At 44.9% G+C, this 144,179-nt stretch overlaps 2 protein-coding genes across 7 annotated transcripts; both read left to right on the plus strand.

Moving 5' to 3' along the window:
- The first annotated feature begins 21,769 nt into the window (after positions 1-21,769).
- On the plus strand, positions 21,770-28,011 carry LOC143767943 (uncharacterized). The gene is made up of 6 exons (XM_077256487.1): positions 21,770-21,914; positions 22,044-22,220; positions 22,304-22,427; positions 22,511-22,608; positions 23,133-23,223; positions 25,378-28,011. The coding sequence occupies exons 1-6, from the start codon at positions 21,837-21,839 to the stop codon at positions 27,237-27,239; spliced, it is 2,430 nt and encodes an 809-aa protein (XP_077112602.1). The 5' UTR covers positions 21,770-21,836; the 3' UTR covers positions 27,240-28,011.
- Positions 28,012-64,915: 36,904 nt separating this feature from the next.
- LOC143767932 (uncharacterized) lies at positions 64,916-112,485 on the plus strand. 6 transcript variants are annotated; one of them, XM_077256461.1, is made up of 7 exons: positions 64,916-64,987; positions 106,639-106,788; positions 106,918-107,094; positions 107,178-107,301; positions 107,385-107,497; positions 108,028-108,118; positions 110,276-112,485. In XM_077256461.1, exons 1-7 carry the CDS (start codon positions 64,961-64,963, stop codon positions 112,471-112,473), a joined length of 2,880 nt encoding a protein of 959 aa, XP_077112576.1. In that variant the 5' UTR covers positions 64,916-64,960; the 3' UTR covers positions 112,474-112,485. The 6 variants fall into 6 exon arrangements, with proteins under 6 accessions (XP_077112576.1, XP_077112578.1, XP_077112574.1 ...); XM_077256463.1 differs by having other exon boundaries at positions 64,960-65,042; positions 107,385-107,482; XM_077256459.1 differs by having other exon boundaries at positions 64,963-65,042.
- The last annotated feature ends 31,694 nt before the right edge of the window (positions 112,486-144,179 follow it).

Raw genomic sequence — 144,179 nt, forward strand, 5'->3', positions numbered from 1 at the left:
GTGTTCTCTCCCTTTGCCTTACATTGCCTTCTCCGTGTGTGGTTCCACCATTACTCCAAAGCAACATGCCCGCTGCTTTGGGGTCATCCTTGATTCCGAGCTTTCATTCACCCCCCACATCCGATCACTGGCTCGCTCTTCTTATCTGCATCTCAAAAACATTCCTAGAATTCGCCCTTTTCTTACTTTTGACCATGCAAAAACTCTTACTGTCTCACTTATTCATTCTCGTCTGGACTATTGTAACTCTCTACTAATCGGCCTCCCTCTTACCAAACTCTCCCCGCTCCAATCTGTCCTGAATGCTGCTGCCAGGATCATATTCCTCACCAACCATTACACCGATGCCTCTACCTTGTGCCAGTCATTACAATGGCTACCCATCCACTCCAGAATCCAGTACAAAACTACTTCCCTCATCCACAAAGCACTCCATGGCTCAGCACCACCCTACATCTCCTCTCTGGTCTCAGTCTACCACCCTACCCGTGCCCTCCGCTCCGCTAATGACCTCAGGTTGCCATCCTCAATAATCAGAACCTCCCACTCCCGTCTCCAAGACTTTACACGTGCTGCACCGATTCTTTGGAATGCACTACCCAGGTTAATACGATTAATCCCCAATTCACACAGTTTTAAGCGTGCCCTAAAAACTGATTTGTTCAGACTGGCCTACCGCCTCAACGCATTAACCTAACTATCCCTGTGTGGCCTATAAAAAAAAAAACAAACAAACAAAAAAAAACATAATCAGGTTCCTCGCATCATGTTCTCATACACTTTATGCAGTTAATAGCACTCTGTCTGTACTGCTACATACTTAGGCAGTTAACTGGTTCATGCAGCTTTACATGAACACCCGAGCCTTACACTATGGCTGGTCCAAATAACTAAAGCAATTGTTACCATCCACCTCTCGTGTTTCCCCTTTTCCTCATAGTTTGTAAGCTTGCGAGCAGGGCCCTCATTCCTCCTGGTATCTGTTTTGAACTGTGATTTCTGTTATGCTGTAATGTCTATTGTCTGTACAAGTCCCCTCTATAATTTGTAAAGCGCTTCGGAATATGTTGGCGCTATATAAATAAAAATTATTATTATTATTATGTGGAGTGTGGCTCTGCGGGTGGAGGTCGGTCCTGGAGGCTCCATTATTCTCTATGTGGAGTGTGGCTCTGCGGGTGGAGATCGATGAAAGGAATTTTTTTTCCCCAATGTAGAGCTTACTGTTTGTCACATGGTTTTTTTTTGCCTTCCTCTGGATCAACATGTTAGGGCATGTTAGGTTAGGCTCTGGGTTGAACTAGGTGGACTTAAAGTCTTCCTTCAACCTTAATAACTATGTTTCTATGTTACCGCTGCAGCCAGCAGCATCCACCACGCTGTCCAGTCCAGCACCACGCCAAAAAACTGCTAGAGAGGCCACCACTCCCACTCGGCCAAGAAAGCAAAGGTCCAAAACTAATAACAGTTCCTCCAGGACGAAGACCCGGAGTCCAAAAACCCTGATAAAATTGGACTCACCACCTCCACCCTCACCTACCAATGTGTCTCTGTTTTGAAATGTGTCACTACCTTCCCTTGTGTCTGTCCCTTCCTGTTTGTCTATCCATTCCCATGATTCCACTGTGTTGTCTACTCCCAATGTGTCTAGTTCCATCTATGATCCAATCCTTTAATTTGTTGCCCCTTCCCCTGTAACGCCTTCATCAACTACCACCCAATCCTCAGCTCCACACCCCCAAGGTCCACCACATCTCACCCTCAGATAGACCCCGATCCTAAACCCAGTTATTTTTTGGTTAAATAAATGTTGATTTTCTTTGCACAATATCAAACATTGCAGGTACATTTAGAATTTACAGGTATTTTATTATTTAATTCAGCAAACATTGCCGGTACATTTAGAATTTACAGGTACATTTAAACAATACAAACGGCGCCAGCACGGGAGTTGAGTATAAGGTTTATTATTATAATTGGGGCCAAACATATTAATCAAGAAGGGGTTGTCCTATTGGACACTGCCTGTGGCCCAGACTAATAGACCTTCGTACATTTCAGGCCCAGACACCATTAGGCATGTAAGTATCGTCAGGGCCGTATTTGGCCTTTATGCTGCCCTAGGCACTTTTCATGGTTGCGCCCCTTACTGACGTCACACACTGAGTCTGTGCACACGCCATCTATTTAAGGCAGATGCACTCTGTAAAACGCTTTAAAAAGCGCTAACAAACACAAAAAGAATGAACGCCTGCACTTGCTGTACACAGGTTCAGTCTTTTGAGCGTTTTTTTAACACCTTCAGCTTCTCAAAGTCATCTATAGGAATATGCCCCCCAATCCCTATTCTAAAGTGTCAGCCACCCCCAAATTGCCAGCCGGTATAGCACCAGTCTCCAGGGGCTGGCTGGCAAATTTTAGCCTTGGGGGCAAGCACAGCAGAGGCCCATGAGTAGCGGCCCATCGTTAAAAAGGTTGTCCGATCTTAAGCTTCAAGTCTAAAGTCACTATACAGTATGTGAATCCTCACATCATGTGCACTGTGAGGATTCTCTGGTACTGGTGGTGGGATCAGGCAGTTATATGATGCAGGGACAGAACCACCACCAGTACTGTAGATGAATGCAGAGTCAGAACCACCATCAGTAGATGAATGCAGGGTCAGAACCATCATCAGTAGATGAATGCAGGGTGAGAACCAAGATCAGTAGATGAATGCAGGGTGAGAACCACCATCAGTAGATGAATTCAGGGTGAGAACCACCATCAGTAGATCAATGCAGGGTGAGAACCACCATCAGTAGATGAATGCAGGGTGAGAACCAAGATCAGTAGATGAATGCAGGGTCAGAACCACCATCAGTAGATGAATTCAGGGTGAGAACCACCATCAGTAGATCAATGCAGGGTGAGAACCACCATCAGTAGATGAATGCAGGGTGAGAACCACCATCAGTAGATTAATGCAGGGTGAGAACCACCATCAGTAGATTAATGCAGCGATACAACCACCATCAGTAGATGAATGCTGGGTCAGAACCACTATCAGTAGATTAATGCATCGATACATCCACCATCAGTAGATGAATGCAGCGATAAAACCACCATCAGTAGATGAGTGAAGGGTCAGAACCACCATCAGTAGATGAGTGAAGGGTCAGAACCACCATCAGTAGATGAATGCAGGGTCAGAACCACCATCAGTAGATGAATGCAGGGTCAGAACCACCATCAGTAGATGAATGCAGGGTCAGAACCACCATCAGTAGATGAATGCAGGGTCAGAACCATGAATGCAGGGGGCATTCGTGCACTATTATTCGTGTACATTTTTTTTCAAAGTACTTTTTTTTCTAAGTATTCAGCAGTTATAACATGGCAGAATATAACAAGCATCTCTTCTCTCTTCATACAGGTAATATATCATTCATTCTTTGAACTGAAATATCCTGCATGTCTATTGCTCCATTCCCTGACAGCAAGCAAGCTTGAATGGTAATATATCATTCATTCTTTGAACTGAAATATCCTGCATGTCTATTGCTCCATTCCCTGACAGCAAGCAAGCTTGAATGGTAATATATCATTCATTCTTTGAACTGAAATATCCTGCATGTCTATTGCTCCATTCCCTGACAGCAAGCAAGCTTGAATGGTAATATATCATTCATTCTTTGAACTGAAATATCCTGCATGTCTATTGCTCCATTCCCTGACAGCAAGCAAGCTTGAATGGTAATATATCATTCATTCTTTGAACTGAAATATCCTGCATGTCTATTGCTCCATTCCCTGACAGCAAGCAAGCTTGAATGGTAATATATCATTCATTCTTTGAACTGAAATATCCTGCATGTCTATTGCTCCATTCCCTGACAGCAAGCAAGCTTGAATGGTATCAGAGTCCTTCTACCTTCGGCATTGATTCCTGCTTATATCTATATTTGTTAGCCAGCTTGTTATGCAATTGTTTTTGTTTCTAGATATTTAATTCTATTCTGCTTGTCCTTATGCCAAGAGTTCGCATAACTGTTTTTCAAAGGGGTTTATGATCCATGTAGACCTGGACATTTGTTTATCTGATCACTACATTTATTGTGCCCTGCTGTCTCAATTGAGTTAGATTGATTGGTAACGAGAGGGGGGAAGACCAAAAAAAAAAAAAAAAAAGTGAGATCTAAGAGCTGGCCACCTATAAATGTAGATATAGCTTGGGGAAGCATTCATGCAGGGGGCATTCGTGCACTATTATTCGTGTACATTTTTTTTCAAAGTATTTTTTTTTTCTAAGTATTCAGCAGTTATAACATGGCAGTTAGACAGGGCAGGAGACAGGTAAGACAATCTAAATCTATTCCCTATTCAGTTGGCACACAGCAAATACTCACCATATGTATTTGTATAATCTATATCATGGCTGCTGCTTTCACACACAATCACCGCCCTTGCATAAACTCTTTACACTCCATCCATATTGGCCCCTCTGTCCTTGCCTCTCCTATGTATAGCACTCATGCTCTGTTCACATTGCTTAACAGTACAGATCCATTCAGTCCCACCATCCAACACAAGAGACGCTCTCACAAATCACTTAACCATCTGCTCACTCTTTCTATCCTCCTTCTCCTAGTTGCTGGAGACATCTCTCCGAACCCCGGCCCCCCATGTTATAGCCAGTCAAACCTCCCAACTGCTACACCCAGAAACCCCTCTAACCTTATTAATATTCCCTGCATGCCTTCTGTCTCTTTGAATTGTGCCCTTTGGAATTCTCGCTCTGTGTGTAATAAACTCTCCTTCATTCATGACTTCTTCCTTTCTAACTCTCTTAATCTCCTGGCTCTTACTGAAACCTGGATCCAGCAGTCAGACACCACCGCTGCTGCTGCTCTCTCATTTGGTGGACTACACTTTTCTCATACCCCAAGAGCAGACAACAGAGCAGGTGGAGGCGTTGGTCTGCTCCTTTCACCCAAATGTACCTTCCAAGTTATCCCCCAAGTACCCTCACTTGTATTCCCTTCCTTTGAGGTCCATGCTGTCAGACTCTACGTCCCCTTCTCCATGCGAGTGGCGGTGGTGTATCGTCCTCCCGGCCCCTCTCACCAGTTCCTGGATCATTTTGCCACCTGGCTTCCACACTTTCTCTCTTATGACACCCCCACCCTCATCATGGGTGATTTCAATATCCCAATTGCTTCTCCCCTCTCCCCATCTGCTTCTCACCTTTTATCTCTAACCTCCTCTTTCGGCCTCTCGCAGCATACTAACTCTCCAACACATGATGATGGAAACTCCCTTGATTTGGTCTTCTCCCGGCTTTGCTCACTGGATGATTTCACAAACTCCCCTCTCCCGCTCTCTGACCACAACCTTCTTTCATTCTCTATCAAGAACTGCCATCCCGCTCAGGTCACCCCCACTTTCCACACTTATAGAAACATACAGGCCATTAACACCCAGAAACTTATGAAGAACTTGCAGTCTTCATTGGCCCCAATCTCATCCATCTCTTGTCCTAATTCTGCTCTGAAGCATTACAATGAAACCCTGCAAAGTGCCCTGGATGAAGCTGCACCTCCTATACATAGAACAACTCGGCACAGACGGCGACAACCGTGGCACACGCTGCAAACACGTTTCCTGCAGCGGTGCTCCAGGTGCGCCGAACGTCTGTGGAGAAAATCTAATCTGCCCGAAGATTTCATCCATTATAAGTTCATGTTAAAAACATACAACTCTGCCCTTCACCTCTCCAAACAAACCTATTTCAACACCCTCATCACCTCGCTGTCCAATAACCCTAAACGTCTCTTTGACACTTTCCGGTCCCTACTCAACCCAAGAGAGCAGGCCCCAACCACAGATCTCCGCGCTGACGATCTGGCCAATTACTTCAAAGAAAAAATTGACCACATTCGACAGGAAATCATTTCCCAATCTCTTCATACCAAGCACTGTCCTCCCTCCCCCACTGCATCTAGTTCACTCTCTGACTTTGAACCAGTTACAGAAGAAGAAGTAAGCAGGCTCCTTGCATCTTCTCGCCCGACCACTTGCACCAGCGACCCCATTCCGTCGCATCTCCTCCAGTCCCTTTCCCCGGCTGTCACCTCTCACCTAACAAAAATATTCAACCTTTCCCTCACTTCCGGTATTTTTCCCTCCTCATTTAAGCATGCCATCATACATCCACTACTTAAAAAGCCCTCCCTCGATCAAAATTGTGCCGCTAATTATAGACCTGTCTCTAATCTTCCCTTCATCTCTAAACTCCTGGAACGCCTGGTCCACTCCCGTCTTACCCGCTATCTCTCAGATAATTCTCTTCTCGACCCTCTTCAATCTGGTTTCCGCTCTTTACACTCTACTGAAACTGCCCTCACTAAAGTCTCTAATGACCTACTAACAGCTAAATCTAATGGTCACTATTCCATGCTAATTCTCTTGGATCTCTCCGCAGCATTCGACACTGTGGATCATCAGCTCCTCCTCACTATGCTCCGCTCCATCGGCCTCAAGGACACCGTTCTCTCTTGGTTCTCCTCCTATCTCTCTGGCCGATCCTTCACTGTTTGTTTTGCTGGTTCCTCCTCCTCTCACCTTCCCCTTACTGTTGGGGTTCCTCAAGGATCAGTCCTAGGCCCCCTCCTCTTCTCTTTGTATACTGCCCCTATTGGACAAACAATCAGTAGATTTGGTTTCCAGTACCATCTCTATGCTGACGACACCCAATTATATACCTCTTCTCCTGTTATCACGCCGACCTTTTTAGAAAACACCAGTGATTGCCTTACCGCTGTCTCTAACATCATGTCCTCCCTCTATCTGATGCAAAAAGGTAAATGCCAAATTTATTAACACAAAAAAGAGGTCAACAATTGCCACTGTATTGGTTTTGTAGTAAGGAAACCCGTAGTAAGGAAACCCGACGTTTCGACCCTCCCGGGTCTTATTCATGGGGTTACTTCACTCTTTTGTTATTCATACATGGGAGTGGCAGTGTTGGTAGGCAAGAAAAAGGTCCTTTAAGGTCTAACCTTGTGAGACTAATAATCACTCCTATACAATAGGCCAGGGAGTCCTGTAAGGGGTAAGCTGCAGCAAGGTAGGGACACCTTAAAATGGGTCCGTGAGCAGCTCCTTTGTCATGTATAGAGGGGTCCTGTGTAGAATGAATAGCAGCCTGTAAGGCTGACCTGCTTAGTGAAGCGTCTGTGGAATAGCGGCGCATCCCGCGCCCAGCTGTGCAGTCCTGGAGAATGGACCCATTCTCCAGGACTGCACAGCTGGGCGCGGGATGCGCCGCTATTCCACAGACGCTTCACTAAGCAGGTCAGCCTTACAGGCTGCTATTCATTCTACACAGGACCCCTCTATACATGACAAAGGAGCTGCTCACGGACCCATTTTAAGGTGTCCCTACCTTGCTGCAGCTTACCCCTTACAGGACTCCCTGGCCTATTGTATAGGAGTGATTATTAGTCTCACAAGGTTAGACCTTAAAGGACCTTTTTCTTGCCTACCAACACTGCCACTCCCATGTATGAATAACAAAAGAGTGAAGTAACCCCATGAATAAGACCCGGGAGGGTCGAAACGTCGGGTTTCCTTACTACGGGTTTCCTTACTACAAAACCAATACAGTGGCAATTGTTGACCTCTTTTTTGTGTTAATAAATTTGGCATTTACCTTTTTGCATCATATCAAATTTTGAGTGTGCGGTATTTTCTCCTCTACTATTGACTTGACCACACGGTCTGATCTACCAGCACCTCCTTAGCTTTCGACCAGAGTGCACACCATTCCTCTTTTTTCTCCCTCTATCTGAAACTGAACCTGTCAAAAACTGAACTCCTCGTGTTCTCTCCCTCTACAAACCTACCTTTGCCCGACATTGCCATCTCTGTGTGCGGTTCCACCATTACTCCAAAGCAACATGCCCGCTGCCTTGGAGTCATCCTTGATTCCGAGCTTTCATTCACCCCCCACATCCGATCACTGGCTCGCTCTTCTTATCTGCATCTCAAAAACATTTCCAGAATTCGCCCTTTTCTTACTTTCGACTCTGCAAAAACTCTTACTGTCTCACTTATTCATTCTCGTCTGGACTATTGTAACTCTCTACTAATTGGCCTACCTTTTACCAGACTCTCCCCGCTCCAATCTGTCCTGAATGCTGCTGCCAGGATCATATTCCTCGCCAACCGTTACACCGATGCCTCTACCTTGTGCCAGTCATTACACTGGCTACCCATCTAATCCAGAATCCAGTACAAAACTACTACCCTCATCCACAAAGCACTCCATGGCTCAGCACCACCCTACATCTCCTCTCTGGTCTCAGTCTACCAACCTACCCGTGCCCTCCGCTCTGCTAATGACCTCAGGTTAGCATCCTCAATAATCAGAACCTCCCACTCCCGTCTCCAAGACTTTACACGTGCGGCGCCGATTCTTTGGAATGCACTACCTAGGTTAATACAATTAATCCCCAATCCCCACAGTTTTAAGCGTGCCCTAAAAACTCATTTGTTCAGATTGGCCTACCGCCTCAACGCATTAACCTAATTATCCCTGTGTGGCCTATTAATAAAAAAACAACAACATAATCACGTTCCTCCATCATGTTCTCATACACTTTATGCAGTTAATAGCCTCTGTGTCTGTACTGCTACACACTTAGGCTGTTAACTGGTTCATGCAGCTTTACATGAACACCCGAGCCTTACACTATGGCTGGTCCAAATAACTAAAGCAATTGTTACCATCCACCTCTCGTGTCTCCCCTTTTCCTCATAGATTGTAAGCTTGCGAGCAGGGCCCTCATTCCTACTGGTATCTGTTTTGAACTGTGATTTCTGTTATGCTGTAATGTCTATTGTCTGTATAAGTCCCCTCTATAAGTTGTAAAGCGCTGCGGAATATGTTGGCGCTATATAAATAAAATTATTATTATTATTATTATTAGAACCACCATCAGTAGATGAATGCAGGGTCAGAACCACCATCAGTAGATGAATGCAGGGTCAGAACCACCATCAGTAGATTAATGCATCGATACATCCACCATCAGTAGATGAATGCAGCACCATGCTTATTATGGTGGTCAATTTCAGTGTTAGATCAGCCCCATGATACACTTGTATGACATGAACATGTACCTCCCAGTATGTCCTTAACTATGGTAAGGAGATACTGGGAGTTGTTGTTACCTTCGTCATCAGACTGTGGACCACACAGGAACCTCACCTACTTATGAGATGTACTAAGCCCATTGGGGCTAAACTTTTTGGGTGTTGGCCAGTGATCCGCAGCCCCTGTCCTCACAGGGCATGATTTTGTATTTTTGTGTGTTTTTTAAATGTTTTTAATATTTTTGTGTGGTTTACCTATAGTCTAATAAATTTTGATATATTTTTTATGGTGATCACTGCATGAATGCATGACGGTCACATGTCTGCTCCGTCTAAAGTGCTGCCGGCTTTTGAACGTAGGTGATTCCTCATGTGTTGATTGAACAGTGCGGAATCACTGAGTCCAATATATTGTACAGGTGACATTTATCTGGCAGAGACGGAGCGTCGCCACAAAATAAATAGACATGCTGCAGTCTGTAAAAGACGAGCCGCACATGTGTCTCCGCAGGAAAGCCGGAGGCGTCATTGCATGCATAGTGGAGATGGGATTTCATGAAATCCCATCCACTATGCTGTAACATCTGGACGCAGTGGGTGTACATAGCGTCCAACCCGCAGTGGGTACTGAACGGGGAAACATACCCACACACTCTCATACACACACACACACACACTCTTAGGGCTCATACTCACATGCGAGAAACTCGGACAGAGTCTCGCATGTCAATACCCGACACTGCACCCGGCACTCAGGAGCAGAGCTGTAGTGTCGGGTATTGATGTGTCAGACTTGTCCTAGTTGCTCGCATGTGAGTATGAGCCCTTACACACACACACACACAAACTCATATAGACACACAATGCCATGTGGCTGCCCTCATGGACTACTAACACCATAGCCCATTCCCTATACACAGCAAATGACAGATCTCTAATGTTGAGCAGCTCAGCTTCTGCTCCTCATTGGAGCGCTGCTCACCATTCTTCACGCCGGCTGCTGCGTCCCTGCCTCTTCTGCCCCGCTCCACGTTGCCAGCAGCAGCAGAGTGATGAGGTCGCAGCATGATGACCTCATCACTCTGCTGCACGCTAGGCCACGGCACGGGAACAAGCTGCTCCAGACTCTCCCGTCACCAGTATATAGCTGCTCCAGACTCTCCTGTCACCAGTATATAGCTGCTCCAGACTCCCCCCCCCCCCCCCCTGTCACCAGTATATAGCTGCTCCAGACTCCCCCGTCACCAGTATATAGCTGCTCCAGACTCCCCTCTGTCACTAGTATATAGCTCCTCCAGACTCTCTTGTCACCAGTATATAGCTGCTCCAGACTCCCCCGTCACCAGTATATAGCTGCTCCAGACTCCCCCTGTCACCAGTATATAGCTGCTCCAGACTCTCCTGTCACTAGTATATAGCTGCTCCAGACTCTCCCGTCACCAGTATATAGCTGCTCCAGACTCTCCACTGTCACCAGTATATAGCTGCTCCAGACTCTCCCCTGTCACCAGTATATAGCTGCTCCAGTGTCATGATTCTCAATGGCGAGAGAACATAGCCCAGCATATATGAGAACTAGCTCTTGGAAGATGGAAACTATACTGACCATGAACTAAACCTGCCGCACAACTAGAAGTGGCCGGGTAGCATGCCTACGTTTTTTATCCCTAGATGCCCAGCGCCAGCCGGAGAACTACCTAATCCTAGCAGAGGAAAAGACAGTCCTGGCTCACCTCTAGAGAAATTTTCCCAAAAGGCAGACAGAGGCCCCCACATATATTGGCGGTGATTTTAGATGAAATGACAAACGTAGTATGAAAATAGGTTTAGCAAAATCGAGGTCCGCTTACTAGATAGTATGAAGACAGAAAGGGCACTTTCATGGTCAGCAGAAATCCCTATCAAAACACCATCCAGAAATTACTTTAAGACTCTAGCATTAACTCATAACACCAGAGTGGCAATTTCCGCTCACAAGAGCTTTCCAGACACAGTAACGAAACAGCAGCTGTGAACAGGAACAGAATGCAAAAACACACAAGGACAAAAGTCCAACTTAGCTGGGAGTTGTCTAGTAGCAGGAACATGCACAGAAAGGCTACTGATTACATTGTTGACCGGCATGAAACTGACAGAGGAGCAAGGTTATATAGCGACTCCCACATCCTGATAGGAGCAGGTGAACAGAGGGGATGATGCACACAAGCTAAATTCCACAAGTGGCCACCGGGGGAGCCCAGAATCCAATTTCACAACAGTACCCCCCCCTCAAGGAGGGGGCACCGAACCCTCACCAGAACCACCAGGGCGATCAGGATGAGCCCTATGAAAGGCACGGACAAGATCGGAGGCATGAACATCAGAGGCAGTGACCCAAGAATTATCCTCCTGACCGTATCCCTTCCATTTGACCAGATACTGGAGTTTCCGTCTGGAAACACGAGAGTCCAAGATCTTTTCCACAACGTACTCCAACTCACCCTCAACCAACACCGGAGCAGGAGGCTCAACGGAAGGCACAGCTGGTACCTCATACCTGCGCAACAATGACCGATGAAAAACATTATGAATCGAAAAGGATGCAGGGAGGTCCAAACGGAAGGACACAGGGTTAAGAATCTCCAATATCTTGTACGGGCCGATGAACCGAGGCTTAAACTTAGGAGAAGAAACCCTCATAGGGACAAAACGAGAAGACAACCACACCAAGTCCCCAACACAAAGCCGAGGACCAACACGACGACGGCGGTTGGCAAAAAGCTGAGTCTTCTCCTGGGACAACTTCAAATTGTCCACCACCTGCCCCCAAATCTGATGCAACCTCTCCACCACAGCATCCACTCCAGGACAATCCGAAGATTCCACTTGACCGGAGGAAAATCGAGGATGAAACCCCGAATTACAGAAAAACGGGGACACCAAGGTGGCAGAGCTGGCCCGATTATTGAGGGCGAACTCCGCCAAAGGCAAAAAAGCAACCCAATCATCCTGATCTGCAGACACAAAACACCTCAAATATGTCTCCAAGGTCTGATTAGTCCGCTCGGTCTGGCCATTAGTCTGAGGATGGAAAGCAGACGAAAAAGACAAATCTATGCCCATCCTAGCACAGAATGCCCGCCAAAATCTAGACACGAATTGGGTCCCTCTGTCAGAAACGATATTCTCCAGAATACCATGCAAACGAACAACATTTTGAAAAAACAGAGGAACCAACTCGGAAGAAGAAGGCAACTTAGGCAAGGGAACCAGATGGACCATCTTAGAGAAACGGTCACACACCACCCAGATGACAGACATCTTCTGAGAAACAGGCAGATCCGAAATAAAATCCATCGAGATGTGCGTCCAAGGCCTCTTCGGGATAGGCAAGGGTAACAACAATCCACTAGCCCGAGAACAACAAGGCTTGGCCCGAGCACAAACGTCACAAGACTGCACAAAGCCTCGCACATCTCGTGACAGGGAAGGCCACCAGAAGGACCTTGCCACCAAATCCCTGGTACCAAAGATTCCAGGATGACCTGCCAACGCAGAAGAATGAACCTCAGAGATGACTCTACTGGTCCAATCATCAGGAACAAACAGTCTACCAGGTGGGCAACGATCAGGTCTATCCGCCTGAAACTCCTGCAAGGCCCGCCGCAGGTCTGGAGAAACGGCAGACAATATCACTCCATCTTTAAGGATACCTGTGGGCTCAGAATTACCAGGGGAGTCAGGCTCAAAACTCCTAGAAAGGGCATCCGCCTTAACATTCTTAGAACCCGGTAGGTAAGACACCACAAAATTAAACCGAGAGAAAAACAACGACCAGCGCGCTTGTCTAGGATTCAGGCGCCTGGCAGACTCAAGGTAAATTAAATTTTTGTGGTCAGTCAATACCACCACCTGATGTCTGGCCCCCTCAAGCCAGTGACGCCACTCCTCAAAAGCCCACTTCATGGCCAAAAGCTCCCGATTCCCAATATCATAATTCCGCTCGGCGGGCGAAAATTTACGGGAAAAAAAAGCACAAGGTCTCATCACGGAGCAGTCGGAACTTCTCTGCGACAACACCGCCCCAGCTCCGATTTCAGAAGCGTCGACCTCAACCTGAAAAGGAAGAGCAACATCAGGCTGACGCAACACTGGGGCGGAAGAAAAGCGGCGCTTGAGCTCCCGAAAGGCCTCCACAGCATCAGGGGACCAATCAGCAACATCAGCACCCTTCTTAGTCAAATCAGTCAATGGTTTTACAACATCAGAAAAACCAGCAATAAATCGACGATAAAAGTTAGCAAAGCCCAAAAATTTCTGAAGACTCTTAAGAGAAGAGGGTTGCGTCCAATCACCAATAGCCTGAACCTTGACAGGATCCATCTCGATGGAAGAGGGGGAAAAAATGTATCCCAAGAAGGAAATCTTCTGAACCCCAAAAACACACTTAGAACCCTTCACACACAAGGAATTAGACCGCAAAACCTGAAAAACCCTCCTGACCTGCTGGACATGAGAGTCCCAGTCATCCGAAAAAATCAGAATATCATCCAGATACACAATCATAAATTTATCCAAATAATCGCGGAAAATGTCATGCATAAAGGACTGGAAGACTGAAGGGGCATTTGAAAGACCAAAAGGCATCACCAAATGGTGCACAGGTTTGCGCTCCCGCAGACGCCTATCGATCTGAATAGCCATCGTCATGGACTCATTCAGACTCGCAGGCACAGGGAACCCCACCATAACATCCTTAATGGCATCAGAGAGACCTTCTCTGAAAATCGCCGCCAGGGCGCACTCATTCCACTGAGTAAGCACAGACCATTTGCGGAATTTTTGGCAGTATATTTCAGCTTCATCTTGCCCCTGAGACAAGGACATCAAGGCCTTTTCCGCCTGAAGCTCTAAATGAGGTTCCTCATAAAGCAACCCCAAGGCCAGAAAAAACGCATCCACATTGAGCAACGCAGGATCCCCTGGTGCCAATGCAAAAGCCCAGTCTTGAGGGTCGCCCCGGAGCAAGGAAATTACAATCCTGACCTGCTGTGCAGGGTCTCCGGCAGAGCGAGACTTCAGGGACAAAAACAATTTGCAATTATTTTTAAAATTTTGAAAGTGAGATCTATTCCCCGAGAAGAATTCAGGCAAAGGAATTCTAGGCTCAGACATAGGTGCATGAACAACAAAATCTTGCAAATTTTGTACCTTTGTGGCGAGATTATTCAAACCTGTAGCTACACTCTGAAGATCCATTTGAAACAGGTGAACACAGAGCCATTCAAGGATTAGAAGGAGAGGAAGAGAGGAAGGCTGCAGTATAGGCAGACTAGCAAGTGATTCAATTAAGAGCACACTCAGAACTAGAGGGAAAAAAAAAAAAAAAAAATTGTAGCAGACTTCTTTTTTCTCTCCTTTCTCAGCCAGTAATTTAACCCTTTTTTGGGCCGGTCAAACTGTCATGATTCTCAATGGCGAGAGAACATAGCCCAGCATATATGAGAACTAGCTCTTGGAAGATGGAAACTATACTGACCATGAACTAAACCTGCCGCACAACTAGAAGTGGCCGGGTAGCATGCCTACGTTTTTTATCCCTAGATGCCCAGCGCCAGCCGGAGAACTACCTAATCCTAGCAGAGGAAAAGACAGTCCTGGCTCACCTCTAGAGAAATTTTCCCAAAAGGCAGACAGAGGCCCCCACATATATTGGCGGTGATTTTAGATGAAATGACAAACGTAGTATGAAAATAGGTTTAGCAAAATCGAGGTCCGCTTACTAGATAGTATGAAGACAGAAAGGGCACTTTCATGGTCAGCAGAAATCCCTATCAAAACACCATCCAGAAATTACTTTAAGACTCTAGCATTAACTCATAACACCAGAGTGGCAATTTCCGCTCACAAGAGCTTTCCAGACACAGTAACGAAACAGCAGCTGTGAACAGGAACAGAATGCAAAAACACACAAGGACAAAAGTCCAACTTAGCTGGGAGTTGTCTAGTAGCAGGAACATGCACAGAAAGGCTACTGATTACATTGTTGACCGGCATGAAACTGACAGAGGAGCAAGGTTATATAGCGACTCCCACATCCTGATAGGAGCAGGTGAACAGAGGGGATGATGCACATAAGCTAAATTCCACAAGTGGCCACCGGGGGAGCCCAGAATCCAATTTCACAACACTCCAGACTCTCCCCTGTCACCAGTATATAGCTGCTCCAGACTCCCCCGTCACTAGTATATAGCTGCTCCAGACTCTCCCGTCACCAGTATATAGCTGCTCCAGACTCCCACCTGTCACCAGTATATAGCTGCTCCAGACTCTCCCCTGTCACCAGTATATAGCTGCTCCAGACTCTCCTGTCACCAGTATATAGCTGCTCCAGACTCCCACCTGTCACCAGTATATAGCTGCTCCAGACTCTCCTGTCACCAGTATATAGCTGCTCAAGACTCCCCCCTGTCACCAGTATATAGCTGCTCCAGACTCTCCCGTCACCAGTATATAGCTGCTCCAGACTCCCACCTGTCACCAGTATATAGCTGCTCCAGACTCTCCCGTCACCAGTATATAGCTGCTCCAGACTCTCCTGTCACTAGTATATAGCTGCTCCAGACTCTCCCGTCACCAGTATATAGCTGCTCCAGACTCCCCCCCCTGTCACCAGTATATAGCTGCTCCAGACTTCCCCGTCACCAGTATATAGCTGCTCCAGACTCTCCCCTGTCACCAGTATATAGCTGCTCCAGACTCCCCCCCTGTCACCAGTATATAGCTGCTCCAGACTCCCCCCTGTCACCAGTATATAGCTGCACCAGACTCCCCCGTCACCAGCATATAGCTGCTCCAGACTCTCCACTGTCACCAGTATATAGCTGCTCCAGACTCCCCCCTGTCACCAGTATATAGCTGCTCCAGACTCTCCCCTGTCACCAGTATATAGCTGCTCCAGACTCCCACCTGTCACCAGTATATAGCTGCTCCAGACTCCCACCTGTCACCAGTATATAGCTGCTCCAGACTCCCACCTGTCACCAGTATATAGCTGCACCAGACTCCCCCGTCACCAGTATATAGCTGCTCCAGACTCCCCCCTGTCACCAGTATATAGCTGCTCCAGACTCCCCCCTGTCACCAGTATATAGCTGCTCCAGACTCTCCCGTCACCAGTATATAGCTGCTCCAGATTCTCCCGTCACCAGAGTATAGCTGCTCCAGACTCTCCCGTCACCAGTATATAGCTGCTCCAGACTCTCCCCTGTCACCAGTATATAGCTGCTCCAGACTCCCACCTGTCACCAGTATATAGCTGCTCCAGACTCCCACCTGTCACCAGTATATAGCTGCACCAGACTCCCCCGTCACCAGTATATAGCTGCTCCAGACTCCCCCCTGTCACCAGTATATAGCTGCTCCAGACTCTCCCGTCACCAGTATATAGCTGCTCCAGATTCTCCCGTCACCAGTATATAGCTGCTCCAGACTCTCCACTGTCACCAGTATATAGCTGCTCCAGACTCCCCCCTGTCACCAGTATATAGCTGCTCCAGACTCCCCCCTGTCACCAGTATATAGCTGCTCCAGACTCCCCCCTGTCACCAGTATATAGCTGCTCCAGACTCTCCCGTCACCAGTATATAGCTGCTCCAGATTCTCCCGTCACCAGTATATAGCTGCTCCAGACTCTCCACTGTCACCAGTATATAGCTGCTCCAGACTCCCACCTGTCACCAGTATATAGCTGCTCCAGACTCTCCCCTGTCACCAGTATATAGCTGCTCCAGACTCTCCCGTCACCAGTATATAGCTGCTCCAGACTCTCCCGTCACCAGAGTATAGCTGCTCCAGACTCTCCCGTCACCAGTATATAGCCCCCCATCTTCAGCTCTATGAGCAGTGAAGTTTATCAATGCAGTTTGGCACTTTGAACTGAAGACCCAACTTTGGGCTGTTAGTAATGTGACCCTTCCTTATTTAGCATTGGTGATGCAGCAGATAAATGGAAGCAACGCAGTAACTTCGGTTACCATACCTTTAAGAAGCTTCAAGTTTGTGCACACAATGCCGTGGATAGCTGTAATCTGAGAAGGGGGGAGCGATGAAGCAGCAGGGAGCCAGGAAGGATGATAAGGTGAAAGCACCCTGCATACAGAGCCAGGGAGGCTCTGGCTGCTAGCGTCCCTGGAAACCAGGGAAATCCAAGATGGACGGCGGCTACTGGAATAAGTGACACTGTGACCTCACAAGGTACGGAGGCCTGGAAATACCAAAAATGCAACCCATTTCATGGGTTGTCTTACGAAGGGAGGGAGGGAAGGAGAGGTTAAAAAAAAAAAAAAAAAAGAAAAAAAAAAAAAGTTCTTCTCTGTCTTGGTGCCGCCCCCTGCAGCCTCCCGCCCCTAGGCACGTGCCCTCCAGTGCCTAGTGGCAAATACGGCCCTGAGTATCGTAGTAACGCCTCATACTATCGAGTACTTTGGGCCGGAGGGCATTCAGCCAAACTCTGTCACACTTTCTTAGGTGCCATGTTTGATTTTGGCAGCAGCAAGTGGTTAAACTGCCAGGGCTTCGTTGTAGCCGCCCCTGTGCCATCTCTGCAGTGTAAATCTATGTCCTGGGGTCCAAAAGAGTAAAACAAATGTTTAACGTGTCAAAAAAAAATTTTTAGTATCTGTTTTTTTCCCCTGTAATATAGGAAAGCCTAAGGCCAGAAATAAATCCCATAAAACACTGTACATGGAGACTTTGGGATCAGATAATTTCTGTCCGCTGTGTTTGTGCAAACAAAGAAGCTTGTTGTTATGATCCGTTCCAGGGTTTAATCCTGTCTGCCCTTTTTCCTGGGGGGATCATGTCAAGTTAATTTTGCTCTGCCTCAGTCTGGGTTCAGGTTTGCTATTTAGCTCCCATACATCCTGCTGGCTGTGTCAGCTATAGTTCTGCCTTCAGCGTGTGAACCTGACTCTCGTAGCTCTTGGCTTGTCCTGCTGTGATCCCTGACTTGCCCCATGTCTGTTGACTCCCTCTGCCTGCCCTTTTTCCAGCGTTTCGGATTTGATTCTTTGGTTTCTGACTTGGCTTGTATTCGGACTCTCTTCTGCCTTCTGACTTTTCTCTTATCCGCTTATGACCGTTGCTGAAACTCCTGGCTTGTTCCTGACCACGTGTATCGCTGATCCCTTTAGTACTTCTGCCTATTGTTGTTTTTTGACTCTGATTGTTGTACCACTCTCTCGCCACTTGGTGGTGCCTATGCTGCTGCTCTGCAGTGCTTCTCTGTGTACACAGTGTCACATCCCTCTCAAGCTCCCTCTGGTGGAGGTTGCATTATACTGCACTGCAGCAGAATGACACTTTTATAAAAGCCTCAAACTTCTGTGTGTGACTCAGACATGAGATCTAATGTGATAGAAGATTACAGTGCGGGGAAGACAGAAAACATTCATATAGATGGCCGGTGGTAATGGAGTCAGTGACAGACTCTGGACAAATATGTTTCAAGAGCCGTAGTAGAAGATGAAGATGTCGTCCTCATCATGAAGCAGTTATTTCTCCTTTCACGTGTAATGAATATCTACTGCAGTATTGCTAATGCCGATTCCAGTGTCAGTAAATGAGACGAGAATTAGCTTTATGGAAGATGAGTCTATGGGAAACGTATTCAGCTGCCGACTCCGAGGAAGAAACTGCTTGTTGTCTGCGGCCTAAAATACACTGCTCAAAAAAATAAAGGGAACACTTAAACAACAGAATATAACTCCAAGTAAATGAAACTTCTGTGAAATCAAACTGCCCACTTGGGAAGCAACATTGTTTGACAATCAATTTCACATGCTGTTGTGCAAATGGAATAGACAACAGCTGGACATTATTGGCAATTATCAAGACACACTCAATAAAGGAGTGGTTCTGCAGGTGGGGACCATAGACCACATCTCGGTACCAATGCTATCTGGCTGATGTTTTTGGTCACTTTTGAATGTTGGTTGTGCTTTCACACTCGTGGTAGCAAGAGACGAACTCTACAACCCACATAAGTGGCTCAGGTAGTGCGGCTCATCCAGGATTGCACATCAATGTGAGCTGTGGCAAGAAGGTTTGCTGTGTCTCTCAGCATAGAGGCTGGAGGTGCTACCAGGAGACAGGCCAGTACACCAGGAGATGTGGAAGGGGCTCAGCCTTTGTGCAAGGAGGAAGAGGAGGAGCCCTGCCAGAGCCCTGCAAAATGACCTCCAGCAGGCCACAAATGTGCATGTGTCTGCACAAACAGTTATAAACTGACTCCATGAGGATGGTCTGAGTGCCCGATGTCCACAGATGGGGGTTGTGCTCACAGAAAAAAATTCACCGTGTAAAATCTGTAGTTAAAAAAAATTACCTTTAATTACGTCTTAACGCAGTAAGGTGATATTGAGGACCACTACCACCATTTAAAAGATACCAGGAGGCGCCTGTACCCACTAAACTGAACTGTTCCTATCATAGAGCCTGCATAAATATTGCACGATCCCAGGGCATTCATCCCTTAAAGGGACTCTGCCACCTGAATTTGGAGGGAACAATTTTCAGCCATAGGGGCGGGGTTTTCGGGTGTTTGATTCACCCTTTTCTTACACGCTGGCTGCATGCTGGCTGCAATATTGGATTGAAGTTCATTCTCTGTCCTCCGTAGTACATTCCTGCACAAGGCAATCATTCCTTATGCCACCGGAATGCTGCGATCATGTTTGATCACAGTGTTTCGGGGGTTAAAGTGTCAGGAGCGGTCACAGTGCCGGATGTCAGCTGTGATAATCGGCTGACACTCGGCTGCGATCAGCTGCGCTCCTCCCGTGAGCGCGGCTGATCTGGTATGACATACTATCCCGTCCATGGGAATTAAGTCCCAGGTCACATGGACGGGACAGTACGTCCGATGGCAGGCTTAAAGAACAGGTACATGTCATTAAATCAAGAACTTATAAAAAAACAAAAACAAACCTAAGAGCTCTGAAACACACTCAACGCCTTTCCCCTTTCAACGTTCATCAGGAGTGAATAAAGTATACATAGTATAAAGAGACTACTTAGCTGCTGAAGAAATTGCTATGACCGGCACAATAGCAGGGTTTAGAGTTCAAGCACATAAGGAAACGATCCGCCTTCATAGTGTGCTGCATGATACGGTGCATGTTAATCCATGTTGCTATTGTGCTGGTCTTAGCAATTTCTTCAGTCACTATAATTGTGGTATACTGTCCAAACAAACTCTCATTTCAGTATCTCTCCTCCTATTCCTTTCCCCCATCCCACAGGGCTGGATATGGGTAGGAGGGACAGTTGAAAGTGATCGGGGGCACCATTGTGCAGGTGTAGGGTGCCAACCTCTGCTGGTAGGTAGGAACAGTTCAGTTTAGTGATAGCTACAAGCACCTCCTGGTATCTTTTAAATGGTGGTAGTGGTCCTTGTTATCACCTTACTGCATTAAGACGTAATTAAAGGTAATTTTTTAAATACAGTTTTTACACGGTGAATTTCTTTGTTCAATTTTTCTGTACAGGAACAATCTTATTCTAGCTGTGATTTCCTCATGGGTTGTGCTCACAGCCCAACACCGTGCAGGACGATTGGCATTTGCCACAGAACACTGGGATTGGCAAATTTGCCACTGGCGCCCTGTGCTCTTCACAGATGAAAGCAGGTTCACACTGAGCACATGTGACAGACGTGACGGAGTCTGGAGATGCCGTGGAGCGCGATCTGCTCCCTGCAACATCCTTCAGCATGACCGGTTTGGCAGGGGGTCAGTAATGGTGTGGGGTGGCATTTCTTTGGAGGGCCACATAGCCCTCCATGTGCTCGCCAGAGGTAGCCTGATTGCCATTAGATACCGAGATGAGATCCTCAGACCCCTTGTGAGACCATATGCTGGTGCGGTTGGCCCTGGGTTCCTCCTAATGCAGGACAATGCCAGACCTCATGTGGCTGGAGTGTGTCAGCAGTTCCTGCAAGATGAAGGCATTGAAGCTATGGACTGGCCCGTTCGTTCCCCAGACCTGAATCCGATTGAACACATCTGGGACATCATTTTTCTCGCCATCCACCAACGTCACGTTGCACCACAGACTGTCCTGAAGTTGGCGGATGCTTTAGTCCAGGTCTGGGAGATCCCTCAGGAGACCATCCGCCGCCTCATCAGGTGTATGCCCAGGCTTGTAGGGAGGTCATACAGGCACATGGAGGCAACACACACACAACTGAACATCATTTCCTTGTCTTGAGGCATTTCCACTGAAGTTGGATCAGCCTGTCATTTGATTTTCCACTTTGATTTTGAGTATCATTCCAAATCCAGACCTTCGTGGGATATTTATTTTGATTTACATTGATCATTTTTATGTTTTATTGTTTTCAACACATTTCGCTATGTAATGAATAAAGATTTGCAACTGAAATATTTCATTCAGTGATATCTAGGATATGGTATTTTAGTGTTCCCTTTATTTTTTTTGAGCAGTGTATATAGGTTTTTTTTTAGTAGATGTAAAGAAGAAGACTAAATACTGTAAAATAATCTCATGTTTCCCTTATCTCCAGTAATTGTATTATTACACAGGATTTTTATGATGTTACATCGGCTCATCTTCTTCTCATTCAGGTCTCTACAATATCAGATCCTCTCAGTGAAGATCTTCTATATAAAAGAATTTTCCTGATTTACCCATCAAAGATGGATATGGACAGATACAAGATGGCGGAGAGGATATTACACCTCACCCTAGAGATCCTCTTCCGGCTTACTGGAGAGGTGAGATATTCTGATGATGTCACATTACATTATTCTTATCTATGGGAATAACAGATGGACAGAACTGGAGAGGTGAGGACTCTGGAAATGTCTGTAGTGAGATTTATTAATGTGTCTCTCCATAACCAGGATTACACTGTAGTGAAGAAGACCTCTAGTAAGCGCTGTCAGGACCCTGTGTCTGAGGGATTGGGACGACCCCTGAGCCCAGTCACTGGGCCTCCACCTCACCTGATACATGAGGACATCAATGACCAGAAGATCCTAGAACTCGCCTACAAGATGATTGAGCTGCTGACTGAAGAGGTGACACTGCTGGGAATGCTGGGACATTATACAGTAACACTATGAAGGGATCGGGGGGATGACGGTATCATTGTATGTGTCAGGTTCCTATAAGGTGTCAGGATGTCGCCGTCTATTTCTCCATGGCGGAGTGGGAGTATTTAGCAGGACACAAAGATGTGTACAAGGACATCATGATGGAGGTTCCCCAGCCCCTCACATCACCAGGTAATAGACAGGACTAAATACACTTGGCCTATAATTATCTGTATGTAAAGAATGAATTCAGTCCCTGTATGTGTTTCCTCCAGTTCTATCCAGTAGGAGGACAACACCAGAGAGGTGTCCCAATCCTCTTCTTCCACAGGACTATAAGCAAGAAGATCCCAATGTTCCTCAGGATCATCAGGTAGATGGAGAGAAGGTATCATGAGATCTCCCCTATGATGAGTAGACGGCTATGAAGGTCTTGTGCTCAGTCTTGTTTTAGCATAGCAGTATAATGCATCCCCTTAGGAGTATAATGCACCCCCATAGTAGTTTAATTCAGCGTCATTCTGCAGATTTACAAAAAAAAGGTTTATCCTTACCTGGCTGAGGTCCAGCGGTGTAGTCCACCTGATACAGGCGTGTACCATCATATGAGAGTATCAATATACGCCGACAATGTGCCCACTGACATCTGCCAGCTTGTGATCTCCCGCAAGGCAACAGATTTTAACTTGCCGTGCGTCTGACGATGCATGATCAGTTGAGCCGCTGGGGCCCGTAGAGGAGAGGCGGCCTGCTGTGGGCCCCCTCTGCTTGTCAGGCCCTATTCGCCAGTAAGGGCAGTAAGGCTCTGATGGCGGAACTGATGGCAGGATTAGAGCTGATCATAGATGTGACTATCTTTTCTCTTCATCTGTCTGTGACTATTACGATGTTTTTCAGGGTGAAGATCTGACCCATATTAATACTACAGAGACATATGTGAGGGGTGATGAGCGGTGTAAAGAGGAGATTCCAACATATGATTACCCAGGTGAGTAGTAACATAAATGCAGAGAAGTCACAGATTCTTCTCAGTCACCGGCTGTGACTGCTTTATTGGTTGTATAGCCCAGTCAGATGACAATCGTGTGTTCACCATTTTGCCTCTAGACCACAACATTCTTCTCCATCCAAACTTTGACACATCAGCTGTAAACTGTTATAAAATAATGTATTTGAATGTCTAATATTTCTTCTTGAAACTGATGTGACATCTACCATTGGCTCTTATAATAGTTTCCCTTGGAAGAGCCACTGAGCCCCATACTCTAATTACCCCAGAGAGGTTTCTCCACTAGTTACTAATTTATTACTGATGAAGACTGTTGAGTTTGATCATTTCAGTAGATGTGTTATTGTCTTTAGTCACAGTTTTTGACTACAGTAGTTACTGCTCAAATCCTTTGACTTAACCACTTCCCGCAGTTCTTTTCTGTTCCTAATCAGAACCCAATTTTTCGAACCTGATGTGTGTCACTTTGTGGTGATCACTTTGGAATTCTTCACAAAGGATAATAGGAAACAAATGGACCTTACAAATTATTTTCCAACTTCTCTTGAATCTGACAATACTCTATATACAGTTGTACACTACTGTCTGGGCACATGGCAGGGTTAAGAAGCTATTTAGCTATTTGACTGCAGCTCTTGCAGAAATAGTTTGTAGACACGATGCATTGTGGGCACTCGTGGTCACCTGGAAGCTCAAAAGATGGCCACCATGAGCAGACTTGGCGCTATCTACTCCATTTTACAGATCCCATCCCATGCCTTGTTCATCATACTTTAACCCTTCTACATGGGTCTGTACATAGACAGAGACCCCCTAAGCTTTGGCCATGGTGTTACCTTCTGTTATGTGATGTGAGATGTAGCAAGAATTGTCAGGTAACCGGGTCAGTACCAGGAAAGCAGAGAAAATTCAAAATCAGAAGACACAAGAGTAGTCAGTAAGCGAGTCGAGATCACAACAGAATACAAATAAACAAGCCGGGAGCTGAGCACAGAGGAATTAACCAGAGAAGAAGGCTGTATCTGACAGCTTCCAGCAATATGCTTCGAGCTTTGGTAGGGTGTGGTGCTTTCCAACTGGCTGGAGCAGGGAACTGGACAACACAAACCCATACTGCCAGACTGGATTGTACTAAAAATCCCAGGCACCCTAATCTTAGTGGCAGGACAGAGCCTGCATCGCCCAGAGCTTCTGGATTAGATGTCTCCTCCATTACCAGTGCCACCTGTAGCATGAATAAGGTTGTGCCTGGTAACAGAACCAGACATCACAGGAGCAGATCTCCGTGGAGATAGGACATACCATATGCAGAAGCCCTAATATGAGAAAATGGCAGAAAACCAGAACAGTAGGAATCCCCATAAATTGGCTTAATTTTGGAAATTATAACCCTCAGGGGATTAATGTATTGGAGTAGTGACTATGTTGACCTCAGAGCCACTTTCCATAAATTAGCACGCAGTGGATGTTGGAGAGTGAAAATTGCAAATATGCCATTTTATTACCCAACACAGTGCCCAGATTGTGTTCCAGGAGACACACATTGTAAATTAAGTGGGCTCTTATCACTATAGTAATGCCAAATACATTATTATTTATTATCATTATTAATTTTTATAGCGCCATTTATTCCATGGCGCTTTACACGTGCTTTATACATGGATGCTAAATGTGGTTTGGGCACACTGCAAGGCTCAGAAGCGAGGGGAAAATTTGACTTTGGGAGAGCAGATATTGCTGGATTGGTGTGTGGAAGCCATAGTGCTTTTCAAGAGCCTTTGAGCCACTTGTAATGTAGAAACCTGTTTTTCACTGACAGATGATGGACCTGAGTAGGGATTTGTTTTTTTTGTGTGATGAATAGAAGGTTTATTGGTATAATTTTCCTCAACATAACATTGTTTGGTGACTGTCCATTCTGCCTTCGAAATATAGAGTAAACAAACAGTTAAACACCATGCTCTACTGGTTCATCCTATGAAGTTTTCTATTAGACTGTGAGCTGTCTTGTCTTAGTGAATAATTATGTATTCAACATAACTTGTCATGTTGTGGACAGTTTACTTACAAATGTTAAAATATGTAAAATTCAAGGATTTTTTATGAAAACTAATTGGTTTTATTTTGTAACAGATGACTGCACCAGGCGATCCGAGGGGCAGCTGACATCTTCAGTTTTTAAATCAGATAATCTTGAGATCCCACAGGATACAATTGAAGTGAATGCCATTACTCCAGATATACCATCATCCCTTCACAGCAAAGATCTATCGTCTGATCTTCTGAAACAGGTCCTGTCTTCTGATTCATTACCGACTACTAAGGAAAATCAAAGTCACAAAATAAGCATTAAAAAACAAATTGGTCCTGAAGTAAATAAGCCAGTTTTACTTTTAGAATATGGAAATCGTTTTCCCCTCAAAGAATCTTTTCTTAAGCATCAAAAAATTCACACAGCAGAGAATAGATTTTCTTGTTCCAAGTGTGGGAGATGTTTTAACCAGAAGTGGAATCTTGTTATACACCAAAGAACTCACACAGTGGAGAAGCCTTTTTCCTGTTCAGAATGTGGGAAATGTTTTAAACAGAAATCAGGTTTGGTTGATCACCAGAGATCTCACACAGGTGAAAAGCCTTTTTCATGTTCAGAATGTGGGAAATGTTTTAACTTGAAAGTGCATCTTGATAGGCACCAGAGAATCCACACAGGGGAGAAGCCTTTTTCCTGTTCAGAATGTGGGAAATGTTTTAATCAGAAAGGGACTCTTGATAGCCACCAGAGAATCCACACAGGGGAGAAGCCTTTTTCCTGTTCAGAATGTGGGAAATGTTTTAATAAGAAAGCTCATCTTGATAGCCACCAGAGAATCCACACAGGGGAGAAGCCTTTTTCCTGTTCAGAATGTGGGAAATGTTTTAATCAGAAAGCGCATCTTGATAGCCACCAGAGAATCCACACAGGGGAGAAGCCTTTTTCCTGTTCAGAATGTGGGAAATGTTTTAATCTGAAAGGGAATCTTTATAGCCACCAGAGAACCCACACACAGGAGAAGCCTTTTTCCTGTTCAGAATGTGGGAAATGTTTTAACCACAAATCACAATTGGTTAAGCACCAGAGAATCCACACAGGGGAGAAGCCTTTTTCCTGTTCAGAATGTGGGAAATGTTTTAACCACAAATCAGAATTGGTTAAGCACCAGAGAATCCACACAGGGGAGAAGCCTTTTTCCTGTTCAGAATGTGGGAAATGTTTTAATCAGAAATCAGGTTTGGTTGATCACCAGAGAATCCACACAGGGGAGAAGCCTTTTTCATGTTCAGAATGTGGGAAATGTTTTAACTTGAAAGTGCATCTTGATAGGCACCAGAGAGTCCACACAGGGGAGAAGCCTTTTTCCTGTTCAGAATGTGGTAAATGTTTTAGTCATAAAGCGAATCTTTATAGCCACCAGAGAATCCACACAGGGGAGAAGCCTTTTTCCTGTTCAGAATGTGGGAAATGTTTTAATAAGAAAGCGCATCTTGATAGCCACCAGAGAGTCCACACAGGGAAGAAGCCTTTTTCCTGCTCAGAATGTGGGAAATGTTTTAACTACAAATCAGAATTGGTTAAGCACCAGAGAATCCACACAGGGGAGAAGCCTTTTTCCTGTTTAGAATGTGGGAAATGTTTTAATCGGAAATCGAATCTTTATAGCCACCAGAGAACCCACACACAGGAGAAGCCTTTTTCCTGTTCAGAATGTGGGAAATGTTTTAACCACAAATCAGAATTGGTTAAGCACCAGAGAATCCACACAGGGGAGAAGCCTTTTTCCTGTTCAGAATGTGGGAAATGTTTTAACCACAAATCAGAATTGGTTAAGCACCAGAGAATCCACACAGGGGAGAAGCCTTTTTCCTGTTCAGAATGTGGGAAATGTTTTAATAAGAAAGCGAATCTTGATAGCCACCAAAGAATTCACACAGGGAAGAAGCCTTTTTCCTGTTCCTAATGTGAGAAATGTTTTACATGGAATTCAACTCTTTAATAAACATCAGAGAAGTTGCACAGGGGAGAAGCCCTAATCATGTTCAGAATGTTGGAAATATTTAACCAAAAATTGTAACGTCTTAAAACAGTGGTCTTACTACTAGGACAACATCTTGTCATTCCTTATATTTGGCCTCGTTAAAACAAAAATACTCATACACAGCTCCCTTGCCAGTGCCAATTCAGCGGTGTCAGGATTCATGTGAGGTTTTTACAGTACACAAGCCCTGCGCCCAATCAGTGCCGGCTTCACTGTCCCCGCCTTCGGAAGTATTGAATATAAACAGGAAACCAGAGCTTTGGCTGCTCTCTACTTCCTCCTATTGTTTGATTTGAAGTTGGGGACAGTGACATCAGGGCTGATTAGCCACAGGGCTCGCATGACGTGACAAACTCACATGAGCTTTTTGAACGCAAGTGCTGACACTGCTGGAACTGCATCGGCATGGAACGTTTGAATAATTATTTTTATTTTAACAGGATCAAACATAAGGCTTGAGAAGGGATTGTCCAAGTAGAGAACAACCCTTTTAAACATAAAAAAATCTCACACAGTGAGAAGTCATTATCATATCTAGAGTGTAAAGAATGAATTACTTAAATTGTATTTTGTTGACTGTCAAAAATAGCTCTGACCTGGATAAAATTATATACAATGAGGAAAATAACTATTGGATACTATACAGATTTTGCAAGTTTTTCAAGATACAAAAAATGAAGTCTATAGTTTTTTTCTTTGTAGGTACACTTCAACTGTAAGATACAGAAGCTAAAAATAAAAGCCAGGAAATAACATTGTATGATTTTTGCATAATTAAATTTCATTTTATGGCATGAAATACTGTATTTTTCAGACTATAAGACGCACCGGACCATAAGACTCACCTAGGTTATATAGGAGGAAATTAGGGAAATAAAAACTGAAGCAAAAAATGTGGTAAAATTGTACTTTAATATCTCCTACATCCTGATACACATTGTCACGATAATGTGTACATGCCATGTTTGAGTCTGCCTAGCTTTACAAGACACAAGCTGTGAGCAATTCTGACCCCCCCCCCCCTCTTTTCTCTGCTGGTTGCGCGTGTGTGTGTGTGTGTGTGTGTGTGTGTGTGTGTGTGTGTGTGTGTGTGTGTGTAGAATTTTTTTTGCCCCCTGCAAATAGCAGTTTCTGCTAAGGCTGCTCACTCCTCCCATCTAGCACTAGTTGAAACTAGTGTAAGTCATGAGTTTCTTTGTTCTATTAAAGTAACATATCACGGCACCGATTTGGGCTGGAACTATACGAATTACATATTCCGGATGTCCATCGGTAGACCTATCGACCACTGAAAGCGCGAGCAGCTAGGGGCAACGAGTGCAAGGTGCGGATTTCTCCTTAAGCAGATCATGTAATGGCTCCGTATTTACACTTAACAGAATGCCCCTGATGTGGGGAACATAATGAGCATCGAGGTTCACATAGCAAACTATGCATAAAAAATAGTTTTCATATTGTAAGAAAAGGGGAGGTTTCAGCCCCTAAGTGATGTCACCACAGGGGTAGTGCCTGGGCTTTAGGCAGGGAATATCTGGGTAAAGCAGGATTCTTGCAGTGTCTTTTCCTGGGGATTCAGCTATGACAGGCTGTGCAATCTGACGTGAGAATAAGTGGGGAAGGTCCCCTCCCCCAGCCAGCATACGGCATACCTTTGAATGATAAAAAAGAATTGGAAGTCCATTTTCACCGTTAATCCCTTTTTGTTTGTAATTGTGATATACACAAGATTCGTCATCTTTATAATATCTTTTTAATATTTTTGTAAATACTGCCTATCTTTTATGGAGTAAAATATACAATTTTACTAGCTTATCTCTTCATGCTCTATATGACTGTGCATCCACTGAGGTGAATAACGCTACTGATTTGGGTTGGCTCCGGACCCGTTAACCTTTGGTGAAAATCGGAGCTGGATGCAGCGACCTTGTTCTGTGCAATTGGGCGTCTTTGCAGCGACCGGCGGCCTTGATAATTATTGTTCCCGCCTGAGTGGGAGTAGTTATATCGTCCTCGCTGCAGTGTGCCCAATAGCCAGTACATAGCAGGCAGCCTTTCTGGCGACTAATTACCCTAGGTGCAGTACCTGATCTGACCTGAGGGTAAAGGGCGCCCGAGAGCTCAAAGTTCCAAACGAACTGGGAAGTGGAATGTAGATAAATCACCTTCAGAAGGAACCAGGGGAAATCAAACAACCCCCTTGTTATCAAGGTATCAGGGATGCCTGACATATTGTTGGGATCCGGGACATATTGTTGGCAGCACGGTGGGAACCGTGACACACATGGTCCCATCATCCCTACTCTGGTATGCATGGATCCCTCATCCCTATCCTGGTAGGAATGGTCCTCCTCATCCCTATCCTAGCAGGAATGATCATCCTCATTTCTATCCTGGTATGCAGGGCCCCAATCTCATCCTAGTATGCATGGCCTAATCCCTATCCTGGTATTCAGGGTCCATATCTTGTCCTAGTATGCATCGCCCCAATTCCTATCCTGGTATGATTGGCCCCCATCCCGGTCCTGGTATGCATGGTCCCAGTCTATCCTTAATGCAGCAGCCAGGGTTGTCCATCTAGCTAATCGGTATTCAGACGTGTCCGCTCTTCACCAGTCATTACACTGGCTGTCCATTTATTATAGAATCCAACTCAAAGTACTTGTTCTCACCCACAAAGCTCTCCACAGTGCAGCACCCCCTTACATCTCCCTCATTTCGGTCTATCAGCCTAACCGACCACTGTGCTCTGCAAACGACTTTCGACTAACCTCTGCACAAATCCGTACCTCCCATTCCTGACTCCAAGACTTCTCCCGTGCTGCGCCAATCCTCTGGAATTCTCCACCTCTAGATATTTGGACCATCTACAGTTTGCATAGTTTTAGGCGCTCCCTCAAAACACATTAGTGAATGTGATAAGCCGCTCTCAACAAATCAGTCATTTTATGTGTGTAGCCCATTCACTACTTCCATCTATCCCCCACCCCCTGAAGGTTGGTGGACCATCATTGTAAATACACACCTGTACTTTGTATCTCCCTCACTTCATTGTAGATTGTAAGCTCTCAAGAGCCGGGTCGTCTTATTTTGCTTTAATTATTGTATCGTTAACATTGTTACTTACGACTGTTGTGTCTGAAACTGTTAAACTGTAAAGCACTGAGGAATATGTTGGAGCTATATAAATAAAGATTATTATGATTGGCCCCACCCCCATCCTGGTATGAATGACCCATCAGAAAACATAAAAAAAATAAGTCATTTCACTTACCTTCCCTGCGCCCCCTCGCAGCATCTTGTTCCGGTGCCATCAGCTGCATTATTCTTGTAAGCAGCGCATGGCAGGGACGTCATGCGCAGCTCATAAGCAGAGCACAGCTGCCAGAATACTCAATACTCTGCACGCCGAGACTGTGTGCGCAGAGAACAGCGAGTATTTATTGTTCTTCAGTAGCGCAGTGTCAGTTAGAGCCTTCCTGCTGCTGCCTGTGGTCACATGTGCAGCTGCTTAAGATAAATGAATATTCACTTCTCTGGGCAGCAGGAAGCCAGCAGCTGACACTGTGCACGCTACTGAAGAGCAATGAATACTCACTGCCCACCACACACATAGTCCCGGTGTGCAGAGCAATGAGAATTACGGCAGCTGCCCCTTGGCTTGCAATCAGCGCATGATGTCCCTGCCATGCGCTGCTTACAAGCATAAAGCAACCCGGGGCTGGGGGCCAATCATACAAAGACGCTATTAAAGAGAAATAAATATTCTGTAGTATTCAATGAATGAAAGAAAAAAGATCAGCACCGTTGTAGTGCACTTACCCCACGGTGGGGAAATTGTCCATATCGTAGTGACTCCGTTGACTCACCAGACCGGCCTCATAAGGGTGCTGCATCCGAAGAATTTCATATAATGTAAAGCCGAAGAAGAAAGTGGTGCGCACTACTGGGTCCGGTAAAAAACTTCCTTTATTGGGACATTTATTCAATGACAGGCGGGCGGGAGAAAACGTGCGGAGAAAACAGGACTACAGCTGTTTCGCGCAGACCGCGCTTCTACAGGTCCCAGTGACGAACGGAAATAAGGAGGTGGGATATATACTTACTCCCAAGCATTATAACCTCCCCCTTCACGTGCGTCATAGGTGATACATAACCCTTGTTTTATAACATAACATATGTGGACATAACATACAAGATAAAATTACATAAATGCTCGTTTAAAAGAGTGTGATGTGTGTTAATTTGTTTTGAGCTTAAGGACACAAGAACAAATCTATACAGGTTAGGTTCGTTTGATCCTGTCACTGTGAGGTCAACCTATAAGAAGACCGACATATCTATACGTTCATTTAGTCCCATCGGACCTGTAGCGCCTGTGCGCATTATCCACTGGGCTTCGCATCTCAGGAGGAGCTGGTTTAAATTACCCCCCTGTTTTGGTGAGTACACCCTTGCTATGCCTGCGAAACGGAGTGTCTGAACGTTACCGGCATGAAATTGCCGCACATGGTCTATCAGACGGGGAACTCCTTTACCTGTTCGAACTGAGGTAAAAAAGAGGACCTTTCCTTTAAAAATTCTCATAATAAAAATAGACAAACAAGTGGTGAGAAACAGTTTGTATTTAGTTTCAAATACGGCCCAATGGACACGTACATTAGATCCACAATTAGGAAAAACTGGCACATCCTGGGTAAAGATGGAGAACTTACCGGGAGATTACATAAGGGACCCCTTTTTGCCAGCCGCCGCAGTAGGAATATAGGAGATATGTTAGTGCGGAATCGCATTGTTACTGATCATTCAAATTGGCTCAATAGAGACATCCCGAAAGGGAATTTCAGGTGTGGGCAATGCAATTTGTGCCCACACCATGTGACGGGTAATACCGTACCAATAGGGCCAATCAACCATAAAGTTAGAGATTTCATTTCCTGTAAAACCACTTATGTAGTATATGTTATCCACTGCCCGTGCGGCTTCTATTATATAGGGAAAACCATCCGTCCCCTGTATATCCGTATAAGAGAACATTTCACCTCAGTTCGAACAGGTAAAGGAGTTCACCGTCTGATAGACCATGTGCGGCAATTTCATGCCGGTAACGTTCAGACACTCCGTTTCGCAGGCATAGCAAGGGTGTACTCACCAAAACAGGGGGGTAATTTAAACCAGCTCCTCCTGAGATGCGAAGCCCGGTGGATAATGCGCACAGGCGCTACAGGTCCGATGGGACTAAATGAACGTATAGATATGTCGGTCTTCTTATAGGTTGACCTCACAGTGACAGGATCAAACGAACCTAACCTGTATAGATTTGTTCTTGTGTCCTTAAGCTCAAAACAAATTAACACACATCACACTCTTTTAAACGAGCATTTATGTAATTTTATCTTGTATGTTATGTCCACATATGTTATGTTATAAAACAAGGGTTATGTATCACCTATGACGCACGTGAAGGGGGAGGTTATAATGCTTGGGAGTAAGTATATATCCCACCTCCTTATTTCCGTTCGTCACTGGGACCTGTAGAAGCGCGGTCTGCGCGAAACAGCTGTAGTCCTGTTTTCTCCGCACGTTTTCTCCCGCCCGCCTGTCATTGAATAAATGTCCCAATAAAGGAAGTTTTTTACCGGACCCAGTAGTGCGCACCACTTTCTTCTAAGAAATAAATATTCATTGCTTTCCATGGGTGTGGAATGCAGTGAATATTCATTTCTCGTTCGCCACAGCAGCCGGCTCCAGCCTCCTGTGACCCGCTGCTCCCTCGATGCCACTCACCCACCTCCCCAACACAACCAGAGCCGGTACATCCAGACTATAATACGCACCCCATTTTCCTCCACGTTTTTGGAGGAAAAAGTGCATCTTATAGTCCGAAAAATACAGTAAGTATTTGATCACTTACCAACCGCAAAGAATTCTGTTTCTCACAGACCTGTTAGTTTTTCATTAAGAAGCTCTCCTACTCTGCACTCATTACCTGTATTAAATGCACCTGTTTGAAATCATTACCTGTATAGAAGACCCTTGTCCCCTCACTCAATTACACTCCAAGCTCTCCACCCTGGCCAAGAACAAAAAACTGTCTAACACCAGGGACAAAATTGTAGACCTGCACAAGACTGGGATGGGCTCCAGGGTAGACTTTCACAAGACTTGCATGGGTTCCAGGACAATAGGCAAGATGCTTGGTGAGAAGGCAACGACTCTTGGTGCAATTATTAGAAAATAGAAGAAACACAAGATGACTGTCAATCTTCCTCGATTTGGGGCTCCCTGCAAGATCTCGTCTCGAGGGGTAAGTATGATTCTAAGAAATGTCAGGAATCGGCCCAGAACTAAATGGCAGGACCTGGTCAAACACCTGAAAAGAGCTGGGACTACAGTCTCAAACTTACTGTCAGTAACATACTACACTGTCATAGATTAAAATCCTGCAGGGCACACAAGTTCCCCCTGCTCACTCCGGCACAAGTCCAGGCCCGTTGGAAATCTGTCAGTGACCATGTGGATGATCCAGATGAAGCATGGGAGAACGTCATGTGGTCAGATGAGAACAAAATATAACTTTTTGGTATAAACTCCACTCTGTGTTTTGAGTAAGAAGGATGAGTACATCCCAACCATGAAGCATGATAGGGGAAACCTCATAGTTGGTGCTTTTCTGCTAAAGAAATCAGATGACTGCACCATATTGAAGGGAGGATGAATGAGGTCATGTATCATAATATTATGGCCAACAACCTCTTTTCCTCTGTAAGAGCATTGAAGGTGGGTCATTGGTGGGTCTTCCAGCACGACATTGACCCCAAACACACAGCCTTGGCAACTAAAAAGTGGCTTCATAAGAAGCATTTCAAAGTCCTTGGGTGGCCTAGCCAGTCTCCAGAAAAACTTAGAAGGGAGCTGAAACTTAACCCCTTAATGACAGTCAATACATCTTTTAACTGACCTGAGACATTAGAGAATATCCTCCCCATACAGGTGACAATCCAGCAGCTGTCGGCTGTACACTATAGCTGACAACTTGCTGCATCAGCCACGATCAGTGTTTGCTCCATCCATATCTGTTTAACCCCTTAGATGCTGCTGTCAATATTGACTACATCATATAAATGGTTAACAGTGTGGGGGCTTCCTCTTTTTCCTAATTGGTGCCCTCAGATCATGATTGTGTGGTCCTGATGTTTGCCATGGCAATTTATGACCAGATAGCGGCCTCAGAGTCTGACGGCTGTTGTAACCTGTTCAGAAGTTAGCGACATTTATGTGGTAAAAATACACATTTTCATTTCTGTCATGCCACTTTCCATTAATTCCTGAAAATCACCTGAAGGGTTAATAAACTACCTGACTGCAGTTTTCAATATGTCAGGGGGTGCCGTTTTAAAAATGCTATGACTTTTGGGGGGTTCCCAATATATAGGACCCCTAAAGTCACTTCAAATATGGATAGGTCCCTAAAAAAAAATTTTTTGTAAATTTCCTTGAAAAAAAATGAAAAATTACTGCTTCATTTTTAAACCTCGTAAAATGCAAACAAAATAAAATAACATTTTACAAATGGTGCTGATGTAAAGCAGACATGAGGGAAATGTTATTTATTAATATTTTGCTGTGGTATGACTATCTGAATTAAAGGGATAATCATTCAAAGTTTGAAAATTGCAAATTTTTTAACATTTTTCTCAAATTTCAGATATTTTTTATAAATAAACACAAAACATATTGACCTAAATTTACCATTATCATAAAGTATCATGAGTCACGAAAAAACAGTCTCAAAATCACTGGGTTTTGTTGAAGAATTCCATAGTTATTATCACATAAAGTGACACTGGTCAGATTTCAAAAATTTGGCTCCGTCACTAAGGGGTTAATGTTGCCCGGCGACAGCCCTGAAACCTGAACTAACTGGAGATCTGTATGGAGGAGTGGGCCAAAATCCCTGCTGCAGTGTGTGTGTAAACTTGGTCAATAACGATGGGAAACGTCTGACCTCTAATTGCAAACAAAGGTTTCTGTACTAAATATTAAGTTCTGTTTGACATGAAATCTACTATTGACATGAAATCCTCACCAGAATGTCACCCAAAAAAAAAAATCTCATGATGCGTAAAACCAGTGAGCTGTCTCAAGACCTTTGCAACCTTATTCTTGCAAAATATACTCATGGGATTGGTTACAGAAACATTTATAAACTACTGAAGGTTCTAGTGAGTACTGTTGTGGCAGTAGTCTGGCAAGTGAAAGAACATTATTTTACCATAAACTGGCTATGACCAGGTTTTAGACAAAATTTTTTCCAAGAGCCAAGGATTACCTGAGGAGAGCTACAGAAAGACCTGGAATCAGCAGCTACAATTGATATAAAGAAAACTGTAAGGCATGCACTCAACCTCCATGGTCTGTATGCAGGCTCACCACTCAAGGTTCCATTGCTGAACAAAAAGCAATTTTTTTTTACAAAATTGCTTTTTATTGATTTTTAACATCTATAATTAAATAATAAAATTATATACACTTAGTTTACAAACTCTCAGATTTAGTTTCCTTTCTTCCATTTTCAAAATGAAAGGATCCCAAACGTAGTAATTGAAAAATTAAAATAAACATATAATTCCCTAACTTCCTCCCTCCACCCAGACATGCAGGCTATACTATTTATATTTCCAGTGTTCACTTCTATCCTATCATTCTCTTGACCACAGTAACCCCTCGGATGTTGCACTTCCTTATTTAATCTGTATACAATGTTCTGTTAGCCGGTATCTCTTTCTCCTTTTCCCTCCATATTTGGATCAATTATTTTTAAGTTCCACAATAGTCTTCCAGTAAATACGAACTGGTCTGGTCAATGGGCCTCATGATTTTATGAACTTCCTCCTTTTTATAATAACTGAGTACAAAGTCTTTCCAATTTATCATAAGCAATTTTCCATATCTCTCCTTATCACGTTCTGCTTTCATCCTTTCCAGATGGAATATGGCCGTCACTTGGCCGATTGTCTCTTTCCAATTTGGAATAGATTCAGGAAACTAATATTGTAAGAATCCTCCGTAGCAATTACACAGATTGTATGGAATATTGGGGTTAGTTTTTCCTTCTCTTCCAGTAATGGAAAAGAAATGGTAACAGATATAGAGGAACACTCGTATTTTCCAATATACGCTTTATGTCTTTCCAGAATTCTTGTACTTAATGGCAACTCCACAATCCATGTAGTAAGTCGGAATCTTTAAGTTTGCATTTTGGACAATGTGTCAGAAGATTTCTAATATTTTTGGATATTGGTATATTAAAGGCCAAGATTGCTCTATGCATGATCCTAAACTATGCGTCCCTCCAAACCTCACTGAAAATGCTCTTCTGTCCTACCTTCCACCCTACTAGGATTTTTTCCCCAATTTCCTCTTTCTCTATTTGCCTATAGCATTACCTAAATACAGTAGTGTTCAAAATAATAGCAGTGTGTTCAAAAACATGAGTTAATCACAAATCTTCATACTAGTTTTAATTTCCAGCATTGGGAACATTGAACACAGTTTTCTAATTCAAAACATGAAGAGAAATGTATATCATTTTTAACTACTTTACAGAAAATAACAAAAATGAACATTGCGAAAGGTCGCTCGTGTGATCTTACTATACTTGTTCTTTCCCTCTGGTCTCTCACTAGTATGATACCTAAGGGCGATACTCACCATTGTTTAGGTCAACATTGATGATATAGACACGCTAATAATATGTGAACAAACATAGAAACAATTTACCAGCAGGAAGTGTTACTTGTTTCTCACCAATATGGCGCCCAGTGGCGACATCTGTCATCATTCACGTCACTTCCGGTGACATACACATGCCGGCATCATGTGACTGGACAAAACCGAAAGACTCGGCGCCCTTTCACAAGCATGGCTGTGCTTCTTCCTCAGCATGGTTTGCTCTCTCTGCACAGGACTATATTGGTGAATGGCTTTTTGATTCCACCTGTTTACCAAGCATTGAGCTTTGGTTTGGACAGATTCGACCGGGGCGGTGTGACTCATAGCAATCATTATTATTCTTTCATCTTTTACAGCAACTGTTACCTGCATTGACCCACTATCTGGTAAAGTTTTGTTCTCACCGTATTTAATTCTTTTGACTCTATATGCCCTTCTTTAGCTCTGGCTATATCCTCTACGTATTTATAATGTAGCCGATCGATCTGGGGTTGCACTCATAATCTATTTTGCTTGCTACTTTCTGCTATGTACTATAAAATTATCTCCTAGGCGCTCCAATTTTTCTACCTCTATAGTATATCACATATGAGATTAGTTTCTATGTATTATGAACTATTGTATGCACCCTTATCATATATATATATATATATATATATATATATATATATATATATATATATATATATATATATATACAGTACAGACCAAAAGTTTGGACAAACCTTCTCATTTAAAGATTTTTCTGTATTTTCATGACTATGAAAATTGTACATTCACACTGCAGGCATCAAAACTATGAATTAACACATGTGGAATTATATACTTAACAGAAAAGTGTGAAACAACTGAAATTATGTCTTATATTCTAGGTTCTTCAAAGTAGCCACCTTTTGCTTTGATGACTGCTTTGCACACTCTTGGCATTCTCTTGATGAGCTTCAAGAGGTAGTCACCGGGAATGGTCTTCTAAGAATCTTGAAGGAGTTCCCAGAGATGCTTAGCACTTGTTGGCCCTTTTGCCTTCACTCTGCGGTGCAGCTCACCCCAAACCATGTCGATTGGGTTCAGGTCTGGTGACCGTAGAGGCCAGGTCATCTGGTGTAGCACCCCATCACTCTCCTTCTTGGTCAAATAGCCCTTAAACAGCCTGGAGGTGTGTTTGGGGTCATTGTCCTGTTGAAAAATAATGGTCCAACTAAACGCCAACCGGATGGAATAGCATGCCGCTGCAAGATGCTGTGGTAGCCATGCTGGTTCAGTATGCCTTCAATTTTGAATAAATCCCCTACAGTGTCACCAGCAAAGAACCCCCACACCATCACACCACCTCCTCCATGCTTCACGGTGGGAACCAGGCATGTAGAGTCCTTCCGTTCTCCTTTTCTGTGTTGCACAAAGACACGGTGGTTGGAACCAAAGATTTCAAATTTGGACTCATCTGACCAAAGCACAGACTTCCACTGGTCTAATGTCCATTCCTTGTGTTATTTAGCCCAAACAAGTCTTTTCTGCTTGTTGCCTGTCCTTAGCAGTGGTCTCCTAGCAGCTATTTTACCATGAAGGCCTGCTGCACAAAGTCTACTCTTAACAGTTGTTGTAGAGATGTGTCTGCTGCTAGAACTCTGTGTGGCATTGACCTGGTCTCTAATCTGAGCTGCTATTAACCTGCGATTTCTGAGGCTGGTGACTCGGATAAACTTATCCTCAGAAGCAGAAGTGACTCTTGGTCTTCCTTTCCTGAGGCGGTCCTCATGTGAACCAGTTTCTTTGTAGCGCTTGATGGTTTTTGCCACTGCACTTGGGGACACTTTCAAAGTTTTCCCAAGTTTTAAGCTGATGGACCTTCATTTCTTAAAGTAATGATGGCCACTCGTTTTTCTTTACTTAGCTGCTTTTTTCTTGCCATAATACAAATTCTAACAGTCTATTCAGTAGGACTATCAGCTGTGTATCCACCAGACGTCTGCACAACACATCTGATGGTCCCAACCCCATTTATAAGGCAAGAAATCCCACTTATTAAACCTGACAGGGCACACCTGTGAAGTGAAAAACATTCCCGGTGACTACCTCTTGAAGCTCATCAAGAGAATGCCAAGAGTGTGCAAAGCAGTCATCAAAGCAAAAGGTGGCTACTTTGAAGAACCTAGAATATAAGACATAATTTCAGTTCTCACACTTTTTTGTTAAGTATATAATTCCACATGTGTTAATTCATAGTTTTGATGCCTTCAGTGTGAATGTACAATATTCATAGTCATGAAAATACAGAAAAGTCTTTAAATGAGAAGCTGCGTCCAAACTTTTGGTCTGTACTGTATATACTGTACATATATATTTACTGTATATATAAATCATTTTATTTATCTGTTGTATTTTAGTTCTGAAGAAGGCCAGTATAGGGCGAAACGTCAATTACATAAGTAGATTATTTTTTTATGTGCAATAAATTACTATGATTTCAGCATCTCATGCTGGAGTGCCAAATTCCCTTTTTTCTATTTATCGAGTGGATCCCTATTTGAGCACCCTACAAGAGTGTCACACAGCCTTCTAGCACTCATTTCTATCTTTTTCTGACAATTGTAGAATTTTCTAAATTTACTTTTATTGAAGGTGAAGCCTGAAAATCTAACAAAAATTTCTAAGAGATCTAATACTTCTGACAAATCTCTCCACATCGGCCATGTAAAGTATTATGTCATCCACAAAATATGAGGCTTTGATCCACGACCCCTACCTTTATCCCTTCAAATTCCCTCTGTTGTTCCCAGTAGTGTGCCAAGGGTTCAAGTGCTAAATCAAATATAAACGTTCACAATGGACATTCCTAGAGGTTCAGAGGTTTTAATTTTTACCGTGGGATCTGTATACAAGACTTTACAAAGTTTCTGAAATTACTTGTCATACCTACGTACTTTGTCTAGTACCTGTCTTATCCAGTTCCACTTTACCTTATCAAACTCCTTCTCTGCGTCTAATGCAACTATCACTCTTATTCTCTCCACTTTTTATTACATTTAAGGGTAAGTTCACACAGGGCATTTTAGCTACGTTTTTTTTCTGCAGAAAAACCTGATCATCTTGGCAGGAAAGAAGCTGCACCAAAAACGCAGGTTAGGTGCGTTTTTTTCATCCTTTTTTTTTTCTCTTTGCTCATGCCAATAAAGTTGAGTGCACACAGAAAAAAAAAAACAACTTCCTGTAGATAGAATGAATAGATAAATTGATTGAATAGATAGAATAAAAAAATAGATTGATACAGTAGATAGAATGAGTAGATAGAATAGATAGATTGATAGAATAGATAAATTACCTGCTGTATCCTCTTCCCCGGCATTTTCCCAAGGTGCAGAGGTTACCTCCGGTCAGGCAGTGAGGGAGCGCAGGCTCGGTGACGTCACCGCTAGTTACTAAGCCTGCTCCCGCTCTGTCTCATTCATTCCCCAGTCGCTTACAGCCAGGAGCGGTCACATTAGCAGCACTCCCGGTTGTAAGCTTTATCTCCCCCAGATTCTGGGTGGGACACTCGATATATTGGACTATGGCGGATCAGGGAGTATACTTTTGCTTTTTTATTTTATTTTTATTACAGAAGATCGAGGGCTTTGCTTCCGAATAGCAGAACAATAAAAATATGGTTAAAACTGTGTGTTGTTTTATTTCATTAAAATACTTGTCTTAATAATGTCTTTATTTAACCCTTTAACCGCTATAGGATTGCTAATGTATAGGTGTCATATTGACTCCTCTCCATTACTAAGCCGGATTAATGTCACCTTTCAATAGGAAGGTGACATTAACCCCTCATTACCCCGCTTGCCACCACTACAGGGCATGTGGGAAGAGTTGGGCAAAGCGCCAGAATTGGCATCTAATAGATGCGCCTTTTCTGGGTAGCTGCGGGCTGCTTTTTTTAGGCTGGGGGTGCCTATATCCATGGCACCTTACCAGCCTGAGAATAGCAGCCCCAGCTGTGAGGTTTAGCAAGGCTGATTGTCAAAAATGAAGGGGGACCCCATGCCATTTTTTAAAATTATTTATTTAAATAATTAAAAAAAAAAAAAAGCGTGAGGACCCCTCTATTCTTGATAAGTAGCCCATGCTGTTTTTTTTAAATTATTTATAGCACAGGAGCGGCAGATGAAAACTCCCATCTGCCGCTCCTGCCCTGACTCATTAGTGGCTGTAGGTGTCAGATGATGGGTACAGTAGTCCCATCAGCTGACACCAGTGATTGGAGGTGAAGTTTTACACCTCTGATCACAGCTGAGCGATCCCCGCTGTCTTCTGACAGCGGGGAGCTGCGGCTCTCTGACCGGTGGGGAGGATTTCTCCGCCAATCAGAAGCGGTGTTTGCATGCTGTCATGCACATGAGCACTCGGTGATGCCTGTACTAATAAAGAGTATAATTTTCACATGAAACCTTCAAGCTTTGAGTGTGCGGCTGTTTTTCTATAGACATTGTGACTTTTGTTCAGCCTGCACCTTTTTCTATGCAGAGTGCAACACATTTCTTGTACTGCCTAAACACTAATGTCAGACTCAAGTGAATGATTCAAGTGAATGGGGGGTCCGCTGCTGGATGACAGGCTGCATGAACGCATCATGCAGCCTGCTATCTCGATGTAGCAGAGTCGAGTGTGACATCACATCAAGCTCTGCTTGACTTTTCTGCAGCATATACGCAGCAAGAAAAGTCAACCTAGCGTATTTGCAGCGTTTTTTTCACCACCCATTCAAGTCAATGGGTGAAAAACGCTGAAAGAAGTGACATGCCCTATGTCAAAAAAATGCTGCAAAGCACAAAATACTGATCAAACAAAAGCCCAATGTGTATGCATGAGATTTCTGAAATCTCATAGGCTTTGCTGGTACTTAAAAAGCAGCTGAAAATTAGCATAAAAAATGCAGCAAAAATGGCTTGTGTGAACTTACCCTAAGGCTAATTGCTACCAAATTCCTTGAGCAACATGTCCATGCTCAACTTTCCTCCCACCTCTCATCTCTCTCCTTGACAACCTCCAATCTGGCTTCCGCCCCCACCACTCCACCGAAACTGCCCTGACCAAAATTACTAATGACTTACAGCCAAAGCTAAAAGACAGTTCTCCATCCTCCTCCTTCTCGATCTGTCCTCTGCCTTTGACACAGTCGACCACTGCCTACTGCTACAGGTTCTTTCGTCCCCTGACATGAAAGACCTTGCCCTGTCCTGGATTGCCTCTTACCTTTCTGACCGCACAACTCATCTTTCCTCCATTCCGCTTATCTTCCTTACCCGATATATCTATCATAGGTAAACGTCATTACACTCTCTTCCACACCTGAAATCCGCTGCCTCAGAGTAACTCTTGACTCTGCCCTGTCCTTCAAACCACACGTCCAAACTCTTGCCACCTCCTGATGCCTCCAACTCAAAAATATTTCCAGAATCCGTCCCTTCCTCAGCCCTCAATCTACTAAAACTCATGTGCATGCTTTCATCATCATCTCCCGACTCAATTATTGCAACACCCTCCTCTGTGGCCTCCCCGCCAACTCTCTTGCACCACTCCAGTCTGTCTTCAACTCTTCTTCCTGACTAATCCACCCCTCTCCTTGCTACTCCCGTTTCTCCCCTCTAATAATCCCTCCACTGGCTCCCAATTCCCCAAAGAATCCAGTTCAAACTACTAACACTGAGCTACATAGCCATCCACAACCTGTCCCCTCCCTATGTCTCTTAACTATTCTCCCAATATCTTCCTTCACGTAATCTTTGATCCTCCGAAGACCTCCTACTCTCCTCCACACTTCTTTGTTCCTCACAACTGCCTCCAAGATTTATCCCAAATATCCCCTATCCTCTGGAATTCCACGCCTCAGCACGTCCGATTATCCACCACCCTCGGATCCTTCAGACAGAACCTGAAAACCCATCTCTTCAGGATAGCTTACAGCCTACAATAACCATTCTGCCGCCTTACCACCACCCGAGCTACCGCCTCACCACCACCAGAGCTGCTGTACCCCCGAACTTCATTCTCTTCCCCATTATCCCGTAGAATGTAAGTCCGCATGGACAGGGTCCTCTCCCCTCTGTACATCTGTCATTGTAAATTTGTTTACTGTAAACGATATCTATAACTTTGTATGTAACCCCTTCTCATGTACAGCACCATGGAATTAATGGCGCTATATAAATAAATAATAACAATGTCCGTCTAACATTTGTGACCGCACTTCTATCTTTCAGAAAGCCCACCTGAGCTGATGACACTAGAGCTAGGAGTATCCCTGCCAACCTGTTTGCCATAACTTTGGAAATTATTTTAATATCCTGGTTTATCAGAGAGATAGGTCTATAGGAAGCTGGATCCGTCGTGCTTTTCCCATCTTTTGGTATCAAGCTTTTATGAGCCATATTGGTTCCCCCAACAAGTCTTCACCTTGTAAGTTTCTCATTATACCATTTAGTTAGAATAGGAGCTATTTGCTGGGTCATGACTTTAAAGAAATCACCTGTGAACCCATCAGGACAGTGAGCTTTTCCTTCTGGTAGACCACCAATAGTGCTCTTCACCTCTTCCTCTGGAACAGGGACATTTAGCAAAGTCAAATATGTTTCTGTGAAATTAGGCATTGTAAGTTTACTCAGAAAATCTGTGCTTCTGTCATCCCCCTGTGACTCATCTTAGTATAAGTTTCCATAAAAATCCCCCAGGATTGAGCTTATCTCTTTGGGATTATCCACTACTAGAACCTCTTTATTCTTAAGTTTTAATATATTTTTTTCCCTTTCTTCCTTTTGCCAAATTTGCTAGTAGCCTGCCCACTTTATCCCCAAACCTCCTCAACTCAATGTCCATTTGTGTCTTCCTAAACATTCCTCTCTTCTCTGCTCATTCTTTAACAATTTTTTGGGCCTCCTTCCAGTCTTCTCTGGCCTTTTCAGTTTTTTTCTCATCCGAAGACTACACATTTTTCTCTGTTTATTGCTAAACTCTTCATATTTGATGGACTTTTTTAATGTATGCAAATAAGCTATTAATTTCTCTCTCAAAACTATCTTTCCTGCCTCCCAATAAGTTTGTGTCTTGAAATTATCTGAAGAAATGTGAAATTATTATTCTTCCCACCATTGTTACAATATCACTTTAACCCCTTTCTGACATCAGACGTATTATTTCGTCCATGTGACCTGGGACCTAATTCCCATGGATGGAATAGTACATCCCATGCAATCAGCTGTGCTCATGGGCGAATGCGGCCGGGTGTCAGATGATTATCAGAGGTGACACCTGGTGACACCTGGTACTAAGTCCCAGGAGCGGTCACGGACCACTCCCGGCACTTTTAACCCCCAGAACACTGCGATCAAACATGACCACAGTGTTCCGGAGCTGGCAGAGGGGCTGACAGCCCCTCTGCCTTTGGATCGGAGATCCCACGGCATGAAGCTGGATCCCGATTTCTGTCATGGAGACCCGATGTTGTCATGACGACATCCGGGTCTCTACTGCTGAGAGACTTCCGGTCATGTGCAGTGATGCCCAGGAAGACTCTGGTCATTGTGCAACTCCGTGCAGCGCTGAAAGCTTCTATAGTATACAGCTCTGCATGTTATAGAAGAGATCAGCCTGCACAAAATGAGAGTCTCATAGTGAGACAGTGTAAAACTAAGAATTAAATAAAAAAAATTTAAATAATTTTAATAATTTAAAAAAAATAATAAATCAGTATTTTTTCAATCAATAAATAAATATTTAAATAAAAAAATCTGCACAATAAATGTACACATATTTAGTATTGTATGTACTGTATGTCTTTATGTATTGTATGTAATGTAAGAATGTATTGTATGTAGTATGTATGTAGTATGTGTGTATGTATGTATGTAGTATGTATGTATGTAGTATTTTTTTTTTTTACATTTAACACATTAGCCGGATGATGGGACTACTACTGTCCCATCATTGGCTAATGTGTCAATCACTGTCACTTGTAGTCCCATCGGACGATGCCTGCACACATGCACAGAGCCCCGGCACGCCGCACAGAGCCCCATCAGGCCCACATAGAGCCCCTGCATGCTGCACAGAGGCCCAGCAGGCCCGCACAGAACCCCAGCATGCCGCACAGAGCCCCGGCAGGCCCGCACAGAGCCCCAGCAGGTAGCACAGAGCCCCGGCAGCCCGCACATAGCCCCGAGATGCCTGTACAGATCCCTGGCAGGCCCGCACTGACCCCGCCCGCACACACAGACACGCACAGTGTCCACCCACGCACCACCCACGCACAGCCCACACTCTTCCCCCCTCCGGAACAGGGTGTAGAAGCACAGAAAGGGCATATTTACATTCCGATATTTGTGTCCCATTGACTTGCATTGGTATCGGGTATCGGAGATTTCCGATATTTTTGGGATATTGGCTGATCCAATCCAATACTGATACTTCTGGATATCGGAAGGTATCGCTCAACACTAGTAGCGGCACTAATGTAAGTGCATCAGGTCAGCTGCAAGTATAACCCTAGACCACTTAGGGAGATATTGAAACTACTGAAAAAAGAACACAATACTTGCCCTATAAAACAAAATGCATGGGTTAGACACCAAAATGATATTGATTACCTGTTAGATGAGAGAAAGCTTTGTGATGTTTGACAATGAAGAGATTCAAATCAAGGTGTGTAGACTCAAACTAAAGTGAGAGGGGAAAGGGGTAATTAGTATCAATGCAACCTGTCAAGGTACTGTAAGATGTCTTGGGTGTATTGAAGCCCTCTTATAAAATATGTATTTATAACGTGGAAAGTTACCAAAGGGCAATATTGAGAGCTTAGTGATGTAATAAACCAAGATATACTAGAAGCAATAAACGTTCCTCCAGGTTGTGAAGCATAAAGCACAAATCTATTGGCAGGACTTCTAAAATAAACGTTTGGTACCTGTATCAAAGGTACGTGTGCTGTTATGATCTGGTGGCCTAGGAGCAGCATGAGGCGTACTCTGGAGAAGGTGGTACCTGTACTGACCGCAGACCCTGAACTTAACACCGCAACTAGAAGTAGCCGTGGGATGTACCTAACACTCCCTAGACACCTCGACACAGCCGGAGGACTAAATACCCCTAGAGATAGAAAAGGGAAAACTATCTTGCCTCAGAGAAAATCCCCAAAGGACAGACAGCCCCCCCACAAATATTGACTGTGAGAGGAGAGGGAAATAACATACGCAGACTGAAATCAGGATTTAGCAAAGGAGGCCACTCTAGCTAAATAGAAAGGATAGGACAGAGTACTATGCGGTCAGTATTAAAACACTAGAAAATATCCACCACGGAAAATACAAAATCTCCACATCTAACTAAAGATATGGAGGGTATATCTGCATCTCCAGAGATACCAGCTTGGCTGAACAAATCCTTATACAGACCAAACTGGACAAGACAAAACATGGAAATGAACTGAACTATAAGGCCCACAGCATGTGGACTCCAAAAAACAAAGCCAGAACTTATCTTTGTTGAAATGAACAGCAAAGCAGGAGAGACCAGGCAGGGATGTGAATCCTCCAGGAACAATGGACAACTGGCACTAACTAAAGGGTCAAGCAAGACTAAATAGCCCAGTCAGAATTGCAATAAGTGGACACACCTGATGAATGCTGCGATCCAAAGACAGCAGCGCTACCACTTATAACCACCGGAGGGAGCCCAAGAGCAGAATTCACAACAGTACCCCCCCCCCCTTGCGGAGGGGTCACCGAACCCTCACCAGAGCCCCCAGGCCAATCAGGATGAGCCAAATGAAAGGCACGAACCAAATCGTCAGCATGAACATCGGAGGCGGCAACCCAAGAATTATCCTCCTGGCCATAACCCTTCCATTTGACAAGATACTGAAGCTTCCGCCTCGAAAAATGAGAATCCAAAATCTTCTCAACAACATACTCCAACTCCCCATCAATCAACACCGGGGCAGGAGGATCAACAGAGGGAACAACGGGCACCACATATTTCCACAACAAAGATCTATGAAAAACATTATGGATGGAAGAAAGAGGCTGGAAGGGCCAAACGAAAAGACACTGGATTGATAATCTCAGAAATCCTGTAAGGACCAATAAACCGAGGCTTGAACTAGGGGGAAGAAACCTTCATAGGAACATGACGGGAAGACAGCCAGACCAAATCCCCAACCCGAAGCCGGGAACCAACACACCGACGGCGGTTAGCAAAACGCTGAGCCTCCTCCTGAGACAACACCAAATTGTCCACCACATGAGCCCAAATTTGCTGCAACCTGTCAACCACAGAGTCCACCCCAGGACAATCAGAAGGCTCAACCTGCCCTGAAGAAAAACGAGGATGAAAACCAGAATTACAAAAGAAGGGGGAAACCAAGGTAGCAGAACTAGCCCGATTATTAAGGGCAAACTCGGCCAATGGCAAGAAAGCCACCCAATCATCCTGATCAGCAGACCCAAAGCATCTCAAATAAGTTTCCAAAGTCTGATTAGTTCGCTTGGTTTGGCCATTTCTCTGAGGATGAAATGCAGAAGAAAAAGACAAATCAATGCCCAGCCTAGCACAAAAGGCCCGCCAAAACCTAGAAACAAACTGGGAACCTCTATCGGACACAATATTCTCCGGAATGCCATGCAAACGAACCACATGCTGAAAAAACAACAGAACCAAATCAGAAGAGGAAGGCAATTTAGGCAAAGGTACCAAATGAACCATCTTAGAAAACCGGTCACAAACCACCCAGATAACCGACATCCTCTGGGAAACTGGAAGATCCGAAATAAAATCCATGGAAATATGCGTCCAAGGCCTCTCGGGGACCGGCAAAGGCAAAAGCAACCCACTAGCGCGGGAACAGCAAGGCTTGGCCCGCGCACAAGTCCCACAGGTCTGCACAAAAGAATGCACATCCCGTGACAAAGAAGGCCACCAAAAGGACCTACCAACCAAATCTCTGGTACCAAAAATCCCAGGATGGCCAGCCAACACAGAACAATGAACCTCAGAAATCACTTTACTAGTCCATCTGTCAGGAACAAACAGTTTTACCACTGGACAGCGGTCAGGTTTATCAGCCTGAAATTCCTGAAGAACCCGTCGTAAATCAGGGGAGATGGCAGAAAGAATCACCCCTTCCTTCAGAATGCCGACCGGCTCAAGGACCCCAGGAGAATCAGGCAAAAAGCTCCTAGAGAGGGCATCAGCCTTAACATTCTTAGAACCCGGAAGATTCGAGACCACAAAATCAAAACGGGAGAAAAACAGGGACCATCGAGCCTGTCTAGGATTCAGCCGTTTGGCAGACTCGAGGTAAATCAGATTCTTATGATCGGTCAAGACCATAATACGGTGCTTGGCCCCCTCAAGCCAATGTCGCCACTCCTCACATGCCCACTTCATAGCCAACAACTCTCGATTGCCGACATCATAATTGCGTTCCGCAGGCGAAAACTTTCGAGAAAAGAAGGCACATGGTTTCATCAAGGAACCATCAGAATTCCTCTGAGACAACACGGCCCCTGCCCCAATCTCAGAAGCGTCAACCTCAACCTGAAATGGAAGAGAGACATCCGGCTGACGCAACACAGGGGCAGAAGTAACTCGGCGTTTAAGCTCCTGAAAGGCAGAAACAGCAGCAGAGGACCAATTCGTCACATCAGCGCCTTTCTTCATCAAATCGGTTAGGGGTTTAACCACACTGGAGAAGTTGGCAATGAAACGGCGATAAAAATTAGCAAAGCCCAAAAATTTCTGAAGGCTCTTCACGGATGTGGGCTGAATCCAATCATGAATGGCCTGAACCTTAACCGGATCCATTTCTATAGATGAGGGAGAAAAAATTAAGCCCAAAAAAGAAACCTTCTGTACTCCAAAGAGGCACTTAGACCCCTTCACAAACAAAGCATTATCACGAAGGATCTGAAATACCATCCTGACTTGTTTCACATGAGACTCCCAATCATCGGAATAAATAAAAATATCATCCAAATATACAATCATGAATTTATCAAGATAATTCCGAAAGATATCATGCATGAAGGACTGAAACAGAGATGGAGCATTAGAGAGCCCGAATGGCATCACAAGGTATTCAAAATGGCCTTCGGGCGTATTAAACGCAGTTTTCCATTCGTCACCCTGCTTAATACGAACAAGATTATATGCCCCTCGAAGGTCAATCTTAGTAAACCAACTAGCCCCCTTAATCCTAGCAAACAAATCAGAAAGCAAAGGGTATTGGAATTTGACCGTGATCTTATTCAAGAGGCGATAATCAATACAGGGTCTCAAGGAGCCATCCTTCTTGGCAACAAAAAAAAACCTGCTCCCAATGGTGAAGAAGATGGCCGAATATGCCCCTTCTCCAAAGACTCCTTAACATAACTCCGCATGGCGGCATGTTCTGGCACAGACAGGTTGAAAAGTCGGCCCTTAGGGAACTTACAGCCTGGAATCAAGTCAATAGCACAATCACAGTCCCTATGCGGTGGAAGGGAACTGGACTTGGGCTCATCGAATACATCCTGGAAATCTGACAAGAACTCAGGAATTTCAGAAGAGGGGGAAGAAGAAATTGACATCAAAGGAACGTCGCCATGAACCCCCTGACAACCCCAACTAGTCACAGACATAGATTTCCAATCTAATACCGGATTATGCACCTGTAACCATGGGAAACCCAGCACAATAGCATCATGCAAATTATGCAACACCAGAAAACGACAATCTTCCTGATGGGCTGGCGCCATGCACATGGTCAGCTGTGTCCAAAACTGAGGTTTATTTTTAGCCAACGGTGTAGCATCAATGCCCCTCAAAGGAATAGGGTTCTGCAAAGGCTGCAAGGGGAAACCACAACGCCTGGCAAATTCTAAGTCCATTAAATTCAAAGCGGCGCCTGAATCCACAAATGCCATGACAGAAAATGACGATAACGAGCAGATCAGGGTCACAGATAACAGAAATTTAGGTTGTACAGTACTGATGGTAACCGAACTAGCGATTCTCTTTGTACGCTTAGGGCAATCAGAAATAACATGAGCAGAATCGCCGCAGTAAAAACACAACCTATTCTGACGTCTGAATCCTTGTCGTTCAGCTCTAGACAAAATCCTATCATACTGCATAGGCTCAGGACTCCGCTCGGAGGACAACGCCATAGTGTGCACAACTTTGCGCTTGCGCAAGCGCCGATCAATCTGAATGGCCAGAGACATAGAATCACTCAGACCAGCAGGCGTGGGGAACCCCACCATAACATCTTTAACGGATTCAGAAAGACCCTTTCTGAAAATTGCCGCCAAGGCATCCTCATTCCATTTAGTCAGCATAGACCATTTTCTAAATTTCTGGCAATACGATTCTGCCGCTTCTTGACCCTGACACAGGGCCAACAAGGTCTTCTCAGCATGATCCACTGAATTAGGTTCATCATACAATAACCCTAGCGCCTGAAAAAAGGTGTCTAAATCAAGCAAAGCCGGATTCCCAGATTCCAGGGAAAATGCCCAATCCTGAGGATCACCATGCAGCAGAGAGATGACAATTTTAACCTGCTGGATGGGATCACCAGAGGAACGGGGTTTCAGAGCAAAAAAACAGTTTACAGTTATTTTTAAAGCTCAAAAATTTGGACCTGTCCCCAAAAAACAAATCAGGAGTTGGAATTCTAGGCTCTAAAACCGGAGTCTGAACGATATAATCGGAAATACCCTGTACTCTAGCAGTAAGTTGATCCACACGAGAAGCCAATTCCTGAACATCCATGCCAGCGCCAAACTCCTGAGCCACCCAGAGGAAAAGAGGGAAGGAAAGACACAACAGACAACAGAAAAAAAAATTGCTCAGCACTTTCCTTCCCTTCTTCTGAGATAAGATTAACTCATTGTTGGCCAGTTGTACTGTTATGATCTGGTGGCCTAGGAGCAGCATGAGACGTACTCTGGAGAAGGTGGTACCTGTACTGACCGCAGACCCTGAACTTAAGGCTAGGTTCACATTGCGTTAGGGCAATCCATTTAGCGCATAGCGCTAGCGTGTTGCGCTAACGCAATGCTTCCCTAGGGTCCGCGTTCGGTGTCCCCGCTAGCGCAGATCCCCGATCTGCACTAGCGAGGAACGGACCTCGGGCGCGCCGCGGACGCTGCAAGCAGCGTCCGAGGTCCGTCACTCAAATGACGCGACATCGCTAGCGCACGCCCAATGTGAGCGGGCGCTAGCGACGCGCTCACCATTACAGGCTATGGCGGCGTTAACGGACTACGTTAACACCGCGTTATGCCGCGGTGTAACGTAGTCCGTTAAACGCGGTCACATAACGCAATGTGACCCTAGCCTTACACCGCAACTAGAAGTAGCCGTGGGATGTACCTAACACTCCCTAGACACCTCGACACAGCCAGAGGACTAAATACCCCCTAGAGATAGTTTTCCCTTTTCTATCTTGCCTCAGAGAAAATCCCCAAAGGACAGACAGCCCCCCACAAATATTGACTGTGAGGGAAATAACATACGCAGACTGAAATCAGGATTTAGCAAAGGAGGCCGCTCTAGCTAAATAGAAAGGATAGGACAGAGTACTATGCGGTCAGTATTAAAACACTAGAAAATATCCACCACAGAAAATACAAAATCTCCACATCTAACTAAAGATATGGAGGGTATATCTGCATCTCCAGAGATACCAGCTTGGCTGAACAAATCCTTATACAGACCAAACTGGACAAGACAAAACATGGAAATGAACTGAACTATAAGGTCCACAGCATGTGGACTGCAAAAAACAAAGCCAGAACTTATCTTTGTTGAAATGAACAGCAAAGCAGGAGAGACCAGGCAGGGATGTGAATCCTCCAGGAACAATGGACAACTGGCACTAACTAAAGGGTCAAGCAAGACTAAATAGCCCAGTCAGAATTGCAATAAGTGGACACACCTGATGAATGCTGCGATCCAAAGACAGCAGCGCTACCACTTATAACCACCGGAGGGAGCCCAAGAGCAGAATTCACAACAGTGTGCGGGTTATTCCAAGACTGTCAGAGACACCTTGCTGGTAGCAGTGGAATAAAAGTACTTAGCTTTTTTTCCTTAGGTGTTGGCTTGTGCGTGAGTCCCAAAGCCTTCTAACACAGGGGGAGCCAACCCTGATGAAGGAATCCGTTGTTATTCTGAAACGCACTTCTAAAAAGAAGGACACTGCTGAACAGAGGCCAGACGGAGTCCAGAGTAACTCTGCTGCCTCATTATAGTGAATGGATCCCTAGGGGGTTTCATCTGAATCACGTCACTCCAAAAATTTAGATGGAAACCCCAAAGTAAGTGGACAGCGTAGTGCACTGGATAAATGTGATCCCAAATGTTATGTAAAATATTCCCAATAAAAGCTTCAACTCAATCCACAAAATAGCAAGTCCCCACTCAGGTCCATCATCTGTTAACGGAATTTGTTGTGAAATTGGATTCTGGGCTCCCCCGGTGGCCACTTGTGGAATTGTACTTGTGTGCATCGTCCCCTCTTTTCACCTGCTCCTATCGGGATGTGGGAGTCGCTGTATGGCCTTGCTCCTCTGTCAGTTTCATGCCGGTCAACAATGTAATCAGAAGCCTTCTGTGCATGTTCCTGCTACTAGACAACTCCTAGCTAAGTTGGACTTTTGTCCTTGTGTGTTTTTGCATTTTGTTCCTGTTCACAGCTGCTGTTTCGTTACTGTGTCTGGAAAGCTCTTGTGAGCGGAAATTGCCACTCTGGTGTTATGAGTTAATGCTAGAGTCTTAAAGTAATTTCTGGATGGTGTTTTGATAGGGTTTTCTGCTGACCATGAAAGTGCCCTTTCTGTCTTCATGCTATCTAGTAAGCGGACCTCGATTTTGCTAAACCTATTTTCATACTACGTTTGTCATTTCATCTAAAATCACCGCCAATATATGTGGGGGCCTCTGTCTGCCTTTTGGGAAAATTTCTCTAGAGGTGAGCCAGGACTGTCTTTTCCTCTGCTAGGATTAGGTAGTTCTCCGGCTGGCGCTGGGCATCTAGGGATAAAAAACGTAGGCATGCTACCCGGCCACTTCTAGTTGTGCGGCAGGTTTAGTTCATGGTCAGTATAGTTTCCATCTTCCAAGAGCTAGTTCTCATATATGCTGGGCTATGTTCACTCGCCATTGAGAATCATGACAGTTTGACCGGCCCAAAAAAGGGTTAAATTACTGGCTGAGAAAGGAGAGAAAAAAGAAGTCTGCTACAATTTTTTTTTTTTTTTTCCCTCTAGTTCTGAGTGTGCTCTTAATTGAATCACTTGCTAGTCTGCCTATACTGCAGCCTTCCTCTCTTTCTCTCCTTCTAATCCTTGAATGGCTCTGTGTTCACCTGTTTCAAATGGATCTTCAGAGTGTAGCTACAGGTTTGAATAATCTCGCCACAAAGGTACAAAATTTGCAAGATTTTGTTGTTCATGCACCTATGTCTGAGCCTAGAATTCCTTTGCCTGAATTCTTCTCGGGGAATAGATCTCACTTTCAAAATTTTAAAAATAATTGCAAATTGTTTTTGTCCCTGAAGTCTCGCTCTGCCGGAGACCCTGCACAGCAGGTCAGGATTGTAATTTCCTTGCTCCGGGGCGACCCTCAGGACTGGGCTTTTGCATTGGCACCAGGGGATCCTGCGTTGCTCAATGTGGATGCGTTTTTTCTGGCCTTGGGGTTGCTTTATGAGGAACCTCATTTAGAGCTTCAGGCGGAAAAGGCCTTGATGTCCTTGTCTCAGGGGCAAGATGAAGCTGAAATATACTGCCAAAAATTCCGCAAATGGTCTGTGCTTACTCAGTGGAATGAGTGCGCCCTGGCGGCGATTTTCAGAGAAGGTCTCTCTGATGCCATTAAGGATGTTATGGTGGGGTTCCCTGTGCCTGCGAGTCTGAATGAGTCCATGACGATGGCTATTCAGATCGATAGGCGTCTGCGGGAGCGCAAACCTGTGCACCATTTGGCGGTGTCTACTGAGAAAACGCCAGAAAATATGCAATGTGATAGAATTCTGTCCAGAAGCGAGCGGCAGAATTTTAGACGAAAAAATGGGTTGTGCTTCTATTGTGGTGATTCAACTCATGTTATATCAGCATGCTTTAAGCGTACTAAGAAGCCTGACAAGTCTGTTTCAATTAGCACTTTACAGTCTAAGTTTATTCTATCTGTGACCCTGATTTGTTCTTTGTCATCTATTACCGTGGACGCCTATGTCGACTCTGGCGCTGCTTTGAGTCTTATGGATTGGTCCTTTGCCAAACGCTGTGGGTATGATTTGGAGCCATTGGAGGCTCCGATACCTCTGAAAGGGATTGACTCCACCCCATTGGCTAGTAATAAACCACAATACTGGACACAAGTGACTATGCGTGTTAATCCGGATCACCAGGAGGTTATTCGCTTTCTGGTGCTGTATAATCTACATGATGTTTTGGTGCTGGGATTGCCATGGCTGCAATCTCATAACCCAGTCCTCGACTGGAGAGCTATGTCTGTGTTAAGCTGGGGATGTAAAGGAACTCATGGGGACGTACCTTTGGTTTCCATTTCATCATCTATTCCCTCTGAGATTCCTGAATTCTTGTCTGACTTTCGTGACGTTTTTGAAGAACCCAAGGTTGGTTCACTACCTCCGCACCGGGAGTGCGATTGTGCCATAGACTTGATCCCGGGTAGTAAATACCCTAAGGGTCGTTTATTTAATCTGTCTGTGCCTGAACACGCGGCTATGCGAGAATATATAAAGGAGTCCTTGGAAAAGGGACATATTCGTCCTTCGTCATCTCCCTTAGGAGCCGGTTTTTTCTTTGTGTCTAAGAAAGACGGCTCTTTGAGGCCGTGTATTGATTATCGACTTTTGAATAAAATCACGGTTAAATATCAATATCCGTTACCACTGCTTACTGATTTGTTTGCTCATATAAAGGGGGCCAAGTGGTTCTCTAAGATTGATCTCCGTGGGGCGTATAATTTGGTGCGAATCAAGCAGGGGGATGAGTGGAAAACCGCATTTAATACGCCCGAGGGCCATTTTGAGTATTTGGTGATGCCTTTTGGTCTTTCAAATGCCCCTTCAGTCTTCCAGTCCTTTATGCATGACATTTTCCGCGATTATTTGGATAAATTTATGATTGTGTATCTGGATGATATTCTGATTTTTTCGGATGACTGGGACTCTCATGTCCAGCAGGTCAGGAGGGTTTTTCAGGTTTTGCGGTCTAATTCCTTGTGTGTGAAGGGTTCTAAGTGTGTTTTTGGGGTTCAAAAGATTTCCTTCTTGGGATACATTTTTTCCCCCTCTTCCATCGAGATGGATCCTGTCAAGGTTCAGGCTATTGGTGATTGGACGCAACCCTCTTCTCTTAAGAGTCTTCAGAAATTTTTGGGCTTTGCTAACTTTTATCGTCGATTTATTGCTGGTTTTTCTGATGTTGTAAAACCATTGACTGATTTGACTAAGAAGGGTGCTGATGTTGCTGATTGGTCCCCTGATGCTGTGGAGGCCTTTCGGGAGCTCAAGCGCCGCTTTTCTTCCGCCCCAGTGTTGCGTCAGCCTGATGTTGCTCTTCCTTTTTTAGGTTGAGGTCGACGCTTCTGAAATCGGAGCTGGGGCGGTGTTGTCGCAGAGAAGTTCCGACTGCTCCGTGATGAGACCTTGTGCCTTTTTTTCCCGTAAATTTTCGCCCGCCGAGCGGAATTATGATATTGGGAATCGGGAGCTTTTGGCCATGAAGTGGGCTTTTGAGGAGTGGCGTCACTGGCTTGAGGGGGCCAGACATCAGGTGGTGGTATTGACTGACCACAAAAATTTAATTTACCTTGAGTCTGCCAGGCGCCTGAATCCTAGACAGGCGCGCTGGTCGTTGTTTTTCTCTCGGTTTAATTTTGTGGTGTCTTACCTACCGGGTTCTAAGAATGTTAAGGCGGATGCCCTTTCTAGGAGTTTTGAGCCTGACTCCCCTGGTAATTCTGAGCCCACAGGTATCCTTAAAGATGGAGTGATATTGTCTGCCGTTTCTCCAGACCTGCGGCGGGCCTTGCAGGAGTTTCAGGCGGATAGACCTGATCGTTGCCCACCTGGTAGACTGTTTGTTCCTGATGATTGGACCAGTAGAGTCATCTCTGAGGTTCATTCTTCTGCGTTGGCAGGTCATCCTGGAATCTTTGGTACCAGGGATTTGGTGGCAAGGTCCTTCTGGTGGCCTTCCCTGTCACGAGATGTGCGAGGCTTTGTGCAGTCTTGTGACGTTTGTGCTCGGGCCAAGCCTTGTTGTTCTCGGGCTAGTGGATTGTTGTTACCCTTGCCTATCCCGAAGAGGCCTTGGACGCACATCTCGATGGATTTTATTTCGGATCTGCCTGTTTCTCAGAAGATGTCTGTCATCTGGGTGGTGTGTGACCGTTTCTCTAAGATGGTCCATCTGGTTCCCTTGCCTAAGTTGCCTTCTTCTTCCGAGTTGGTTCCTCTGTTTTTTCAAAATGTTGTTCGTTTGCATGGTATTCCGGAGAATATCGTTTCTGACAGAGGGACCCAATTCGTGTCTAGATTTTGGCGGGCATTCTGTGCTAGGATGGGCATAGATTTGTCTTTTTCGTCTGCTTTCCATCCTCAGACTAATGGCCAGACCGAGCGGACTAATCAGACCTTGGAGACATATTTGAGGTGTTTTGTGTCTGCGGATCAGGATGATTGGGTTGCTTTTTTGCCTTTGGCGGAGTTCGCCCTCAATAATCGGGCCAGCTCTGCCACCTTGGTGTCCCCGTTTTTCTGTAATTCGGGGTTTCATCCTCGATTTTCCTCCGGTCAAGTGGAATCTTCGGATTGTCCTGGAGTGGATGCTGTGGTGGAGAGGTTGCATCAGATTTGGGGGCAGGTGGTGGACAATTTGAAGTTGTCCCAGGAGAAGACTCAGCTTTTTGCCAACCGCCGTCGTCGTGTTGGTCCTCGGCTTTGTGTTGGGGACTTGGTGTGGTTGTCTTCTCGTTTTGTCCCTATGAGGGTTTCTTCTCCTAAGTTTAAGCCTCGGTTCATCGGCCCGTACAAGATATTGGAGATTCTTAACCCTGTGTCCTTCCGTTTGGACCTCCCTGCATCCTTTTCGATTCATAATGTTTTTCATCGGTCATTGTTGCGCAGGTATGAGGTACCGGCTGTGCCTTCCGTTGAGCCTCCTGCTCCGGTGTTGGTTGAGGGTGAGTTGGAGTACGTTGTGGAAAAGATCTTAGACTCTCGTGTTTCCAGACGGAAACTCCAGTATCTGGTCAAATGGAAGGGATACGGTCAGGAGGATAATTCTTGGGTCACTGCCTCTGATGTTCATGCCTCCGATCTTGTCCGTGCCTTTCATAGGGCTCATCCTGATCGCCCTGGTGGTTCTGGTGAGGGTTCGGTGCCCCCTCCTTGAGGGGGGGGGGTACTGTTGTGAAATTGGATTCTGGGCTCCCCCGGTGGCCACTTGTGGAATTGTACTTGTGTGCATCGTCCCCTCTTTTCACCTGCTCCTATCGGGATGTGGGAGTCGCTGTATGGCCTTGCTCCTCTGTCAGTTTCATGCCGGTCAACAATGTAATCAGAAGCCTTCTGTGCATGTTCCTGCTACTAGACAACTCCTAGCTAAGTTGGACTTTTGTCCTTGTGTGTTTTTGCATTTTGTTCCTGTTCACAGCTGCTGTTTCGTTACTGTGTCTGGAAAGCTCTTGTGAGCAGAAATTGCCACTCTGGTGTTATGAGTTAATGCTAGAGTCTTAAAGTAATTTCTGGATGGTGTTTTGATAGGGTTTTCTGCTGACCATGAAAGTGCCCTTTCTGTCTTCATGCTATCTAGTAAGCGGACCTCGATTTTGCTAAACCTATTTTCATACTACGTTTGTCATTTCATCTAAAATCACCGCCAATATATGTGGGGGCCTCTGTCTGCCTTTTGGGAAAATTTCTCTAGAGGTGAGCCAGGACTGTCTTTTCCTCTGCTAGGATTAGGTAGTTCTCCGGCTGGCGCTGGGCATCTAGGGATAAAAAACGTAGGCATGCTACCCGGCCACTTCTAGTTGTGCGGCAGGTTTAGTTCATGGTCAGTATAGTTTCCATCTTCCAAGAGCTAGTTCTCATATATGCTGGGCTATGTTCTCTCGCCATTGAGAATCATGACAGGAATTATAAAGGGCTTCCACGTCACTGGTAGCACAAAAGCTCTGGAAAAACCAAATGACTCCTCACCTGCCAAAAGAAATTCAGCAAATTCTTCTCTCTCAAATCCAAATGCCCCCTCCCTTCTGAGCTCCACAGTGTACCTAAACCACATATAGCATCCACATGTTTGGCTCTTCTGTTGCGATGAGAGACCGCCTAACTTACGGGTTCTTGTCTCCAGAAGCATGAGCTGGGCATAACGTACTGGTGACTGCAACCTACTGATCACTATAGCATACTGCTAACTACATAGTTACATAGTCATTAAGGTTGAAGGAAGACTTTAAGTCCATCTTGTTCAACCCATAGCCTAACCTAACAAGCCCTAACGTTGATCCAGAGGAAGGCAAAAAAAAACACGTGGCAAACAGTAAGCTCCACATTGGGGAAAAAAAATGCCTTCCTGACTCCACATACAGCAATCAGTGTGGTTCCCTGGATCAACACCCTATCAAGGAAACTAGTGTATATAACCTGTAACATTATACTTTTCAAGAAAGGCATCCAGTCCCCTCTTAAATTTTAGCAATGAATCACTCATTACAACATCATATGGCAGAGAGTTCCATAGTCTCGCTGCTCTTAGAGTAAAGAATCTGCGTCTGTGGCTATGCTTAAACCTTCTTTCTTCCAGACGTAGAGCAGGCCCCTTGTCCCCGTCTCAGGTCTGAGTAAAAAGATCATTGGAAAGGTGTCTGTACTGTCCCCTCATATATTTATACATTAAAATAAGATCAACCCTTAGCCTTCATTTTTCCAAACTGAATAACCCCAAGTGTAATAACCTATCTTGGTATTGCAGACCCCCCAGTCCTCTAATAACCTTGGTTGCTCTTCTCTGCTCCCGCTCTAGTTCAGCTATGTCTTTCTTATACACCGGAGACCAGAACTATACACAGTATTCTAAGTGTGGTCGCACTAGTGACTTGTATGAAGGTAAAATTATGTTCTCCTCATGAGCATCTATGCCTCTTTTAATGCATCCCATTATTTTATTTGTCTTTGTAGCAGCTGCCTGACACTGGCCACTAAATGTGAATTTGTCATCCACCCATACACCCAGGTCTTTTTCATTGACGGTTTTGCCCAGTGTTTTACAATTAAGCACATAATTATATATTTGATTTGCTCTACCCAAGTGCATGACCTTACATTTATCCTTATTAAAGCTCATTTGCCATTTATCAGCCCAAGCTTCTAGTTTGCATAAATCATCCTGTAATATAAAATTGTCCTCCTCTGTATTGATTACCCTGCAGAGTTTAGTGTCATCTGCAAATATTGAAATTCTACTCTGTATGCCCCCTACAAGGTCATTAATAAATATGTTAAAAAGAAGAGGGCCCAATACTGACTCCTGTGGTACCCCACTGCTAACCGCGACCCAGTCCGAGTGTGCTCCACTAATAACCACCCTTTGTTTCCTATCCCAGAGCCAGCTCTTAACCTACTTACACATATTTTCCCTTATCCCCATTATTCTCATTTTATGTATTAACCTTTTGTGTGGCACCGTATCAAAAGCTTTTGAAAAGTCCATAAACACTACGTCCACTGGGTTCCCTTGGTTCAGTCCAGAACTTACCTCTTCATAGAAACTGATCAGATTAGTCTGACATGAACGGTCCCTAGTAAACCCATGCTGATATTGGGTCATGAGTAGTGTTGAGCATTCCGATACCCCAAGTACTGGGTATCGGCTGATACTTGCGGTATCGGAATTCCGATACCGAGATCCGATATTTCTGCGATATCGGAAATTGGAATCGGAAGTCCCCACAGTGCTAAAATCACTATAATGTAAAGTGGGCGGTGCGTGGGCGGAGACTGCGTGTCTCTGTGCGGGCGGAGTCTGTGCGGGCCTGCCAGGGATCTCATTCTATGCAGCCGGCGCTGTATCCGGGCTGCCCAGGCTTGATGCGGCGTGGGAGGGCTCTGCGGCGTGCTGGGGGGTCTATGCGGCGTGCTGGGGGGTCTATGCGGCGTGAGGGGGTCTCTGCGGCATGCTGGGGGGTCTCTGCGGCGTGCTGGGGGGTCTCTGCGGCGTGCTGGGGTGTCTCTGCGGTGTGCTGGGGGGTCTCTGCGGTGTGCTGGGGGGTCTCTGCGGCGTGGGGGGGGTCTCTGCGGCGTGGGGGGGTCTCTGCGGCGTGGGGGGGGTCTCACCGGCGTGCGGGGGTCTCAGTGCGGGCATCGTCCGATGGGACTACAAGTCCCATCGGGCTATGCCTGCTACACTGACAGTGATTGACACATTAGCCAATGATGGGACAGTAGTAGTCCCATCATCCGGCTAATGTGTTGAATGAAAAAAAAAAAAAAATACTCCATACATACATTCTACATACATACATATAGACATATAGACATACAGTACATTCATACATTACATACATGACATACATTACATTAAACATAGATTACATACTCACCATTACTTGTCATTTTGATCCCCGAAGCCAGTGTCATCTATAAAAAATGTGAAAAAAACAAACAACCAATATACTCCCTGTCCGCAGAAATCCACGAGTGTCCCACGACGATCTCCCGTGGAGAGCAGCAGCATCAGATAATGCGACCGCTCTCTAGGGGCTCAGGAACACAATGACGGGAAGAAGGTATCCTTCCGCCACTGTATTCCTCCGCCGCTGTAAAAAAAAAGTCCCTAGTCTCACTTTATGGCATTGCTGTATGAGACATTTTCCCATGCAGCAATTATATAAAGTGACACTTTGAACTCAGGTAACCTCAGTGATGCACTGCAGGAGCCATTGTCTCCTGTCAGTGTGTCACTGAGGGTCCTATAGAGCAGTGACGTCACCCGATGTCACTGTTCTATAGGGGAGATCGTCGTGGGACACTCGTTATTAATTGGACTACGGCGGACAGGTAGTATGCGGTTTATTATTTTACGTTTTTTGCAGGCGCTGAAGTATGGTAAGTATGGTGAAATGAATTATATTAAAATACTTTTTCCTAATATGTGCGTGTTTTATTAACCCTTTTCTTACTATTGGATTAATAACGGATAGGCGTCTTATTGACGCCTCTCCGTTATTAACTCGGCTTAATGTCACCTTACGATAGCTAGGTGACATTAACCCCTTATTACCCCATATCCCACCGCTACACGGGAGTGGGAAGAGAGAGGCTAAGTGCCGGAATTGGCGCATCTTACAGATGCGCCATTTCCGGGGCGGCTGCGGACTGGTATTTGTAGCCGGGGGGGGGGGGGGGGGCAATATCCATGGCCCCTCTCTAGGCTATGAATATCAGCCCGCAGCTGTCTGCGTAGCCTATCTGGCTATAAAATATAGGGGGACCCCACGTCATTTTTGTGGGGGGTCCCCCTATTTTAATAGCCAGTAAAGGCTACACAGACAGCTGCGAGCTGATATTCATAGCAGGCTACAAATATTGGCCCCCGGCCATCGGCTTTTCCCCTCTGGCGCAGAAAATTGCGCGGGAGCCCACGACGTTTTTTTCCATTTTTTTTTTTTTTTTAAATTCAACGCTCATAAAGGCCTCTTTCACCCTTGCGTCAGTACGGCCGACGTACCGACGCACGTTGTGAAATTTGTACACGACGTGGGCAGCGGATGCAGTTTTTCAACGCATCCACTGCCCATTCTGAAGTGCGGGGAGGAGGGGGCAGAGTTTCTGCTGCGCATGCGCGGTAGAAAATGGCAGACGCGATGGACAAAAAAACGTTGAACGTTTTTTTGTGCCGACGGTCCGCCAAAACTCGACGGATCAGTTGCAGAACGAGCAGGAAGCAGACGGCAAGAGACCTGACGGACATCAGATGGTGAGCATGTACGGTTTGTTTTTTTTTACTTTTACGCTGGTAACCACGGTAAATATCGGGTTACTAAGCGCGGCCCTGCGCTTAGTAACCCGATGTTTACCCTGGTTACCCGGGGACTTCGGCATCGCTCCAGCGCCGTGATTGCAAAGTGTGACCGCAGTCTACGACGCTGGAGCGATAATCATACGACGCTGCAACGTCACGAATCGTGCCGTCGTAGCGATCAAAATTTCACTGTGTGACAGTACCCTTAGTGATTTTTCGACGACGCCGTACTTCCTGCTGGGTTAAGCAGGTGACATTTAATGGGGAATTTTTGTTATCACTAATCATGTTGTCTGCCATGGGAATTTCTTGTGTAAATACTGATGAAAAAAAGTAATTTAGCATATTGGCTTTTTCCTCATCCTCCTCCACCATTTCACCCAGACTATTTTGAAGGGGCCAAAACTATAATTTTTTTAGTTTCTTACTATTTATGTATTTAAAGAATATTTTGGGATTTGGGAGTATTTTTACTCTATCTGGCAATGAGTCTCTGTCTCAATCTTTGCTGCCTTGATTTTCTTTTTACAGGATTTATTTAATTTTCTGTATTTATTTAATGCCTCATCACTACCTACTTTAAATTCTCTAAATGCTTTCTGTATGTAGCATAAGGATCACCCCCATAGGCAGACCCTGTAGTATAAGGCAGCACCCCATAGGCAGATTCTGTAGTATAAGCCAGCACCCCATAGGCAGACCCTGTAGTATAAGGCAGACTCCCATAGGCAGACCCTGTAGTATAAGGCAGCACCCCCATAGGCAGACCCAGTAGCATAAGGATCAGCCCCATAGGCATACCCTGTAGTATAAGGCAGCCCCCATAAAAAAAACTAAATAAATACTAACCTCTCTTCCTCCTTGTTCCAGCGGTGCTCCGAGCTCCCGCTCATCTGACAGTGGGCGCCGGGTAGTGACGTCATCGCGCCCGCTGTCAGTGTCGGCGTCGGTGATGTCAGACACTAACAGGGAGATGATGGCAGAAGGAGCGTAGCGCTCCTTCCCTCATCAATGCAGTCAGCTGTATTGGCTAAATGCCGAAACAGCTGACCTTGAGGTGATGGGCAGGGGGCCCACTGCTTGCAACGAGCCCCTCCCTGCCTGCTCAGGGGCCCCATAGTGGCAGAGCAGGGAGATCGATTCTCCCTGCTCTGCCGCAGAATGTAATAATAATAATAATAATAATTTTATTTATATAGCGCCAACATATTCCGCAGCGCTTTACAACTTATAGAGGGGACTTATACAGACAATAGACATTACAGCATAACAGAAATCACAGTTCAAAACAGATACCAGTAGGAATGAGGGCCCTGCTCACAAGCTTACAATCTATGAGGAAAAGGGGAGACACGAGAGGTGGATGGTAACAATTGCTTTAGTTGTTTGGACCAGCCATAGTGTAAGGCTCGGGTGTTCATGTAAAGCTGCATGAACCAGTTAACTGCCTAAGTATGTAACAGTACAGACACAGAGGCTATTAACTGCATAAAGTGTATTGGCGCGTGCAGTTACAGTAGCGTAGCTCCAGGAGGGTCCCCTCTGCCCCTCTGCTAGCTACGCTACTGAGCCCATCCCTAGCATAGAACCTGTAGCCAACTGAGAAGTTGGCCCAGTTCTCCAGGAACCCAAACCCCTCCTTCCTACACTAATTCCTGAGTCACTTATTTATCTCCTTAATTTCCCTTTGCCTCTGGCATGGCACGTGGTACAGTCAGTATTTCCGAGAATATCACCTTGGAGGTCCTGGCTTTATGGACCTTCCACCTACCTCATTGTCATTTGTGCCAATGTGGACCATGACCTCTGGGTCCTCACCAGCCCCTCCCAGTAATCTGTCCATCCGATCAGTGATGTGTCGGACTCGAGCGCCAGGTAGGCAGCACACCGTTCAACGATCTCTGTCTTTGTGACAGGTTGCCCTATCTGTTCCCCTAATAATTGAGTCCCCCACTACCAGCACCTGTCTGGCCTGCCCTGCTCTCCTATTTCCCTCCTTACTGGAGCAGACACTCCTCCGGCTTTCAGAGGACATGCCTGGCTGCAGCAGTGCTACCCCTGTACTGGCACCCCCCTCATCTGCCAACTTATTGGGGTGTGCCAGATTAGGACCAGCCTCCCTGGCACTCTTCCCTCTACCCGGCCTTCTGTCACCCAGCTTGCTGCTCCACTGTCCTGCAGCTCCATCCTACCATCCCCCCCCTCATCTATCCCATTGAGCTCAGTGAGCAGAAGACTCCTCTCCATATTGTCTATGGATCTCAGTGTTGCCAGCTGCACATTTAGATCCAGAATCCGGGCTTCCAAATGCACAACGTGCTCACATCTCGCACAGCAGTATGCACCCTCGCCCGGCTGATCAAGGATTGCATACATGTGGCCAGATGTGCCCTGGATGGCATTAACAATAGTGGAGCAGATTTCCTAATGGGGATTGCACCAGACAGAAGCGTTAAGTAAAAAGAAATTTAGAGTATTAATAAAATGCAAAAAGCAATTCAGTAATTCCTCCCTTGTAAACTCCCTGAATCCAAAGTCACTGAATCACAAGACACACACTTACTTCAGATCGCACTTATGCTCCGGACACACTCAGCTCGGTCACACTCGCTAATCCAACCTACAGCTCAATGACTCCTGTACACCTCATACATGCGGCTCCGCTCTGTACACACTGTAAACCCCTCCTGACCCCAAACATCCCCTCATCCAGCACCATGACAACCAGCACAGCAGAGTCCTGCATACACTGAGGCCCTGCCCTGATCATGTGACCCCTGACTCCTCCCCTCCTGTGACCTCATCACAGGTCCTGTGTGCACAGTGCAGCCATACATGTGGAGTGCGGCTCTGCGGGTGGAGGTCGGTGCTGGAGGCTCCATTATTCTCTATGTGGAGTGCGGCTCTGCAGCTGAAGGTCAGTGCTGGAGGCTCCATTATTCTCTATGTGGAGTGTGGCTCTGTGGGTGGAGGTCGGTGCTGGACGCCCCATTATTCTCTATGTGAAGTGCGGCTCTGTGGGTGGAGGTCAGTGCTGGAGGCTCCATTATTCTCTATGTGGAGTGCGGCTCTGGGTGGAGGTCGGTGCTGGAGGCTCCATTATTCTCTGTGGAGTGCGGCTCTGCGGGTGGAGGTCGGTGCTGGAGGCTCCATTATTCTCTATGTGGAGTGCGGCTCTGCGGGTGGAGGTCGGTGCTGGAGGCTCCATTATTCTCTATGTGGAGTGCGGCTCTGGGTGGAGGTCGGTGCTGGAGGCTCCATTATTCTCTATGTGGAGTGCGGCTCTGCGGGTGGAGGTCGGTGCTGGAGGCTCCATTATTCTCTATGTGGAGTGCGGCTCTGCGGGTGGAGGTGGGTGCTGGAGGCTCCATTATTCTCTATGTGGAGTGCGGCTCTGCGGGTGGAGGTCGGTGCTGGAGGCCCCATTATTCTCTATGTGGAGTGCGGCTCTGCGGGTGGAGGTTGGTGCTGGAGGCTCCATTATTCTCTATGTGGAGTGCGACTCTGCGGGTGGAGGTCGGTGCTGGAGGCTCCATTATTCTCTATGTGGAGTGCGGCTCTGCGGGTGGAGGTCGGTGCTGGAGGCTCCATTATTCTCTATGTGGAGTGCGGCTCTGTGGGTGGAGGTCGGTGCTGGAGGCTCCATTATTCTGTATGTGGAGTGCGGCTCTGCGGGTGGAGGTCAGTGCTGGAGGCTCCATTATTCTCTATGTGGAGTGCGGCTCTGTGGGTGGAGGTCGGTGCTGGAGGCTCCATTATTCTCTATGTGGAGTGCGGCTCTGTGGGTGGAGGTAAGTGCTGGAGGCTCCATTATTCTCTATGTGGAGTGCGGCTCTGTGGGTGGAGGTCGGTGCTGGAGGCTCCATTATTCTCTATGTGGAGTGCGGCTCTGTGGGTGGAGGTCGGTGCTGGAGGCTCCATTATTCTCTATGTGGAGTGCGGCTCTGTGGGTGGAGGTCGGTGCTGGAGGCTCCATTATTCTGTATGTGGAGTGCGGCTCTGCAGGTGGAGGTCGGTGCTGGAGGCTCCATTATTCTCTATGTGGAGTGCGGCTCTGCGGCTGAAGGTCAGTGCTGGAGGCTCCATTATTCTCTATGTGGAGTGCGGCTCTGCGGGTGGAGGTCGGTGCTGGAGGCTCCATTATTCTCTATGTGGAGTGCGGCTCTGCGGGTGGAGGTCGCTGCTGGAGGCTCCATTATTCTCTATGTGGAGTGCGGCTCTGCGGGTGGAGGTCGCTGCTGGAGGCTCCATTATTCTCTATGTGGAGTGCGGCTCTGCGGGTGGAGGTCGGTGCTGGAGGCTCCATTATTCTCTATGTGGAGTGCGGCTCTGCGGGTGGAGGTCGGTGCTGGAGGCTCAATTATTCTCTATGTGGAGTGCGGCTCTGCGGGTGGAGGTCGGTGCTGGAGGCTGCATTATTCTCTATGTGGAGTGCGGCTCTGTGGGTGGAGGTCGGTGCTTGAGGCTCCATTCTCTATGTGGAGTGCGGCTCTGCTGGTGGAGGTCGGTGCTTGAGGCTCCATTATTCTCTATGTGGAGTGCGGCTCTGCGGGTGGAGGTCAGTGCTGGAGGCTCAATTATTCTCTATGTGGAGTGCGGCTCTGCGGGTGGAGGTCGGTGCTGGAGGCTGCATTATTCTCTATGTGGAGTGCGGCTCTGTGTGTGGAGGTCGGTGCTGGAGGCTCCATTATTCTCTATGTGGAGTGCGGCTCTGCGGGTGGAGGTCGGTGCTGTAGGCTCATTTATTCTCTATGTGGAGTGCGGCTCTGCGGGTGGAGGTCGGTGCTGGAGGCTGCATTATTCTCTATGTGGAGTGCGGCTCTGTGGGTGGAGGTCGGTGCTTGAGGCTCCATTATTCTCTATGTGGAGTGAGGCTCTGCGGGTGGAGGTCGGTGCTGGAGGCTCCATTATTCTCTATGTGGAGTGCGGCTCTGCGGGTGGAGGTCAGTGCTGGAGGCTCCATTATTCTCTATGTGGAGTGTGGCTCTGTGGGTGGAGGTCGGAGCTGGTGGGTCCATTATTCTCTATGTGGAGTGCGGCTCTGCGGCTGAAGGTCAGTGCTTGAGGCTCCATTATTCTCTATGTGGAGTGCGGCTCTGCGGGTGGAGGTCGGTGCTTGAGGCTCAATTATTCTCTATGTGGAGTGCAGCTCTGCGGGTGGAGGTCGGTGCTGGAGGCTCCTGTTAAGTCCTTCTCAGTCCCTGGCTTACTAAAAGTAGGGATCCGAGTGAAATGACACGCAGCACAAAAGGTTGTGTGATCATATACAGGGAAAGCCCAGGAGCGCGTCTGACCCACTGAGCTCTACCCCTCCTTTATAAAAAGAGTTAGACATTTTACAGACATGCGCACAAGCGCTCATATTTCACATCCTTAAAAAAAAAACAGTCTATACTAGAGATAAGGCACGGCTTCTAGTATTTAGGTAAAAGGTTACAATTACAAGAAGAAATGCACCCGTGATTAGTTCCATAAAAGGAAATGTCAACTTTGCTCTAGTTTCTTGCAATAAGCCAGCTGTCTCAGGAGAAAGACACAAAGGATTCTTTCAGTCTGATCTCCACAATTCCCCCCTTTGACATATTCCTTTTATTTATTACCATAGGGCCAAAGACAAAGCCTTTATTTTTGGTATTACACATACACACACTTATATTGTTAATAAGAGAATCAAATCTAGTATTAATTCTTCTATTGCAAATTATTTTCTTCTTTAGCAGTATACTAAAATATAAAAACAAAAATTAGTACAGTAATATTAATTAGAATCACTAGAGGATAACATAAGAGAAGAAAAAAACTTTATACTCTTGCATCGATTACACAAAGTTTATCTGTGCATACTGAGATACCCTTGAGCACAATCTGGAATAGTACGTATATGACTACAATAATCATAACTATATGTATTATGCTCTGCATAATCCCAGCAACCCACCCACCGATTCCTCTGAACCAGTTGGCTGGGTTAAGAAAAGAAAAGGTATCTGACCACCAGTTATCCTTATTCTGGTCATTATCTTTGTCATACTGATCTCTGAGTCGTTGTACGTCCTTTAATTTAAATGTCATACTCATAGTACTATTCGGGTCTATATAATGACATCAGGTGGGTCCGATGATTTGACACATACCTCCTTGTGAGGCAGTTAGGTAATCCAATACCAGAGTATGTTGGTTGATGACTATTATAAGCTGATTCTGTACTGCTATACTAGTGTTTAGAATATCCAATATATCCCAAATTTGATCATCTAGATAGTCTGTGGCCCTAACCAGTTTATCCCACATTTGTGTAATCATAGGGTAAATAAAAATAGAACTGACAATTTTATTGGCTATACCCATTTGCACTATGTGTGGTCTCCCCGAGGGACGTGGTGAGTTATCTGCAGCTCTTGTATACAGTGTGTGCTTGGGCACGGCTTGCATATTCACTTGTTTGTTTGAAATTATAAAAGTAGCCGGGGTTAGGCGTCCTAATGTACAAGTACCCTTTATACCTACGGGAAGCCATTTATATGCTCCTTCTCCGCATATCCAAAATGTACCCTCAGGCAGATCCCACAAAGCTGAGTGCTGCAATACCAATCTGTGAGCCAAATCCACAAATCTAGATACATTCTGAAGCATACACCAAGAGGGTTTTTGTCCCAAAGGGCTACAGTACCCGGCTGCGGGATTTCTACATACAGGCATTCCATTGACATACTCATCAGATTCATTACAAACCAGGTTCCCCAGTTTGCTTGTACAATCTCTTTCATTACCTTGAGGGAACAACTCAGAATGTTCCCAATTTCTATTGTGTATTATTTAACAAGTCATGCACTAATTTTCTATGATGTTGTACGAATCTATTGTTCAAAGGGGCTAGAGATTTTAGTCTATCCCATGCCTCCGTTGAGATTAACATTATTAACATCAATATCATGAGTTTTGTACTGCTTTTTTGCAGTGGCTTGCATGTATCCATGATGCCTTTCCTTCTAGCTTGACTGATGTAGGTGTTGTCAACAGGACTTGGAAGGGTCCGTCAAACCTTGGTTCTAGAGCCTTTCTGGTGTGTCTTTTTACATAGACTTGATCACCTGGTTCCAACTTGTGACTTCCTTCAATGTTGTCAGGATCTGGAAGGGAAGCAAAAACTTGTGCATGCACCTTAGTTAATTGTTTCTGAAGATTTTGCACATAAGAAGTCAATGACTCAATATTTAACACAAGTTGTTGTGGAAAATAACATCCTAAATTGGCAGTCCTGCCAAACAAAATTTCATATGGAGACAGTTTAGTCTTACCCCTTGGGGTATTGCGTATTGAGTAAAGGGCCAGTGGAAGGCATTCTGTCCAAGGCTTTCCTGTTTCAGCCATGGCTTTCTGTATTTTTAATTTTAAAGTTCCATTCATGCGTTCCACCTTACCAGAACTTTGAGGATGGTATGGAGTGTGTAACTGACTTTCAACACCCAACATTTTCAGTACATTTTGAAATATTTCTCCAGTGAAATGAGTACCCCTATCTGACTCGATCACTTCAGGGAGACCGTAACGGGGTATCAGTTCGGCAACTAGCTTTACAGCAGTGTTTTTAGCTGAAGCCTTCCGAACTGGATAGGCCTCTGGCCACCCTGAGAACATGTCCACACACACCAACACATACTCATACCCATTACTTTTTGGCAGCTGGATAAAGTCTATTTGTAATCGCTGAAACGGATAGAGAGGTCGGACGTGGTGCTTCATAGGGGTCTTTGTCGTCTGTCCGGGATTATGTGCCAGGCATATAACGCATGCAGCACAATAGTTTCTTGCGTAGTTGCCAAAACCTGGAGCCAACCAGACTTGCTTTGCCAGTAGTGTCATTGCATTTGCAGACACATGAGTAGGGTGGTGTAGTCCACCAACTACAATCGGGTACCAGGCTCTAGGTAGACATATTAGTCCATCTTTCTTCCAAATTCCTGCTTGTTCTTCTGCCCCTTCCTTTTTCCACCTGTCCCTCTCCTCTTCTCCTGCATCTTCCTGTGCTTGTCTCAGTCTATCTTCAGTATTTTCTGTGGGGTTTACAGTATGAACCTGTCGTAAGGGTTTGACTGCCGCTGCTTTGGCTGCTTTATCAGCCCTATCATTTCCCCTAGATTCCCTAGTGTCGAGTCTCACATGTGCAGCTACCTTAATTACTGCTACTTCTTTTGTTTCTTAAACCTATAGAGAGGGCGCTCAAAATATGCGCTCTACCATCAACATATATAATATACACCGAAAAAAGAGATGGACATTAAAGCTAAAATTTGTAATTTATTACTGAACCATTAAAACAGTTAGAAACTGCACAAATGAAAACAAATAACAAGAATAAATATACAGAAAGTATGAAAGAAAGGCAACACTAGTGCCGCATACAAAATGACATAATAGCACCTGCTGGATACCAGATTTATATAAGTGAAGAGGAAGTGTGCCACAAGGTAACCAATCAATATAAATATTAATAAATATTGGTAATGGCACACATACACTAACATGACCAACAGGGTATAGCTACCCAAATAGGGAACAGGTACGAGGGGACAAAAGAGTGTGCATAAATGATGGAAAATATCTAACCTATAGTATAACGATACACGTGAGCCCTATATGTCTATAGCACATGTGTGCAGGTACACCGGGAAAAGTCCCATAAGATCACATAGGTGAAACTGTATTAGTACTTACAAGCAATGTGGAGATGCGAACACTCACTAAATCCACCCTGTTACAGTATGCGGGAGAAAAGGAGCCCCGACGCGCGTTTCGCACTTATTGCTTCCTCGGGGGGCGCTAGTGTAAGATGAACACAAAGCTCTTTATATACATACGTTCGCAGAGTTTCAAACGGCGCTGGTCCAGGCCCGGCGCCAACCGGAAGCGGCAGAGTCGGCGTCCGACGTCACTCCCAGGCTCCCCACACTGACGCGCCAGTGGGAGGAGCCAGAGAAGCGACGCCGTATGGACGCGTATCCACGGCAACCGGCACACGCCGGCCAGGACAAGCGCACAGCCCTGAGAGCATAGAAGAGGGAAGCAGCCGTGCTAATAGTAAATACAGAGGAAAAGCCTGTATGAAGATATACACATACCTGACCGGAAAAGTGATAATTGAAGTGGAGATGGAAAAAGGTGACGAGTAAAAAAGCACAAAGTAAAACCAGTGACAGTAACCTGTGAAGAGAGAAAAGAGAAGGAAAGGGGTGTGACGTGTATAAAGCAGTAAAGGAAATATACGAAAAGTGAAAATGGATAATGAGTGTTAATATGTAATATACCTCTACAAATAACCATGTATGGCTAATATACCCCATACATGTGCAGAAGAATATACTAATAATAAAAACATAAATGCAAGATGTATGTGGATGCATAGGAAAAATACATGCACATAAATACATAAAAATACTGGAGAGATAATAATAAAATTATTGAATTCTTACAACAAACTACTGTACCAATACCAATAAAGTGCATAATAAAGTAAAAAAACACAGAACAAAAAACCATATGTATTGAAATAGCTAATAGGCAATTATACCCATATAAATATGAATAAAAAGCCATGCAGAACAGTGCGCAAGAAATGAAAGATATGAAAAGACATAAATATAAAGTGCTTGTGCATATATATTAGAAAATATATAGTAATAAAGTAATCAGAACATAGGTGCACATTGAATTAGAATTATATATATATATATATATATATACATACATACATATATATACATACATATATATACACACATATGCATAAATAATAGCAGTATGCACATACATGCACATATATGAACACACAAATGCATTAATAAATACAAGTGACGAGTGCTAAGTTCATTGCAAGAATACCTATAGCATAAATGCCAAGATAAAAATAATCAAAACACACATATACACAGTGATGATAATAAGTAGTAATAGTGCGACTAAAAGAGCAACAAAATTCCGGATCAGGGATAGTTGAAGACTCCTCAAATTCAGAAAGATTCCATAGACGCCTCCAAGAGTACCAGGGAATGCAGAGACATATGATGAGCAATAAATATAATCTATTAAATAAACAAAAAAGAGAAATATGAGAATCAGGAATAAAAACAAAAGTATAAAAACACTAGACTAAAAACAGTTTTAAATAGAAACCAAAAGGAACTATTAAAAACTATAAGAATGGGACAAAGCTGAGGACCTCATTGAGCCCTTTAGGGCGAATGCAGTCAATACGCACAATCCATTGGGTTTCTAGTTGGGCAAGACGTTTTTTCAAGTTGCCCCCTCGTCCATCCATAATAATACGGTCGATGCCACGAACTCTAAGTAACTGGCTATTACAGCCATGTTTTTCCTTGAAATGTCTGGGTATTGGCTTCAGGAATTCTCCGGCCAGGGAGGTAGATGCTGCCTTAATATCACGAATGTGTTCCAAGATCCTTATGCGTAGCTGGCGAGATGTTAAACCCACTGGTGGGTTTGGTGGGTTTAACATCTCGCCAGCTACGCATAAGGATCTTGGAACACATTCGTGATATTAAGGCAGCATCTACCTCCCTGGCCGGAGAATTCCTGAAGCCAATACCCAGACATTTCAAGGAAAAACATGGCTGTAATAGCCAGTTACTTAGAGTTCGTGGCATCGACCGTATTATTATGGATGGACGAGGGGGCAACTTGAAAAAACGTCTTGCCCAACTAGAAACCCAATGGATTGTGCGTATTGACTGCATTCGCCCTAAAGGGCTCAATGAGGTCCTCAGCTTTGTCCCATTCTTATAGTTTTTAATAGTTCCTTTTGGTTTCTATTTAAAACTGTTTTTAGTCTAGTGTTTTTATACTTTTGTTTTTATTCCTGATTCTCATATTTCTCTTTTTTGTTTATTTAATAGATTATATTTATTGCTCATCATATGTCTCTGCATTCCCTGGTACTCTTGGAGGCGTCTATGGAATCTTTCTGAATTTGAGGAGTCTTCAACTATCCCTGATCCGGAATTTTGTTGCTCTTTTAGTCGCACTATTACTACTTATTATCATCACTGTGTATATGTGTGTTTTGATTTATCTTGGCATTTATGCTATAGGTATTCTTGCAATGAACTTAGCACTCGTCACTTGTATTTATTAATGCATTTGTGTGTTCATATATGTGCATGTATGTGCATACTGCTATTATTTATGCATATGTGTGTATATATGTATGTATATATATGTATGTATGTATATATATATATATATAATTCTAATTCAATGTGCACCTATGTTCTGATTACTTTATTACTATATATTTTCTAATATATATGCACAAGCACTTTATATTTATGTCTTTTCATATCTTTCATTTCTTGCGCACTGTTCTGCATGGCTTTTTATTCATATTTATATGGGTATAATTGCCTATTAGCTATTTCAATACATATGGTTTTTTGTTCTGTGTTTTTTTACTTTATTATGCACTTTATTGGTATTGGTACAGTAGTTTGTTGTAAGAATTCAATAATTTTATTATTATCTCTCCAGTATTTTTATGTATTTATGTGCATGTATTTTTCCTATGCATCCACATACATCTTGCATTTATGTTTTTATTATTAGTGTATTCTTCTGCACATGTATGGGGTATATTAGCCATACATGGTTATTTGTAGAGGTATATTACATATTAACACTCATTATCCATTTTCACTTTTCGTATATTTCCTTTACTGCTTTATACACGTCACACCCCTTTCCTTCTCTTTTCTCTCTTCACAGGTTACTGTCACTGGTTTTACTTTGTGCTTTTTTACTCGTCACCTTTTTCCATCTCCACTTCAATTATCACTTTTCCGGTCAGGTATGTGTATATCTTCATACAGGCTTTTCCTCTGTATTTACTATTAGCACGGCTGCTTCCCTCTTCTATGCTCTCAGGGCTGTGCGCTTGTCCTGGCCGGCGTGTGCCGGTTGCCGTGGATACGCGTCCATACGGCGTCGCTTCTCTGGCTCCTCCCACTGGCGCGTCAGTGTGGGGAGCCTGGGAGTGACGTCGGACGCCGACTCTGCCGCTTCCGGTTGGCGCCGGGCCTGGACCAGCGCCGTTTGAAACTCTGCGAACGTATGTATATAAAGAGCTTTGTGTTCATCTTACACTAGCGCCCCCCGAGGAAGCAATAAGTGCGAAACGCGCGTCGGGGCTCCTTTTCTCCCGCATACTGTAACAGGGTGGATTTAGTGAGTGTTCGCATCTCCACATTGCTTGTAAGTACTAATACGGTTTCACCTATGTGATCTTATGGGACTTTTCCCGGTGTACCTGCACACATGTGCTATAGACATATAGGGCTCACGTGTATCGTTATACTATATGTTAGATATTTTCCATCATTTATGCACACTCTTTTGTCCCCTCGTACCTGTTCCCTATTTGGGTAGCTATACCCTGTTGGTCATGTTAGTGTATGTGTGCCATTACCAATATTTATTAATATTTATATTGATTGGTTACCTTGTGGCACACTTCCTCTTCACTTATATAAATCTGGTATCCAGCAGGTGCTATTATGTCATTTTGTATGCGGCACTAGTGTTGCCTTTCTTTCATACTTTCTGTATATTTATTCTTGTTATTTGTTTTCATTTGTGCAGTTTCTAACTGTTTTAATGGTTCAGTAATAAATTACAAATTTTAGCTTTAATGTCCATCTCTTTTTTTGGTGTATATTCTTTTGTTTCTTGTGCAGCCTCTAAGATCTGTTTGATCAAAGAAGCATGTTTTACAGGTTGTCCAGATGCTGTCATGTAACCTCTAGCTCTCCAGATTACTCCAAAATCAAACACAATACCATATGCATACCTAGAATCAGTGTATATATTAGCTGTCTGATTCTCAGCTATTTTTAGCGCTTCGATCAATGCTGTTAGTTCTGCTTCTTGTGCAGACTGTTTTGGTGGAAGTGGTTCTGCTTTGAGAGTTTCAGATTCTGACACAACTGCATACCCTGTATGGAAGTTACCTGTGTCATCTGCAAACCTACTACCGTCTATAAACAGCTCTAAATCTGGATTTTGAAGTGGTGTTTCGGATACATTGGGTAAGCCTGCTGTTTCTTGTAAAATGAGCTCTGTACAATCATGTGTGTCTGTAGGGAAAAAATTTGCGTGTGGATCAGTGTCCTTATTCCCCCCTTCAGACTCGAGAGGTAGCAGTGTAGCTAAATTGAGAGTCTGAAGCCTTGTAAATGTGATAGTAGAGGGGAGCAGCAAAGAACACTGCAGCCGCAAATGTCTGGCCATGGAAATGTGTTTTGGTTGGACCTGGTTTAATATCCCATAAACATCATGTGTAGTTTGAACTGTGAGTGGATGCTCTAGGACAATTTCTGATGCTTTGTCCAACAATAGTGAGACAGCAACAACTACACGTACACAGGTTGGCGCTTCTCTAGCTACTGGATCTAACCTTGCTGAAAGATATGCAATTGGTCTTTGTTTCCCTGCATGCTTCTGGGTAAGAACTCCTGTAGCATGAGAATCAACTTCTGCAGCCATAAGCTGAAATGGTTTAGTGTAGTCTGGTAGCCCTAACGCTGGAGCTGAAACAAGGGCATCTTTTAATTGTTGGAACGAAATCTGACCTTCTTTTGTCAACAAATAAGGTTCACTTTTTACACAGTCATACAGTGGTTGCATTAGTTGACTGGCATGTATAATCCATTGTCTACAATGAGACACTATTCCTAAAAATGCTCGTAGCTGTTTATGATTTCTAGGCTCATTCATCTGTCTTATTGCTTCAGTTCTTTGAGGTGTAAGATGCTTTTTACCTTGAGAAATGCAATGACCTAGAAAGAACACTTTGATCTGACAAACTTGTAGCTTTTGTCTATTCACTTTACACCCTTCTTTTTCTAGAAAACATAGTAAACTCACAGTGGACCTTTCTGCAGTTTCTAGATCTGGGCAGCAAAGTAGTAGGTCATCCACATACTGCAAAATTACTACCTGTGATTCAGGTTCAAACCTTTGAAGAACTGTTTGTAGGGCATTTGAATAAAGAGTAGGGGAGTGTATCATTCCCTGTGGAAGGCGTGTCCACGCCAACTGTTTGCCCTTAAATGTAAATGCAAACAAATGCCAACTATCTTGGTGTAAAGGAACCGAGAAAAATGCATTTGAAAGATCTATTACAGTAAACACTTGAGAACTGGCTGGTATCTGTGATAGTAACGTATGAGGATTGGGTACAACTGGGGTGATTGGATCTAGAACTTTGTTTATTTTTCTTAGATCATGTACCATACGATATTTGGGCATAGAACCCTTATCAAGAGTTCTCTTCTTGACTGGATACAGAGGAGTGTTAGCAGGTGATTGTATCTCTACCAAAACTCCTTTCTCTCTATATCCCTCTATCTGTTTTGTAATTGCTAGTTCCTGCTGGGCACTCACAGGGTATTGTCTGAGCTGTGGGAGAACAGCTCCTGGTTGCACAGATAATTTTACAGGAGAAATATGCAATAATCCCACATCAGTGTCACCCTGTGCCCACAGTGCTTCTGGGATCATTGAGAGGTCTAGATCTGTGTTGTACTCTTTTTCTTCAGTATAATCCTCAAAAGCCTGAATTCTGACATATTGTTCTAATGTTTCTGCATCATCAGGGATAGTCAGCATAACTGTGCCATCTTCCCTAAAATTGATGTTAGCTTCTAATTTCTTTAGGACATCAGTTCCTAACAGACATGTTGGGGCACCTCTGGCATACAAAAATCTGGATGCAAAACATTTAGGTCCTAATGAGACCTCTAGGGGCACAGTATATGGCAGTGTTCGAATTACCCCATCATAACCCTCAGCAAAAGTTGTTTGTTCTGAAATATCTTCCGGATTCGGAAGAAAATCTTGATTCAAAATTGAGGAAGTTGCACCTGTATCTATCAAAAATGGAATCTCTCTCCCCCCCCACATTCACCTGTATCATAGGTCTTCTAGCTGGTAGGGAAGTTTGTAACACATCGAGTCAATCTGAATCTGGTATGGGACCATCTATGATGGTAGATTTCTGCTGGTTGTCCGTTTGGGGAGGGTTATTTCTGGGAACAAATTTGCCTGACTTTATATCTGCCAACTTCTTCCTGCACTCTCTTTGGAAATGACCTGGCTTTTTACAGTAGTGGCAAGGAAAATTGTGTCTCACTCTTCCTCCTGTATTAGCTTGTGCTATTCTAACAGGCTTACGATTCTCTCTCATATCCATGGCTATTCCTAAACATCGTTGTTTCACAATATTTGGTTGTTCAATTGTTCTCCAATCTGGAGTAGAGGATTTAAATTTTTCTCTGATTTTCGGATCTAGCCCCTCTATTAATTGTTTTGTAAAAAGTCTCCTTACTGAAGCATCAGTCAAATCCAATCCTTCATCCCTAAAGCTATTTTCTAGTTCTTGACTATATTCTTCAATACTTTGCCCAAATTTCTGCATAATCACACCTGTAGATCCCCTTTCCCTCTGTTTTCCTCTCATGAAAATTATTAATGCCTCTGTGAACTGGGTACCTGATGCTTCTGTCTGTAAGGCACCCCCTTCTGCCACTGGTCTATTGGGCTGTAGGTGTGTCAATAATTCCTGAAAAAGTCCGGGGGACATTTTCATTCTACATAATTCTTCCCCGTCCGCCCAGACCCCAGCATGAGTCTGCATGATTTGTTGTATATACTGCGCAAACCTTATGGGGTATTGAGTGGGATCCGGTGCATTATGTAAGAGTGACATACCCTCAGCAGGGGACCAAGGAAAGTATTGTCTGGTCTGGTGATATCTGGTGTTCATTACTCCTCCTTCACCAGGTTCTCTAAAAGGTCTTGGTACTACCCTAACAGGGGCAAGTACAGCGCCATATCTAGGTGTACCACAGGCTAGGCAATCATTTCTCCAATCTGGATTTTGTTGTCCACAGTGTGAACATTCCCATCCTCCTACCCCACCAAGATTGGGATACAAGGCTGGAAATTGTTTTCCTCCTTCTGCTCTTCCAGATGGTACAAATGATTGGGCTTTTGGATCTAGGTAAGGTGGCGGGATTATGTCACAACTTTTTCCCTTCCCCATGATCCATTTGGAAGTGTCTGGATCGTACTTCCAATTCTCCTCTTTAGCTGTTTTTGAGACCTCTATCATACAGTGTATGATTTCTTCCCACCCATTGTCTTTGATAATTCCACCTCGTTCTTTACTCAGTTTTTCCCATTCTGTACTGAACATAAGTGCTTCTGAAATTCCCAATTTTTCTCTTACCCTTCTAATCTGCCTTCTGACTGTCTTTCCACATCTTTCCTGTATGATATCTGCTGCTTCCACTTGTCCTAAGACGGTTTTTGTCTGTTTATTTCCCATTTTTCTTTTCAATATTAGCTATGACTACCCTAGGTGACGTTTGGACAACCACTTCCTCTGTTGGTGGCGTCTCGTTGCCTTCTCTCCTAGGGAGCTAAAATATTGAAAGGCTTGTCTGCTCCATTTCTTCTAATATGCAGGACGTACTTAAGTGCTATTATGCACGCAAACAGACCCAGCAACACCATACAGATCACAAAACTTTCTGTGTCAGTTAGCATACTTGTCCCAGGCTCATGAAAACCGCGTCCTGGGCTCATTCTATCAAACCTTATCCAGAAATGAAGGAGGTTTAAGCACTTAATAAGAGTCAAGCATGGGCGGAGAAGAAGAACGCAACCACATGACCCAGTTAGGCTGACTTCCGTGTATAAGGCTTATACCCCAACTATTTCGGCTTATTTTTCTACGCACTTTTGCTCTTCTTTCACAACATACCACAACCTTCACACTGTTCACACACTGCCAGGGACAGGACTCATAAGTCTATACAATATGGTAACCCGAGTTTTATAGGTATCTACTCACTACTAGACTAACCCAGCGTGACACGGCTCATAGAGATCTTTCGGATAATACAGGGCAGATAAAAGAGAACTAATAATGTCTCTTACCTGGCCAGGTTTTTCAGTTCATTTGCCGTCCATTATCCCAGATCTCCGTTGTCCGTATCCGCAGGTAAATCTCGAGCAAATACTCTTTTCTCAGGTCCCTGTTCGGTGCGCCAGAGAAATGTTAAGTCCTTCTCAGTCCCTGGCTTACTAAAAGTAGGGATCCGAGTGAAATGACACGCAGCACAAAAGGTTGTGTGATCATATACAGGGAAAGCCCAGGAGCGCGTCTGACCCACTGAGCTCTACCCCTCCTTTATAAAAAGAGTTAGACATTTTACAGACATGCGCACAAGCGCTCATATTTCACATCCTTAAAAAAAACCAGTCTATACTAGAGATAAGGCACGGCTTCTAGTATTTAGGTAAAAGGTTACAATTACAAGAAGAAATGCACCCGTGATTAGTTCCATAAAAGGAAATGTCAACTTTGCTCTAGTTTCTTGCAATAAGCCAGATGTTGCAGGAGAAAGACACAAAGGATTCTTTCAGTCTGATCTCCACACTCCATTATTCTCTATGTGGAGTGCGGCTCTGCGGGTGGAGGTCGGAGCTGGTGGCTCCATTATTCTCTATGTGGAGTGCGGCTCTGCGGCTGAAGGTCAGTGCTTGAGGCTCCATTATTCTCTATGTGGAGTGCGGCTCTGCGGGTGGAGGTCGGTGCTGGAGGCTCCATTATTCTCTATGTGGAGTGCGGCTCTGCGGGTGGAGGTCGGTGCTGGAGGCTCCATTATTCTCTATGTGATGTGCGGCTCTGCAGGTGGAGGTTGGTGCTGGAGGTCCCATTATTCTCTATGTGGAGTGTGGCTCTGCGGGTGGAGGTCAGTGCTGGTGGCCCCATTATTCTCTATGTGGAGTGCGGCTCTGCGGGAGGAGGTAGGTGGTGGAGGCTCCATTATTCTCTATGTGGAGTGCGGCTCTGCGGGTGGAGGTCGGTGCTGGAGGCTCCATTATTCTCTATGTGGAGTGCGGCTCTGCGGGTGGAGGTAGGTGGTGGAGGCTCCATTATTCTCTATGTGGAGTGTGGCTCTGCGGGTGGAGGTCGGTGCTGGTGGCTCCATTATTCTCTATGTGGAGTGCGGCTCTGTGGGTGGAGGTCGATGCTGGAGGCTCAATTATTCTACCGGATTCAAGTTAGTCTGCAGTTAGCTATTAGATATTAGTTAGTTATTCGATTTTCCATGCATGGTGAATTCTACATAGAGTGGATATTGTTTGGGTAAAATTTTGATCAGGACTTTGAGATGTTTATTTTGCCTACTTGTGGTCCTGGGTTATTCACATAAATCTCTTTTGTCGCACATAATCAAACATACTCAATCGTACGTAAGTTCAATTTGAAAATAGGTACCCTGGACCACTAGTACTCAAAATGAACATATCAATGTCCTGAACAATATTTACCAAAAAAATTATCAACTCTATGTGTAGTTCAGAAGTTATTCACGTAAATCGCTTATGTCGCGAATAAACAAACGCACTCAATCGTACGTAAGTTCAATTTGAAAATAGGTACCCTGGACTACTAGCACTCAAAATGACCAGCTCAATGTCCTGAACAATATGTGCAAAAAAAATATCAAGTCTATGTGTAGTTCAGAAGTTATTCACGTAAATCGCTTATGTCGTGAATAAACAAACGCACTCAATCTAACAAATTTTGCCCCCAAAATTCAAAACTCTATGTATTTTTGAAGAATTATACAAAATATGCTAACTCCACATGTGAAACATTTTATCGGTACCTCACTGTTTGCTATCACAACTTACTTGAAGTTTCCATAAGGGCTTAATCCACTAATCTATGGTTAATTCAAGGGTTGTTGAACAGATGCTAAGTTTGTGTGTGAAATTACACTTAATAAAGTTTTATGTCATCAAATTATTTATATGTAATTGTATCGTCATTCTTAACCTTTTTTTAACTTTACATAGTGGTTCTTGTGTAGACATGGGGGTCAGTGGGTGCTCTCGTCCGCTGTCCCGACCGCCTTTACAAAGACAGCATGGACCATGGCTCATCCCAACTGAATGCCTGACCTCCTCAACAGTGGGTGGAACACTACTCATACAACACAGGGTGACGGAATCACAATATTAAGACTTTCTGGGATCTCCAAACAATTAATGGCATATATCACACAACCAGCAAAACACAAAATGTAACAGGCAACAGTTTCTCACCCTTCCACTGGCTCACCAGGGATTATAATATCCGTTCAACAGAGCTTCCAGGGCTACTTACTCCAAGCCAGCAGCACCCCGCTTTCGGCGGGCACCCACCGAGAACGGAATAATGCCAGATTTAGGAAGCTGACTGAGTACCGCAAATTCTGTAGTCAGGTGACTGGATTGTCCCAAGCTGTATACCGTTGCATTCGATGCTGAAGTCCATTTAGTCTTATAATCCATGTTCGGTTATGGCCTGCCAATCGGATCCGCAGATCAAAAATTGGTACCATGCAGCAAGAGAGAGTTGGTCACTGGACAGTCCTTCTATACCCCTGAGCTCTCAATTCAGACTTGGGTCTTCATGATTGGTGGAATAAGAGTGTGCTAGATTCCAAGCCGCAAACATAATATCCTTAGTACTAATGGTGTCTAATGGCCCCGTCTCACATAGCGAGATCGCTAGCGAGATCGCTGCTGAGTCACAAGTTTTGTGACGCAACAGCGACCTCAGTAGCGATCTCGCTATGTGTGACACGTACCAGCGATCAGGCCCCTGCTGCGAGATCGCTGGTCGTGTCGGAATGGCCTGGACCTTTTTTTGGTCGTTGAGGTCCCGCTGACATCGCTGAATCGGTGTGTGTGTGACACTGATCCAGCGATGTCTTCACTGGTAACCAGGGTAAACATCGGGTTACTAAGCGCAGGGCCGCGCTTAGTAACCCTATGTTTACCCTGGTTACCAAAAAAAACAAACAGTACATACTCACCATCTGTTGCCCGTCAGGTCCCTTGCCGTCTGCTTCCTGCTCTGACTGTCAGTGCCGGCCGGAAAGTGAGAGCACAGCAGTGACGTCACCGCTGCGCTCTGCTCTCACTGTACGGCCGGCACTGTCAGAGCAGGAAGCAGACGGCAAGGGACCTGACGGACATCAGATGGTGAGTATGTACTGTTTGTTTTTTTGGTAACCAGGGTAAACATCGGGTTACTAAGCGTGGCCCTGCGCTTAGTAACCCGATGTTTACCCTGGTTACCCGGGTGCTGCAGGGGGACTTTGGCATCGTTGAAGACAGTTTCAACGATGCCGAAGTCGTTCCCCTGATCGTTGGTCGCTGGAGAGAGCTGTCTGTGTGACAGCTCCCCAGCGACCACACAGCGACACAACAGCGACGCTGCAGCGATCAGCATCGTTGTCTGTATCGCTGCAGCGTCGCTGTGTGAGACGGGGCCTTAACAGAGATGATATAGAGTCAGCTAATTTACATAGAATCGAGCAATACAATGAAAGGTTAGCATAATTGATTTATACGAGTCTGTGACCTTCCCTGGCAAAGGTAATTACATGAGTCAACAGGAACTCTAAACCTAGACTCCTTAAGCCCCCCGTCTCACTAAAGGTACCTTCACACGAAGCGACGCTGCAGCGATAGCGACAATGATGTCGATCGCTGCAGCGTCGCTGTTTGATCGCTGGGGAGCTGTCACACAGACCGCTCTCCAGCGACCAACGATGCCGAGGTCCCCGGGTAACCAGGGTAAACATCGGGTTGCTAAGCGCAGGGCCGCGCTTAGTAACCCGATGTTTACCCTGGTTACCAGCGTAAAAGTAAAAAAAAACAAACAGTACATACTCACCTGCGCGTCCCCCAGCGTCTGCTTCCTGACACTGACTGAGCTCCGGCCCTAACAGCACAGCGGTGACGTCACCGCTGTGCTTTCACTTTCACTTTAGGGCCAGCGCTCAGTAAGTGTCAGGAAGCAGACGCTGGGGGATGCGCAGGTGAGTATGTACTGTTTGTTTTTTTTTACTTTTACGCTGGTAACCAGGGTAAACATCGGGTTACTAAGCGCGGCCCTGCGCTTGGTAACCCGATGTTTACCCTGGTTACCAGTGTAAAACATCGCTGGTATCGTTGCTTTCAAACACAACGATACACGGCGATCTGACGACCAAATAAAGTTCTGGACTTTATTCAGCGACATTACAGCAGGATCCTGATCGCTGCTGCGTGTCAAACTAAACGATATCGCTAGCGAGGACGCTGCAACGTCACGGATCGCTAGCGATATCGTTACAAAGTCGTTTCGTGTGAAGGTACCTTAAGCGAGATCGCTAGCAAGATCGCTGCTGAGTCACAAGTTTTGTGACGCAACAGCGACCTCAGTAGCGATCTCGCTATGTGTGACACGTAGCAGCGACCAGGCCCCTGCTGTGAGATCGCTGGTCGTGTCGGAATGGCCTGGACCTTTTTTTGATCGTTGAGGTCCCGCTGGGTAGCACACATCGCTGTGTTTGACACCTTAGCAACGACCTCGTTGACGACTCAGACACTGAATCGTCATAATAGCTCCCATGTGACATCGTTGTACAGGTCGCTACAGGTCGCTGGTGAGATGTCAAACAGTGAGATCGCAGCAGCGATCGTTGGGAAGATCTCACTGTTTGACATCTCACCAGCGACCACAAAGTGACGCAGCAACGATCCCTGACAGGTCGTATCGTTGTCGGGATCGCTTTACGGGGCCTTTAGAGTCTTGTAGAAACAATGAGGGGCTTATCACATGGTAATAAACAGAATACCATCATGTGTGACCAAATTTTAAGAAACTCAACCAATAGTAGGCATTGAAAGAGTCCATGTCATCACTGAGCTGTTCTGATGTGATACACTCACTTAGAAGCCATCGAAGTATGCTATAGAGTGGCCCTACATGGAGGATTGTCTGTGAACTTCATCTGTACATGGTAAGGATTTGTGTTGAATTGGCATACTGAAGTTAACTTACACTGTAACCTCAAGTCTGAATTTCAGTGTTGTTGTGTTTGTCCTGTTTGAAAGTTAAATTTATATTTGGGTATATAAAATTTTTAATATTTTTAAGAATAAAAGTAAATGATGAGATCAGTCTCAACATTTTACTTACAAATGTACTTGCTTAATGTAAATTTTTTGAATCATTTTTGTTTTGATATCTCAAAAAGGTTAGACATTGGAGGTCTTGCTTTAAAATTTTTGTCTTAATACGAAACTGCTACAGTGTATGTATAAATATTGTTGACAAGTATCTTGTCAACTAGTGTGCAAGGAAGTAGTGCTTCAACTAGATATTCATACTCTATGTATTATAGGCACAAAGTATGTGAAATTAAATTAATTGATAATAATATTAGAAAGTATACCTATTATAAATGCTTATTATATTCATGTCACTGACAATAATTTCAAAATATGTGGTTTATTAAGTTTTATGTACCTGATCAAGGTTGTTGATTTAGTAGTATGGTTTTAGTAAACTGATTATTAGACATAAATTTTATTTGTTACCAATCCTTGTAATATCTATGAAATGCAACTAAAGTGAGTTGTGTCATTGTGAAAAGCGTAACATTCATGCATTTTAAATACAGTAGATAATTTTAATGCGCATAAAATTTTTAGGTTGTTGGCTTAGGAATGTTTTGACGTACGAAGAGCAGCCATAGTCACATTAAGATTTTTAAAAGGCAGATAAGAGACTTTAGTTATGTCTCAGTGGTTGAGTCTATACCCATCGTTGGACTAACAGGTTTGAGTTTACGAAACGTTACAACATGCATGTTAGCTATTGCAGGGCGTAAATTTGTGTGGCTATCTTGCATCAGGGTTGTATGATTGGCGTTCTAGTTGGCTTAGGCATGAAAATATGTGTGTGGTCTGTTGTCATGTTTATAGTCTTTGTGATAGGGAATGTTGTCCATTGTAAAGGTGACGTAATAACATTACATGCAGTTAATTTAAATTATAACCCTAATGTGGCACACTGAGCACTTGAGTATGAGTACTGAGTATGTAAAAACATTACATACACTTACATTAAAATATTAAAGTAACCCTGGTATGTTTCCATGAAAATGATAAATGGCACAGAATAATAATCTTTGGGTCTCAATTGGTCATTTGTGAAATTAATTCATTTGACTAAAGCCCCCGTCTCACATAGCGAGATCGCTAGCGAGATCGCTGCTGAGTCACAAGTTTTGTGACGCAACAGCGACCTCCATAGCGATCTCGCTATGTGTGACACGTACCAGCGATCAGGCTCCTGCTGTGAGATCGCTGGTCGTGTTGGAATGGCCTGGACCTTTTTTTGGTCGTTGAGGTCCCGCTGACATCGCTGAATCGGTGTGTGTGACACCGATCCAGCGATGTCTTCACTGGTAACCAGGGTAAACATCGGGTTACTAAGCGCAGGGCCGCGCTTAGTAACCCGATGTTTACCCTGGTTACCAGCGTAAATGTAAAAAAAAAAAAAACACTACATACTCACCATCTGATGTCCGTCAGGTCCCTTGCCGTCTGCTTCCTGCTCTGACTGTGAGCGCCGGCCGTACAGTGAGAGCACAGCAGTGACGTCACCGCTGGTCTCTGCTCTCAGTGTACGGCGGCACTCAGTCAGCGCAGGAAGCAGACGGCAAGGGACCTGACGGACATCAGATGGTGAGTATGTAGTGTTTGTTTTTTTTGGTAACCAGGGTAAACATCGGGTTACTAAGCGCGGCCCTGCGCTTAGTAACCCGATGTTTACCCTGGTTACCCGGGTGCTGCAGGGGGACTTCGGCATCGTTGAAGACAGTTTCAACGATGCCGAAGTCGTTCCCCTGATCGTTGGTCGCTGGAGAGAGCTGTCTGTGTGACAGCTCCCCAGCGACCACACAGCGACTTACCAACGATCACGGCCAGCTCATATCGCTGGTCGTGATCGTTGGTAAATCGCTATGTGAGACGGGGCCTTTATTTCATAGGGGAAGATAGTACAATCTGCTTTCTATGTTTATTACATAGTTTGTTGAATATGTTAAAGGATATACCTCATATCACAGGTTATAAATTTGCACAAAGAGGAGAGTGTTATTCATTTGGAAACATACTTGTTTTTGTTTTCTATCAATGTTAAATGTAAAAATAACCACACCACGCCATGACATCTAATATCTTCTTATAGACATATAAGCTCACTATCCATTGCACTTCTGACAGTGATGTTTGTTTCCAGCATTCCGATACTGCAATATCGTGTATCGGCCGATATTCGCTGTATTGGAGTTCCGATACTGAGTTCCAATACTTTTACAATATCGAATACCGGAATCAGAAGTTCCCATAATGCAATGAGTTAGTTTTATTCTATTCAGCCAATGAGGATCCTAAGAAGTGTGGGCACATCCTGTTAGGCATGTTAGCCATGTTAACTAATGGCATGGCTGAGAGTGTCTGCTCAAATGATGTCAAGATGCAATATAATGGAGTGTGGGCGGTGCGTGGGCGGAGGCTGCATGTGTGTGACCGTCGGGGGTCTGTGCGGGCCTGCTGAGGGTCTGTACGGGCCTCTCGGGGGGTCTTTGTGGGCCTGCCAGGGGTCTGTGCGGGCCTCTCCGGGGTCTGTGCGGGCCTCTCCGGGGTCTGTGCGGGCCTCTCCGGGGTCTGTGCGGGCCTGCCGGGGGTCTTTGTGTCTTTGTTCAGCCATCGTCCGATGGTACGACAAGTCCCATCGGCTATGCCTGCTACAATGACAGTGATTGACACATTAGCCAATGATGGGACAGTAGTAGTCCCATCATCCGGCTAATGTGTGGATTGTAAAAAAAACAACACAAACATACATACTACATACATACATACATACAACATACTACATACATACATACATACTACATACATGCATACCACATACATACAACATACTACATAAATAGAACATACATACAACATAAATACAACATACCACATTCATACAACATACATACTACATCCAACATACTATATACTACAAACATATTACATACATACATACAACATACATACAACATACTACATACATACAACATACCACATACATACAACATACATACTAGATACATACTACATACATACAATACATTCATACATTACATACATATAATAATAATAATAATAATAATAATAATTTTTATTTATATAGCGCCAACATATTCCACAGCGCTTTACAACTTATAGAGGGGACTTGTACAGACAATAGACATTACAGCATAACAGAAATCACAGTTCAAAATAGATACCAGGAGGAATGAGGGCCCTGCTCGCAAGCTTACAAACTATGAGGAAAAGGGGAGACACGAGAGGTGGATGGGAACAATTGCTTTAGTTATTGGGACCAGCCATAGTGTAAGGCTCGGGTGTTCATGTAAAGCTGCATGAACCAGTTAACTGCCTAAGTATGTAGCAGTACAGACACAGAGGGCTATTAACTGTATAAAGTGTATGAGAACATGATGCAAGGAACCTGATTGTTTTTTTTTTTTTTTTATAGGCCACACAGGGATAGTTAGGTTAATGCGTTGAGGCGGTAGGCCAGTCTGAACAAATGCGTTTTTAGGGCACGCTTAAAACTGTGGGGATTGGGGATTAATCGTAGTAACCTAGGTAGTGCATTCCAAAGAATCAGCGCAGCACGTGTAAAGTCTTGGAGACGGGAGTGGGAGGTTTTGATTATTGAGGATGCTAACCTGAGGTCATTAGCGGAGCGGAGGGCACGGGTAGGGTGGTAGACTGAGACCAGAGAGGAGATGTAGGGTGGTGCTGAGCCATGGAGTGCTTTGTGGATGAGGGTAGTAGTTTTGTACTGGATTCTGGAGTGGATGGGTAGCCAGTGTAATGACTGGCACAAGGTAGAGGCATCGGTGTAACGGTTGGTGAGGAATATGATCCTGGCAGCAGCATTCAGGACAGATTGGAGCGGGGAGAGTTTGGTAAGAGGGAGGCCGATTAGTAGAGAGTTACAATAGTCCAGACGAGAATGAATAAGTGAAACAGTAAGAGTTTTTGCAGAGTCGAAAGTAAGAAAAGGGCGAATTCTAGAAATGTTTTTGAGATGCAGATAAGAAGAGCGAGCCAGTGATCGGATGTGGGGGGTGAATGAAAGCTCGGAATCAATGATGACCCCAAGGCAGCGGGCATGTTGCTTTGGAGTAATGGTGGAACCGCACACGGAGATGGCAATGTCAGGCAAAGGTATGTTAGTAGAGGGAGAGAACACGAGGAGTTCAGTTTTTGACAGGTTCAGTTTCAGATAGAGGGAGGACATGATGTTAGAGACAGCGGTAAGACAATCACTGGTGTTTTCTAAGAAGGTCGGAGTGAAAGCAGGAGAAGAGGTGTATAATTGGGTGTCATCAGCATAGAGATGGTACTGGAACCCAAATCTACTGATTGTTTGTCCAATAGGGGCAGTATACAAAGAGAAGAGGAGGGGGCCTAGGACTGATCCTTGAGGAACCCCAACAGTAAGGGGAAGGTGAGAGGAGGAGGAACCAGCAAAAGATACAGTGAAGGATCGGTCAGAGAGATAGGAGGAGAACCAAGCGAGAACGGTGTCCTTGATGCCGATGGAGCGGAGCATAGTGAGGAGGAGCTGATGATCCACAGTGTCGAATGCTGCGGAGAGATCCAAGAGAATTAGCATGGTGTAGTGACCATTAGATTTAGCTGTTAGTAGGTCATTAGAGACTTTAGTGAGGGCAGTTTCAGTAGAGTGTAATGAGCGGAAGCCAGATTGAAGAGGGTCGAGAAGAGAGTTATCTGAGAGATAACGGGTAAGACGGGAGTGGACCAGGCGTTCCAGGAGTTTAGAGATGAAGGGAAGATTAGAGACAGGTCTATAATTAGCGGCACAGTTTTGGTCGAGGGAGGGTTTTTTAAGTAATGGATGTATGATGGCATGCTTCAATGAGGAGGGAAAAATACCGGAAGTGAGGGAAAGGTTGAATATTTTTGTTATGTGAGAGGTGACAGCCGGGGAAAGGGACTGGAGGAGATGTGACGGAATGGGGTCACTGGTGCAAGTGGTCGGGCGAGAAGATGCAAGGAGCCTGCTTACTTCTTCTTCAGTAACTGGTTCAAAGTCAGAGAGTGAACTAAATGCAGTGGGGGAGGGAGGATAGTGCATGGTATAAAGAGATTGGGAGATGATTTCCTGTCGAATGTGGTCAATTTTTTCTTTGAAGTAATTGGCCAGATCGTCAGCGCGGAGATCTGTGGTTGGGGCCTGCTCTCTTGGGTTGAGTAGGGACTGGAAAGTGTCGAAGAGACGTTTAGGGTTATTGGACAGTGAGGTGATGAGGGTGTTGAAATAGGTTTGTTTGGAGAGGTGAATGGCAGAGTTGTATGTTTTTAGCATGAACTTATAATGGATGAAATCTTCGGGTAGATTAGATTTTCTCCACAGACGTTCGGCGCACCTGGAGCATCGCTGCAGGAAGCGTGTTTGCAGCGTGTGCCACGGTTGTCGCCTTCTGTGTCGAGTTGCTCTATGTATAGGAGGAGCAGCTTCATCCAGGGCACTTTGCAGGGTTTCATTGTAATGGTTCAGAGCAGAATCAGGACATGAGTTGGAGGAGATTGGAGCCAATGAGGACTGCAAGTTCTTCATAAGTTTCTGGGTGTTAATGGCCTGTATGTTTCTATAAGTGTGGAAAGTGGGGGTGACCTGAGCGGGATGGCAGTTCGTGATAGAGAATGAAAGAAGGTTGTGGTCAGAGAGCGGGAGAGGGGTGTTTGTGAAATCATCCACTGAGCAAAGTCGGGAGAAGACCAAGTCAAGGGAGTTTCCATCTTCATGCGTTGGAGAGTTAGTATGCTGCGAGAGGCCGAAAGAGGAGGTTAGAGATAAAAGGTGAGAAGCAGACGGGGAAAGGGGAGAAGCAATGGGGATGTTGAAATCACCCATGATAAGGGCGGGGGTGTCACAGGAGAGAAAGTGTGGAAGCCAGGTGGCAAAGTGATCCAGGAACTGATGAGAGGGGCCAGGAGGACGATACACCACTGCCACTCGCATGGAGAAGGGGACGTAGAGTCTGACAGCATGGACCTCAAAGGAATGGAATACAAGTGAGGGTACTTGGGAGATAGCTTGGAAGGTACATTTGGGTGAAAGGAGCAGCCCCAACGCCTCCACCTGCTCTGTTGTCTGATCTTGGGGTATGAGAAAAGTGTAGTCCACCATAGGAGAGAGCAGCAGCAGCGGTTGTGTCTGACTGCTGGATCCAGGTTTCAGTAAGGGCCAGGAGATTAAGAGTCTTAGAAAGGAAGTAATCATGGGTGAAGGAGAGTTTATTACACACAGAGCGAGAATTCCAAAGAGCACAATTGAAAGAGACAGAGGGCATGCATGGAATATTAATAAGGTTGAGGAGTTTCTGGGTGTAGCAGTTGGGAGGTTTGACTGGCTATAACATGGGGGGCCGGGGTTTGGAGAGATGTCTCCAGCGACTAGGAGAAGGAGGATAGAAAGAGTGAGCAGATGGTTAAGTGATTTGTGAGAGCGTCTTTTGCGTTGGATGGTGGGACTGAATGGATCTGCGCTGTTAAGCAATGTGAACAGAGCATGAGTGCTATACATAGGAGAGGCAAGGACAGAGGGGCCGATATGGATGGAGTGTAAAGAGTTTATGCAAGGGCGGTGAGTGAATGCAGCAGCCAGGATATAGATTATACAGATACATATGGTGAATATTTATTCTGTTCCAAATGAATAGGGAATAGATTTAGATTGTCTTACCTGTCTCCTGCCCTGTCTAACTGCCATGTTATAACTGCGTCATACTTAGAAAAAAAATATACTTTGAAAAAAAGTACATGAATAATAGTGCACGAATGCACCCCTGCATGAATGCATCCCCAAAATCTGTCTACATTTATAGAAGGCTAGCTCTTAGATCTCACTTTTTTTTTTTTTTTTGGAAAAGGGTGTTTCTCCCCCTCTTGTTACCAATCAATCTAACTCAGTAGAGACAGCAGGACACAATAAATGTAGTGATCAGATAAACAAATGTCCAGGTCTACATGGATCATAAACCCCTTTGAAAAAGTTATGTGATCTCTCTACATAGGTGAAGAGAACGCAGGTAAAGAAGGATGCAGGGACAAATGGGAGCCAGAAAGCAAACAGCGTTTTTAACTTTTCTTTTTAACTTCCAACCAAAAAGATAACAACAGTTTTCCACGCAGGGAACTTGAGTACAAGTCCACTATATCACAGTGAATCTTATCTACTATATAGGCGCCCTGAACTATACCCGCGGAACGTGACAGCGCCTCACTAGTAACTCCCCTACTAAGGTAAAGTCAACAACGTTCACTTATCAGTGCTGTTTCAGCGATGTAGTCCTGGTGGTGAGGCTCCGTCAGCAACGTAGTCCTGATGGCAGGGGAAGGCGGTGTCCTCCGACGTCGGGCCCAGGTGTAGATTCGAGTCCAGAATGTCTTTTGCGGTGCTGCGCTACCTCCCGCAGGCGGACGTTGATCCGGGGTAACAGTTTCCACGTCCAGAGAGGAGTCTTTTTGAGGAGAATTAGCAGAATAATCAGTATCAGTCACAGCTAAGAAAAACCCAGGAGGGCCCGGAGCACTCTGTGGCAAGATGTTCCCGGGGAGCGCGGTAATACTGTCCCTGAGCTGATCAGCGCTTCTCCTCTGCTTTGGGGGTCGCTGACGACGGAGGCGCCTCTTTCTGGGGGCTCTGGTAATTGCCCGCAGCGTCTGCTGCACGTTCTCCCCCTGCTTCCAGCAAGTCTCTCTGCGGCCTGCACACGCACGACAACTCCGCTGCAGTTCCCTCTCCTCAGAGTTTTCCCACGCTTCTCCTCCCCTGCCTTCGCGCGCTTTTTCTTTTATCCGTCCCTCTCTCTGCGTCACTCTCTCTCCTGTCACCTCCGCCCGGCTTCTCATCCACCCATTAAATCCATCCCCCGGAACCCCGACTCCCGGCAACAATGGTTCCACCCGTACGGCTTGCCAGGTCCCCGTCCCCTACATAGGGACAAGCAAAAGTGAGTTAAATATCTATAAACACAAACAAATGCATAGTAAGATGACTAACATATATAGCTATATGCAGGATTCAATGCCGAAGATAGAATGACTCAGATACCATCCAAGCCGCTTGCTGTCAGGGAATGGAGCAATAGACATGCAGGATAGTTCAGTTCAGGGAATGAATGATATGTTTACCATCCAAGCCGCTTGCTGTCAGGGAATGGAGCAATAGACATGCAGGATAGTTCAGTTCAGGGAATGAATGATATGTTTACCATCCAAGCCGCTTGCTGTCAGGGAATGGAGCAATAGACATGCAGGATAGTTCAGTTCAGGGAATGAATGATATGTTTACCATCCAAGCCGCTTGCTGTCAGGGAATGGAGCAATAGACATGCAGGATAGTTCAGTTCAGGGAATGAATGACATGTTTACTTTGAAAAAAAGTACACGAATAATAGTGCACGAATGCACCCCAGCATATAGACATACAGTACATATAACATAGAGTACATACTCACCATAACTTGTCACTTTGTTCCCCGAAGCCAGTGTCATCTGTAAAAAAAATATTAAAATAACAAACTAACAATATACTCCCTGTCCGCTGAAATCCACGAGTGTCCCACGACGATCTCCTGTGGAGAGCAGCAGCATCAGCTGATGAGACCGCTCTCTAGGGGCTCCAGGAATACAATGATGGGAGGAAGGTATCCTTCCGCACTGTATTCCTCCGCCACTGTAAAATCTAGTCCCTAGTCTCACTTTTGGCATTGCTGTGAGAAAGTTCCCATGCAGCTTTTGCCATAAAGTGAGACCAGTGAACTACAGTAACCTCTCAGTGATGCACTGCAGGAGCCATTGTCTCCTGTCAGTGTGTCACTGGAGGTCCTTTAGAGCAGTGACATCATCCGATGTCACTGTTCTATGGGGGAGATCATCGTGGGACACTCGTTATTAATTGGACTGCGTCGGACAGGGAGTATACGGTTTATTATTTTACGTTTTTTGCAGGCTCTGAAGTATGGTACGTATGGTTAAATTAATAATACTAAAATACCAACATTTTTCTCGCTGTGTCTTTATTTTGTTTTTAACTCTTTCACTACTCTAGGATTAATAATGGATAGGCGTCTGATTGACGCCTCTCCATTATTAATCCGACTTAATGTCACCTTACAATAGCAAGGTGACATTAACCCCTTATTACCCCATATCCAACCGCTACTCGGTAGTGGGAAGAGAGAGGCTAAGCACCGAAATTTGTGCATCTCACAGATGCGCCATTTATGGGGCGGCTGCGGGCTGGTATTTGCAGCCAGGAGGGGCCAATATCCATGGTCCCTCTCTAGGCTATGAATATCAGCCCGCAGCTGTCTGCGTAGCCTTTCTGGCTATAAATTATAGGGGGACCCCAACGTCATTTTTTTGGGGGGTCCCCCTATTTTTATAGCCAGTAAAGGCTAAATATACAGCTGCGAGCTGATATTAATAGCCTGGAAAGATCTATGGGTATTAACCCCTTCCCAGGCTACAAACATTGGTCCCCCAGTCGCTGGCTTTCCCTCACTGGCACCAATTTTTTTTTTTCATTTTTTTTAAATTAAACATATTTCTTTCAAGGCCGGGGTCCCACTTGCGAGAAACTCACACGAGTCTCTCGCCTCAATACCCTTCACTACCGCCGGCACTCGGGCCTGGAGCGTTCAGCTACATAGAAATACATGCAGCCGCACACTCCGGTCCCGAGTGCTGGCGCCAGTGTCGGGTATCGAGGTGCGAGACTCATGCGAGTTTCTTGCAAGTGTGACCCCGGCCTAAAGGTACCGTCACATTTAGCGACGCTGCAGCGATCTAGACAACGATCCCGATCGCTGCAGCGTCGCTGTGTGGTCGCTGGAGAGCTGTCACACAGACAGCTCTCCAGCGACCAACTATGCGAAGTCCCCGGGTAACCAGGGTAAACATCGGGTTGCTAAGCGCAGGGCCGCGCTTAGTAACCCGATGTTTACCCTGGTTACCCGGGGACCTCGGCATCGTTGGTCGCTGGAGAGCGGTCTGTGTGACAGCTCTCCAGCGACCAAACAGCGACGCTGCAGCGATCGAGATCGTTGTCTGTATCGCTGCAGCGTCGCTAAGGCTGTGTGCACACGTAGCATATTTTTCGCGTTTTTTTCGCGTTTTTTCGCTATAAAAACGCTATAAAACCGCAAAAAAACGCTAACATTAAGCATCCTATGTAATAGAATGCATTCCGCATTTTTTGTGCACATGCTGCATTTTTTTCCTGAGCGGAATCGCATTCCAGAAAAAAACGCAGCATGTTCATTAAAATTGCGGAATTGCGGCGATTCTGCACCCATAGGAGTGCATTGATCTGCTTACTTCCCGCACGGGGCTGTGCACACCATGCGGGAAGCAAGCAGATGAAGTGCGGTTGGTACCCAGGGTGGAGGAGAGGAGACTCTCCTCCACGGACTGGGCACCATATAATTGGTAAAAAATAAAAGAATAAAAATAAAAAATATCGATATACTCACCCTCGATGTCCCCCGCAGTCTTCCAGCCTCTCCGCTGCACGCTGCCGCTTCGGTTCCTATAGCTGCTGGGCGGTGAAGGACCTGCGATGATGTCAGTGTCTTGTGATTGGTCGCGAGACCGCATGTGACCGCTCACGCGACCAATGACGTCATCTCAGGCCCTTCACCGCACAACAGCTATAGGAACGGACGGCGCTGAGGTCTGCAGGTGAGTATAACCATTTTTTTTATTATTTTTAAACATTCTATCTTTTACTATAGATGCGGCATAGGCTGCATCTATAGTAAAAAGTTGGTCACACTTGTCAAACACTCTGTTTGACAAGTGTGACCAACCTGTCAAGTCAGTTTTCCAAGCGATGCTACAGATCGCTTGGAAAACTCTAGCATTCTGCAAGCTAATTATGCTTGCAAAACGCTAGTTTTCTGCGGGTATATGCATGCTAATTCTGCATGCGATATTCCCGCGGCAGGAGGCGCAGAATTGCCGCGGAAATATCCGCGGCAATTCTGCAACGTGTGAACTTAGCCTTAATGTGACGGTACCTTAAAGGTACCTTCACACTAAACGATATCACTAGCGATCCGTGACGTTGCAGCGTCCTGGCTAGTGATATCGTTGAGTGTGACACGCAGCAGCGATCAGGATCCTGCTGTGATGTCACTGGTCGTTGAACAAAGTTCAGAACTTTATTTGGTCGTCAGACCGGCGTGTATCGTCGTGTTTGACACCAAAAGCAACAATACCAGCGATGTTTTACACTGGTAACTAGGGTAAACATCGGGTTACTAAGCGCAGGGCCGCGCTTAGTAAGCCGATGTTTACCCTGGTTACCAGTGTAAAATGTAAAAAAAACAAACACTACATACTCACCTTCGCATCCCCCGCCATCCGCTTCCTACACTGACTGAGCGCCGTAAAGTGAAAGTGAAAGTACAGCACAGCGGTGACGTCACCGCTCTGCTGTTAGGGCCGGCGCTCAGTCAGTGCAGGAAGCGGACGCCGGGGGACGCGAATGTAAGTATGTACTGTTTGTTTTTTTTTACATTTTACGCTGGTAACCAGGGTAAACATCGGGTTACTAAGCGCGGCCCTGCGCTTAGCAACCCGATGTTTACCCTGGTTACCCGAGGACCTCCAGCGATCAAACAGCGACGCTGCAGCGATCGGCATCATTGTCGCTATCGCTGCAGCGTCGCTTCGTGTGAAGGTACCTTTAGTGAGACGGGGGCTTAAGGAGTCTAGGTTTACAGTTCCTGTTGACTCATGTAATTACCTTTGCCAGGGAAGGTCACAGACTCGTATAAATCCATTATGCTAACCTTTCATTGTATTGCTCGATTCTATGTAAATTAGCTGACTCTATATCATCTCTGTTAAGGCCCCGTCTCACTAAGCGATTTACCAACGATCACGACCAGCGATATGACCTGGCCGTGATCGTTGGTAAGTCGCTGTGTGGTCGCTGGGGAGCTGTCACACAGACAGCTCTCTCCAGCGACCAACGATCAGGGGAACGACTTCGGCATCGTTGAAACTGTCTTCAACGATGCCGAAGTCCCCCTGCAGCACCCGGGTAACCAGGGTAAACATCGGGTTACTAAGCGCAGGGCCGCGCTTAGTAACCCGATGTTTACCCTGGTTACCAAAAAAACAAACAGTACATACTCGCCTTTCGGTGTCCAGGTCCCTTGCCGTCTGCTTCCTGCTCTGACTGAGATCCGGCCGTACAGTGAGAGCAGAGCGCAGCGGTGACGTCACTGCTGTGCTCTCACTTCTCACTGTACGGCCGGCAGTCAGTGAGAGCAGGAAGCAGACGGCAAGGGACCTGACGGACATCAGAAGGCGAGTATGTATTGTTTTTTTTTTTTTACATTTACGCTGGTAACCAGGGTAAACATCGGGTTACTAAGCGCGGCCCTGCGCTTAGTAACCCGATGTTTACCCTGGTTACCAGTGAAGACATCGCTGGATCGGTGTCACACACACCGATTCAGCGATGTCAGCGGGGCCTCAACGACCAAAAAAAGGTCCAGGCCATTCCGACACGACCAGCGATCTCGCAGCAGGGGCCTGATCGCTGGTACGTGTCACACATAGCGAGATCGCTATGGAGGTCGCTGTTGCGTCACAAAACTTGTGACTCAGCAGCGATCTCGCTAGCGATCTCGCTAGCGATCTCGCTATGTGAGACGGGGCCTTTTGACACCATTAGTACTAAGGATATTATGTTTGCGGCTTGGAATCTAGCACACTCTTATTCCACCAATCATGAAGACCCAAGTCTGAATTGAGAGCTCAGGGGTATAGAAGGACTGTCCAGTGACCAACTCTCTCTTGCTGCATGGTACCAATTTTTGATCTGCGGATCCGATTGGCAGGCCATAACCGAACATGGATTATAAGACTAAATGGACTTCAGCATCGAATGCAACGGTATACAGCTTGGGACAATCCAGTCACCTGACTGCAGAATTTGCGGTACTCAGTCAGCTTCCTAAATCTGGCATTATTCCGTTCTCGGTGGGTGCCCGCCGAAAGCGGGGTGCTGCTGGCTTGGAGTAAGTAGCCCTGGAAGCTCTGTTGAACGGATATTATAATCCCTGGTGAGCCAGTGGAAGGGTGAGAAACTGTTGCCTGTTACATTTTGTGTTTTGCTGGTTGTGTGATATATGCCATTAATTGTTTGGAGATCCCAGAAAGTCTTAATATTGTGATTCCGTCACCCTGTGTTGTATGAGTAGTGTTCCACGCACTGTTGAGGAGGTCAGGCATTCAGTTGGGATGAGCCATGGTCCATGCTGTCTTTGTAAAGGTGGTCGGGACAGCGGACGAGAGCACCCACTGACCCCCATGTCTACACAAGAACCACTATGTAAAGTTAAAAAAAGGTTAAGAATGACGATACAATTACATATAAATAATTTGATGACATAAAACTTTATTAAGTGTAATTTCACACACAAACTTAGCATCTGTTCAACAACCCTTGAATTAAACATAGATTAGTGGATTAAGCCCTTATGGAAACTTCAAGTAAGTTGTGATAGCAAACAGTGAGGTACCGATAAAATGTTTCACATGTGGAGTTAGCATATTTTGTATAATTCTTCAAAAATACATAGAGTTCTGAATTTTGGGGGCAAAATTTGTTAGATTGAGTGCGTTTGTTTATTCGTGACATAAGCGATTTACGTGAATAACTTCTGAACTACACATAGAGTTGATATTTTTTTTGGTAAATATTGTTCAGGACATTGATATGTTCATTTTGAGTACTAGTGGTCCAGGGTACCTCTTTTCAAATTGAACTTACGTACGATTGAGTGCGTTTGTTTATTCGCGACATAAGCGATTTACGTGAATAACTTCTGAACTACACATAGAGTTGAGATTTTTTTTGGTAAATATTGTTCAGGACATTGATATGTTCATTTTGAGTACTAGTGGTCCAGGGTACCTATTTTCAAATTGAACTTACGTACGATTGAGTATGTTTGATTATGTGCGACAAAAGAGATTTATGTGAATAACCCAGGACCACAAGTAGGCAAAATAAACATCTCAAAGTCCTGATCAAAATTTTACCCAAACAATATCCACTCTATGTAGAATTCACCATGCATGGAAAATCGAATAACTAACTAATAACTAATAGCTAAAAATCGAATAACTAACTAATATCTAATAGCTAACTGCAGACTAACTTGAATCCGGTAATTATTCTCTATGTGGAGTGCGGCTCTGCGGGTGGAGGTCGGTGCTGGAGGCTCCATTATTCTCTATGTGGAGTGTGGCTCTGCGGGTGGAGGTTGGTGCTGGAGGCTCCATTATTCTCTATGTGGAGTGCGGCTCTGTGGGTGGAGGTTGGTGCTGGAGGCTCCATTATTCTCTATGTGGAGTGCGGCTCTGCGGATGGAGGTCGGTGCTGGAGGCTCCATTATTCTCTATGTGGAGTGCGGCTCTGTGGGTGGAGGTTGGTGCTGGAGGCTCCTTTATTCTCTATGTGGAGTGTGGCTCTGCGGGTGGAGGTCGGTGCTGGAGGCTCCATTATTCTCTATGTGGAGTGCGACTCTGTGGAGGGAGGTCGTTGCTGGAGGCTTCATTATTCTCTATGTGGAGTGCGACTCTGTGGAGGGAGGTCGGTGCTGGAGGCTCCATTATTCTCTGTTATTCTCTCCCGCTCTCTGACCACAACCTTCTTTCATTCTCTATCAAGATCTGCCATCCCGCTCAGGTCACCCCCACTTTCCACACTTATAGAAACTTACAGGCCATTAGCACCCAGAAACTTATGAAGAACTTGCAGTCCTCATTGGCCCCAATCTTCTCCATCTCATGTCCTGATTCTGCTCTGAAGCATTACAATGAAACCCTGCAAAGTGCCCTGGATGAAGCTGCACCTCCTATACATAGAACAACTCGGCACAGATGGCGACAACCATGGTACACGCTGCAAACACATTTCCTGCAGCGGTGCTCCAGGTGCGCCGAACGTCTGTGGAGAAAATCTAATCTACCCGAAGATTTCATCCATTATATGTTCATGCTGAAAACATACAACTCTGCCCTTCACCTCTCCAAACAAACCTATTTCAACACCCTCATCACCTCGCTGTCCAATAACCCTAAACGTCCCTTTGACACTTTCCAGTCCCTACTCAACCCAAGAGAGCAGGCCCCAACCACAGATCTCCGCGCTGACGATCTGGCCAATTACTTCAAAGAAAAAATTGACCACATTTGACAGGAAATCATCTCCCAATCTCTTCATACCATGCACTGTCCTCCCTCCCCCACTGCATCTAGTTCACTCTCTGACTTTGAACCAGTTACAGAAGAGGAAGTAAGCAGGCTCCTTGCATTTTCTCGCCCGACCACTTGCACCAGTGACCCCATTCCGTCACATCTCCTCCAGTCCCTTTCCCCGGCTGTCACCTCTCACCTAACAAAAATATTCAACCTTTCCCTCACTTCAGGTATTTTTCCCTCCTCATTTAAGCATGCCATCATACATCCATTACTTAAAAAACCCTCCCTCGACCAAAATTGTGCCGCTAATTATGACCTGTCTCTAATCTTCCCTTCATCTCTACACTCCTCGAACGTCTGGTCCACTCCCGTATTACCCGCTATCTCTCAGATAACTCTCTTCTCGACCCTCTTCAATCTGGCTTCCACTCTTTACACTCTACTGAAACTGCCCTCATTAAAGTCGCTAATGACCTACTAACAGCTAAATCTAATGGTCACTACTCCATGCTAATTCTCTTGGATTTCTCCGCAGCATTTGACACTGTGGATCATCAGCTCCTCCTCACTATGCTCCGCTCCATCGGCCTCAAGGACACCGTTCTCTCTTGGTTCTCCTCCTAGCTCTCTGACCGATCCTTCACTGTATGTTTTGCTGGTTCCTCCTCCTCTCACCTTCCCCTTACTGTTGGGGTTCCTCAAGGATCAGTCGTAGGCCCCCTCCTCTTCTCTTTGTTTGTCCAATAGGGGTAGTATACAATCAGTAGATTTGGTTTCCAGTACCATCTCTATGCTGACGACACCCAATTATACACCTCTTCTCCTGCTTTCACGCCGACCTTCTTAGAAAACACCAGTGATTGTCTTACCGCTGTCTCTAACATCATGTCCTCCCTCTATCTGAAACAGAACCTGTCAAAAACTGAACTCCTCGTGTTCTCTCCCTTTGCCTGACATTGCCATCTCCGTGTGCGGTTCCACCATTACTCCAAAGCAACATGCCCGCTGCTTTGGGGTCATCCTTGATTCCGAGCTTTCATTCACCCCCCACATCCAATCACTGGCTCGCTCTTCTTATCTGCATCTCAAAAACATTCCTAGAATTCGCCCTTTTCTTACTTTTGACCCTGCAAAAACTCTTAGGGTATGTGTCCACGTTCAGGATTGCATCAGGATTTGGTCAGGATTTTTCATCAGTTTTTGTAAGCCAAAACCAGGAGTGGAACAATTAGAGGAAAAGTTTAACAGAAACATATGCTCCACTTCTGCATTTATCACCCACTCCTGGTTTTGGCTTACAAATACTGATGAAAAATCTTGACCAAATCCTGATGCAATCCTGAACGTGGACACATACCCTTACTGTCTCACTTATTCATTCTCGTCTGGATTATTGTAACTCTCTACTAATCGGACTCCCTCTTACCAAACTCTCCCCGCTCTAATCTGTCCTGAATGCTGCTGCCAGGATCATATTCCTCACCAACCGTTACACCGATGCCTCTACCTTGTGCCAGTCATTACAATGGCTACCCATCCATTCCAGAATCCAGTACAAAACTACTACCCTCATCCACAAAGCACTCCATGGCTCAGCACCACCCTACATCTCCTCTCTGGTCTCAGTCTACCACCCTACCCATGCCCTCCGCTCCGCTAATGACCTCAGGTTGCCATCCTCAATAATCAGATCCTCCCACTCCCGTCTCCAAGACTTTACACGTGCTGCGCCGATTCTTTGGAATGCACTACCCAGGTTAATACGATTAATCCCCAATTCCCACAGTTTTAAGCGTGCCCTAAAAACTGATTTGTTCAGACTGGCCTACCGCCTCAACGCATTAACCTAACTATCCCTGTGTGGCCTATAAAAAAACAAAAAAACAAGAACATAATCAGGTTCCTCGCATCATGTTCTCATACACTTTATGCAGTTAATAGCCCTCTGTGTCTGTACTGCTACATACTTAGGCAGTTAACTGGTTCATGCAGCTTTACATGGACACCCGAGCCTTACACTATGGCTGGTCCAAATAACTAATGCAATTGTTACCATCCACCTCTCGTGTCTCCCCTTTTCCTCATAGGTTGTAAGCTTGCGAGCAGGGCCCTCATTAGGGTTGAGCGACCTTTATTTTTTTAGGGTCGAGTCGGGTTTCGCGAAACCCGACTGTCCTAAAAGTCGAGTCGAGTGAAATCGGCCGACCACCATGAAATGTCGGGGTTCGGCCGAAACACGAAACCCAATGAAGAATTCTCTCTCTCTCTCTCTCTCTCTCTCTCTCTCTCTCTCTCTCTCTCTCTCTCTCTCTCTCTCTCTCTCTCTCTCTCTCTCTCTCTCTCTCTCTCTCTCTCTCTCTCTCTCTCTCTCTCTCTCTCCTTTTACACATTTCAAATCGCTGCAGTCATGCAAGCTAAAAAATGGCGATAGGTTCAGGGGGCGTGCACAACTATGTCATCACTCTGCCGCTCCTTCATTGGCTGCAAAAATGGCACTAAACGCGTCATATGAAACGCGACTTTGGCGCCAAGTTCGCGTACCGCGTGGCCGACCCCACACAGGGAACGGATCGGGTTTCATGAGACGCCGACTTAGCCAAAAGTCGGCGACTTATGAAAATGACCGATCCGTTTCGCTCAACCTTAGCCCTCATTCCTCCTGGTATCTGTTTTGAACTGTGATTTCTGTTATGCTGTAATGTCTATTGTCTGTACAAGTCCCCTCTATAATTTGTAAAGCGCTGCGGAATATGTTGGCGCCATATAAATAAAAATTATTATTATTATGTGGAGTGTGGCTCTGCGGGTGGAGGTCGGTCCTGGAGGCTCCATTATTCTCTATGTGGAGTGTGGCTCTGTGGGTGGAGGTCGATGGAAGGAATTTTTTTTCCCCAATGTGGAGCTTACTGTTTGTCACATGGGTTTTTTTTGCCTTCCTCTGGATCAACATATTAGGGCATGTTAGGTTAGGCTCTGGGTTGAACTAGGTGGACTTAGAAACATAGTTATTAAGGTTGAAGGAAGACTGTTACCCCTGCAGCCAGCAGCATCCACCACGCTGCCCAGTCCAGCACCATGCCAAAAAACTGCTACAGAGGCCACCACTCCCACTCAGCCAAGAAAGCAAAGGTCCAAAACTAATAACAGTTCCACCAGGACGAAGACCCGGAGTCCAAAAACCCTGCTAAAATTGGACTCACCACCTCCACCCTCACCTACCAATGTGTCACTGTTTTGAAATGTGTCACTACCTTCCCTTGTGTCTGTCCCTTCCTGTCTGTCTATCCATTCCAATGATTCCACTGTTGTCTACTCCCAATGTGTCTAGTTCCATCTATGATCCAATCCTTTAATTTGTTGCCCCTTCCCCTGTAACGCCTTCATCAACTACCACCCAATCCTCAGCTCCACACCCCCAAGGTCCACCACATCTCACCCTCAGATAGATCCCGATCCTAAACCCAGTTATTTTTTGGTTAAATAAATGTTTATTTTCTTTGCACAATATCAAACATTGCAGGTACATTTACAATTTACAGGTACATTTAAACAATACAAACGGCGCCAGCACGGGAGTTGAGTATAAGGTTTATTATTATAATTGGGGCCAAACATATTAATCAAGAAGGGGTTGTCCTATTGGACGCTGCCTGTGGCCCAGCCTAATAGACCGTACATTTCAGGCCCAGACACCATTAGGCATGTAAGTATCGTAGTAACTAGGCCGCCCCATACTATCGAGTACTTTGGGCCAGAGGGCATTCAGCCAAACTCTGTCACACTTTCTTAGGTGCCATGTTTGATTTTGGCAGCATCAAGTGGTTAAACTGCCAGGGCTTCGTTGTAGCCACCCCTGTGCCATCCCTGCAGTGTAAATCTATGTCCTGGGGCCCAAAAGAGTAAAACAAATGTTTAACGTGTCAAAAAAAAAAAATTTTTAGTATCTGTTTTTTTTCCCTGTAATATAGGAAAGCCTAAGGCCAGAAATAAATCCCATAAAACACTGTACATGGAGAATTTGGGATCAGATAATTTCTGTCCGCTGTGTTTGTGCAAACAAAAAAGCTTGTTGTCATGAAACGTTCCAGGATTTAATCCTGTCTGCCCTTTTTCCGGGGGGATCATGTCAAGTTAATTTTGCTCTGCCTCTTTCTGGGTTCAGGTTTACTATTTAGCTCCCATACATCCTGCTGGCGGTGTCAGCTATAGTTCTGCCTTCAGCGTGTGAACCTGACTCTGTTAGCTCTTGGTTTGTCCTTCTGTGATCCCTGACTTGCCCCGTGTCTGTTGACTCCCTCTGTCTGCTCTTTTTCCAGCGTTTCGGATTTGATTCTTTGGTTTCTGACTCGGCTTGTATTCGGACTCTCTTCTGCCTCCTGACTTTTGTCTTATCCGCAATGACCGTTGCTGAAACTCCTGGCTTGTTCCTGACCACGTGTATTGCTGATCCCTTTAGTACTTCTGCCTATTGTTGTTTTTTGACTCTGATTGTTGTACCACTCTCTCGCCACTTGGTGGTGCCTATGCTGCTGCTCTGCAGTGCTTCTCTGTGTATGCAGTCTCACATCCCTCTCAAGCTCCCTTTGGTCACTTTTGAATGTTGGTTGTGCTTTCACACTCGTGGTAGCAAGAGACGAACTCTACAACCCACATAAGTGGCTCAGGTAGTGCAGCTCATCCAGGATTGCACATCAATGTGAGCTGTGGCAAGAAGGTTTGCGGTGTCTCTCAGCGTAGTGTCCAGAGGCTGGAGGCACTACCAGGAGACAGGCCAGTACACCAGGAGATGTGGAAGGGGATCAGCCTTTGTGCAAGGAGGAAGAGGAGGAGCCCTGCCAGAGCCCTGCAAAATGACCTCCAGCAGGCCACAAATGTGCATGTGTCTGCACAAACAGTTATAAACTGACTCCATGAGGATGGTCTGAGTGCCCGATGTCCACAGATGGGGGTTGTGCTCACAGAAAAAAATTCACCGTGTAAAAACTGTAGTTAAAAAAAATTACCTTTAATTACGTCTTAACGCAGTAAGGTGATATTGAGGACCACTACCACCATTTAAAAGATACCAGGAGGCGCCTGGTATCACGATCCCAGGGCATTCATCCCTTAAAGGGACTCTGCCACCTGAATTTGGAGGGAACAATTTTCAGCCATAGGGGCGGGGTTTTCGGGTGTTTGATTCACCCTTTCCTTACCCGCTGGCTGCATGCTGGCTGCAATATTGGATTGAAGTTCATTCTCTGTCCTCCGTAGTACATGCCTGCACAAGGCAATCATTCCTTATGCCACCAGAATGCTGCGATCATGTTTGATCGCAGTGTTTCGGGGGTTAAAGTGTCAGGAGCGGTCACAGTGCCGGATGTCAGCTGTGATAATCGGCTGACACTCGGCTGCGATCAGCTGCGCTCCTCCCGTGAGCGCGGCTGATCGGGTATGACATACTATCCCGTCCATGGGAATTAAGTCCCAGGTCACATGGACGGGACAGTACGTCCGATGGCAGGCTTAAAGAACAGGTACATGTCATTAAATCAAGAACTTATAAAAAAAACAAAAACAAACCTAAGAGCTCTGAAACACACTCAACGCCTTTCCCCTTTCAACGTTCATCAGGAGTGAATAAAGTATACATAGTATAAAGAGACTACTTAGCTGCTGAAGAAATTGCTGTGACCGGCACAATAGCAGGGTTTAGAGTTCAAGCACATAAGGAAACGATACGCCTTCATAGTGTGCTGCATGATACGGTGCATGTTGATCCATGTTGCTATTGTGCCGGTCTTAGCAATTTCTTCAGTCACTATAATTGTGGTATAATGTCCAAACAAACTCTCATTTCAGTATCTCTCCTCCTATTCCTTTCCCCATCCCACAGGGCTGGATAGGGGTAGGAGGGACAGTCGCCAGTGATCGGGGGCACCATTGTGCAGGTGTAGGGTGCCAACCTCTGCTGGTAGGTAGGAACAGTTCAGTTTAGTGATAGCTACAAGCACCTCCTGGTATCTTTTAAATGGTGGTAGTGGTCCTTGTTATCACCTTACTGCGTTAAGACGTAATTAAAGGTAATTTTTTAAGTACAGTTTTTACACGGTGAATTTCTTTGTTCAATTTTTCTGTACAGGAACAATCTTATTCTAGCTGTGATTTCCTTATGGGTTGTGCTCACAGTCCAACACCATGCAGGACGATTGGCATTTGCCACAGAACACCGGGATTGGCAAATTTGCCACTGGCGCCCTGTGCTCTTCACAGATGAAAGCAGGTTCACACTGAGCACATGTGACAGACGTGACGGAGTCTGGAGATGCCGTGGAGCGCGATCTGCTCCCTGCAACATCCTTCAGCATGACCGGTTTGGCAGGGGGTCAGTAATGGTGTGGGGTGGCATTTCTTTGGAGGGCCACATAGCCCTCCATGTGCTCGCCAGAGGTAGCCTGATTGCCATTAGATACCGAGATGAGATCCTCAGACCCCTTGTGAGACCATATGATGGTGCGGTTGACCCTGGGTTCCTCCTAATGCAGGACAATGCCAGACCTCATGTGGCTGGAGTGTGTCAGCAGTTCCTGCAAGATGAAGGCATTGAAGCTATGGACTGGCCCGTTCGTTCCCCAGACCTGAATCCGATTGAACACATCTGGGACATCATTTTTCGCGCCATCCACCAACGTCACGTTGCACCACAGACTGTCCTGAAGTTGGCGGATGCTTTAGTCCAGGTCTGGGAGATCCCTCAGGAGACCATCCGCCGCCTCATCAGGTGTATGCCCAGGCTTGTAGGGAGGTCATACAGGCACATGGAGGCAACACACACACAACTGAACATCATTTCCTTGTCTTGAGGCATTTCCACTGAAGTTGGATCAGCCTGTCATTTGATTTTCCACTTTGATTTTGAGTATCATTCCAACTCCAGACCTTCGTGGGATATTTATTTTGATTTACATTGATCATTTTTATGTTGTTTTCAACACATTTCGCTATGTAATGAATAAAGATTTGCAACTGAAATATTTCATTCAGTGATATCTAGGATATGGTATTTTAGTGTTCCCTTTATTTTTTTTGAGCAGTGTATATAGGTTTTTTTTTAGTAGATGTAAAGAAGAAAACTAAATACTGTAAAATAATCTCATGTTTCCCTTATCTCCAGTAATTGTATTATTACACAGGATTTTTATGATGTTACATCGGCTCATCTTCTTCTCATTCAGGTCTCTACAATATCAGATCCTCTCAGTGAAGATCTTCTATATAAGAGAATTTTCCTGATTTACCCATCAAAGATGGATATGGACAGATACAAGATGGCGGAGAGGATATTACACCTCACCCTAGAGATCCTCTTCCGGCTTACTGGAGAGGTGAGAGATTCTGATGATGTCACATTACATTATTCTTATCTATGGGAATAACAGATGGACAGAACTGGAGAGGTGAGGACTCTGGAAATGTCTGTAGTGAGATTTATTAATGTGTCTCTCCATAACCAGGATTACACTGTAGTGAAGAAGACCTCTAGTAAGCGCTGTCAGGACCCTGTGTCTGAGGGATTGGGACGACCCCTGAGCCCAGTCACGGGGCCTCCACCTCACCTGATACATGAGGACATCAATGACCAGAAGATCCTAGAACTCGCCTACAAGATGATTGAGCTGCTGACTGAAGAGGTGACACTGCTGGGAATGCTGGGACATTATACAGTAACACTATGAAGGGATCGGGGGGATGACGGTATCATTGTATGTGTCAGGTTCCTATAAGGTGTCACGATGTCGCCGTCTATTTCTCCATGGCGGAGTGGGAGTATTTAGCAGGACACAAAGATGTGTACAAGGACATCATGATGGAGGTTCCCCAGCCCCTCACATCACCAGGTAATAGACAGGACTAAATACACTTGGCCTATAATTATCTGTATGTAAAGAATGAATTCAGTCCCTGTATGTGTTTCCTCCAGTTCTATCCAGTAGGAGGACAACACCAGAGAGGTGTCCCAATCCTCTTCTTCCACAGGACTATAAGCAAGAAGATCCCAATGTTCCTCAGGATCATCAGGTAGATGGAGAGAAGGTATCATGAGATCTCCCCTATGATGAGTAGACGGCTATGAAGGTCTTGTGCTCAGTCTTGTTTTAGCATAGCAGTATAATGCATCCCCTTAGGAGTATAATGCACCCCTATAGTAGTATAATGCACCCCCATAGTAGTTTAATTCAGCGTTATTCTGCAGATTTACAAAAAAAAGGTTTATCCTTACCTGGCTGAGGTCCAGCGGTGTAGTCCACCTGATACAGGCATGTACCATCATATGAGAGTATCAATATACGCCGACAATGTGCCCACTGACATCTGCCAGCTTGTGATCTCCCGCAAGGCAACAGATTTTAACTTGCCGTGCGTCTGACGATGCATGATCAGTTGAGCCGCTGGGGCCCGTAGAGGAGAGGCGGCCTGCTGTGGGCCCCCTCTGCTTGTCAGGCCCTATTCGCCAGTAAGGGCTGTAATGCTCTGGTGGCGGAACTGATGGCAGGACTAGAGCTGATCATAGATGTGACTATCTTTTCTCTTCATCTGTCTGTGACTATTACGATGTTTTTCAGAGTGAAGATCTGACCCATATTAATACTACAGAGACATATGTGAGGGGTGATGAGCGGTGTAAAGAGGAGATTCCAACATATGACTACCCAGGTGAGTAGTAACATAAATGCAGAGAAGTCACAGATTCTTCTCAGTCACCGGCTGTGGCTGCTTTATCGGTTGTATAGCCCAGTCATATGACAATCGTGTGTTCACCATTTTGCCTCTAGACCTCAACATTCTTCTCCATCCAAACTTTGACACATCAGCTGTAAACTGTTATAAAATAATGTATTTGAATGTCTAATATTTCTTCTTGAAACTGATGTGACATCTACCATTGGCTCTTATAATAGTTTCCCTTGGAAGAGCCACTGAGCCCCATACTCTAATTACCCCAGAGAGGTTTCTCCACTAGTTACTCATTTATTACTGATGAAGACTGATGAGTTTGATCATTTCAGTAGATGTGTTATTGTCTTTAGTCACAGTTTTTGACTACAGTAGTTACTGCTCAAATCCTTTGACTTAACCACTTCCCGCAGTTCTTTTCTGTTCCTAATCAGAACCCAATTTTTCGAACCTGATGTGAGTCACTTTGTGGTGATCACTTTGGAATTCTTCACAAAGGATAATAGGAAACAAATGGACCTTACAAATTATTTTCCAACTTCTCTTGAATCTGACAATACTCTATATACAGTTGTACACTACTGTCTGGGCACATGGCAGGGTTAAGAAGCTATTTAGCTATTTGACTGCAGCTCTTGCAGAAATAGTTTGTAGACTCGATGCATTGTGGGCACTGTTCGTGGTCACCTGGAAGCTCAAAAGATGGCCACCATGAGCAGACTTGGCGCTATCTACTCCATTTTACAGATCCCATCCCATGCCTTGTTCATCATACTTTAACCCTTCTACATGGGTCTGTACATAGACAGAGACCCCCTAAGCTTTGGCCATGGTGTTACCTTCTGTTATGTGATGTGAGATGTAGCAAGAATTGTCAGGTAACCGGGTCAGTACCAGGAAAGCAGAGAAAATTCAAAATCAGAAGACACAAGAGTAGTCAGTAAGCGAGCCGAGATCACAACAGAATACAAATAAACAAGCCGGGAGCTGAGCACAGAGGAATTAACCAGAGAAGAAGGCTGTATCTGACAGCTTCCAGCAATATGCTTCGAGCTTTGGTAGGGTGTGGTGCTTTCCAACTGGCTGGAGCAGGGAACTGGACAACACAAACCCATACTGCCAGACTGGATTGTACTAAAAATCCCAGGCACCCTAATCTTAGTGGCAGGACAGAGCCTGCATCGCCCAGAGCTTCTGGATTTGATGTCTCCTCCATTACCAGTGCCACCTGTAGCATGAATAAGGTTGTGCCTGGTAACAGAACCAGACATCACAGGAGCACATCTGCGTGGAGATAGGACATACCATATGCAGAAGCCCTAATATGAGAAAATGGCAGAAAACCAGAACAGTAGGAATCCCCATAAATTGGCTTAATTTTGGAAATTATAACCCTCAGGGGATTAATGTATTGGAGTAGTGACTATGTTGACCCCAGAGCCACTTTCCATAAATTAGCACGCAGTGAATGTTGGAGAGTGAAAATTGCAAATATGCCATTTTATTACCCAACACAGTGCCCAGATTGTGTTCCAGGAGACACACATTGTAAATTAAGTGGGCTCTTATCACTGTAGTAATGCCAAATACATTATTATTTATTATCATTATTAATTTTTATAGCGCCATTTATTCCATGGCGCTTTACACGTGCTTTATACATGGATGCTAAATGTGGTTTGGGCACACTGCAAGGCTCAGAAGCGAGGGGAAAATTTGACTTTGGGAGAGCAGATATTGCTGGATTGGTGTGTGGAAGCCATAGTGCTTTTCAAAAGCCTTTGAGCCACTTGTAATGTAGAAACCTGTTTTTCACTGACAGATGATGGACCTGAGTAGGGATTTGTTTTTTTTGTGTGATGAATAGAAGGTTTATTGGTATAATTTTCCTCAACATAACATTGTTTGGTGACTGTCCATTCTGCCTTCGAAATATAGAGTAAACAAACAGTTGAACACCATGCTCTACTGGTTCATCCTATGAAGTTTTCTTTTAGACTGTGAGCTGTCTTGTCTTAGTGAATAATTATGTATTCAACATAACTTGTCATGTTGTGGACAGTTTACTTACAAATGTTAAAATATGTAAAATTCAAGGATTTTTTATGAAAACTAATTGGTTTTATTTTATAACAGATGACTGCACCAGGCGATCCGAGGGGCAGCTGACATCTTCAATTTTTAAATCAGATAATCTTGAGATCCCACAGGATACAATTGAAGTGAATGCCATTACTCCAGATACACCATCATCCCTTCACAGCAAAGATCTATCGTCTGATCTTCTGAAACAGGTCCTGTCTTCTGATTCATTACCGACTACTAAGGAAAATCAAAGTCACAAAATAAGCATTAAAAAACAAATTGGTCCTGAAGTAAATAAGCCAGTTTTACTTTTAGAATATGGAAATCGTTTTCCCCTCAAAGAATCTTTTCTTAAGCATCAAAAAATTCACACAGCAGAGAATAGATTTTCTTGTTCCAAGTGTGGGAGATGTTTTAACCAGAAGTGGAATCTTGTTATACACCAAAGAACTCACACAGTGGAGAAGCCTTTTTCCTGTTCAGAATGTGGGAAATGTTTTAAACAGAAATCAGGTTTGGTTGAGCACCAGAGATCTCACACAGGTGAAAAGCTTTTTTCATGTTCAGAATGTGGGAAATGTTTTAACTTGAAAGCTCATCTTGATAGCCACCAGAGAATCCACACAGGGGAGAAGCCTTTTTCCTGTTCAGAATGTGGGAAATGTTTTAATCAGAAAGCGCATCTTGATAGCCACCAGAGAATCCACACAGGGGAGAAGCCTTTTTCCTGTTCAGAATGTGGGAAATGTTTTAATAAGAAAGCTCATCTTGATAGCCACCAGAGAATCCACACAGGGGAGAAGCCTTTTTCCTGTTCAGAATGTGGGAAATGTTTTAATCAGAAAGCGCATCTTGATAGCCACCAGAGAATCCACACAGGGGAGAAGCCTTTTTCCTGTTCAGAATGTGGGAAATGTTTTAATCTGAAAGGGAATCTTTATAGCCACCAGAGAACCCACACACAGGAGAAGCCTTTTTCCTGTTCAGAATGTGGGAAATGTTTTAACCACAAATCAGAATTGGTTAAGCACCAGAGAATCCACACAGGGGAGAAGCCTTTTTCCTGTTCAGAATGTGGGAAATGTTTTAACCACAAATCAGAATTGGTTAAGCACCAGAGAATCCACACAGGGGAGAAGCCTTTTTCCTGTTCAGAATGTGGGAAATGTTTTAATCAGAAATCAGGTTTGGTTGATCACCAGAGAATCCACACAGGTGAAAAGCCTTTTTCATGTTCAGAATGTGGGAAATGTTTTAATCATAAAGCGAATCTTGATAGCCACCAGAGAATCCACACAGGGGAGAAGCCTTTTTCCTGTTCAGAATGTGGGAAATGTTTTAATCTGAAAGGGAATCTTTATAGCCACCAGAGAACCCACACACAGGAGAAGCCTTTTTCCTGTTCAGAATGTGGGAAATGTTTTAACCACAAATCAGAATTGGTTAAGCACCAGAGAATCCACACAGGGGAGAAGCCTTTTTCCTGTTCAGAATGTGGGAAATGTTTTAACCACAAATCAGAATTGGTTAAGCACCAGAGAATCCACACAGGGGAGAAGCCTTTTTCCTGTTCAGAATGTGGGAAATGTTTTAATCAGAAATCAGGTTTGGTTGATCACCAGAGAATCCACACAGGTGAAAAGCCTTTTTCATGTTCAGAATGTGGGAAATGTTTTAATAAGAAAGCGAATCTTGATAGCCACCAGAGAATCCACACAGGGGAGAAGCCTTTTTCCTGTTCAGAATGTGGGAAATGTTTTAATAAGAAAGCGAATCTTGATAGCCACCAGAGAATCCACACAGGGGAGAAGCCTTTTTCCTGTTCAGAATGTGGGAAATGTTTTAACCACAAATCAGAATTGGTTAAGCACCAGAGAATCCACACAGGGGAGAAGCCTTTTTCCTGTTCAGAATGTGGGAAATGTTTTAATAAGAAAGCGAATCTTGATAGCCACCAGAGAATCCACACAGGGGAGAAGCCTTTTTCCTGTTCAGAATGTGGGAAATGTTTTAATCAGAAATCAGGTTTGGTTGATCACCAGAGAATCCACACAGGTGAAAAGCCTTTTTCATGTTCAGAATGTGGGAAATGTTTTAATAAGAAAGCGAATCTTGATAGCCACCAGAGAATCCACACAGGGGAGAAGCCTTTTTCCTGTTCAGAATGTGGGAAATGTTTTAATAAGAAAGCGAATCTTGATAGCCACCAGAGAATCCACACAGGGAAGAAGCCTTTTTCCTGTTTCTAATTTGAGAAATGTTTTACATGGAATTCAACTCTTTAATAAACATCAGAGAAGTTGCCCAGGGGAGAAGCCCTAATCATGTTCAGAATGTTGGAAATATTTAACCAAAAATTGTAACTTCTTAAAACAATGGTCTTACTACTAGGACAACATCTTGTCATTCCTTATATTTGGCCTCGTTAAAACAAAAATACTCATACACAGCTCCCTTGCCAGTGCCAATTCAGCGGTGTCAGGATTCATGTGAGGTTTTTACAGTACACAAGCGCCCAATCAGTGCCGGCTTCACTGTCCCCGCCTTCGGAAGTATTGAATATAAACAGGAAACCAGAGCTTTGGCTGCTCTCTACTTCCTCCTATTGTTTGATTTGAAGTTGGGGACAGTGACATCAGGGCTGATTGGCCACAGGGCTCGCATGACGTGACAAACTCACATGAGCTTTATGAACGCAAGTGCTGACACTGCTGGAACTGCATCGGCATGGAACGTTTGAATAATTATTTTTATTTTAACAGGATCAAACATAAGGCTTGAGAAGGGATTGTCCAAGTAGAGAACAACCCTTTTAAACATAAAAAAATCCCACACAGTGAGAAGTCATTATCATATCTAGAGTGTAAAGAATGAATTACTTAAATTGTATTTTTACCCTTCGCCATGACAGCACCCACTGGAGAGATAGGGATCCGCCCCAAGGAACAGGAAACCTACAGAGACATAAAAGGGGGCGGTCCCCCTCTCCTCCTCAGTTTAGGTTTCCTGTTCCCAGGGGACAGGATCTCTGGATTCTTCGAACTACAGGCATACCTGGGCTACACGCATCCGCCTGTGCGGTGTCCGCGAGAACGGCAGGGGATGCAGTCCAGAAGCAGCGTCGGGGGAGATTCCGCTAGACGGCTCCCCCCTCGTCTGGCCGGCATATGGAACGCATGGTCCGGGAGGCTGCTCGATTCCACAGGCATTGCGGCAGATGTGCGGCCCTAAAAGGAGCTCCAAACGCGGACCGCCAGGTATGAGGTCCGAGTTCTGAGGCACAGCTGCAGCGGCAGCCGGCACACCGCTCCATAGCGCAGGCCGGACAAAGATGGCGGCCGCGCGTGCGTGGTGGTGGGGAAAACATCCCCATACTGCCCCGGGGCCGGTGAGCACTTCCGGGTCACCCACACAGCGGTGAGGGAAAGCGCGGTTTCGCGCATGCGCAGTACACCGCTGTGGGGAAAGAAAAAAAAAAAAAAAAATTGATTGAGACCGGATCTTGGCCTATAAAAAGGGGGAAGTTGCAAACGCACAGGCGATGCAACATGTCGTCCCCAGGCAAGACTGTGGACCCAGCAGGTGAGCCAGCCAGCAGAAGGTCCTCAGATGCCAGCCACAGGAGTGAGACCAAGGATTCAAGATCCAGAAAGTCGCAGCCTCCTATTTCGGTACCGTACAGCTTCACTGGGTGAGTGTGATTTCCCCTCTGCCTATAAAGCTGACACCCTTTTCCACAAATGTCTTCTTCTCCCAGGCCAAAAAGAGACAGAAATCTAAGCACAAGCAATGTGCGTTATGTGACGAGCCTCTCCCAGATTCCCACCCCAAAAAACTCTGCAATCAGTGTATGGCGGAAACAATGCAGAGTCCATCTATGTCGGTCACAGATATACGGGCCATAATTAGAGAGGAGTTACAGGCCATCTCACAAGCCAGTACCCCCCCTAAAAAATCCGGGAAAGAAAAGGCTATATCCAGCTCTGAGTCCGAGGGGGAAGGCGTTATCCACTCAGACTCCTCGCAGGCGTCATCCTCTTCCTCAACACATTCCGACATTGAGGGTCGAGCTTGTTTTCCTCTTGATGGGGTGGACAACCTAGTAAAGTCCATCAGGAATACTATAGGTTGTGAGGATACAAAAGACGACCAAACTGCACAAGACATCATGTTTGCAGGGTTGGCGGAGAGGAAGAGAAGAGCATTCCCAGTAATTCCGGCGGTTAAGGCTCTGATAAAGAGGGAGTGGGAGAAACAGGACCAGAGAGGTTTTCTCCCGTCAGCCTCCAAAAGGAAGTACCCCTTTAATGATGAGGAGTTAATTTCATGGACTAAAATCCCTAAGGTGGACGCTGCAGTCGCCTCCACCTCAAAACAGTCAGCCCTACCAGTCGAGGATGCGGGCCTACTTTCTGATCCTCTAGATCGGAAGGCAGAATCGTCACTGAAACGATCATGGGAGGCTTCCACGGGCATATTTAAGCCATCAATTGCCAGCACGTGCACAGCTAGATCCATGCTTGTGTGGATTGATCAGCTGGATCAACAAATCGAACAGGGGGTCTCCAGACAAAAATTGCGGGATGCGATACCACTAATTAGAGGTGCAGCAGCATTCATGGCCGATGCTTCAGCTGACTCTCTTCGCCTTGCAGCAAGGTCAGCCGGTCTAATTAATAATGCCAGACGTGCGTTATGGATGAAGAGCTGGAAGGGGGATACGCAGTCAAAGGCTAAGATCTGCGCTATTCCGTGTGAGGGTGAGTTTTTGTTTGGGAAAGCATTAGACGAGATCCTCAAAAAAGCAAAAGAGAGGAAAAAAGCCTTCCCTGACCCCTCAATTCCTTTCTATAGGAAGACCTTTAGGAAGAGGCCGTTCGGGAAAAGAACACAAAATGAAAGATCGTCACGATGGGCCACAAGAGAGGGAAAACAGGGTGGCACTATGTTCAAAGGCCCCCCCTTCCGTAGAGACAACAAATTCTGAAACACCAGACACCCCAGTAGGGGGCAGGTTAAAATTTTTCTTTCCCCAATGGCGAAAAATCACGTCAAGTTCCTGGGTGCTAAATATTATTAAGGAAGGAATGAAAATAGAATTCCTCCAAATTCCCCATGATTCCTTTATTTTAACAGCCCTTTCCTCACCAGTGCAACAGAAGGCCCTTGAGCTAGAAATTAGAAGTCTTATAGTTAAAAATGTTTTAGTTAGGGTGCCAAAGGGACAAGAGGGTAAAGGGTTCTACTCTCCGTTATTTTTAATCCCTAAACCCGATGGTTCATTTCGAACAATTATAAATCTTAAAAAACTCAATACGTTTATTAAAAATTATACGTTTAAAATGGAGTCTATTAGATCGGCCATTAAGCTCCTTTTTCCAAATTGTAGAATGGGCGGCATTGATTTAAAAGATGCCTACTACCATCTCCCTATCCATAGTAGGTATCAAAAATACTTAAGAGTGGCAGTAACTCTTGAGGGGGAGATTCATCATTTCCAGTATACAGCCATGCCCTTCGGTCTCTCCACGGCACCCAGGATCTTCACGAAGGTAATGTTAGAAGTAATGGCCTACCTTCGCCAGAGAGACACATTAATCATTCCCTACTTAGATGATTTTTTAGTTGTAGGAAATTCATCCCTTCAGTGTGCGGAACGATTAGCTGACACTGTCTCGTCCTTAGAAAGCCTGGGCTGGATCGTCAACTATAAAAAATCCAGACTCACCCCACTTTCCCTTCAGACATTTTTGGGATTTAGTCTAGATTCCATAAAGCAAAAATGTCTACTTCCCCAAGAAAAAATATCTCTTATAGAGGGTAAAGTTGTGGCACAAACCTCGAATGTCCCTGAGAGCAGGAATGTCCTTGCTAGGATCCCTCTCCTCCTGTACTCCAGCCGTTCAGTGGGCACAACTTCATACCCGAACATTACAACATCAGATACTTCGGGAACAGAGAAAATTTCTGGGGCACCTTGAATCGAAAATAACTTTATCCGAGAAAGTCTTATCCTCCTTAGAATGGTGGCTAAATAAAGACAACCTAGCGGGGGGTGTCCCTTGGGTAATATCACCATCCCACACGATAACTACGGACGCTAGTCCCCACGGGTGGGGCGCACACATGGGAGATAGATTCTGCCAGGGAACCTGGGATAAGAATGAAGATTTATATTCATCAAACCTAAAAGAATTAAATGCGGTAAACTATGCACTGCGTCAATTTCTCCCACAGCTACGAGGAAGCCACGTCCGAATCTGTTCAGACAACACTACGACAGTGGCGTATTTAAACAAACAAGGCGGCACAAGATCAGACGCTCTAATGTCTTCCGCAAACAGTACCTTAATCCTGGCCGAAAAGCATCTGTTGTCCCTCTCGGCAGTCCACATCAAAGGAGAGGACAATCAACAAGCGGACTTCCTAAGTCGACACACTCTTCATCAAGGAGAATGGTGTCTCAATCCTTACATTTTCCACAAGATAACATTGTTATGGGGCAAACCCCAAATAGACCTGTTCGCTACAAAACAAAACAAACAAGTCCACAAATTCGCATCTCGGTCCCGTGCAGATCACCCGGACATTCTAGATGCTCTTCAAACACCATGGCAATTCAAGCTGGCGTATGCTTTCCCTCCGATAATTCTGCTTCCACAAGTAATACGGAAAATCAGGGAAGAGCAGGCCAGGATAATACTAATAGCGCCATTCTGGCCCAAGAGACCATGGTTCTCGTGCCTGCGGTCGATGTCGGTGACGGATCCTTGGGTCCTTCCCTCAATCCCAAACCTTCTCTCCCAGGGACCTTTCTTCCACCCTCAGGTGGACAGCCTCCACCTGACGGCCTGGAATTTGAAAGGCAGATATTAAATTCCAGGGGGTTTTCAAAGGGCCTAATTGATACACCCCTGCTTAGCAGGAAACCATCTACAACAAAAATTTACACCAAAGTATGGAAGAAGTTTCTTCAGTTCCATACTAGTTCAAACCCCTCTGAAGTCCCAATAAAATCTGTACTAGAATTTCTGCAGAAAGGGAAAGAGTTAGGTCTGTCAGTTAACACACTAAAGGTCCAGGTGTCCGCTCTGGGTGCCCTCTATGGCCATAATATTGCTGGTAATAAATGGGTATCCCGCTTCATCACGGCCTGTGAACGAGTTACTCCTATCCACATACCTAGAGTAGCTCCGTGGGATCTAAACCTAGTCTTAGACTCTCTAACAGAATCTCCGTTTGAGCCTATAGACACAGCATCTTTAAAACACTTGTCGTTAAAAACAGCCTTCTTAGTAGCCTTAACATCGGCTAGAAGAGTCAGCGACATTCAGGCCTTGTCGATAGATCAACCTTACCTTCTCACATTTCATGACAGACTAATCTTAAAACCGGACCCCCTATACCTTCCTAAGGTAGCAGGGAAGTTCCACAGGTCACAGGAGATACATCTTCCTACTTTCTTTAAAGACCCCTCTACTCCTGAAGAACAAAAATTCCATACTCTAGACGTCAGGAGAGTAGTTTTGCAATATATTGAGAAAACTAGTAGTTGGAGGCAGAGTAGGGCTCTGTTCATATCCTTCCAGGGCAAAAAGAAAGGATATGGAGTCACAAGAGCAACATTATCCAGGTGGATAAGAGACGCTATCCGGTTGGCCTATTCCATGAAAAATGAAGAACCTCCGGAGGGCATCAAAGCACACTCCACCAGAGCCATGGCTTCTTCCTGGGCCGAAAAAGGGAACGTGCCAATCGAAGATATATGTAAGGCTGCAACTTGGTTGGCTCCTTCCACTTTCTATAATCACTACAGGCTCGACCTGTCTTCCGACTCTGACCTACACTTTGGCAGGACTATCCTCAGCACGGTGGTCCCCCCCTAGGTGTTGGTCTCTGGAAATCTCTCCAGTGGGTGCTGTCATGGCGAAGGGTAAATAGCCGGATTACTTACGGTAATGCTCTTTTAATGAGTCCATGACAGCACCCAGTCACATCCCTCCCTAATAAAAGCCAATGTAATTACTTCTATGAAGTTTATATTCTGATGATACATTGTGATGATTGACTAACACTGGCGGTCCTCCGGGTACTCTGAAATTAAACTGAGGAGGAGAGGGGGACCGCCCCCTTTTATGTCTCTGTAGGTTTCCTGTTCCTTGGGGCGGATCCCTATCTCTCCAGTGGGTGCTGTCATGGACTCATTAAAAGAGCATTACCGTAAGTAATCCGGCTATTGTTGACTGTCAAAAATAGCTCTGACCTGGAGAAAATTATATACAATGAGGAAAATAACTATTGGATACTATACAGATTTTGCAAGTTTTTCCAGATACAAAAAATGAAGTCTGTAGTTTTTTCTTTGTAGGTACACTTCAACTGTAAGATACAGAAGCTAAAAATAAAAGCCAGGAAATAACATTGTATGATTCTCAGTCGCCCATGACAGCACTACCAGAGATGGAGTCCGCCCTTCAGGGACAGGAAACCCTACAGGATAAAAGGGCGGTACCTCTCTCCTGCCTCAGTTTTGTTTCCTGTCCCTGACAGGCGAACCCTCAGGATCGGTACCTGTGATCCGGAGCCGACCAGTGGGGGTATGACGGCGGGGAGGCCCCTGTCACCGCTGGCTCGGTGCCCGACGCCGCCGCTTCTGGGTCCGATGGGGCTGCAGAGCGAGCGGAGGGAAGCGCCGCTGCCTCCCCGGATCGGGGTAGGAGCCTTAGGGACCCGGCGTGCCTCTGCTGAGAGGCCTGGTCCGGAGCGGCGGCCTGGTGTGTGTGAGAGCACCAAGATGGCCGCCGCACCGGATATAGATGCGTCTACTTCCGGGTCCCGGGGAGCGCGCATGCGCACTGGGGACCAGCGCTTCCCTGCAAACGCAGCCTGGAGGAGGGGTGACCGGCGCGCCTTTCAAAAACACAGCTGTGAGAACGCTCGTCGCTGCATACAGTCCCATTATGGCGGACAGCGATGAGCAGCTCCAGTCAGCGCAGCCCTTACAGCCACCGGTGCAACAACAGCGTCACCACCAGCGCAAGGCGGGCGGAAGGACCTCTGCAGGCACCCGAAGTTCCCGTTCCAGGAGCCATTCTACGCCGCAGAGTAAAGCCTCCAATATATCCAGCCAGCCGGCACCTTCTACTTCGGGTCTCATCCAAGATCCCGTGCCTCCTCCAGAACTGGTACTTGTAGCTGCGCAAGATGGGTGAGTGATCTTCGTGAAAGTTCACTAAATAATTAGGGTCCCCCTTTTCCGTTTGTTTTTTAGGCAAGAAAAAAAACGGAAAAAACCAAACATAGAGACTGCTCCCTATGTGGAGAACCCCTAGCACAGAGCTGGGATAAAAAACTATGCGGTTCCTGTATAGGTCAAGTCCTCTGTGAAGAAACCCCCAGTTTTGCCTCTGAATTACGCTCGGTAATTAGATCAGAGGTAGAAACAGCATTTAAATCCCTTAAAGGGGAAGGGGTTAAGGAGAGATCACCTGTCCCCCTGTCTCACTCTGATCCTTCTAGTGCTGATGAGGATGTGTCAGACAAGGAAGGTTCCTCCTCCTCCTCAGACACTGAGAGTGGAGGCCGCCACTGCTTCCCCTTAGATGAAATTGATGCCCTGGTAAAGACTGTAAGATCTACAATGGGGGTTATAGACCCACGTCCTGACAAAACGGTACAGGATATTATGTTTGGCGGCCTGGGCCAGAGAAAACGCAGAGTTTTTCCACTTAATGAAAACGTGCAGGCCCTGATTAAAAAGGAGTGGGAGAAGCCAGAAAGGAAAAATTCGTCCGTACCCTCCCTTAAAAGGAAATATCCTTTTGCGGAAGATGACTCTATAGCATGGGATAAAGCCCCTAAACTAGACGTGGCAGTCGCTAAGGCGTCAAAGAAATTTGCTCTCCCCTTTGAGGACATGGGTACGCTAAAAGACCCCCTTGATAAAAGAGCCGACACCTTCCTAAAAGGAGCCTGGGAGTCAGCAGGGGGATGTTTAAGACCCGCCATAGTGGGAGCATGTACTTCCAGATCTCTGATGATTTGGTTAGACAATCTGGAGAAACAGTTAAGGGATGGAGTATCCCGGCAAAAAATAATTGAATCGATTCCCATGATTAGAGGGGCGGCAGCCTTCTTGGCTGACTCTTCGGCGGATTCAATCAAGCTGACTTCAAAATCGGCAGCCCTGTCTAACGCGGCGCGTAGAACGCTGTGGCTGAAAAATTGGCCAGGCGATCTACAGACAAAACAAAAACTTTGCTCAATCCCATGTGAGGGAAAATTTCTGTTTGGCGAGACTCTAGATGACATTTTACAAAAGGCTGGAGATAAGAAGAAAGGATTCCCTAACTTGGCCGCACCATATCTCAGACGGCCCTTTCGGAACAGAAAATTTTTCCGCAGGCGCCCCCCTAGAGAACAGAACAGGTGGGAGGAGGGGAGAAATAGAGACAGAGGCTTCCTCTTTGGCAACTCCCCCAGAAATAAAAAAACCACTAAATGACACCTCACCCAGGGTGGGAGGGAGACTGTCTCAATACCTTCCGGCCTGGGAAAAAATCTCCTCCAGTTCCTGGATTCTAAATCTAATAGAAATGGGCCTTCAATTAAACTTTACCACCCTTCCTCCCCAACACTATGTGGTCACTCCATTGAAACCTTCAGGGCGGCAACAACGGGCCTTGGAACTAGAAATTTCAAAACTAATATCCAAAGACGTGATCCGAGAAGTTCCGTCATCGGAAAGAGGGAAAGGATTTTTTTCCCCATTGTTCCTGATTCCAAAGCCGGATGGCTCGTTCCGCACAATAATAAATCTCCGGAAATTGAACAGCTATGTAAAGAATCAAACATTCAAAATGGAATCGATAAGGTCCATAATAAAAAACCTGTTTCCAAATTGTTTCATGGTAGTGTTGGATCTCAGCGACGCGTACTATCACGTCCCCATCCACAAAAACTCACAGAAATTCCTCAGACTAGCAGTAGTCATGGAGGGAGTAGTGAGAGAATATCAGTACAAGGCCCTCCCGTTTGGCATTTCAGTAGCACCCCGTGTTTTTACCAAGGTGGTAGCAGAAATGATGGCCCACATAAGGGAGGAGGATGTTATCATAATACCATACCTAGACGACTTCCTGATTATCAGCGATACAGCCCAACATTGTCGCCAACAGTGCAGCAGAGTGATAAAAACTCTAACGGAGTTAGGGTGGCTCCTAAATCTCCAGAAATCAAAACTAGAACCGACCATGGTACAAGAGTTTCTGGGCATAACTCTGGACTCGGTTCTACAGGAATGTCGCCTTCCAGACCCAAAGATACAAAAAATACTAAGCATTGTATCCGCAGCTCGCTCAAATCCTCATATGACCTTAAGGGGAGCGATGTCACTGCTGGGGTCCCTTTCGGCCTGTCTCCCGGCAGTACAGTGGGCTCAGATCCACACAAGAGACCTCCAGTGGGATGTCCTAAAAAATCAGCTCACACTGAAGGGATGCCTGGAAGGTCGCATGACTCTAAGTTCAGACACTATTCGTTCCCTAGACTGGTGGCTAGATTCCAACAACCTATCGAAGGGAGTCCCGTGGGTGATAGATACACATCGAATAGTTACCACGGACGCCAGTCCCACAGGGTGGGGAGCTCACCTGGGAAACAGCGTTACTCAGGGGGTCTGGACAGATCGAGAATACCAGGTATCCTCAAACCAAAAAGAACTTTGCGCAGTAAACCACGCTCTGTCAGTTTTTCTTCCCAAACTACGGGGACAGCATGTCCGGGTTTTCTCGGACAATCAAGTAGTAGTGGCCTACCTGAACCACTAGGGGGGAACCAGATCACGAGCCCTGATGGATACTACTTCCCAAATCTTCTCCTTAGCCGAACATCACTTCCTATCCCTCTCGGCATTACACATAAGAGGCATAGTGAACAAAAAGGCAGACTTCCTAAGCCGTACCCAGCTGAAACAGGGGGAATGGGCTCTGAACCAAAGGGTCTTCGATCAGATCACAAAAATCTGGGGGGTACCAGCAATAGACCTTTTCGCCAGTCTAGAGAACAGGAAGGTAAAACAGTTTTGTTCCCTAGACCACAGAGGGAACCCCCGAGCTCTGGATGCATTCTCGATTCCCTGGACTCACGGTCTGACATATGCCTTTCCCCCTTATATACTGATACCGGCAGTCCTACGGAAGATAAGACAGGACAGGGCGAGAATCATTCTAATAGCCCCGTTCTGGCCCAAAAGAGCTTGGTTTTCTTGGCTGAAAATTCTATCGGTCACAGATCCCTGGATCCTCCCGGATCTTCCAGACCTCTTATCACAGGGGCCGGTGTTCCACCCTCAGTCGGCAAATCTACACTTGACAGCGTGGAACTTGAGAGGTCACTGCTAAGGGCAAAGGGCTTCTCAGATAAGGTAGTGTCCACACTATTAAAAAGTAGGAAGACAATAACAACTAGAATCTATGGTAAAACTTGGAAAAAGTTTTTGTCCACCTCAGGCGTAACACTACAAGATGAGGTTCCAATAAATAAAATATTAGAGTTCCTACAGAAAGGCTTGGATATGGGCCTCTCGGTAAGCACCCTAAAGGTGCAAGTAGCGGCCTTAGGGGCATTATACAATCATAGTGTTGCCACTAATCCATGGGTAGCAAGGTTTATTAAAGCCGCGGCACGTTCTAGGCCAATAAAAATCAGAAGCCCCCCATCTTGGGACTTAAACTTAGTTCTTTCGGCTATGACAGAACCCCCATTCGAACCCATAGATTCGATACCACTTAAAGTCTTATCTCTTAAAATGGCCCTTCTTACAGCCCTAACATCTGCCCGTAGGATTAGTGACCTTCAGGCTCTATCTGCAAACCCTCCCTTCACACAGATAATGGATGATAGGGTAGTATTGAGGACAGATCCTGCTTATCTACCCAAAATGGCTTCCAATTTCCATAGATCCCAGGAAATAATCCTTCCGTCCTTCTGCCCAAATCCAAAAAATCAAAAAGAGGAAAAATTCCACACCTTAGACGTAAGAAGGTGTCTAATACATTACCTAGAGTCCTCCCGTCAGTATAGGAAGGAAGGATGTCTTTTTATCTGTTTTCAGGGGCCTAGGAAAGGATTCAAAGCCTCAAAAAGCACTATAGCTCGTTGGGTCACTGATGCGATAGCCTTGGCATACTCGTCCACGGGAAATGCAGTTCCTGAAGGACTCAAGGCACACTCTACAAGGGCTATGGCGACCTCCTGGGCCGAAAGGTCGGAGGTACCAATAGATAAAATCTGTAAAGCGGCCACCTGGTCAACACCTTCAACCTTCTTTAGGCACTATCGCTTAGACTTAGCCTCTTCGTCGGACTTAACCTTCGGAAGAAGGGTCTTACAGGCTGTGGTCCCGCCCTAAAGCAATAATCTCTGCAATTCTCTCTGGTAGTGCTGTCATGGGCGACTGAGAAAGTCGTAGTTACTCACCGATAACGGTGTTTCTCAGAGCCCATGACAGCACCTGCTTATTCCCCCTCTTATCACGTGTGCGGTGAGCACCTTATACGAAGTGTGTGTTTGATTTAGACACGGTGTAATCTTCATAAGTTTTGTGCTAAAAATGTGTATTTCTTGTTGTCACTAACCTGGAGGACCTCTGATGCTCTGTAAACCAAACTGAGGCAGGAGAGAGGTACCGCCCTTTTATCCTGTAGGCTTTCCTGTCCCTGAAGGGCGGACTCCATCTCTGGTAGTGCTGTCATGGGCTCTGAGAAACACCGTTATCGGTGAGTAACTACGACTTTTTTGCATAATTAAATTTCATTTTATTGCATGAAATACTGTATTTTTCAGACTATAAGACGCACCGGACCATAAGACTCACCTAGGTTATATAGGAGGAAATTAGGGAAATAAAAACTGAAGCAAAAAATGTGGTAAAATTGTACTTTAATATCTCCTACATCCTGATACACATTGTCACGATAATGTGTACATGCCATGTTTGAGTCTGCCTAGCTTTACAAGACACAAGCTGTGAGCAATTCTGACCCCCCCCCCCTCTTTTCTCTGCTGGGTGCGTGTGTGTGTGTGTGTGTGTGTGTGTGTGTGTGTGTGTGTGTGTGTGTGTAGAATTTTTTTTGCCCCCTCCAAATAGCAGTTTCTGCTAAGGCTGCTCACTCCTCCCATCTAGCACTAGTTGAAACTAGTGTAAGACATGAGTTTCTTTGTTCTATTAAAGTTACATATCACAGCACCTACTTGGGCTGGAACTATACGAATTACATATTCCGGATGTCCATCGGTAGACCTATCGACCACTGAAAGCGCGAGCAGCTAGGGGCAACGAGTGCAAGGTGCGGATTTCTCCTTAAGCAGATCATGTAATGGCTCCGTATTTACACTTAACAGAACGCCCCTGATGTGGGGAACATCATGAGCATCGAGGTTCACATAGCAAACTATGCATAAAAAATAGTTTTCATATTGTAAGAAAAGGGGAGGTTTCAGCCCCTAAGTGATGTCACCACAGGGGGAGTGCCTGGGCTTTAGGCAGGGAATATCTGGGTAAAGCAGGATTCTTGCAGTGTCTTTTCCTGGGGATTCAGCTATGACAGGCTGTGCAATCTGACGTGAGAATAAGTGGGGAAGGTCCCCTCCCCCAGCCAGCATACGGCATACCTTTGAATGATAAAAAAGAATTGGAAGTCCATTTTTACCGTTAATCCCTTTTTATTTGTAATTGTGATATACACAAGATTCGTCATCTTTATAATATCTTTTTAATATTTTTGTAAATACTGCCTATCTTTTATGGAGTAAAATATACAATTTTACTAGCTTATCTCTTCATGCTCTATATGACTGTGCATCCACTGAGGTGAATAACGCTACTGATTTGGGTTGGCTCCGGACCCGTTAACCTTTGGTGAAAATCGGAGCTGGATGCAGCGACCTTGTTCTGTGCAATTGGGCGTCTTTGCAGCGACCGGCGGCCTTGATAATTATTGTTCCCGCCTGAGTGGGAGTAGTTATATCGTCCTCGCTGCAGTGTGCCCAATAGCCAGTACATAGCAGGCAGCCTTTCTGGCGACTAATTACCCTAGGTGCAGTACCTGATCTGACCTGAGGGTAAAGGGTGCCCGAGAGCTCCAAGTTCCAAACTGGAACTGGGAAGTGGAATGTAGATAAATCACCTTAAGAAGGAACCAGGGGAAATCAAACAACCCCCTTGTTATCAAGGTATCAGGGATGCCTGACATATTGTTGGGATCCGGGACATATTGTTGGCAGCACGGTGGGAACCGTGACACACATGGTCCCATCATCCCTACTCTGGTATGCATGGCCCTCTCATCCCTATCTTGGTATGCATGGATCCCTCATCCCTATCCTGGTAGGAATGGTCCTCCTCATCCCTATCCTAGCAGGAATGATCATCCTCATTTCTATCCTGGTATGCAGGGCCCCAATCTCTTCCTAGTATGCATGGCCTAATCCCTATCCTGGTATTCAGGGTCCATATCTTGTCCTAGTATGCATCGCCCCAAATCCTATCCTGGTATGATTGGCCCCCATCCCGGTCCTGGTATGCATGGTCCCAGTCTATCCTTAATGCAGCAGCCAGGGTTGTCCATCTAGCTAATCGGTATTCAGACGTGTCCGCTCTTCACCAGTCATTACACTGGCTGCCCATTTATTATAGAATCCAACTCAAAGTACTTGTTCTCACCCACAAAGCTCTCCACAGTGCAGCACCCCCTTACATCTCCCTCATTTCGGTCTATCAGCCTAACCGACCACTGTGCTCTGCAAACGACTTTCGACTAACCTCTGCACAAATCCGTACCTCCCATTCCTGACTCCAAGACTTCTCCCGTGCTGCGCCAATCCTCTGGAATTCTCCACCTCTAGATATTTGGACCATCTACAGTTTGCATAGTTTTAGGCGCTCCCTCAAAACACATTAGTGAATGTGATAAGCCGCTCTCAACAAATCAGTCATTTTATGTGTGTAGCCCATTCACTACTTCCATCTATCCCCCACCCCCTGAAGGTTGGTGGACCATCATTGTAAATACACACCTGTACTTTGTATCTCCCTCACTTCATTGTAGATTGTAAGCTCTCAAGAGCCGGGTCGTCTTATTTTGCTTTAATTATTGTATCGTTAACATTGTTACTTACGACTGTTGTGTCTGAAACTGTTAAACTGTAAAGCACTGAGGAATATGTTGGAGCTATATAAATAAAGATTATTATGATTGGCCCCACCCCCATCCTGGTATGAATGACCCATCAGAAAACATTAAAAAAAAAATAAGTCATTTCACTTACCTTCCCTGCGCCCCCTCACAGCATCTTGTTCCGGTGCCATCAGCTGCATTATTCTTGTAAGCAGCGCATGGCAGGGACGTCATGCGCAGCTCATAAGCAGAGCACAGCTGCCAGAATACTCAATACTCTGCACGCCGAGACTGTGTGCGCAGAGAACAGCGAGTATTTATTGTTCTTCAGTAGCGCAGTGTCAGCCAGAGCCTTCCTGCTGCTGCCTGTGGTCACATGTGCAGCTGCTTAAGATAAATGAATATTCACTTCTCTGGGCGTGTAGAGGTGAATATTCATTTCTCTTAAGTAGTGGCACACATGGCTGCCCGGCAGCAGCAGGAAGCCAGCAGCTGACACTGTGCACGCTACTTAAGAGCAATGAATACTCACTGCCCACCACACACATAGTCCCGGTGTGCAGAGCAATGAGAATTACGGCAGCTGCCCCTCGGCTTGCAAGCAGCGCATGATGTCCCTGCCATGCGCTGCTTACAAGCATAAAGCAACCCGGGGCTGGGGGCCAATCATACAAAGACGCTATTAAAGAGAAATAAATATTCTGTAGTATTCAATGAATGAAAGAAAAAAGATCAGCACCGTTGTAGTGCACTTACCCCACGGTGGGGAAATTGTCCATATCGTAGTGACTCCGTTGACTCACCAGACCGGCCTCATAAGGGTGCTGCATCCGAAGAATTTCATATAATGTAAAGCCGAAGAAGAAAGTGGTGCGCACTACTGGGTCCGGTAAAAAACTTCCTTTATTGGGACATTTATTCAATGACAGGCGGGCGGGAGAAAACGTGCGGAGAAAACAGGACTACAGCTGTTTCGCGCAGACCGCGCTTCTACAGGTCCCAGTGACGAACGGAAATGAGGTGGGATATATAGTTATTCCCAAGCATTATAACCTTCCCCTTCACGTGCGTGCGCCATAGGTGATACATAACCCTTGTTTTATAACATAACATATGTGGACATAACATACAAGATAAAATTACATAAATGCTGGTTTAAAAGAGTGTGATGTGTGTTAATTTGTTTTGAGCTTAAGGACACAAGAACAAATCTATACAGGTTAGGTTCGTTTGATCCTGTCACTGTGAGGTCAACCTATAAGAAGACCGACATATCTATACGTTCATTTAGTCCCATCGGACCTGTAGCGCCTGTGCGCATTATCCACCGGGCTTCGCATCTCAGGAGGAGCTGGTTTAAATTACCCCCCTGTTTTGGTGAGTACACCCTTGCTATGCCTGCGAAACGGAGTGTCTGAACGTTACCGGCATGAAATTGCCGCACATGGTCTATCAGACGGGGAACTCCTTTACCTGTTCGAACTGAGGTGAAATGTTCTCTTATACGGATATACAGGGGACGGATGGTTTTCCCTATATAGTAGAAGCCGCACGGGCAGTGGATAACATATACCACATAAGTGGTTTTACAGGAGATGAAATCTCTAACTTTATGGTTGATTGGCCCTATTGGTACGGTATTACCCGTCATATGGTGTGGGCACAAATTGCATTGCCCACACCTGAAATTCCCTTTCAGGATGTCTCTATTGAGCCAATTTGAACGATCAGTAACAATGCGATTCCGCACTAACATATCTCCTATATTCCTACTGCGGCGGCTGGCAAAAAGGGGTCCCTTATGTAATCTCCCGGTAAGTTCTCCATCTTTACCCAGGATGTGCCAGTTTTTCCTAATTGTGGATCTAATGTACATGTCCATTGGGCCGTATTTGAAACTAAATACAAACTGTTTCTCATCACTTGTTTGTCTATTTTTATTATGAGAATTTTTAAAGGAAAGGTCCTCTTTTTTTGCCTTATCCAGGGCTACATTGAGTAAGGGACGTGGGTATCCGCGGCTTTGAAAACGCTTATATAGATCACGTGACTGTTTTACAAAACCGCTTATACTGCTATTAATTCTTTTAACTGTTAAGAACTGGCTGTATGGGAGGGCCTGTTTGATATAGAAGGGGTGGGCACTTTGGAAATGGAGAAGCGCGTTAGAAGAGGTGGGCTTGCGGAAGACCTCAGTGTCAATTTTACCCTCATTTACAATTATTTTAACGTCAAGAAATTCTAAATTTTGATCTCCATAATGGGAGGTAAAATTGACACTGAGGTCTTTCGCGTTTTTGGAGGAAAAAGTGCATCTTATAGTCCGAAAAATACAGTAAGTATTTGATCACTTACCAACCGGCAAGAATTCTGTTTCTCACAGACCTGTTAGTTTTTCATTAAGAAGCTCTCCTACTCTGCACTCATTACCTGTATTAAATGCACCTGTTTGAACTCATTACCTGTATAGAAGACCCTTGTCCCCTCACTCAATCACACTCCAAGCTCTCCACCCTGGCTAAGAACAAAAAACTGTCTAACACCAGGGACAAAATTGTAGACCTGCACAAGACTGGGATGGGCTCCAGGGTAGACTTGCACAAGACTTGCATGGGTTCCAGGACAATAGGCAAGATGCTTGGTGAGAAGGCAACGACTCTTGGTGCAATTATTAGAAAATAGAAGAAACACAAGATGACTGTCAATCTTCCTCGATTTGGGGCTCCCTGCAAGATCTCGTCTCGAGGGGTAAGCATGATTCTAAGAAACGTCAGGAATCAGCCCAGAACTAAATGGCAGGACCTGGTCAAACACCTGAAAAGAGCTGGGACTACAGTCTCAAACTTACTGTCAGTAACATACTACACTGTCATAGATTAAAATCCTGCAGGGCACACAAGTTCCCCCTGCTCACTCCGGCACAAGTCCAGGCCCGTTGGAAATCTGTCAGTGACCATGTGGATGATCCAGATGAAGCATGGGAGAACGTCATGTGGTCAGATGAGAACAAAATATAACTTTTTGGTATAAACTCCACTCTGTGTTTTGAGTAAGAAGGATGAGTACATCCCAACCTTGAAGCATGATAGGGGAAACCTCATAGTTGGTGCTTTTCTGCAAAAGAAATCAGATGACTGCACCATATTGAAGGGAGGATGAATGAGGTCATGTATCATAATATTATGGCCAACAACCTCATTTCCTTAGTAAGAGCATTGAAGGTGGGTCATTGGTGGGTCTTCCAGCACGACATTGACCCCAAACACACAGCCTTGGCAACTAAAAAGTGGCTTCATAAGAAGCATTTCAAAGTCCTTGGGTGGCCTAGCCAGTCTCCAGAAAATCTTAGAAGGGAGCTGAAACTTAACCCCTTAATGACAGTCAATACATCTTTTAACTGACCTGAGATATTAGAGAATATCCTCCCCATACAGGTGACAATCCAGCAGCTGTTGGCTGTACACTATAGCTGACAACTTGCTGCATCAGCCACGATCAGTGTTTGCTCCATCCATATCTGTTAACCCCTTAGATGCTGCTGTCAATATTGACTACATCATATAAATGGTTAACAGAGTGTGGGGGCTTCCTCTTTTTCCTAATTGGTGCCCTCAGATCATGATTCTGTGGTCCTGATGTTTGCCATGGCAATTTATGACCAGATAGCGGCCTCAGAGTCTGACGGCTGTTGTAACCTGTTCAGAAGTTAGCGACATTTATGTGGTAAAAATACACATTTTCATTTCTGTCATGCCACTTTCCATTAATTCCTGAAAATCACCTGAAGGGTTAATAAACTACCTGACTGCAGTTTTCAATATGTCAGGGGGTGCCGTTTTAAAAATGCTATGACTTTTGGGGGGTTCCCAATATATAGGACCCCTAAAGTCACTTCAAACATGGATAGGTCCCTAAAAAAAATTTTTTTGTAAATTTCCTTGAAAAAAAATGAAAAATTACTGCTTCATTTTTAAACCTCGTAAAATGCAAACAAAATAAAATAACATTTTACAAATGGTGCTGATGTAAAGCAGACATGAGGGAAATGTTATTTATTAATATTTTGCTGTGGTATGACTATCTGAATTAAAGGGATAATCATTCAAAGTTTGAAAATTGCAAATTTTTTAACATTTTTCTCAAATTTCAGATATTTTTTATAAATAAACACAAAACATATTGACCTAAATTTACCATTATCATAAAGTATCATGAGTCACGAAAAAACAGTCTCAAAATCACTGCGTTTTGTTGAAGAATTCCATAGTTATTATCACATAAAGTGACACTGGTCAGATTTCAAAAATTTGGCTCCGTCACTAAGGGGTTAATGTTGCCCGGCGACAGCCCTGATACCTGAACTAACTGGAGATCTGTATGGAGGAGTGGGCCAAAATCCCTGCTGCAGTGTGTGTGTAAACTTGGTCAATAACGATGGGAAACGTCTGACCTCTAATTGCAAACAAAGGTTTCTGTACTAAATATTAAGTTCTGTTTGACATGAAATCTACTATTGACATGAAATCCTCACCAGAATGTCACCCCCAAAAAAAATCTCATGATGCGTAAAACCAGTGAGCTGTCTCAAGACCTTTGCAACCTTATTCTTGCAAAATATACTCATGGGATTGGTTACAGAAACATTTATAAACTACTGAAGGTTCTAGTGAGTACTGTTGTGGCAGTAGTCTGGCAAGTGAAAGAACATTATTTTACCATAAACTGGCCATGACCAGGTTTTAGACAAAATTTTTTCCAAGAGCCAAGGATTACCTGAGGAGAGCTACAGAAAGACCTGGAATCAGCAGCTACAATTGATATAAAGAAAACTGTAAGGCATGCACTCAACCTCCATGGTCTGTATGCAGGCTCACCAATCAAGGTTCCATTGCTGAACAAAAAGCAATTTTTTTTTTACAAAATTGCTTTTTATTGATTTTTAACATCTATAATTAAATAATAAAATTATATACACTTAGTTTACAAACTCTCAGATTTAGTTTCCTTTCTTCCATTTTCAAAATGAAAGGATCCCAAATGTAGTAATTGAAAAATTAAAATAAACATATAATTCCCTAACTTCCTCCCTCCACCCAGACATGCAGGCTATACTATTTATATTTCCAGTGTTCACCTGTATCCTATCATTCTCTTGACCACAGTAACCCCTCGGATGTTGCACTTCCTTATTTAATCTCTATACAATGTTCTGTTAACCGGTATCTCTCCCCCCTTTTCCCTCCACATTTGGATCAATTATTTTTAAGTTCCCCAATGTTCCACAATAGTCTTCCAGTAAATACGAACTGGTCTGGTCAATGGGCCTCATGATTTTATGAAGTTCCTCCTTTTTATAATAACTGAGTACAGTCGTTCCAATCTATCATAAGCAATTTTCCATATCTCTCCTGATCACGTTCTGCTTTCATCCTTTCCAGATGGAATATGGCCGTCACTTGGCCGATTGTCTCTTTCCAATTTGGAATAGATTCAGGAAACTAATATTGTAAGAAGCCTCTGTAGCAATTACACAGATTGTATGGAATATTGGGGTTAGTTTTTCCTTCTCTTCCAGTAATGGAAAAGAAATGGTAACAGATATAGAGGAACATTCGCATTTTCCAATATACGCTTTATGTCTTTCCAGAATTCTTGTACTTAAGGGCAACTCCACAATCCATGTAGTAAGTCGGAATCTTTAAGTTTGCATTTTGGACAATGTGTCAGAAGATTTCTAATATTTTGGATATTGGTATATTAAATGCCAAGATTGCTCTATGCATGATCCTAAACTATGCGTCCCTCCAAACCTCACTGAAAATGCTCTTCTGTCCTACCTTCCACCCTACTAGGATTTTTTCCCCAATTTCCTCTCCCTCTATTTACCTATAGCATTACCTAAATACAGTAGTGTTCAAAATAATAGCAGTGTGTTCAAAAACATGAGTTAATCCCAAATCTTCATACTAGTTCTGATTTCCAGCATTGGGAGCATTGCACACAATTTTCAAATTCAAAACATGAAGAGAAATGTATATCATTTTTAACTACTTTACAGAAAATAACAAAAATGAACATTGCGAAAGGTCGCTCATGTGATCTTACTATACTTGTTCTTCCCCTCTGGTCTCTCACTAGTATGATACCTAAGGGCGATACTCACCATTGTTTAGGTCACCATTGATGATGCAGACACACTAATAATATGTGAACAAACATAGAAACAATATAACAGCAGGAAGTGTTACTTGTTCCTCACCAATATGGTGCCCAGTGGCGGCATCTGTCATCATTCACGTCACTTCCGGTGACATACACATGCCGGCATCATGTGACTGGACAAAACCGGAAGACTCAGCGCCCTTTCACAAGCATGGCTGTGCTTCTTCCTCAGCGCGGTTTGCTCTCTCTGCACAGGACTATATTGGTGAATGGCTGTTTGATTCCACCTGCTTACCAAGCATTGAGCTTTGGTTTGGACAGATTCCACCGGGGCTGTGTGACTCATAGCAATCATTATTATCTTTCAGCTTTTACAGCAACTGTTACCTGCATTGACCCACTATCTGGTAAAGTTTTGTTCTCACCGTATTTAATTCTTTTGACTCTATATGCCCTTCTTTAGTTTTGGCTATATCCTCTACGTATTTACAATGTTGACGATCGATCTGGAGTTGCACTCATAATCTATTCTGCCTGCTACTTTCTATATAATTATCTCCTAGGCTCTCCAAGTTTTCTACCTCTATAGAATATTGCATATGGGATTAGTTTCTATGTATTCTGAACTATTATATGCACCTTTATGACTATATATATATATATATATATATATATATATATATATATATATATCACACATATACTGTATATATAAATAATTTTATTTATCCATTGTATTTTAGTTCTGAAGGTGGTCAGTATAGACCTAAACATCAATTATATAAGTGGATTATTTTTTTATGTGCAATAAATTACTATGATTTCAGCATCTCATGCTGGAGTGCCAAATTCCCTTTTTTCTATTTATGGAGTGGAACCATATTTGAGCACCCTACAAGAGTGTCACGCAGCCTTCTAGCACTCATTTCTATCTTTTTCTGACAATTGTAGAATTTTCTAAATTTACTTTTATTGAAGGTGAAGCCTGAAAATCTAACAAAAATTTCTAAGAGATCTAATACTTCTGACAAATCTGTCCACATCTGCCATGTAAAGTATTATGTCATCCACAAAATATGAGGCTTTGATCCTCCTGACCCCTACTTTTATCCCTTCAAATTCCCTCTGTTGTTCCCAGTAGTGTGCCAAGGGTTCAAGTGCTAAGTCAAATATAAACGTTCACAATGGACATTCCTAGAGGTTCAGAGGTTTTAATTTTTACCGTGGGATCTGTATACAAGACTTTACAAAGTTTCTGAAATTACTTGTCATATACACACAAAGGTGGAGGGCACCATCCACACACAATAACCATAAATAATGTCATAGGGGGTCAACCAAAACCTGATTCAGACAAGATACACTAAAGAAAGGAGAAAAGCATCAGGCCATATATTAGGGACCACCACTAATTATAATACAAAATTTATATTTGTCAACCAAAAGAAAAACAACACACAATTAAAATCACTTAAAACCTCAATACAAAGGTGATATGGGATCCACACTAAAAATAACCCCCCCTGGACATGGTTGGTGAAGGAATAAAAAGAGTTGCACATAAATATACACACTATGTAGGAAATATAGTAGATGTTAACTGTAAAGCTAGTATGTCTGTCCCATAACAAAAATTCACAAATGTAATACTGTCTCATGTTTAGTAAAATATATGGCACAGCTCGCTGCATAGTACCCAGACATGAATTATTAAAGAAGTTTATCACAACAGTGAATGCAGGTATAACAATGTGGACCATAAAGCTGGATATATATAATGTCAAATGAAATTTGAGCAGCACTGCAGTTTTCTATTACCATGAAAAAACTGTACCTCTATTAGAACAGAAGAGATTAAACATGGAAGGACTAAGTGCTAGCATGTCCTATATCTAACATTTTATCAATCCAATATTATAGGATAGTATGAGCGATAAGAACTAGCCGAACCTGTAAATAGTGTGGTGGGCTATAATGAAGCCAACACCACTCGTGGCAAAACAAAATAATAGACTGCTATAGAAACATGACCAATACTACCATATTATCACCATAACCCAGAGGTCCAGGGGGCTGAGAGCCCAACGCGTGTCGCCACCTAGCGTGGCTTCGTCAGGAGCAGATAACTGTTGCAACAGCTGACTACTATATATATATAATTCAAGAATATACCTTGTTATGGAAACCCCCAACAGCTGGAGGAGAGGTCGGCGAGGAGACCGGGCGTCTGTGCTAGGCGTCCCGGAAACGGAAGATGACGTTGCTAGGAAGGCGGAGCCGTGGCGAGAGCACCAAAGTGGCCGCCGAAGAATGCCAATGCGCAGGCGCCGAGGCATACCAAACAGGCAATCCTGCCCAGGAGTACCAATATGGCCGAAGGCGCAATACTACGCATGCGCAAAGGCCCCACACAAATAAGGCAGAAAAAACGGTGCGAGACCCTAAATTATGTTCGGGGCCAGACATAGCAGCATATTATCTAGGCAGCACAAAGCATACCAGTATGACTACCCACAAAAATAGGGTGTAAAGTACATATATATTCTTTCCGTGAAACAATTTCTATAAGATATAAACGCTGCTGCGCATATAAGGTATAATAATGGAGGCTTAAACGGCGAGCTACATGCTATTCCTATACAAATAAACAAATAAAGTTACGCATAGTAGAAGGAAGGGCACGACGATAAAGGTGCATCAAACTGAACGGGGATATACACTCACTGGCCACTTTATTAGGTACACCTGTCCAACTTCTTGTTAACACTTAATTTCTAATCAGCCAATCACATGGCGGCATGTCATGAATCCCAATGGCAAGGGATAGCACTGGACAAGCAAAGTAATAATAAATAACGGACGAGCTCTAGGGTGATGGAACCTGGGCTGACCGCTGCCCTACTCCTGACAAACACAACTAGAGATAGCCAGGGAGCGTGCCTACGTTGATTCTAGACGCCACGCACCAGCCTAAGAGCTAACTAGCACTGCAGAGGAAATAAAGACCTAACTTGCCTCTAGAGGAATGAACCCCAAAAGGTATAGTTGCCCCCCACATGTATTGACGGTGAAATGAGAGGAAGGCACGCACATAGAGATGAAAATAGGTTTAGCAAAATTGAGGCCCGCTGTAACTAGAAAGCAGAATGATACAAAAGGGGTCTGAGCGGTCAGCAAAAAACCCTAATCAAAAACCATCCTGAGATTACAAGAACCCATGTGCCAACTCATGGCACATGGGGAGAACCTCAGTCCACTAGAGCTACCAGCTAGCATAGAGACATAATTAGCAAGCTGGACAAAAAACCAAACAACTGAAAATCAGAACTTAGCTTATCCTGTAAATCTGGGAGCAGGTAGTCAGGAACCAAACAGAGCACATCTGAATACATTGATAGCCGGCAAGGGAATGACAGAAAGGCCAGGTAAAATAGGAAACACCCAGCCTCTGATGGACAGGTGGAAACCAGAGGCCGCAACCCACCAAAGTCACCCAGTACCAGCCGTAACCACCAGAGGGAGCCCACAAACAGAATCCACAACAGTACCCCCCCTTGAGGAGGGGTCACCGAACCCTCACGAGAACCCCCAGGGCGATCAGGATGAGCTCTATGGAAGGCGTGGACCAAATCAGTCGCATGAACATCGGAGGCGACCACCCAGGAATTATCCTCCTGACCATAACCCTTCCATTTAACCAAATACTGGAGTTTACGTCTGGAAACACGAGAATCCAAGATCTTCTCAACAACATACTCCAATTCTCCCTCCACCAGCACCGGAGCAGGAGGCTCAACCGAAGGAACAACGGGCACCTCATACCTCCGCAACAACGACCGATGGAACACATTATGAATAGCAAACGATGCTGGGAGATCCAAACGAAAAGATACAGGGTTAAGAATCTCCGAGATCCTATAAGGACCGATGAACCGAGGCTTGAACTTAGGAGAAGAGACCTTCATAGGGACAAAACGAGAAGACAACCACACCAAATCCCCAACAAGAAGTCGGGGACCCACGCGGCGACGGCGATTAGCAAACTGCTGAGTCTTCTCCTGAGACAACTTCAAATTGTCCACCACCTGATTCCAAATCTGATGCAGCCTGTCCACCACCACGTCCACTCCAGGACAATCCGAAGACTCCACCTGACCAGAGGAAAAACGAGGATGAAACCCCGAATTACAAAAAAAAGGAGAGACCAAAGTAGCAGAACTAGCCCGATTATTAAGGGCAAATTCGGCCAGTGGCAAAAAAGCAACCCAGTCATCTTGATCAGCAGAAACAAAACACCTCAAATAAGTTTCCAAGGTCTGATTAGTTCGCTCCGTCTGGCCATTCGTCTGAGGATGGAATGCAGATGAGAAAGACAAATCAATGCCCATCTTGGCACAAAACGTCCGCCAAAATCTAGACACAAACTGGGATCCCCTGTCAGAAACGATATTCTCCGGAATCCCATGCAAACGAACCACGTTCTGAAAAAATAAAGGGACCAACTCAGAGGAGGAAGGCAACTTAGGCAAGGGCACCAAATGAACCATCTTAGAAAAGCGGTCACACACAACCCAGATAACGGACATTTTCTGTGAAACCGGGAGATCAGAAATAAAATCCATGGAAATGTGCGTCCAAGGCCTCTTCGGGATAGGCAAGGATAACAACAACCCACTGGCCCGAGAACAGCAAGGCTTAGCCCGAGCACACACTTCACAAGACTGCACAAAGGTGCGCCCATCCCTTGACAAGGAAGGCCACCAAAAAGACCTGGCCACCAAGTCTCTAGTACCAAATATTCCAGGATGACCAGCCAACACAGAAGAATGGACCTCGGAGATGACTCTACTGGTCCAATCATCCGGAACAAACAGTCTTTCTGGTGGACAACGATCCGGTTTATCCGCCTGAAACTCCTGCAATACACGTTGCAAGTCTGGGGATACGGCGGACAATATTACCCCATCCCTAAGGATACCAGTAGGCCCAGAGTCTCCAGGAGAGTCAGGCACAAAACTCCTGGAAAGAGCATCTGCCTTCACATTCTTTGAACCTGGCAGGTATGAAACCACGAAATTGAAACGAGAAAAAAACAACGACCAACGAGCCTGTCTAGGATTCAGACGCCTGGCAGACTCAAGGTAAATCAGATTCTTGTGATCAGTCAAGACCACCACACGATGTCTAGCACCCTCAAGCCAATGACGCCACTCCTCAAATGCCCACTTCATGGCCAAAAGCTCCCGATTACCCACATCATAATTGCGCTCGGCGGCCGAGAATTTTCTAGAGAAGAATGCACATGGCTTCATCACCGAGCCATTGGAACTTCTCTGTGACAAAACCGCCCCCGCTCCAATCTCGGAAGCATCAACCTCAACCTGAAAAGGAAGTGAAACATCTGGTTGACATAACACAGGAGCAGAAGAAAACCGGCGCTTAAGTTCCTGAAAGGCCTCCACAGCCGTAGGAGACCAGTAAGCAACATCAGCACCCTTTTTAGTCAAATCAGTCAAAGGTTTAACAACACTGGAAAAATTAGCAATGAACCGACGATAAAAATTAGCAAACCCCAAGAACTTCTGAAGACTCTTAACAGATGTAGGCTGTGTCCAGTCACAAATCGCCTGAACCTTGACGGGATCCATCTCAATAGTAGAAGGAGAAAAAATGTACCCCAAAAAAGAAATCTTCTGGACTCCGAAGAGACACTTTGAGCCCTTCACAAACAGAGAATTGGCCCGCAGAACCTGAAACACCTTCCTGACCTGTAGAACATGAGACTCCCAGTCATCAGAAAACACCAAAATATCATCCAAATACACAATCATAAACTTATCCAGATATTCACGGAAAATATTGTGCATAAAGGACTGAAAGACTGACGGAGCATTGGAGAGTCCAAAAGGCATTACCAAATACTCAAAATGGCCCTCAGGCGTATTAAATGCGGTTTTCCACTCATCACCCTGTTTTATCCGCACAAGATTATACGCACCGCGAAGATCTATCTTAGTGAACCACCTAGCCCCCTTAATGCGAGCAAACAAATCAGTCAATAATGGCAATGGATACTGATATTTGACTGTAATCTTATTCAGAAGGCGATAATCTATACAAGGCCTCAGGGAACCATCTTTTTTTGCCACGAAAAAAAAACCTGCTCCCAGAGGGGACGAAGATGGACGAATATGTCCCTTTTCCAAGGACTCCTTAATATAATTCCGCATAGCAGTATGCTCTGGCAGTGACAGATTAAATAAACGACCCTTAGGGAACTTACTGCCAGGAATTAATTCTATAGCACAGTCACAATCTCTATGAGGAGGGAGCGAATTGAGCTTAGGCTCCTCAAAAACATCCCTATAGTCAGACAAAAACGCAGGGATCTCAGAAGGAGTAGATGAAGCGATTGAAATCAGAGGTGCATTATCATGTACCCCCTGACATCCCCAGCTTAACACAGACATTGTTTTCCAATCCAGGACAGGATTATGAGTTTGTAACCATGGCAGACCAAGCACTAGTACATCATGTAAATTATACAGTACAAGGAAGCGAATCACCTCCTGATGAACGGGAGTCATGCGCATGGTCACTTGTGTCCAATACTGCGGTTTATTCATAGCCAATGGTGTAGAGTCAATTCCCTTCAGAGAAATAGGAACTTCCAGAGGCTCCAGACTAAAGCCGCAGCGTTTGGCAAATGACCAATCCATAAGACTCAGGGCAGCGCCCGAATCCACATAGGCATCGACGGAAATGGAAGACAGTGAACAAATCAGAGTCACAGACAAAATGAACTTAGACTGCAGAGTACCAATGGCAAAAGATTTATCAACCTTTTTTGTGCGTTTAGAGCATGCCGATATAACATGAGCTGAATCACCACAATAAAAACACAATCCATTTTTCCGCCTATAATTTTGCCGTTCACTTCTGGACTGAATTCTATCACATTGCATAGTCTCAGGTGCCTGTTCAGAAGACACCGCCAACTGGTGCACAGGTTTGCGCTCCCGTAAACGCCGATCAATCTGAATGGCCATAGCCATAGACTCATTCAGACCTGTAGGCGCAGGGAACCCCACCATAATATCCTTAATGGCCTCAGAAAGACCATTTCTGAAGTTTGCAGCCAGGGCGCACTCATTCCACTGAGTAAGCACCGACCATTTCCGAAATTTTTGACAATATATTTCCGCTTCATCATGCCCCTGAGAGAGGGCTAATAAAGCCTTTTCAGCCTGAATCTCCAGGTTAGGTTCCTCATAAAGCAATCCCAGTGCCAGAAAAAACGCATCCACACTGAGCAATGCAGGATCCCCTGGTGCCAATGCAAATGCCCAATTCTGAGGGTCGCCCCGCAGGAAAGATATTACAATCTTGACTTGTTGAGCAGGGTCTCCAGAGGAGCGAGATTTTAAAGAAAGAAACAATTTACAATTGTTCCTGAAATTCAGGAAGGTAGATCTATCTCCAGAAAAGAACTCTGGAATAGGAATTCTAGGTTCAGACATGGGAGTGTGAACAACAAAATCCTGTATGTTTTGAACTTTTGCAGCGAGATTACTCAGGCTGGAAGCCAAACTCTGGACATCCATGTTAAACAGCTAAGATCAGAGCCATTCAAGGGTTAAGAGGAGGTAAGAAGCAGCTAGACAGCAATTAAGGGCTAGGCAGCAAAACTCTGAAGGGAAAAAAAAAAAAAAAATTCCCTTAAACACTTCTTTTTCTCCTGCTTCAGCCCAAACAATTAACACTTTGTGGGCCGGCTATACTGTCATGAATCCCAATGGCAAGGGATAGCACTGGACAAGCAAAGTAATAATAAATAACGGACGAGCTCTAGGGTGATGGAACCTGGGCTGACCGCTGCCCTACTCCTGACAAACACAACTAGAGATAGCCAGGGAGCGTGCCTACGTTGATTCTAGATGCCACGCACCAGCCTAAGAGCTAACTAGCACTGCAGAGGAAATAAAGACCTAACTTGCCTCTAGAGGAATGAACCCCAAAAGGTATAGTTGCCCCCCACATGTATTGACGGTGAAATGAGAGGAAGGCACGCACATAGAGATGAAAATAGGTTTAGCAAAATTGAGGCCCGCTGTAACTAGAAAGCAGAATGATACAAAATGGGTCTGAGCGGTCAGCAAAAAACCCTAATCAAAAACCATCCTGAGATTACAAGAACCCATGTGCCAACTCATGGCACATGGGGAGAACCTCAGTCCACTAGAGCTACCAGCTAGCATAGAGACATAATTAGCAAGCTGGACAAAAAACCAAACAACTGAAAATCAGAACTTAGCTTATCCTGTAAATCTGGGAGCAGGTAGTCAGGAACCAAACAGAGCACATCTGAATACATTGATAGCCGGCAAGGGAATGACAGAAAGGCCAGGTAAAATAGGAAACACCCAGCCTCTGATGGACAGGTGGAAACCAGAGGCCGCAACCTACCAAAGTCACCCAGTACCAGCCGTAACCACCAGAGGGAGCCCACAAACAGAATCCACAACAGCGGCAACTCAGTGCATTTAGGCATGTAGACATGGTCAAGACAATCTCCTGCAGTTCAAACCGAGCATCAGTATGGGGAAGAAAGGTGATTTGAGTGCCTTTGAACGTGGCATGGTTGTTGGTGCCAGAACGGCTGGTCTGAGTATTTCAGAAACTGCTGATCTACTGGGATTTTCACGCACAACCATCTCTAGGGTTTACAGAGAATGGTCCGAAAAAGAAAAAAAATTCAGTGAGCGGCAGTTCTGTGGGCGGAAATGCCTTGTTGATGCCAGAGGTCAGAGGAGAATGGGCAGACTGGTTCGAGCTGATAGAAAGGCAACAGTGACTCAAATCGCCACCCGTTACAACCAAGGTAGGCCTAAGAGCATCTCTGAACGCACAGTGCGTCGAACTTTGAGGCAGATGGGCTACAGCAGCTGAAGACCACACCGGGTACCACTCCTTTCAGCTAAGAACAGGAAACTGAGGCTACAATTTGTACAAGCTCATCGAAATTGGACAGTAGAAGATTGGAAAAACGTTGCTTGGTCTGATGAGTCTCGATTTCTGCTGCGACATTCGGATGGTAGGGTCAGAATTTGGCGTAAACAACATGAAAGCATGGATCCACCCTGCCTTGTATGGAGCATCTTTGGGATGTGCAGCCGACAAATCTGCGGCAACTGTGTGATGCCATCATGTCAATATGGACCAAAATCTCTGAGGAATGCTTCCAGCACCTTGTTGAATCTATGCCACGAAGAATTGAGGCAGTTCTGAAGGCAAAAGGGGGTCCAACCCGTTATTAGCATGGTGTACCTAATAAAGTGGCCGGTGAGTGTATACCCGTAGTATATGTAAATAGACGCGAAACAAGATATATTGAACGCATAAGAGGCCAAATATATTTGTATAATATCCACATAATATTGGAGACAGGCTCGGAGCAGTTGCTGCACATACATACTAATTGGGTGGCACTTTAAACAAAATACGAAGAGAACGGCCATAAAGGCACATCAAAGTATAAGCAATCTAAAAGCTAGTGTCAAGTGCTTATGCCAAAGGGGAGACCCGGCACAATAAAGTTGGTAACCCAAGTGACGGATAGTATTTGTCACATGTATGATGATACAAGCCGACACAAAGCGAAAGTGCAGCCCACCTAGGATAGTGGGTGGTATTTTGCACCAATTATAAGTGTAAATCGACGTAAAGCAGGATATACTACCCATACAGAAATCAAATGCGTCGTATTTAATATTTAACCTTAGATCTAATAACATATACAAAGATGGGAATAAATGTTTAAACACAGCTTCAAAAAGTGCCCTAGGTACATGTAAGCTCACCAAAGATGAACAAGGCCAAGACCCAAACGAATTACGCTAGGTACCAGAGAGCAATAACTAAAGATAGCAAATGGCAGCAAAATGTTCTTAGGAGAGACAGTTAGAGTGGTTTCAAAGACTGTCTAAGGACTAGAGCAAAGTTAGACTCAAGATTATACGCATCATGGACATCTCTGAAATGACATGATAAAATAACATGCATGCGAGCTGTTACCAATATTTACTTATGTAACCTGGCACAAAAACTAATCAGGAATCCCAACATATATGGAGATAGCTAGAAATGCTAGCAGTTCCTCTAAGATGACAATTATGGACCTACACATGAAGACAGTCAGAGTTGTTTGTAAAAACCCGTGAATAAAAATTCTTCATTTAGGCCTATTGGGGCCATACTCTTCAAGTTGAAGATCCATTTTGTCTCGCAGCGAAGAAGGCGATGAATAATATCTCCACCCCTGATGTTGGAATGTATGCCTTCAAGTCCCATCACCTTAAAACTCGAGGTTTTACAACGATGATGATCCAGAAAATGTGCAGCCACAGACGATAAAGTTTTATTTTTCTCCCGATCCCGGGCGGCCATAGAAATATTTGAGAGATGTTGCTGCATTCTTCTTTTCAGTTGTTGTGTAGTTTGACCCACATAGATTTTGGGGCAGCCGCAGAAAATTGCATATACCAGATTTTGTGATTTGCAATTAAAATATTCCTTTGGACGGATCTGAAAAGAAAGAGTAGAAATGGAGTAACCATCACGAGAGATCATAAACTGACAAATATTGCAACTACCACAGGGATAGGACCCAAAGATCCTAGTGCCCTGATTCAATCTCGTGGTTGGTCTTTGGTAGTGGCTATGGCAGAGATCATCTCTTAAATTCCTGGCTCTTCTGGCTACCATGCATGGTGAATTAGAGACCAGAGAGGGGATCCTTTTGTCACTCATTAAGATGTCCCAATTTCTGCCAAGGAGGTCACGCACGTCTGCCCACTGGTTGTTGAAAGTGGTTATAAGTGCAAGAGGGCGAGATGAATCACGTACCTTCTTTTCAAAAAGATGTTTGCGGTTTTGACGTGAAGCATGACAAAATGTCTCGGAAATTAGTTTTTGTGGATATCCTCTTTGTTTAAATCGGTTGGACAGATCTCTCGCTTGATGTATAAATTCAGTATCTGTACTGCAGTTTCTTCGGAGACGTAAGAACTGGCCCTTCGGGATCCCCTTACGTAAATGATACGGATGAAAGCTGGTAAAATGAAGAAGACTGTTAGTGGCAGTAGTTTTACGATATAGTCCACAAGTAATCTTCGAATCCGTAATAGAGAGTCTCAAATCGAGAAAATCTATTGATGTTACTGAGATTGTAGATGTAAGCTTGATATTGAAGTTGTTTATATTGAGATCATTGATAAACTGGTTACAATCCTCCAAAGAGCCAGTCCAAATCATCAGAATATCATCTATATATTTCTTCTTCTCGGGGCAAATTCACCAGATGTCTTCCATCCCAAGCCACTCCTTCCTTTTCCCTGTTCCCGGCGGTTCAAATTTTTTTCGACAAAACTTGTCGTGACATTGTAAAAACTGAAATTGGACCCACACAGATACAATAATCTTAGCAAGGAGGAAAATAGAGCACTGCAAGATCTGAGGAGGAATAAGGAATTTGTGGTACGTGAAGCGGACAAAGGGGGAAATGTGGTCCTTTGGCCTCACCATCTATATCTCGGTGAGATAATGAGACAATTGAA

The sequence above is a fragment of the Ranitomeya variabilis genome, chromosome 4 (assembly GCF_051348905.1).
Source record: "Ranitomeya variabilis isolate aRanVar5 chromosome 4, aRanVar5.hap1, whole genome shotgun sequence".
Taxonomy (NCBI): Eukaryota; Metazoa; Chordata; class Amphibia; order Anura; family Dendrobatidae; genus Ranitomeya; species Ranitomeya variabilis.

Coding starts and splice junctions, on each gene's coding strand:
- LOC143767932 (XM_077256461.1), top strand. CDS start 64,961: ATGTGGAGTGCGGCTCTGCGGGTGGAG. Junction 107,498..108,027: donor ATCAGGTAGATGGAGAGAAG/GTATCATGAGAT, acceptor GATGTTTTTCAG/AGTGAAGATCTGACCCATAT. Junction 108,119..110,275: donor TCCAACATATGACTACCCAG/GTGAGTAGTAAC, acceptor ATTTTATAACAG/ATGACTGCACCAGGCGATCC.
- LOC143767943 (XM_077256487.1), top strand. CDS start 21,837: ATGGATATGGACAGATACAAGATGGCGGAGAGGATATTACACCTCACC. Junction 21,915..22,043: donor TCTTCCGGCTTACTGGAGAG/GTGAGATATTCT, acceptor CTCCATAACCAG/GATTACACTGTAGTGAAGAA. Junction 23,224..25,377: donor TCCAACATATGATTACCCAG/GTGAGTAGTAAC, acceptor ATTTTGTAACAG/ATGACTGCACCAGGCGATCC.